The 144,179-nt window shown below is 45.7% G+C and overlaps 1 protein-coding gene and 1 pseudogene across 1 annotated transcript; one reads left to right on the forward strand and one right to left on the reverse strand.

Moving 5' to 3' along the window:
* Positions 1-557: 557 nt before the first annotated feature.
* Positions 558-63,930, reverse strand: LOC141082435 (uncharacterized; annotated as a pseudogene).
* A 1,235-nt stretch (positions 63,931-65,165) lies between these two features.
* LOC141082277 (uncharacterized) lies at positions 65,166-119,457 on the forward strand. The gene is made up of 4 exons (XM_073566219.1): positions 65,166-65,265; positions 65,349-65,446; positions 65,645-65,735; positions 117,962-119,457. The coding sequence occupies exons 1-4, from the start codon at positions 65,181-65,183 to the stop codon at positions 119,224-119,226; spliced, it is 1,539 nt and encodes a 512-aa protein (XP_073422320.1). The 5' UTR covers positions 65,166-65,180; the 3' UTR covers positions 119,227-119,457.
* Positions 119,458-144,179: the final 24,722 nt, after the last annotated feature.

The following is a 144,179-nucleotide window of genomic DNA, read 5'->3' on the forward strand; positions in this document are numbered from 1 at the left end:
ATGGCATCCATTAAAAATGTCAGCTCGGCACACAAAAAATAAGCTTTCACCCAAAGTTATTTTTACTGATACAGAGGGTATGGGAAGATTTCAGACTCCTTTAAATTTTTCACTCTTTATTTCATTGCAGCCATTTGGTAAATTCAAATTCATACTATCTATTCCTGACACTGGAGTGGCTTATAAACTTACACAGTATATAGTTTGAGGTCTGGGATCTGCCAATATGGGGCTAGTTTTCTGACTGTTTCGGATAACATGATACAGGATTTTAGTTTTTTTTGTCTAGTCTCACTTGAATATAGATCAATATTAAATAGTCTCCTGATGAGTCGTCTTTGGTGAGGACGATGAAACCTGTAGAAATGAGAGGCTTGGAGAGTGAGCGTGTATACGTCACCTCACCCTATATACTGAACTGTGGGGTACATGTTTTTTCTATTAGTCACCTATTATCTAACCTTCAGGGGGTGAATTATGGGTATAGTTTTACACTTGGAATTAATAAGGTTTAGTTTTATCCTTTTGTCAGCAAACATGAGGAATGACAAGAGACAACCCATTTAAGAAGATTTAATTTTAGTGAAAACTATTCCAACATTAAGAACATAAAAAGGCTTCTCTCCTATGTGACATCTCTGATGTTTATTAACACTTGATTTCCAAGTATAATATTTCCCACATTAAGAAAATGAAAAAGGTTTCTCCTCTGTGTGACTGCTCTGATGACGATCAAGAAGCGCTTTCTGGTTAAAACATTTCCCACATTAACATGTAAAAGGCTTCTTCCCTGAGTGAGTTCTCTGGTGCCTAACACAATTTGATTTCTTGCTAAAACATTTCCCACATTCTGAACATGAAAAAGGCTTCTCCCCTGTGTGAGTTCTCTGGTGCTTAACGCAATCTGATTTATTGTTAAAACATTTCCCACATTAACATGTAAAAGGCTTCTCCCCTGTGTGAGTTCTCTGGTGCCTAACACAATTTGATTTCTTGCTAAAACATTTCCCACATTCTGAACATGAAAAAGGCTTCTCCCCTGTGTGAGTTCTCTGGTGCCTAACACAATTTGATTTCTTGCTAAAACATTTCCCACATTCTGAACATGAAAAAGGCTTCTCCCCTGTGTGAGTTCTCTGGTGCTTAACGCAATCTGATTTATTGTTAAAACATTTCCCACATTCTAAACATGAAAAAGGCTTCTCCCCTGTGTGGATTCTCTGGTGCTTAACACAATCTGATTTATTGTTAAAACATATCCCACATTCTGAACAGGAAAAAGGCTTCTCCCCTGTGTGAGTTCTTTGGTGGATAACAAAATGTGATTTCTGTGCAAAACATTTCCCACATTCTGAACATGAAAAAGGCTTCTCCCCTGTGTGAGTTCTCTGGTGAGTAACAAAACGCGATTTCCATGTAAAATACTTCCCACATTCTGAACAGGAAAAAGGCTTCTCCTCTGTGTGAGTTCTCTGGTGGTTAACAAAATTTGATTTATGTGCAAAATTTTTCCCACATTCTGAACAGTAAAAAGGTTTCGCTCCTGTGTGAATTCTCTGGTGAGTAATAAAATTTGATTTCCATGTAAAACATTTCCCACATTCTGAACATGAAAATGACTTCTTTGCTTTAGGAGCAGTTTGTTTTTTATTGCTTCTTTTGTGACTTTGATTTTCCTTAGTAGTCGGTAATGAATCAGAAGATGGGACCTGTTTCATAGGATCAGATGACAGATCTTTGCTGTGAATGGATGATGATATATCTGGAGTAATGGCATTCACTTCAGTTGTATCTTGTAGGATCTTAAGATCATCAGATTTAAAAGTTGAAGATGTCAGCTGTCCCTCTGATCTCCTGGTACAGACATCTGCTAAGACCAAAAAAAAATTATTTTAATAAAATATCGTTGAGTTTTATATTTTTGAACATTTCTACTTAAACTGTCCATAAAAATGGCAAGCTATGTAAAAACTTTAATTATTTACCAAGACAATGATAGTTCACAGTCTAATAGAAAACCTTGTTGGATGAGCCAGTAGTGTGCGGTGTTCAACTGTCTGTTCATTCTGCCTCCCAAATATCGAATAAAAAGAAACCAATCAATGTTATGTAGGTGAAAATAATACCAATTCTCATCTCACAAAAACAAGTCCCCACTCAGGTCCATCACCTGTCAATGGAAAAACAGAGGTTCCCACACTATTAGTGGCTCAAAGGCTGTTGAAAACCAACAAGGTTTCTATAAACCAATCCAGCAAAATCCGCTCTCACTTCGGAGTCTTGCAGTGTGCGCAAACAACATTTAAGATCACTGTATTTAGCAATATTATAGTGAGAAGAATCCACTTAATTTGCGGTGTCTCCTGGAGCACAATCTGGGCACTATGTGCTGGGTAATAAAATGGCAAATGTCTAATTATCACTCTCCAACATCCACTGAGTGTTAATTTCCGATAAGTGGCTGTGGAGCCAAAATGTTCACTCCTGCTAAGGATTATAACCCTCAGTGAATTAATTTATAAAATGGAATCACTTTATGGGATTTCGACTGTTCTGGTTTCCTGTCATTTAGTTATATTAGGGCTTCTGCATATGGTGTGTCCGGTTCCATGACAATTGTGTACAAGATAATTGTGTACGGACAATTGTGTACAGAAAATTGTGTACAGGCCAATTGTGTCCAAGGACAATTGTGTACAAGGACAATTGTGTACAAGGACAATTGTGTACAGGGCAATTGTGTCCAAGGACAATTGTGTACAGGGCAATTGTGTCCAAGGACAATTGTGTACAGACAACCGAAAGTAAGCGTCAGTGTGAAAGTGGCCTGTACAAGTGGCCTGTACACAAATAATTGCCTTGTACACAATTGTCCGTACACAATTGCCTCTTGTACACGGTTCCATGACCTTGTACACAATTGCCCGTACACAATTGCCTTGTACACAATTGCCTTGTACACAATTGTCCGTACACAATTGCCTTGTACACAATTGCCCGTACACAATTGCCTTGTACACAATTGTCCGTACACAATTGCCCGTACACAATTGCCTTGTACACAATTGCCCGTACACAATTGCCTTGTACACAATTGCCTTGTACACAATCGCCTTGTACACAATTGCCTTGTACACAATTGTCATTGTACACAATTGGCCTGTACACAATTGTCTGTACACAATAGTCCGTACACAATTATCTTGTACACAATTGTCCTGTCACCCACTGTTTGGGCGCATGGCAGAGCTTGGAAGGGAAGGAGCACCATTTGACTTTTTCAACTCAGAATTGGCTGGAATTGAGATCAGATGCCATGATGCATTTGGAGAGCCCCTGATGTGCCCAAACAGTGGAGACCCCCAATTCTAACTCCAACCCGAACCCCAACACACCCCTAACCCTAATCTCAGCCCTAACCCTACCTAAACCCTAACCCTAGCCCTAACCCTAATGGAAAAATGGAAATAAATACATTTTTTTTATTTTATTATTTTTCCCTAACTAAGGGGGTGATAACGGGGGGTTTGATTTACTATTTATGGCGGTTTTTATATTTGGCAGCTGTCGCACGCTAAAAGACGCTTTTTATTGTAAAAATAGTTTTTGCATCACCACATATTGAGAGCTATAATTTTTCCGTATTTTGACACACCGAGTCATGTGAGGTCTTATTTTTTGCGGGACGAGTTGATGTTTTTATTGGCACCATTTTCGGGCATGTGACATTTTTTGATCGCTTTTTATTCTGATTTTTGGGACGCAGAATGAACAAAAACCAGCGTTTCATGAATTTCTTTTGGGGGGGTGCGTTTACACCGTTCCACGTGCGGTAAAATTGATCAAGCAGTTTTATTCTTCGGGTCAGTACGGTTACAGCGATACCTCATTTAGGTCGTTTTTTATGTTTTGTCGGTTTTATGCAATGAAAACTATTTTATATAAAAAATAATTATTTTTGCATCGCTTTATTCTGCGAGCTATAACTTTTTTATTTTTTCGCTGATGATGCTGTGTGGTGGCTCGTTTTTTGCGGGACAAGATGACGTTTTCAGCGGTACCATGGATATTTATATGCGTCTTTTTGATCATGCGTTATTACACTTTTTGTTTGGCAGTATGATAATAAATCATTATTTTTTGCTTCGTTTTTTATTTTTATTTTTTAAGGGGTTCACTAAAGGGGTTAACTAATGGGACAGTTTTATAGGGCGGGTTGTTACGGATGCGGCGATACCTAATATGTGTACTTTTATTGTTTTTTTTTTATGTATTTCCAAAAAATGGATTCATTGGGGGAATATTTTTTTTTTTTTTCTAATTTATTTGGCGATTTTTTTAAAATTATTTTAACACTTTTTTTATTTTTTTTTTAGCTTTATTAAATAGTCCCAGGTGAGACATCACTGTCCTGTGACAGATCGCTGATCTGTCACATCACAGATCACTGTGACAGATCAGCGATCTGTCACAGGCAGTGCAGAAAGCTTCCTCATGCCTGCGCTTTGCAGGCACTGAGGAAGCCAGCTTCCTGCAGGCCCCCGAAGGCCCCCGTCGCCATCTTGGATTCGGGGGCCTGGAGCAAAGGAGCCCCACGCAGCAGCGCTGCACATTGCGCTGCCGTGGGGGGCTCAGGGAAGCATGGAGGGAGCCCCCTCCCTGCCGATGCTTCCCTTTAACCCCCGGTACACCGCGATCATGTTTGATCGCGGTGTGCAAGGGGTTAACATGTCGGGGGCGGTCCGTGACCGCCCCTGACACATTGTGCCGGGTGTCAGCTGTGATAATCAGCTGACACCCGGCCGCGATCAGCGCCGCTCACCACGTGGGCGCCGCTGATCGCGGTAGACGTACTATCCCGTCCATGGGCATAGGGGCCCGGGTCCCATGGACGGGATAGTACATCGGATGTCAGAAAGGGGTTAAAGCACAACATTTCAATAAACAAACAATGAGCTTGGAGAGAGAATCCTTAATTAGGTAAGATCAGATAGGTAGTATGAAAAGTTCTGAAGATCAAAGCGCTACTTGGAGGAGATAGCTCAGATATGGTAATGGGTCATAAAACCTTCTGACAAATTGAGTCCTGTGTGAATAGAATCAAAGATAGTAATGAATTTATGCTCCCACACTCTCCGATACGTCTGTGATTTAAAATTGCCTTTTAAAATGACAACTTTCATATTGCCTATGTTGTGTCCTGGACCACAGAAATGTTTAGCCACAGGTAAATGGGTTTTTTTGTCTGTAATTGTATGACGATGAGACCTCATCCTTGCTCTCAGTCTCTGTCCTGTTTCTCCAACATAGAGGCCACCCACAGGACATATATTGCATAGAATTAAATACACCACATTGGAAGAGGAACATGTGACTGTCCCTGGGATCTTATAGTCCTGCTGTGTTGGGAATTTGGATTTTGTCTTTGGTCTCTATATGAATGCAGGATTTGTATCTTCGCCCATTGCAAGGATATGTTCCTCTTGGTGAATCTGAGGGCACTGAACTTCGGATAATGATGTTTCTTAGATTGGGAGGTTGTCTGTAACATAGCAAGGGGGGGTCTTTGAATAGTGTTTTTAACCGGTCATCCTTGTGTAGGATATGGTGAAGTTTCTTAGCCATTTTTCTGAGTATTTCAAGCTGTGGGTTGTAGGTCACTACCAGAGGTACACAATTTTCCTCTTTTTTTCTGTATTGAAGTACTTGACTTCTAGGGATCCTTGTGGCCCTAACGATCTGACCATCAATGGAGGTGGGATGGTAACCTTGATTTAAAAATGACATTTTAAGCTGGGTTAGGTGTTCATCCCTGTCCTTGGGACTGGCACAGATATGGTTATATCTGAGGGCCTGGCTGTAGACAATGGATTTCTTAATGTGTTTAGGATGGAAGCTGTCCCATTTGAGGTATGTGGGACGGTCAATTGGTTTCCGATATACTGATGTTTGGAATGAACCATTTTGGATTTTTATGGTGGTGTCTAGGAAGTTGATTTTTGTTTTTGAATGGTCTAAAGTCAAGTTTATGGTTGGATGAAATTTGTTGAATTTGTCATGGAAATTTAGAAGTTCTTGTTCAGGCTCAGTTCAGATTATTAATATGTCATCAATGTAATGGAAATAGGCAAAGGGTTTGATGGAGCAGGATGCTAAAAAGTCATTTTCCAGTTTAGCCATGAAGAGATTAGCGTACTGGGGTGCCATTTTACTTCCCATAGTGGTGCCGGTGCGTTGTAGGTATAGCTCCTCACCGAAAGAGAAAACGTTGTGTGTGAGGATGAATCTGGTAAGTGCTATTACAGACTTGGAGGGGATCCCATTGGCCTCAAGAAACATTCGGCAGGCCGCTAGTCCATCTTCGTGTGGGATGTTGGAATATAAGGATTCGACGTCCATGGTGGCTAAGATGGTGCTGTTGGGGAGGGGACCTATCATGGATAGCTTATTAAGCAGGTCTGTAGTGTCCTGTATATAGCTGGCTGTCTTCCTTACCAGCGGCTTGAGGATGTTTTCAATCCACCCTGAGAATTTTTCAGTTAGTGTTCCCACCCCTGAGATGATTGGCCTCCCTGGGTTGCCTGGCTTATGAATCTTGGGAAGCATATAGAAAGTTCACATCCTTGGATTCTCGGGTATTAAGTCCAGAAGGTTTATGGGGTCTGTACATAGACCTTTGATGACTCTTTTCAACTCCCTCAGATATTTTGGAGTTGGGTCATCATCCAGTTTGGTGTAGTACTGTATATCCATCAGTTGTCTGTGAGCCTCTTTGATGTAGTCGGTTGTATTAAGGAGAACTATGGCACCATCTTTATCCGCAGGCTTAATAGTGATCTCCCTGTTGTTCTTAAGGCCGTGAATCGCCTTTTTCTCCTGCAAACTTATATTAGATGTTTCCTTTGCTTTTTTATCCAATATCGTGGACTGCATCGAATTTCTAAATGAGTCAATATATTGGTCCAAAATGGTGTTGCGGCCAGAGGGAGGTGTCCAGTCAGAGTTTTTCTTATTCTCTAGTCTGACTTGAGTTTGGCTGCCCAGAAGCCCCAAGTCCTCTTTGACAGAGAAGAACTCCTTCAGTCTAAGTCTCCTGAAGTATTGTTCCATGTCACTACAAAGTTCTGTTTTGTCTAGAGGTTTTGTAGGACAGAATGTGAGACCTCTGGAAAGTACATTAAGTTCTAGATTAGTGGGTTTGTAAGATGACAGATTAATAACACAGCTGACTGTACCTGTGTCCTTCTGGTGGTTTTGCCCCATGCTGTAGTGTTTAGGAGGGTCTTGACTGGTGCTGGAATGTAATCCTGCTTTCAGTCGAAGTCTGTGGAGTTTCTTTTTCTTGCTGTATATTAGGTACGACTGCAGTGTTGTATAGAAAAGCTGCATTTTCTGCTGTATGTCACCAGCAATTGTACTCCTTAAAGTTTGTATTTCCATTTGGACCGTTTTCTTGGTGCTGTAGAAAACATGAATAAGGTGGTTCCGTAGTCTCTCCGAAGTCCTATAGCAGAGGTGTTGTGAGTAATGAGTATTGTAGGTATTCCGAATGGGATTCTTTAAGCTTAGTCCTTTGGGTATTAAGTGCTCCTTCTTGCATCTTGTTAAAAAGAAGATGTCGCTATCCAGTTGTGCCAGTTTCTTCAGACGATCTTTCAGTTCCATAGATTTACGGTACATTCTGGTATCCTCCATTTAGTAAAACGAAAAAAGTGGTTTGGTACCGTGTTAGCCAGTAGAAAAAAATATATAAAGTGCTCTCAGTGAGAGAAACAAAATAGGAATCTTGTTATAGGAATTTTGAAATAGGAATTTTGTTTCTCTCACTGAGAGCACTTTATATATTTTTTTCTACTGGCTTTTTTCTGCTTCCACGAGATCAGGTAGGGAGTCCTCATCCTCTTGACCGTCTTCTGAAGCTAGCCGACAGCTTGCTATCATTGGAAAGTTCCGGTCATGTACTCCTTAATCATATTCACATGGACAGTCTTTTGTCTTAGCCCCTGATCATCTAAGCAAGAAGATAATTGGTATCATTTAGTTTTCTGTGAACCCGGAAGGGACCCTCCCATGTTGTCTGCAGTTTATTCTGCCGATGGGGAACAATCATTAAGACCTGTTGTCCGTCTACAAACTCCCGATAGCGTGCTTTACGGTCATACCATGTCTTCTGTCTGGTTTGAGCCATACGCACATGACTCTGGGCTAAACTAGTGAGTTGAGCCAGGGTTTCTCGCAGCTTTAGGACATAAGGGACAACAGGGGTTCCTGTATCTTCAACTTGTCCCTCCCAATATTCTTTTAGCAGGGTTAAGGGTCCTCGGAACTTTCTTCCATAGAGTAGTTCAAAGGGGGAAAACCCGGTGGACTCCTGGGGAACTTCCCGATAGGTAAACAAGAGATGGGGTAGGTACTTCTCCCAGTCTGAATCTCTGTCATTGAAGGCCCTCAGCATATTCTTCAGAGTGCCATTGAATCGTTCACAAAGTCCATTTGTTTGGGGATGATACGGGGTCGTTCGGATCGCTCGTACTCCACAGGTGCGCCACAGACACTGGACCAGCTCTGACATGAACTGGGATCCTTGGTCTGACAAGATCTCACTGGGGAATCCTACTCTGGTGAAAATGGTAACCAGGGCCTCGGCCACCTTGGCTGCAGAAATACTTGACAAGGCCACAGCTTCTGGATATCGGGTGGCATAGTCCACAACAGTGAGAATGTACTGCTTTCCAGATTTACTTGGTTTAGCCAGAGGTCCAATGATATCGACAGCTACTCTTTGAAAGGGTTCTTCTATTATAGGGAGCGGTTGCAGGGGTGCCTTTGGGTGATCTCCGGGTCGCCCTCTACTCTGACAAATGTCGCAAGTTCGGCAGAAATGCGCTACGGCTTGGGAAATCCCAGGCCAATAGAAAGATTGAGTCAATCGTCTCTCAGTGCGTGTTTTGCCTTGATGGCCAGCAGTAGGAATGTCATGAACAAGGTGTAATAGGGGAATTCTGTATTTCTGAGGAACAATCAGCTGTTTGCTATAAGTCCAGGGCTTATCTAGGGAATCAGCATTGGTAACCCGATACAGAAGTTCATTTTCTCTGATAAGAATCATAGAATCGTAGAGTTGGAAGGGACCTCCTGGGCCATCTGGTCCAACCCCCTGCTCAAAGCAGGATTTGCTAAATCATCCCAGTCAGATGTCTGTCCAGCCTCTGTTTGAAGACTTCCATTGAAGGAGAACTCACCACTTCTCGTGGCAGCCTGTTCCACTCATTGATCACTCTGTCAAAAAGTTTTTTCTAATATCTAATCTGTGTCTCCTCCCATTCAGTTTCATCCCATTGCTTCTAGTCTTGCCTTGTGCAAATGAGAATAAAGTTGATCCTTGTACAATGTGACAGCCCTTTAGATATTTGTAGACAGCTATTAAGTCTCCTCTCAGTCTTCTCTTTTGCAAACTAAACATTCCCAAATCCTGCAACCTTTCCTCATAAGACAGGGTTTGCAGACCGGTCACCATTCCAGTCGCTCTTTTCTGAACTTGCTCCAGTTTGTTGATGTCTTTTTTAAAATGTGGTGCCCAAAACTGGACACAATATTCCAGATGAGGTCTGACCAAAGAGGAGTAGAGGGCAATAATGACTTCACGTGATCTAGACTGTATGCTTCTGTTAATACATCCTAGAATTGCATTTGCCTTTTTTGCTGCTGCATCACACTGTTGACTCATATTCAGTCTGTGATCTATTAGTATACCCAAGTCTTTTTCACATGTGCTGTCACTTAGCCCTATTCCTCCCATTCTGTATATGCTTTTTTCATTTTTATTGCCCAGATGAAGTACTTTGCATTTCTCCCTGTTAAAAACCATTCTGTTAATTGCTGCCCACTTCTCCAGTTTATTTATATCTTTTTGAATCCTCTCTCTCTCTTCTCTAGTATTAGCTATCCCTCCTAGCTTTGTGTCATCAGCAAATTTAATCAGTTTACCCTCAATTCCTTCATCTAAATCGTTGATAAAGATGTTGAACAATACAGGGCCCAGGACAGAGCCCTGTGGTACCCCACTTGAGACATTCTTCCAACCGGATGTGGAGCCATTTATGACCACTCTTTGGGTCCGATCACTAAGCCAGTTATGAATCCACCTAACAGTTGCCTTGTCCATTCCATACTTAGTCATTTTTTCAATAAGGATTGTATGAGAGACTTTGTCAAATGCTTTGCTGAAGTCAAGATATACTATATCTACAGCATTTCCTTGATCCACCCAATCAGTGATTCCGTCATAGAAGGAAATTAAGTTAGTCTGACATGACTTATTAGTTACAAACCCATGCTGACTCTGTTTAATCACTTCATTCTTATCCAGGTATTGACATACATGTTGTTTAATAATTTGTTCAAAGATCTTTCCTGGTATAGAAGGAAAAGCTGCAAACTCTCTTCCCTGTACAGCGCTTGCCATCCCTAAACCTTGATGATCAATTCTATTATGTAAACAATTCATTGATTTGAAACTTACCTTTGCAGTCTTCTCTTCTGTTCAGCAGGGGGGCTTCAAGCTCATGCGTGCTTGTCGCTCACTGACACTGAGCCACTCACACTGCCCTTTCCAGACACAGCGGCTGGATTGATCTTTAGGGACAAAAATGCAGATTAGATAGATATTAGCATGGAATAACTTAGTAACATAGTTAGTAACGCCAAAAAAAAAACATTAGTCCATCCAGTTCAGCCTATAAAATTCTGTCAGAATAAATCCCCAGATCTACGTCCTTCTAAAGAACCTAACAATAACAAGCAGATTCTACCCTGAAATATTCCCCTTCATTGTCCCCTTCTTGTAGTAATATGCCCCATCATTGTCCCCTTCTTTGAGTAATATGCCCCATTCTTTTAATAATGTGCCCCATCCTGATCCCCTTCATGTAGAAATTGCCCCATCATGATCTCCTTCATGTAGAAATTGCCCATTCCACCTCCATCATTTCCTCCTCACCACCCAATCATTGCCCTCTCCATCACTCACATCATTGCCCTCTCCCCATCATTGCCTTCTCCCCCATCACCCGCATCATTGCCTTCTCCATAACTCCCATCCTTGCCCTCTTCACTACCACCCCATCTTTGCCCTCTCCCCCCATCATTGCCTTCTCCATCACTCACATTATTGCTTTCTCCATCACTTCCATCATTGCTATCACCCCCATCACTCCCATCATTGCCTTCTCCATCACTCCCATCATTGCCTTCTCCCCATCATTTCCTTTTCCATCACTCACATCATTACACACACACACCTCTCACCTCTCCGCGAACTCGCCGGAAGCTTCCTCTCACTGGCACAGCGGCTGCGGAGCTGAATGATGATGTTATCCAGCAGCGCTGCTGACTGCCATGTGAGGCAGGAAGCTACAGATCTGGAGCGAGGACACTTGTAGATGAGGTGATACCACGTGCCAGCAGAGAGGGCTCTGCATGCCATAGGTACGCCATCACTGGTCTAGGACAATTTGTTTGCACCACTAATTAACAGCAGTTACAATACCAAACTAGGTCGGTCCCTATAGGATAAAAACACAAGAATTATACTGTATTTTCACATACTATCTATTCCTGACACTGGAGTGGCTTATAAACTTACAAAGTATATAGCTTGAGGTCTGGGGTCTGCCAATATGTGGCTAGTTTTCTGACTGTTTCGGATAACATGATTTTAGTTTTTTTTGTCTAGTCTCACTTGAATATAGGTCAATATTAAATTGTCTCCTGATGAGTCGTCTTTGGTGAGGATGATGAAACCCGTAGAAATGAGAGGCTTGGAGAGTGAGTGTGTATATGTCACCTCATCCTATATACCCTCAACCTATTAGTCACCTACTGACTAACCTTCAGGGAGTGAATTATGGGTATAGTTTTACATTTGGAATTAATAAAGTTTATTTTTTCCTTTCATCAGTAAACATGAGGAATGACAAGAGACAACCCCTTTAAGAAGATCCAACATTATGAACATAAAAAAGGCTTCTCCCCTATGTGATGTCTCTGATGTTTATTAACAGTTGATTTTCAAGTAAAATATTTCCCACATTAAGAAAATGAAAAAAGCTTTTCCTCTGTGTGACTGCTGTGATGTCTAACAAGATGCTCTTTCCGGTCAAATCATTTCCCACATTCTGAACAGGAAAAAGGCTTCTCCCTTGTGTGAGTTCTCTGGTGCCTAACCAAATTTGAGTTAAGATTAAAACATTTCCCACATTCTGAACATGAAAAAGGCTTCTCCCCTGTGTGACTTCTATGGTGAGTAACAAGCAGTGATTTATCTGCAAAAGATTTCCCACATTCTGAACATGAATATTGCTTCTCTCCAGTGTGAGTTCTTTGGTGCTTAACAAGATTTCTTTTCAGGTTAAAACATATCCCACATTCTGAACATGAAAAAGGCTTCTCTCCTGTGTGTATTCTTTGGTGTGCAACACAATGTGATTTGTTGTTAAAACGTTTCCCACATTCTGAACATGAAAAAGGCTTCTCCCCTGTGTGAGTTCTATGGTGAGTAACAAGCAGTGATTTATGTGCAAAACATTTCCCACATTCTGAACATGAAAAAGGCTTCTCCCCTGTGTGAGTTCTATGGTGAGTAACAAGCAGTGATTTATGTGCAAAACATTTCCCACATTCTGAACATGAAAAAGGCTTCTCCCCTGTGTGAGTTCTATGGTGAGTAACAAGCAGTGATTTACGTGTAAAACATTTCCCACATTCTGAACATGAAAAAGGCTTCTCCCCTGTGTGAGTTCTATGGTGTTTATCAAGATTCCCTTTCTGGTTAAAACATTTCCCACATTCTGAACATGAAAAAGGCTTCTCCCCTGTGTGAGTTCTCCGGTGTGTAACAAAATGTGATTTGTTGTTAAAACATTTCCCACATTCTGAACATGAAAAAGGCTTCTCCCCTGTGTGAGTTCTCCGGTGTGTAACAAAATGTGATTTGTTGTTAAAACATTTCCCACATTCTGAACATGAAAATGACTTCTTTGCTTTAGGAGCAGTTTGCTTTTTAATGTCTCTTTTGTGACTTTGATTTTCCTTAGTAGTCGGTAATGAATCAGAAGATGGGACCTGTTTCATAGGATCAGATGACAGATCTTTGCTGTGAATGGATGATGATATATCTGGAGTAATGGTAATCACTTCAGTTGTATCTTGTAGGATCTCAAGATCATCAGATTTAATAGTTGAAGATGTCAGCTGTCCCTCTGATCTCCTGGTACAGTCATCTGCTAAGATAAAAAAACAATTTTTTTAATAAAATATCCTTGAGTTTTATATTCTTGAACATTTCTACTTAAACTGTCCATAAAAATGGCAAGCTATGTAAAAAACTTTAATTATTTACCAAGACAATGACAATTCACAGTCTAATAGAAAACCTTGTTGGATGAACCAGTAGTGTGCGGTGTTCAACTGTCCGTTCATTCTGCCTCCCAAATATCAAATAGAAAGAAACCAATCAATGTTATGTAAGCAAAAATAATACCAATTCTCATCTCACAAAAACAAGTCCCCACTCAGGTCCATCATCTGTCATTGGAAAAACAGAGGTTCCCACACTATTAGTGGCTCAAAGGCTGTTGAAAAGCAAGAGTTTCTATAAACCAATCCAGCAAAATCCGCTCTCACTCCGGAGTCTTGCAGTGTGCGCAAACAACATTTAGGATCCCTGTATTTAGCAATATTATAGTGAGAAGAATCCACTTAATTTTTGGTGTGTGTCTCCTGGAGCACAATCTGGGCATTATGTGCTGGGTATCAAAATGGCAAATGTGTAATTTTCACTCTCCAACATCCACTGCGTGTTAATTTCCGGAAAGTGGCTGTGGAATCAAAATATTCACTCCTCCTGTGGTCTAAATTGCTGGTACCCCTCGTTTGATGATAGAAAAACCCACAATGGTGACAGAAATATCTTGAATCTGACAAAAGTAGTAATAAATAAAAAATGACCCCCGCGGTCACAGGGGTCGCAGCTGCGACAGGGGCCGGAGCGCTTAGGGGTCTGGGCCCCCAGTCAGGGCATTAATGCCCTGACTGGCGTATGGAGCCCAATGAGCAGAGGAGGCCCGCATTGGGCCCCAGCGGCGGGGCAGGCTGGGCGGGAGGGGGGTCAGAGAGGCACCATGTCAGCACCGACCCCCCCGCCGCATTGAACTGTACCGGCGTCTATGATGCCGGTACAGTTCAAAGCAATGATGGAGGAGAGCGTCAGCCGACGCTCCCTCTCCCATCATTCCCCTGTCTGCCTCTGACACATGCGCACTAACTGTTTATCAGGCAGAGCAGGAGACAGGAGCTGGGAGCAGCGGAAGCACGATTAGAAGGTGAGGAGAGTTTTTCTTTTAGTTTATGCAACAGTACAGCCAGGACTGTGGGGCCATTCTCGGGGGGGCTGTATACCATGGTGCTGTATACCATGGGGGGTGCTGTGCTGTATACCATGCAGGGCTGTATACCATGCAGTGCTGTATACCATGGGGGGTGCCGTGCTGTATACCATGGGGGGTGCCGTGCTGTATACCATGCCGTGCTGTATACCATGGGGGGTGCTGTACTGTACACCATGGGGGTGCTGTATACCATGGGGGTGCTGTATACCAAGGCGGGGTGCTGTGCTGTATACCATGGGGGGTGCTGTGCTGTATACCATGGGGGGTGCCGTGCTGTATACCATGGCGGGGTGCTATGCTGTATACCATAGGGGACTGTATACCATGGGGGGTGCTGTGCTATACACTTCATGTCCTCAGAACTTCCAACCCTCATCCTGGGAAATTTCAACATCCCCATTAACAGCCCTACCTCCACATCTGCATCCCAGCTTCTATCACTAACCACCTCTCTAGGCCTCTCGCAGCTTTCAACCTCTGAGACACACAAGGACGGTAACACCCTGGATCTGGTCTTCGGTCAGCTCTGTTCAATCTCCCACCTAAATAACTCACCGCTTCCACTCTCTGACCACAACATTCTCTCCTTCACGCTCACAAATCCTCGCCCACCCCAGCTTACTCCTACCTACCACACAGTCAGAAATCTACAAGCCATTAACCCTCAGACACTTTCAGATTCCCTACACTCATCACTGTCCCCAATCTCCTCTTTATCCTGTCCTAATCTGGCTGTTCATCACTACAATGACACTCTTAGAAGCACCCTTGACCAAGTAGCTGCCCTCACCCTCAGAACCTCCCAGCACAGAGTAAAACAGCCCTGGCTCACATCGCAAACTCAACTTCTCCAGCAATGCTCTAGGAGTGCTGAATGCCTATGGAGAAAAACCCGCACACCTGAAGACTTCATCCACTTCAAATTTATGTAAGAACCTATAATGCTGCCCTTCACCTCGCCAAACAGACCTACTTCACCACCCTGATCTCCTCACTAGCCAACAACCCCAAGAAACTTTTTGACACTTTTCACTCCCTCCTCAGGCCAAAAGCACAAGCCCCTATCACAGACATTTGTGCTGATGCCCTGGCCTCCCACTTGACAGAAAAAATAGATAATATCCGTAAGGAAATCTCTCAACCACCAAGTGCTGTGACTCCCATCCCTTCCTGCATCTCCCCTGGCTCACTTTCCACATTTGATCCCATCACAGAAGAAGAAGTCTCCAGACTCCTCTCTTCTTCTCGTCCGACTACATGCACTACTGACTCCATTCCCTCACATCTCCTCCAGTCTCTCTCTCCAGTCGTCACAACCCACCTAACTACAATCTTTAATCTCTCCCTCTCCTCGGGCATTTTCCCATCCTCCTTCAAACACGCCATTGTTACTCCATTACTAAAGAAACCCGCTCTCAACCCATCCTGCACCAACAACTACAGACCAGTCTCCAATCTCCCCTTCATCTCTAAACTTTTGGAACTCTTAGTTTACTCCCGCCTTACCCGTTACCTCTCCACTCACTCCCCTTCACAGACAGGCTTCCGCCGCCTACATTCGACTGAAACTGCACTCATCAAAGTGACCAATGACCTTCTGACAGCAAAACGTAACGGTGACCACTCTCTACTCATTCTTCTTGACCTATCTGCAGCTTTCGATACTGTTGACCACCATCTCCTACTCTCTAGGCTCCAGTCACTAGGCATTAAGGACACTGCTCTCTCCTGGTTCTCTTCCTATCTCTCTGACCGCTCCTTCAGTGTTTTGTTCTCTGGCTCCACGTCATCTCCTCTTCCTCTTGCTGTCGGGGTACCTCAGGGCTCAGTCCTTGGCCCCCTTCTTTTCTCTCTCTACACAGCCCCAATTGGACAGACCATCAGCAGATTTGGCTTTCAGTAACATCTTTATGCTGATGACACACAACTATATACGTCTTCTCCCGACCTTACCCCCGCTGTACTACAGAACGCCAGTGACTGTCTGTCCACAGTCTCCAATATCATGTCCACTCTCTATCTGAAACTCAACTTCTCCAAAACTGAACTTCTTCTGCTCCCGCCGTCTACTAACCTCCCTAAATCTGACATTTCCCTCTCTGTGGGTGGTACCACAATAACACCCCGGCATCAGGCACGCTGTCTGGGTGTTATGTTTGACACCAATCTCTCCTTCACATCCCATATACAATCTCTTGCCCGCTCTTGCCGCTTACACCTAAAGAACATCTCTAGAATCCGCCCTTTTCTCAACATGGAAGCAACAAAAACCCTCACTGTAGCAATGATCCACTCCCGCCTGGATTACTGCAATGCTCTATTAATTGGCCTCCCTGTTATGGATGAGTCACCGAAGGAGGAAAAACAGGCCCTGAAGCCGCTAGGCTTCAAAAAGACTATATCAGCACTCAGGTAAATTCTGAAGACAGAGCCAGAGATCAACAGATCAGAGACAAAAATGGAATTCAGCTCACCCCCGGCCGGGGATCTCTGAACTCCATAAAACAAGGCAAACAAAACCAGAACTAAGGAGTACAAAAGGCAGAGACAAAACTTAGCTTTGAGAAGCAGAAATCAGACTGGTCTCCAAGATTCCAGCAGGAAAATCACCAGCAAGGCAGCAGGGCGTCGGCTGCCTTATATCCAGTCATCAGTTCCTGTGACCCAGTCATCATCTACCTGCTCAGCTGTTTGGTAATCAGCCTCACTACCTTCCTTCGCCAGAAGAGGGAGTTCATCAGACCTCACTGGTGAAGGGAAAAATGAACTCACAACAGTACCTCCCCCTTGAGGAGGGGTCACCGAACCCTCATCCATGCCACCAGGGCGATCAGGGTGAGCCCGATGAAAGGCACGCACCAATCTTTCGGCATGAATATCAGAGGCAGAGACCCAGGAATTATCCTCCTGACCATAACCCTTCCACTTAACCAAATACTGGAGTCTCCGTCTAGCCAGACGGGAATCCAGTATCTTCTCTACCTCATACTCCATGTTACCTTCAACCAATACAGGGTCAGGAGGTGCCACCCCAGGAACTACTGGTTCAACAAACCTCTTCAACAAGGACTTATGGAACACATTATGAATCTTAAACGTGACAGGAAGAGCCAACCGAAAAGAGACGGATTAATAATCTCCAAAATCTTGTAAGGTCCAATAAATCTAGGCTTTAAACTTAGGAGAAGCCACCTTCATAGCGATATTTTTTTATGACAACCAAACCATATCAGCCACCTTAAACTGGGGACCAATGGTACTATGCCGGTTGGAAAACCGCTGGGCCTTTTCCTGGGAGAGAGACAACTTATCCACCACTTGGTCCCAGATCCGATGCATTCTCTCCACCACAGTGTCAACACCTGGGCAGGCAGAAGGCTCCACCTGCCGAGGTGTTGACCATCTTAGAGAATCTATCACAAATCACCCAAATAACGGTCATTCTCTGAGAGACAGGCATATCAGAGATAAAATCCATTGAAATATGGGTCCATGGCCTCTTGGGCACCGGCAAAGGCATCAACAACCCACTAGAGCGAGAACAAGGTTTAGACCGGGAGCAAGTCCCACAGGACTGCACAAAATTCCAGACATCACGAGACAAGGCGGGCCACCAAAAAGACTGACTCACCAGATCTCTAGTACCAAAAATACCTGGATGACCAGCCAATGCAGAGCAATGAACTTCAGACATCACCTTCTTCCTCCACTGGTCAGGAACATACAACTTTCCACTGGGACAACGCTCAGGTTTGTCCTCCTGGAACTCTTCCAGAGCACGTCTCAAATCGGGCGAGATGGCAGAAAGAACTACCCCCTCGCCTAAGATGGTAGCAGGCTTGGTCACAACAGGAGAATCAGCAAAGAAACTCCTAGAGAGGGTGTCTGCCTTGACATTCTTAGTGCCAGGAAGAAAAGAGACCACAAAATCAAAACGTGTGAAAAACAAGGCCCACCTAGCCTGTCTAGGATTCAAGCGTTTGGCCGACTCCAGGTAAATCAAATTCTTGTTGTCAGTAAGGACCACAACCTGGTGTCAAGCTCCCTCCAACCAATGTCTCCACTCCTCAAATGCCCATTTCATGGCCAACAGTTCCCGATTCCCCACATCATAGTTACGTTCGGATGGGGAGAACTTTCGGGAAAAGAAAGCACAGGGATTAATTTTAGATGTCACAGGATCTTTTTGGGACAAAACAGCTACTGCATCAATCTCAGAGGCGTCCACCTCTACCTGAAACGGGAGTGAGACATCAGGTTGCCGCAGAACGGGAGCAGAAGTGAATCTTCGCTTCAGCTCCTGAAAGGAAAAAACAGCCTCCGGAGACCAATTCAGCACATCAGCACCCTTCTTAGTCAAATCAGTCAATGGCTTGGCAATACTAGAAAATTAGCTATAAATTTCCGATAAAAATTAGCAAAACCCAAAAACTTCTGGAGGGCCTTCAAAGAAGTGGGCTGAACCCAATCATAAATGGCCTGTACCTTGGCCGGGTTCATTTCAATAGTTGACGGAGACAAAATGAATCCCAAAAATGAAATCCTCTGTACCCCAAAAAGGCATTTCGATCCCTTGACATACAGGGAATTCTCCCTCAAAATCCGGAACACAGTCCGAACATGGTCCACATGAGAGTCCCAATCCTTGGAAAAGATCAAAATATCATCCAGATAGATAATCAAAAATTTATCCACAAAGTCTCGGAAAATATCGTTCATGAAGGACTGGAAGACAGAAGGGGCATTAGTGAGCCCAAAAGGCATCACCAAGTACTCAAAATGTCCCTTCGGAGTATTAAACGCCGTCTTCCATTCATCCCCATGCTTAATGTGAATAAGATTATACGCCCCCCTGAGGTCAAGCTTGGTAAACCAGCAAGCACCTTTAACTCTGGAGAATAGATCAGAAATCAGGGGTAACGGATACTGATATTTAACAGTAATTTTGTTGAGGGCACGATAGTCAATACAAGGCCTTAATGAACCATCTTTTTTAGCCACGAAAAAAAAACCGGCACCTAAGGGTGACGAGGATGGTCTAATATGACCCTTCTCCAACGCCTCCTTAATATAGGATCGCATAGCCTCGTGTTCGGGTACAGATAAATTGAAGAGCCAACCCTTGGGAAATTTGCACCCCGGGCTCAGCTCAATTGCACAGTCATAACTCCTATGAGGAGGCAAAGACGCAGACTCATTCTCACTAAATACATCATAAAAGTCAGCCAAATAGTCAGGAACATCATGCGACTGGGGAGAGGTGGAGAAAACAGGAGCATCACTAAGGGCACACCGACAACCCCAACTCACCACAGACACAGATTTCCAATCCAAAACTGGATTATGGATTTGCAACCAGGGAAACCCCAGAACAATGGTATCATGCAAATTATGCAACACCAAAAATCTGCAATTTTCTTGATGGTCTGGGGCGACCCGCATTACCACCTGGGTCCAAAACTGAGGTTTATTTTTCGCCAAAGGAGTCGCATCATTACCCCTCAAAGGGATAGGCATCCGCAAAGGTGTCATAGGAAATCCACAACGTTTAGCAAAATCCAAGTCCATCAGGTTCAGAGCTGCTCCCGAATCCACAAAAGCCTTAGTGGAAAATGTGGACAGGGAGCAGATCAGAGTAATTGCCAGAAGAAACTTAGGTTGAACACCAACCACAGAAAACGTGTGAGCACAACGTTTCTCTCGTTTAGGGCAGACAGAAATAATATGCGAGGCATCTCCACAAAAAAAAACACAGCTTATTACGCCTTCTGAACTCCTGATGTTGCTCCCTGGACAAAACTCTATCACATTGCATAGGTTCAGACATTTGTTCAACAGGTGGCAACACCTCTCGTGCGGTCTTACGTTCACGCAAACGCCGATCAACCTGAATGGCTAATGACATAGAATCGTCAAGACCTGAGGGAACAGGAAATCCCATCATAGTATCTTTTACGGTTTCTGACAAACCTTTCCGAAAGAGAGCTGCCAAGGCATCATCATTCCAGGTAGTAAGGACCACCCACTTTCGGAATTTTTGACAGTACAACTCTGCAGAATCCCGACCTTGGCTCAATGCCAACAGGGCCTTTTCAGCCTGATCAATAGCATTAGGTTCATCATACAACAACCCCAAGGCTTGAAAAAATGCATCCACATTATTTAGAATAGGATCATCAGGTTTCAAAGAAAACGCCCAATCCTGGGGATCGCCGCGCAGCAAAGACATGACAATTTTAATCCGCTGCGCGGAGCTCCCCGACGAGTTAGGCTTCAAGGCAAAAAATAATTTACAATTATTCTTGAAATTCAAAAATTTAGACCGATCCCCAAAAAACACATCAGGAGTAGGGATCTTTGGTCCAGCAGCATGTGAATGAGTAAGATAGGCGGAAATTCCCCGCACTTCCGCAGCGAGCTGCTCCACACGATCAGACAATTGCTTCACCTCCATTGAGAGAAAAAAAAAAATTCCCCCTACGGCCTCAGAGATAGAGGAAAAAATATACACAAAGAAATTCTGACACCTTTTTTTTTTCTTACAATTCTTTCCTGCTATTGAGTACCCTAGGATCTGCGGTATGGCTGGTGATTCTGTAATGGATGAGTCACCGAAGGAGGAAAAACAGGCCCTGAAGCCGCTAGGCTTCAAAAAGACTATATCAGTACTCAGGTAAATTCTGAAGACAGAGCCAGAGATCAACAGATCAGAGACAAAAATGGAATTCAGCTCACCCCCGGCCGGGGATGGCTGAACTCCATAAAACAAGGCAAACAAAACCAGAACTAAAGAGTACAAAAGGCAGAGCAAAACTTAGCTTTGAGAAGCAGAAATCAGACTGGTCTCCAAGAATCCAGCAGGAAAATCACCAGCAATGCAGCAGGGCGTCGGCTGCCTTATATCCAGTCATCAGTTCCTGTGACCCAGTCATCAGCTGTTTGGTAATCAGCCTCACTACCTTCCTTCGCCAGAAGAGGGAGTTCATCAGACCTCACTGGTGAAGGGAAAAATGAACTCACAACACCTCCCTGTCACTTGACTATCCCCTCTCCAGTCCATTCTTAATGCAGCTGCCAGGGTCGTCCATCTGGCTAATCGGTACTTGGACGTGTCCGCTCTTCGTCAGTCATTACACTGGCTGCCCATTCATTATAGGATCCAATTCAAAGTACTTGTTCTCACCCACAAAGCTCTCCACAGTGCGGCACCCCCCCACATCTCCTCCCTCATTTCTGTCTATCGGCATAGCCGATCGCTGCGCTCTGCAAACTTTCGACTTACCTCTGCACTAATCTGTACCTCCCACTCCCGACTCCAAGACTTCTCCATGCTGCTCCTATCTTCTGGAATGCTCTACCCCAAGAAATTAGGACTAACCACAATTTGCATAGCTTTAGGCGCTCCCTCAAAACACATTTGTTCACAGTGGCCTATCACATTCACTAATCAAAGTCATTCTATGTGTAAGTGTGCGTGTGTAGCCCATTCACTATCTCTATCCATCCTTCACTCCCTCAAAATGGCTGGACCTTCATTGTAAAAATACAAATGTAAATACACACCTGTACTTTGTATCTCCCTCACCTCATTGTAGATTGTAAGCTCTCACGAGCAGGGTCATCAGGTTGCCGCAAAACCGGGGCGGAAGTGAATCTTCGCTTCAGCTCCTGAAAGGAAGAAACAGCCTCCGGAGACCAATTTAACACATCAGCACCCTTCTTAGTCAAATCAGTCAATGGCTTGGCAATACTAGAAAATTTTGCTATAAATTTCCGATAAAAATTAGCAAAACCCAAAAACTTCTGGAGGGCCTTCAAAGAAGTGGGCTGAACCCAATCGTAAATGGCCTGTACCTTGGCCGGGTCCATTTCAATAGTTGACGGAGACAAAATAAATCCCAAAAAAGAAATCCTCTGTACTCCAAAAAGGCATTTAGATCCTTTGACATACAGGGAATTCTCCCTCAAGATCCGGAACACAGTCCGAATATGTTCCACATGAGAATCCCAATCCTTGGAGAAGATCAAAATATCATCCAGATAGATAATCAAAAATTTATCGACAAAATCTCGGAAAATATCGTTCATGAAGCACTGTAAGACAGAAGGGGCATTAGTGAGCCCAAAAGGCATCACCAGGTACTCAAAATGTCCCTCCGGAGTATTAAACGCCGTCTTCCATTCATCCCCATGCTTAATGCGAATAGGACAGGAAAGGAAGGTTGCTGTCTGCAATCTGCCAAAACCCTATCAAAGACATAAGCCAACAGCTGATATGGAAAAAGACCCTGAAGCAGCTAGGCTTCAAAAACTATATCAGCACTCAGGTATTTTCAGAAGACAGAGCTAAAGGAATTCAGCTCACCCCAGCAGGGAATGGCAGAAATCCAGAAAAACAAAGCAAACAAAGTCAAAGCACAAATGCAAAAAGCAGAGCAGAAAAACTTAGCTTTAGAAGAGCAGGAATTCAGACTGGTCTCCAAGGATCCCACAGAGAAATCACCCGCAGGGCAGAAGGGCGTAGGCAGCCTTATATCCAGTCCGTAACTCCACTCAGCCAGTCATCATCATTAGGCTCAGGTGCCTGATAATCAGGCTCACTACCTTTCCTTACCAGAAGAGGGAGTTCATCGGGCCTCAGTAGTGAAGGGGAAAATGAACTCACAACAAGCTCCATTACCTCCAGTAACCACAAGAGGGAGCCCAGAAAGAGAACTCACAATCCCTCTGTCAATCTGACCAGCTCCACTACCTTCAGTAATAACCAGAGGGAGGCCAGAAAGCGAATTCACAACAGGGGGTGCTGTATACCATGGTGGGTTGCTGTGCTGTATACCATGTGGTGCTGTGCTGTATACCATGCGATGCTATATACCATGGGGGGCTGTATACCATGCTACGCTGTATACCATGGGGGTGCTGTGTTGTATAGAATGGGGGGGTGCTGTGCTGTATACCATGCGGTAATGTGCCGTATACCATGTGATGCTGTGCTATATACTATGTGATGGTTACATCACTCCGCCATACTCACCCGGCCTCCGCTCCCACGCCGCAGTTGGCCTCCGCTCCCATGCCGCAGCCTCTCTCCACCCGACGGCCGCAGCGGTCACCTGAGACGGGCTCGTGACCGATGCCGTCCCTGCATGCTATGCGCATGCACCATAGGCCGCGGCCGCGCCTCCTTCCTGCTTCTTATGCTCCGGCTGTGCCCTGACCCGGAAGCACCTTTGGACTAATGGTGGACCAGACGGGGCCATATCAGGCTGCTTCCCCCTGAGGGAGGCGCCTGATCATTGTGTTTCCAGCACTCTGGCCTCGCTACATCGTGTACGCTCTGCTCCTGCAGTTCCGTTCTCGGCTGCTCCCCGCAGCAGCTTCTCAGTCCTGCTTCCCGTGTTCCTTGTTCTCTTCCGCAGTTGTCTTCTGTGTTCCTGCTCCAGTCCTGTCTCCAGTGTTCCTGCCGTCCTACTCCAGTCCTGCCTTCAGTGTTCCTGCCGACCTACTCCAGTCCTGTCTCCAGTGTTCCTGCCGTCCTACTCCAGTCCTGCCTCCAGTGCTCCTGCCGTCCTACTCCAGTCCTGCCTCCAGTGTTCCTGTCGTCCTACTCCAGTCCTGCCTTCAGTGTTCCTGCCGTCCTACTCCAGTCTCAGTCTTACTCCGATCCATCCTGAGCCGCCCCTCTTGGTACCGGCTACCGTGGTACTCGAACCCCTGGGCCTGCTCCTAACGGTCCCTGTATAGGGGTCGGTTCCACCTGGCAGCTCGCCCGGGGTCCCTCGGTGCCACGGTCCAGAGGGTCCACTCCCGGGGTTTCCTGCTCCAGACCACTCACGCTAACAGTGATGCTGTGCTATGTACTATGCTGCTGTGTTATATACCATGGGGGGTACATTATATTCTATGGGGGAGGCTGTGTTATATAATATGAGGGGCGGCATTATATTCTATGGTATAGCAAGTCAGACATCTGCCCTCTGCTCCTTTCATTCTCTATGTGGGGGTGGAATTATGGGAGCGATGAGGCTGTGGACAGTTCGGGGGATGGAGGCTGGTCTCAAGGGGGCCCCGAAAATTTTGCCAGTATGGGGTCCCCGAAACTCCTAGTGGCAGCCCGGGGTGGGGGGACCCCATTTGAAAGTTCGCATAGGGGCCCATAACTTTGTAGTTACACCATAGCTTTTTAACCATGCTTCCACAGTATTTAAAAAAAAAGTAAAACTCATGAAATTTATTTTTTATTTTAGGATATTTGTGTTTTTTGCTTTTTGTTTTCTCTGGTTAATGGTCATGTGTTAATATGCACTTACATTGTGCATACACATTAACTTACCTTCTCAGTTCAGACTCCAGTTTTTTTTTTTTTTTAACTCATGAAATAGGCCTGGACAGGAATTATGGTACCCTTAACTTAACCGCTTTGTGACCACCAAGAGTAGATAAACGTCGGCGCTAGCAGGACTTTGTGCACCGCCGACGCTTGTCAGCGGTTTTGTGCTCATCGGGCCCCCCATGTACCTTATAACTGGGGGATTCTGGCACACAGCGCTTCCTGTGACCCCCGACCTCATTGAGACCTGATTGGTTCAGGTCCTTATGACGTCAGTGTCACACCAGCCAATGAGACAAATCACTAGATAAGTTTGTTGTAGCAGCAAACTTTTCTGGGCAATCTGCCTCAGATCTCCTGTCAGTGAGAGATTAGAGAAGAAACAGTGTTACAAGTGCTGCTGCAAACAGCTGTGTCAGTCAGCGATTGTGCTATAAAGTAAAAAGAAACAGATAAGGCATGTTAGAGTTAGTGCTAGAGTTAGGTTTAGTGTTGAGGCTAGAGTTAGGGTTACTGTTAGGGTTACTGTTAGGCTAAAGTTAGAGTTACTGTTAGGGTTTATTCTAAAGTGCGGTGGTGCTTTGTGCTGCGTGGAGAGCTCCGCCGGCATTTTGTCAAAGCCTGGAGACCCCCGCAGTTCCATTGCTGGGATGCGGTGGTCTCCGGAAAAATGGCCGCCGTGGGCGGCGCATGCTCGGATTCAGATCTCTGCCACCGCATCGCAGCAATGGAGCTGCAGGGGCCTCCGGCTTTGACAAAATGGCGGCATAGCCCCCCACGCAGCACAGAGCACCGCCGCCCCAGCATAGAGCGCTGCAGCCACACCAGCACAATGCGCTGCCGCCCCAGCACAAAACACTGCCGCCTCCCTAGCACAGAGCGCTGCCGCCGCCCCAGCACAGAGCGCTGCCGCCGCCCCAGCACAGAGCGCTGCCACCCCAGCACAGAGCACCGCTGCCACACCAGCCTGGGATGGGATTTTCCGGAGGCCTGGGCCACCAAACAACCTCTGTGACCACTCTTGCACCTGTGCTGATCCCCCCGATAAGCTGAATTCGGACTGTAAGATGGACCCCCATTTGGCACATTTTTTCCCCTATTTTCCTTTTGAAAATTTTGGGTGCATCTTATAGTCCGAAAAATACAGTTATTATTTTTTCTTCACTGCCCAATGGTATAATCTTCTATGGAACAGCTGTGGTGTCAGTATGCTCACTGTACCACTAGAAGAATTCATTCAGGGAAGTATTTGGAAAAATGTAGTCACTTTTGGGGGCTTATGCTGTCCTGGCAACTCAGGGGCTCTGACAATGTGACATGTCACCCACAAACAATTCCAGCAAAATCTGATCTCCAATATGGCGCTACTTCCCTTCCAAGCTCTGTCATGCGGCCAAACAGTAGTATTCTTCCACATATGGGGTATGGGCGTACTCAGGAGAAATTGCTCAACAACTTTTGGCATCCAATTTCTCCTGTTACCCTTTGGAAAAAAAATGAGGGTGAATAGCTTAGTTACTCACCGATAACGGTGTTTCTCGGAACCCATGATAGCACCATGGAGAGAGGGGATCCGCCCATCAGGTACAGGAACCTACAGATAAAAAGGGCGGCACCTCTCCTCCGCCCCCAGTTGGTTACAGAGCATCAGAGGGTCTCCAGGTTAGTTAACAACAAAAGAATATACATAACATTGTAATGTTGCATATTATCAAGAAGCACCGTGTCTAAATGAAAACCAATCTACGAACAGTAAAACGTGCTCACCGCACACATGAAGGGGGGGAATAAGCGGGTGTTGTCATGGGTTCCGAGAAACACCGTTATCGGTGAGTAACTAAGCTATTCCCTCTCACCCATGACAGCACCACGGAGAGAATTTCAGAGATTTGTAGCTTAGGGAGGGACCACAGCCTGAAGGACCCTTCTCCCAAAGGTCAGGTCAGACGTAGAGGCTAGATCTAAACAATAGTGTCTGAAAAAGGTAGAAGGTGATGACCAGGTGGCCGCCTTACAGATCTGTTCTATAGATACCTCCGATCTTCCAGCCCATGAGGTCACCATCGCTCTTGTGGAATGAGCTCTCAACCCTTCCGGGATGGTATTTCCACTTGATGAATATGCCCTGGCAATCGCATCCCTTATTCACCTTGCCAGGGTACTCTTAGATGCTTTGAGTCCCTTCCGAGGTCCCTGGAAACACACAAAGAGAGAGCCTTCCTTCCTACATTCTTTGGTGGCCTCTAAGTACTGAACTAGGCACCTCTTTACATCTAGGGTATGAAATCTTTCCTCTCCCCTATTCCTAGGGTTTGGGCAGAAGGAAGGAAGGACTGCCTCCTGGGACCTATGAAAATGTGATGCTACTTTAGATAGATATGCCGGGTCAGGCTTTAAGATGACTCTGTCGTCTAGTATTTTAGTAAACGGTGGCGCCGCTGATAAAGCTTGAATATCGCTCACCCTGCGAGTCGACGATAGCGCCACCTGAAGCACAGTTTTTAATGATAAGATATTTAGGGGTACTGACTGGATAGGTTCAAACGGGGGACCTGTTAGTGCGGATAGTGCGAGATTCAGGTCCCACAATGGTAATTTCAGGCTGACTATTGGCCTGGACCTGGTTGCGGCCCTAATAAACCATGTTACCCCGGGGCTGCCTGCCATATCCTGGTTATAAAGGGCACCTATGGCTGCTATCTGTATTTTCAGTGTGTTAACCGCCAGTCTCTGCTCTAAGCCCCTCTGCAGAAATTCAACAATTCTGTCAATCTGGACCCCATCCTGAACCCTTGTCCCGGAGGTGGACAGAAATTTCCTCAAAGTTCTCCCATAGGCTCGTCGTGGTCGGTTGCCTACTCTTTTGTAGTGTAGAAACTAGGCTTTCGGAGAACCCCCTTTTCCTCAGCAGTGCCCTTTCAAATTCCATGCTATAAAATGGAGGTTCACTGCCCGAGGGTGTAACCTTGGTCTCTGAGACAGTAGGTCCGGGAGATCTGGTAAGATCCAGGGGTCAGTTATCGAGAGCATTCTCAGCCAGGAAAACCAAGTTCTTTTTGGCCAGAAGGGGGGTATCAGTATCATTCTCGACCCATCCTCTCTGACTTTCCTTATGACAGCCAGAATGAGAATGATCAGGGGAAAGGCATACGTTAGGTTCTGTGTCCACGGGAGCATCAAGGCGTCCAGGGCCCGAGGATTCCCCCTTTTCTTCCACTTTTTTATTTTTGTAGTCGGCAAACAGATCTATGTCTGGGATTCCCCACATTTCCACAATCTGCCGAAAATGGACCGTTTAAAGGCTCATTCTCCCTGGCGCAATTGAGTGCAACTCAGAAAGTTTGCTGTCTGGTTCTCTGTTCCCTGTATGTGCAGTGCAGGAAGAGATAGTAGGTTTATCTCGGCTAGGGTGAGGATTTTGGAGGACGTGTTCATTAGGGCTCGGGACCTGGATCCCCCCCCTGGTGATTTATATAGGCCACTGTCACTTGATTGTCCGAAAATATGCGGACATGATGACCTTGCAGCATGGATAGGAAGTGTGTTAAGGCATAGCCTACTGCCCAGAGTTCCTTTTGGTTTGAGGAGGCTTCTAATTCCTGGCCTCCCAATTCCCCCTGAGCCACCCTGCTGTTCATGTGTGCTCCCCATCCCATGGGACTGGCATCCGCGGTAATTATATGTGATTTTTATTACCCACGGAATCCATTTGGATAGGTTGTCTGTGTTTCCCCAACAGGCTAGGGAATGAAGTTTTGGAATCTAGGGTAATGCGACCCTCTAAGTGACCTCCTAATGCTAACTGGTTGGCTAATACATCCCATTGGAGATCTCTCCTATGTAGCTGTGCCCACTGGACCGCCGGCAGGCAGGCGGAGAGAGAGGAGAGAGCCTAGTAGTGACATTGCTTTTGTTAGTGTCATGGAAGGGTTCTGAATCGCCTTTGCTATCATTTGAGCAATTCTCTCTTTTTGTGGTCCGGGAGGTAACACTCTTGGGTGTTTGATTCCAGTGTTAGTCCTAGGAACTCCTGAATTTTGCTGGGCTGCAACCTTGATTTTTTCCAGGATTAGAAGCCAGCCGAGGTTCTGTAGAGTGTTCATCACTCTGTCCCTCCATTCCTTGCATTTTGAGCCGAGTCGCTTGCTATTAAAAAGTCGTCCAAACATGGAATTATTAATATGTCCTGCTGCCTTAGGTGGGCCATCATTTCTGCCACTAGTTTCGTGAAAACTCGTGGGCTATAGATATTCCGAACGGAAGGGCCCTGTATTGAAACTCATCTCGCCATTTATAGAGACCGGCAGTCTGAGGTATTTTCGGTAGTCTTTGTGGATGGGGACGTCATAGTATGCGTCGCTGAGATCTAATACTGTCATAAGGCAGTGTGGGAACAGGATTTTGGTGGTTGACTCCATTTCCTCCTTTCTTTAGTAAACTTAGGACCTCATTTCCGAGAGTTTTTTGTTCTCATATAGATCTTATGGAGTATGGAGTTACCACGTATTTTTGAGGTGTGTGATGAACAGCCCACAGCTGCCACCAAATATGACGAACAGGGGTCCCGCTGCCACCAAAACGTGACGGACAGCAGACCCTGTGTCACCAATATGTCACAATCTCACCACTGACACGGGTGTATCAGTGGACGGAGGGACGCGACACACTGCCGGCACATGGCTATCACAGGCAAAGTGGGGGCTTATCTTAGTTATCTACCACTGGCACCATGTGAACAAAATGCAGCAAACTAACCTTGCTCTAACAATTTACCACAGGGGGGGTTATTTTGGATGCCCCCACCTCTGCTAACAACCTTCCAAGAACTGCGAATATTTATGTATATCCCACTTTCTCAGTTCCACTTTGGAACTTGCAGCTCTCCGGCGCCCCCCTTACCCTCAGGTCAGTCAGGGAACTGCACCTAGGATAATTAGCCGCCGGATGGGCTGCTTGTTGTGCACTGACCTCTAGACTACTGCAGTAAGGAATTATCAATGCTGTGGCCGCAGCCCCTCATTCAGCAATATAAGACCCTTCTGTACTGCCAGCTAGTCTCGGCAGCCGCGCACATTACGCTGCCACCAGCCACGCTTTACTTAATCACAGAGTTAATTAAGAGGGTCCGTGACAAACCCCAAATTAGTAGCGATTATCTAAATAAGGCGTATAGTTCATTTCTAAGAGCATGAAGACAGACTGAATTATTATATCATTTATTCCCCAAAATGAGGGCAGTGATTATATAGATGAAAGTTGCTATAAAGTTGAGACATTACATATGTACAGATACAAGTATAAAACAAAAGTGGATGAAAACAGAAAGTACACTCACGGTTGCTTATGAATCTTTAGGCATCCTATGTGGCTGGAGGGGGAGGGGCACGTAACCAAACGTCGCCACTCATCGGCACGTCTCTCTGGCATGAGGACTTCAGCTGCTCTGAACTGGTTTTGCCAAGGGAATGCCTTATAGCCTCTGCTGTGTGACATCACGGAAGGGGCAGTCTGGAGAGGGTCTGCCCCCTACTCTTGGATTTAGAATCAAACTACAAAACTTAATATAACTGTATCTCGCAGGAGGAAGTTCGCACAAACACGCACATGGTATCATTCTTTGTAGTTTGTTGATTACAATAATTCAAGACCAAATATGCAGTATTTCAGACACACCGTTTAGAAGGAATCCATATCTCATTTTCTAGAAGTCCGAGAATCGTGAAACTTAGGGGTTTAGACAGCTGGCTTTGTGCCCTTCGCAGAAATGTGGGTTTTATATCTCTGCTGCGTATGGTTTTTACGGTACAGTCTCTTTAATATCACCCATAGTTTCATTCAGCCACAGATCAGAGAACAAAGGAACATCTTTTCCACTAGCTTAATTAACATTCCTTGCTCACAGGAAATGGACAGCTTCAGGTTTCACAGAGCTGTGCCCATGAAGACACTGGTGTGTGTGTGTGTGGGGGAAGAGAAAGGGGGGATTTGCAGCAACATGGCAGGCTGCAATGTCCTGATAAGAAAATGGGAGACTTCTAGAAGGTTCCAACAGAAAACATCATATTTTGCAGACATTACATTACAGTGGGAGAGAGAGAGTCTATCCTTAGGTCCGAGCCAATCAGACTTACCAACCAAGGGCTGTTCGAGATTTCCCTCCAAGCTGGGAGAAAAAGGTTTAGACTCCCCCCCCCACCTTGGGCAACTGTCACCAAGAGGGTTTCTTGTCTCAGGACGAGTTACCGAAGAGAAACCCCATATCTCTCCTTCTGTCATCCTATTTCTGCTCTGAAAGAACTTTCTGTTACGAAAGGACCTCAAACACTGTAGGACCCAGATTTGGGAATCCCTTCTTTTATCCCCTGCCTTTTGGAGGATGTCATCTATCGTCTCCCCGAATAGGAACTTCCCTTTGCAGGGGATCGACCTAGGTTCATTTTAGTTTGTAAATCCCCTGGCCAACATTTGAGCAACAACGTTCTTTGGGCTGCGTTTGACATGGCTGCTGCTTTAGATGATAATCTCACCAAGTCAGCTGATGAGTCCGCCAAGAATGCCACCGCTCCCCTTATTTACTGGAATAGATTCCAGAATCTTCTCTCTGGGTGTACCTTCCCTTAACTGTCTCTTTAGTTGATCCACCCATACCATAAGGGCTCTGGAGGTACATATTGCCACAATAACTGGCTTCAGATTTCCCCCAGCTGATTCACAAGCGCCCTTGAGGAAGGTATCGGCCATTTTCTCTAAGGGGTCCTTCAGAGTACCCTAAAAGTGTCCTCAAAGGGGAGTGTAAAACTTTTTTGAGGCCTTGGCGACAGCTACGTCTAGTGTCGGGGCTTTGTCCCAAGATGTGGACGCCTCTTCATCAAAGGGATATTTCCTCTTAAGGGAAGGGACAGTGGAGTTTTTCCACTCTGGTTTTTCCCTTTTCTTTTTTTAAGGCCCTGTACGTTCTCGTTTATCGGGAACACTCTGTTTCTTTTGGCCCAGTCGCCCGGACATTATGTCCTGGACTGACCTATCAGGGCGAGGGACTGCCACCCCCATGGTAGATCTTATTGCCTTAACTAGCGTGTTTACCTCCTCTGGGGGAAAACAATGATGGCCTCCCGTTTCCTCGTCTGAGGATGATGAGCCGGTGACTGAGGTATGTGAGGTAACCTCCCCTGACGTCGAGACTTCTGACTGGGAACCCACTCCAGAGTCCTTCCTTTTAACTTTTTCCCCTTGTTTCAGGGATAAAAGGGCACTCTGAACCTCTGATCTGATTACAGCTCTTAGGTCCGAGGCGAAATCCGGGGTTTCCTCACAAAGAACTTCCTGTATGCAGGATTCGCAGGGCTCTGCTATAAGTGGGGCATTCCCTGTTCTTTGTTTCCCCTTCTTTTTTCCCTGATAAGGGAAAAGAAGTCTATTACAATGGTGAACATTCTCGAAGGTCACTCACCAGATATGCGCGGCTGCAGGTACCGGTTCGGGAGGTGGATTCAGGTCCCGTACGGGCTGATCCAAGGATGGTGACTTGCTCCTTGCAGCCGACCTGCTGCGTTGCGTGGAGTGGCGACTGGATCGGCCATCACTCCTGTCCTGCTCTTTTTGCCGGTGATGCTGGTGTTGCTGTTGCCTGGGCTGCTGCTTAGGCTGCTGCTTGAGCTGTTGCTCCCTTTGCTGGTTGCTGTCTTCCATACTTACAGGACGCCTCCAGCCAGGAGCAATTCCAGCACTTTCATTTTCGAATTTCGCGGCGCGTGACGTCACCTCCTCTACCAGACTGCACCGCTGTCTGCCCCGGGGAGTGCGCAGTGCGCTGACTCAGAAGACATTTATCCATTTCCGGGGCAGCACCATATTGGTACACCTCTGTACCATGGCGCTGCCCGTGTGTGTCCCGGGTCCCCACCAGCCCCAGAATCCTTTCCAGAGCGGCGGCTCAGTCCTCTCCCCCCCGCTCACCCTGTCGAGCCCGTCGGCTGCAGCGGTGGCGGCTTCAGGAACCGACCCGCCATGACAGGGGCTTCCCCGCTGTGAGCCCCCGGACGGGACAGCCCTGGATCTCCTATTAGTTAAGCTGCTGCGGTTCTGTAGGTCACCCGTCAGGGACAGGAACCCAACCAGGGGCGGAGGAGAGGTACCGCCCTTTTTATCTGTAGGTTTCTGTCCCTGATGGGCGGATCCCCTCTCTCCATGGTGCTGTCATGGGTGAGAGAGAAGCGATCATTTTTTGTGAAAAAAATATGATTTTTTATTTTCACGGCTCTACATAATTAACTTCTGTGAAGCACTTGAGGGTTCAAGGTGATCAATACACATCTGGATAAGTTGAAATTTTGCTGGATGAAATTTTTTTCTAAGCCTCACAATGGCCACAATATTATAGGCATTATCACCAATAATATCAATGCTATTATATGCATTATGTAATAATGGGGGGCAGGTCAGTGAGGGATCAGCGACCGGTCATAAGCCAATACAGAGGAATATGTAATCAGTGCACCACATAAAGCCCCGCCCACAGTCCCATCCACAGCCCCGCCCACAGCCCCGCCCCAGAGCACGAGAATCTCATTAACTGAAAACTACAAATACAGATTAAACAGTAAACCAGAGTTGCCCTCATTTATGGTGGACCATAGGAGCTACTATGGATCCTGAGCAGAAGATTAGAGAAAATAATATTGCTCCCCATTTCAGGAGAGATTGTGCAGTAATCTGAATTCCTTATTGCTCCCCATTTCAGGAGAGATTGTGCAGTAATCTGAATTCCTTAGGATCAGAAACAATGTAATTGGTTGTAAGTTCTATAGAAAAGGGCTTTCACTGCCCAAAGTCATTAGAACAGTTTTGGGTGGAGGAGAATGTTGTGGTCTAGAGGGAAAATGGTGATCATGGTAATACGGCCGGACTACACCACCGATAAAGCAGCCACAGCCGGTGACTGAGAGGAATCTGTGACTTCTCTGCATTCAGTGGTTACTACTAACCTGGGTAGTCATATGTGGGAATCTCCTCTTTACACCGCTCATCATCTCTCACATATGTCTCTGTAGTATTAATATGGGTCAGATCTTCACCCTGAAACAAATATTGTAAAAGTCACAGACAGATGGAGAAGTCCCATCTATGATCAGCTCTAATCCTGCCATCTCCACCGTTCTCATTACACAAGTATAAAACATATAATACTGGTGGATAAAACAAGACTGAGCACAAGACCTTCACAGCCGTCTACACATCATAGGGGAGATCTCCTGACACCTTCTCTCCATCTACCTGATGATCCTGAGGAGCACTGGGATCTTCTTGGTTACAGTCCTGTGGAAGAAGAGGACGGGGACATCTCTCTGGTGTTGTCCTCTTACTGGATAGATCTGGAGGAAACACATACAGGGACTGAATTCATTCTCTACATACAGATAATTATAGGCCGTGTGTATTTAGTCCTATCTATTACCTGGAGATGTGAGGGGCTGGGGAACCTCCATTATGACGTTCTTGTACAGATCTCTGTGTCCTTCTAAATACTCCCACTCCTCCATGGAGAAATAGACAGCGACATCCTGACACCATATAGGAACCTGACACATACAATGATACCGTCATCCCCCGATCCCTTCATAGTGTTACTGTATAATGTCCCAGCATTCCCAGCAGTGTCACCTCTCCAGTCAGCAGCTCAGTCATCTTGTAGATGAGTTCTAGGATCTTCTGGTCATTGATGTCCTCATGGATCAGGGGGTGAGGTGGAGGCCCCGTGATTGGGCTCAGGGGTCTTCCCCATCCCTCAGACACAGGGTCCTGACAGCGATCACTAGAGGTCTTCTTCACCACTGTGTAATCCTGGTTATGGAGAGACACATTAATAAATCTCACTACAGACATTTCCAGAGTCCTCACCTCTCCAGTTCTGTCCATCTGTTATTCCCATAGATAAGAATGATGTAATGTGACGTCATCAGAATCTCTCACCTCTCCAGTGAGACGGAAGAGGATCTCTAGGGTGAGGTGTAACATCCTCTCCGCCATCTTGTCTCTGTCCATATCCATCCTTGATGGGTAAATCAGGAAAATTCTCTTCTGTAGAAGATCTTCCCTGAGAGGATCCGATATTGTAGAGACCTGAATGAGAAGAAGATGATCCGATGTAACATAAGAATCCTGTGTAATAATACAATTACTGGAGATAATAAGGGAAACATAGGAGGAGATTTATTATCTTACAGGGTTTAGTTTTCTTCCCTGACATCTACTAATAAAACCTATATATTTAGGCCACAGACAACAAGCAGTTTCCTCCTCGGAGTCGGCAGCTGAACACGTTCCTCATAGACTCATCAACGTCACCATCAATTACCATCAGAGTGAAGGAACATCGCTCCTCTATTCAGCTCTATGGATCCAGGATGAAATCCACTGCGGCCCCTGCAAGAAAAGAGCGAAGTCTGGTGAGACCCCCGAGGCCGGAGATTTCTACAGCTGCTCTGTGCACAGGACCTGTGATGAGGTCACAGGAGGGGAGGAGTCAGGGGTCACATGATCAGGGGCCTCAGTGTGTGCAGGACTCTGCTGTGCTGGTTGTCATGGTGCTGGATGAGGGGAAGTTTCTGTGTGGGGTCAGGAGGGGTTTACAGGGTGGATGTAACAGAACCGTGTGTGTACGAGGTGTACGGACCGGAGCCGTGTGTGTACGAGGTGTACGGAGCGGAGCCGTGTGTGTACGAGGTGTACGGAGCGGAGCCGTGTGTGTACGAGGTGTACGGAGCGGAGCCGTGTGTGTACGAGGTGTACGGAGCCGTGTGTGTACGAGGTGTACGGAGCGGAGCCGTTTGTGTACGAGGTGTACGGAGCGGAGCCGTGTGTGTATGAGGTGTACGGAGCGGAGCCGTGTGTGTGCGAGGTGTGCGGAGCTGTGTGTTCAAGGTGTACGGAGCGGAGCCGTGTGTACGAGGTGTACGGAGTGGAGCCACGTGTGAAGGAGGTGTACGGAGCGGAGCCATGTGTACAAGGTGTATGGAAAGGAGCCGTGTGTGTAGGAGGTGTACGGAGTGGAGCCGCGTGTGTAGGAGGTGTACTGAGCGGAGTCGTGTATGTACGAGGTGTACGGAGCGGAGCCGTGTGTGTACGAGGTATACTGAGCAAACCCGTGTGTGTCCGAGGTGTACGGAGCGGAGCCATATGTGTACGAGGTGTACGGAGTGGAGCTGTGTGTGTACGAGGTGTACGGAGCGAAGCCGTGTTTGTGTGAACCCCTCTGTGTACTCTGTATACCCCCATGATAGGAACTGAAGGAGTTAAATTGAGTTCTGTCTATGTTGCATTCTCTTGTTTAAAACCTTATCTGTTCTTCGAGGAGATGTCTCAGACATCTCCCTTGTGAACCAAGGTCAAATACCTCTGCTTTTTCGCCTAAATGACTTTCTTTGTCTAAAACAAGTTGTAAAATCATTTGTACTGCGCATGTCTGTAAAATGTTTAAATTCTTTACTATAAAAGACGGAAGCCTAACTGATAAGCCAGAGGCGTCTTGGAGGCATCCCGAGTGGTATTATACAGCTGGTGTCTGTGTAGTTCTTCTCCACGGAGCTGATTTAATTAGAGACATATGATGCTTCACACCCAAGAACATCGGTCCTTCAGATGAAAGAGTAATCTGAGGGATCCCGACAGTTTCCTGGCGCCCGAAACAGGGACCTGATATAGGCACCTCTCCAAGACTACCCGATCTACAGACCACACCAGTTACTGATGAAATTGTGAACAGCAGACCTAAACACCTGGCCAGGTAAGAGATCAATTTTTCTCTTCTCTGCTCTTCATAATCTATCATTATAACTAAGGTCCGTATAAAGGGGAATCTAGTAGAGGAGGGGGCCGTAAAATCAGGTCCATATAAGAACTCTGAGGAAATCGGGTGTGACACGCATATGTAATTTCTGCTCGAATGAGAGGTTACTGTAGGTTCTGTGTGTGCACAGCTATTTTTAGAAAAAGAGCTGATGCAAATCAAAATGGGAGAGGTCTGACATTATGGAATATAAGGCTGGGTGAACAGTTCATACTGCGCAGCCCGGACGGACAAGTTTTTCACAATAGACGGTTCCGCACTAGGAATAGAGGAGGTTGTTGAATGGCTACTTTGATTTGAAAGGTTGTGGAAAGTAGAAAAATAAGCTGCACAGTAGGTATTCGTTCAAAGAGTGGTGATATTGCCTAACTGGGTCATGTGACAGCGTCCTTTCGGGGAGGTCACCGCCTAAGCTTAAATCAACACCCTTTACGAATAAACCTTGTGACAGATAAGAGTGTGACCGAATGAGCACAGGACCGTGAAATGAGCCTGTGACAGGATATGACTGAAGAACCCCAGTAGATGGACACTTTATTTACAATCCTGTGTGTTGTGGGAGTATTTCTGTTCGGATGCTACATAGCATATAAGTACACGAAACACGTAGTACACCGAGGAACAGACACTCCATTTAGCCTGTTAGCACCTTAGGAAGAAGGTAACGAGGTATAGTAGAGCCTAGTCTTGAGCTTACCCAATACACCACCTAAGGCAGGGGACTAACAGGAAGACAACAAGAGAGACAGGATAAGAATAAAAGATAAGATGGGGAACAGTCAGGGAAAGATACCTGAAGAAGGAAATCGGTTATGTGATATAATTGAGGATAGATATGGAAGTAGTGCAGCAAAGAACCTGGAAAAAGTATTAATCAAATCCAAAGTGCAAGATAGGCAGGCTGTGTGAATCCTTGTATGTATGTCTTTGAGAACCTCTGAATAAGATGAGAGATGAGTAATTGAGTATAAAAAAAAAAAAAATCAGTGAATGAGCACGTATGAATGAATCATCACACATCATTTTTGTGTCAAGAGATTTGTGACCTTTCTAGTTGTGGTGGAATGCCGGACAGATGCGTTATAGATATTTCAAATCTACATCTGAGACTGAATGAATTGAGTAATGATATAGTTCGTGTTATATGTGGCATTACATTGTAAAGTTTCCTGAATGCATTTGGCCAGAAAAAGGGCAAGGCATGGTTAATCTCATTATACAGTTATCTGCCCTTACAGTGAAATCCCGTGATTTTGAGTTTCTTTGTGGAAATTGATTTTGATAAGTCTAAAGAACTACAGAATTCTGTGAAGGACGACGCTGCATTCTGACGGGAGGGGTGAAGGATGGAGCTGCGTAGTTTTTCTTCTCCCTTCGCTCTTATCTCTGCTGAGTGTGAGCTGTGCTCAAAATTCTCTGTAATTCTATCCGTAAGGTACACGCTGAAAGATTTGTGCATTTTAAAGCAACAGTACTTAATTGAAGATTGGAAGTTAAAAGTAAGATATGGTGCCTAATTTAGAAGGGAATTGTAAGTGATTGCTTGGTCATTAATGTGTTTGAACCTGCTTCTAGTTGTGTGATTGATTTGTATAGCAAATTGTGTCAAATTACAAGAGACAGAGAAGGAAGGAAGCAGTAAAACAAGTGGGACAAATATTGAAAAAGGCAAAAATACCAGAGTGTGAATGTTTGGATGTACAAAAAGGCACAGACAAGGGAAGAAAATAGCAAGTGAATAAATGATGCTTGAGAATGTGCAGCAGTGTGGAAGGTGTATTATGAATGTTTGATTGACAAAGTGTAACCAGAGACCCAGACAAAACAGATGGACTTGTAAACACTGTGGTCAGACTCAGACAAACCCAGACTGAATAGCTACTTGTGTGACCTGTGCTACTGACCTAAGAGAATTGCACTAAATCCTATCCAGACAAGATCATAAGAAGCTGACATAATAGTGTGGATAGTGGGTAGTAGGGACATTGGCCCTTGAGGAGTAAGCTGACAGTAGACATCAGACGGCCAACCCCATCAGGACCTAGAAGTGTGACTAGAATAAGAAAGATACAGGTGTATTATCCCTGGAGCCCCTCTGACCAGCTAGCTTTGCTGAAGCAGCTGCCTGCCCCTGAGGACCAACCATTCCCGTTTTACAGACACACAGATGTGACAAAGAATCAGGCTTGGGGCATGGATGATAAATCTGCACGATCTGGGGAGACGTACTGTGAGTCACTAAGACAATGGGCTGCAGTGGAACAATCAGAGCAGTCTGTACTCCTGACTAATGTGACACAGCAAAGAGGAGAGAGAGTAGAGATATACCTTGGACGGTTACAGCTGAAATGGGCAGACATGGGGTACATTTGCATAAACCCACTTGATGTTAGAATACTGGTGGATGCGTTCATTGACGGTATGAACAAAGACTTACGAGACGCAGTACAGACAGCCAGACCTGAATGGAGACATGTAGATCCGAAAGACCTCCTTAAGGTAGCTAAAGAAATTAAGCAAACAAGGACAATAAAACGACCTGTCATGTATGCTGGAGCACAAGGAAAAAAGTGGAGACGTAATAGGAAAGGCATGTGAGATGACACTGACGATCCATGCCATACTCCTACAAGTTCAACCAAAACATCTGTCTATGGCCAGACAGCTCCGACTTGAGTGTGCCCTACTAATTCCTGAGTATGTCACTCCTCAAAAGATGTAACGTTCTGAATCCAGCCACCCTCCTGCCTGTGGATTCAGAAAAGGGGGAATTGGTGACCGTATTGGCAAGTGAGGAAGGATACTTTGACATGACGCATGAACATGTCTGCATAGAACTGATGAGTCAGGAGACAGTTGGGTTTGCACACGTTCATGAAAAACCTGTTCCTAATGCAGACTTTGAGTTTCTTTTTTGTAGATGGCCCCAGATACCACCAGGATGGACGATTCTACACTGGATATGCAGTAGTATCCTCACATGAGGTAATCCGAGCGGACCACTCTCTCCTCACATGTCGGCGCAGGAGGCAGAGTTGAAGGCACTCACTGAGGCGTGTAGAGCCGCTGCAGGTAAAGTCGCTAATATTTTCACAGATTCGAAGCCCATTAAAAATGCAGAGCTGGTGAAACAATTGATGGAGGCATTGATGTTACCAGTCCAGGTTGGCATTGTCAAGGTAAAAGCACACACAAAGGTGACTCCGTGGAGGTAGAGGGCAATAGAAGGGCGAACGAGGCTGCTAAAATGGCACAAGGCGGCCTAGAGAGAGCAGTGGACGGTGGCGGGGAGTCAGCGTATTCCAGCCACATTGGGTCTAGATGTCCTGAAATCCCTCCAGCAAAAGGCTGCCCAAACAGAGAAGGTACACCGAGGGAGACTGGGAGCTGAGCTGAACTCAAATGGAGTATGGGAGAATAAGGATAAAATGTGCCCACCAAAGTCCCTGTTCCCAATCATGGCGCAAGCAGCACATGGCCCCAATCACACCTCAAAAAGTCACATGTGTGCCATGGTAGATGCCTTCTGGATCGCTCCTGGCTTCAGTTGCGCAGCCGCGAAACTTGTACAATCATGCCTCATCTGTGCACAGCACAACCCAGGTAAAACAGTAAAAGTCCCTAAGAAAGCGACACCTAGGCCTCTCTACCCGTTTCAGAGACGGCAGATTGACGACATACAGCTACCAAGGTAGGAGTGTATGCAAATATCCTAGTATGTGTAGATCTCTTCTCTGGATGGCCAGAGGCCTACCCGGTGAAAATGGCTACAGCTCGAGCCACTGCAAAGAAACTGGTGATGGAACTAGTACCACGATTCGGTGTCCCTGAAACAATTGAATCAGACAGAGGTACACACTTTACTGCTGAGGTAATGCAAAATGTAATGCAAATGATAGGTGTAGAACAGGCATTTCATACACCCTACCACCCACAGAGTTCAGGGAAGGTAGAAAGAATGAACGGGACACTGAAATTGAAAATACAGAAAACCATGGAGCAGACCCATAGACCATGGCCAGAGTGTCTCCCATTAGCATTATTCTCAGTAAGGTACACACCCACGGGGAAAGCTAAACTGTCACCCTTCGAGATACTGTTTGGAAGACCACCGAACACAGCGTTGTACTACCCACAGGTCTTAACACTTAATGTGGATAATTTGACAAGTTATGTAATCCAGTTGCAAAAGCATTTAACTCAAATGCATTCTCTAGTTTTCTCTTCCATTCCAGATCCAGATAGTGTGGAAGGAACTCATTGTCTACAACCTGGTGATTACGTATATGTCAAGAAACACTCCAGAAAGACCCTTGAACCCCGATATCAAGGACCTTACCAAGTACTCCTAACAACGCCTACTTCTGTTAAGTTGGAAGGACGACCAACCTGGATCCACGCATCGCATTGCAAACTAGCCACAGGAATTAACAAAGCATAAGAGTGCATAATGTTTTGGTTTGGTTTTGTTGCATTATCTGTAATAATGGTAGCTGCGTGGGACAATCTAAATTCTCCAATGTCCTTGAATAATAAGTTTATACAACATCATGAAAAAATACTAAATGATTGGTCAAATCATTTGCTGGATCTGCACACATTCAGCAGTATCAGCCACTAGTATTCCGTTCCTTGTTATTCCTATGCCACCCGAGGAATTATTTGCCTGGACCAGTTGTTCTGATACACTTGCTAATAATGCCACAAATAATGTGAAGTTATGGAACACAACTGTCGGTATACCTATTGTGGGATGGGTAGGATACCCTTGGTGGCAGGGTAATCTTTCAGGAAGTAATACATACCTTCAATATCTGGCATATAAAGGGGGGGCTTGGGTACCCAGGAATAGAACTCGATTAACCTACCTGGGGCAAATTCCAATGTATGGCCTACAAGTTAGTTTTAATGTAACTTCCCACTCTACTGATGCCTTCAAACCAATACTGCTAGAAAGAAGGTTGCATAACACGTCCTGGGAGTATTCCAATTTATTTCCCCAGGGCAATAATGAAACTTGTTTTAATATTTCAGGTAATATACCTTGCAACGAGTCATCTGGATATGAGAAAGGAACTCCCACCTGTAGAAATCCCGATGTAGGGTATTGTAGCCCTTTAGGACAACTTCCAAATTGGTGTATGCTTCAGAATGTATCTCCGTTCATAGATTTAGTTCATAGACTGGTATTACAACATTCAGCCCTATGGGACCTACCTAGTGACATGTTCTGGGTATGTGGAGACAATGCATATAAATGGTTGCCAGTAGGGGTAAAAGGTGCTTGTACTCTGGGACGTTTGACTCCAGCTACCTTTGTTATTCCGAATGACCAGTTGAATACTCAGAGCATACCTAAACACACGTTGTACAAAAGAGCTGCTGACAATACACCTCGCCTCTCTGGGAGACCACATATAGTGCAGATGAGTGTGGCTAATAAAATTGTCAGCTCTATTTTTATTTATCCTATGATTACTCAAATGTGGGATAAATTAGTCAGGGCTACAGATTACTTAGATGACCAAATATGGGATATATTGGATATATTGAACACCACCGTTGCTGTCCAAAATCATTGTTGTTTGTATCTTCGTAATATATGTGCTATTGAAACTTGTTTTTGGGTGTATCTCTGTATGCAAGAAAAGATGTAGAAATAGATAAGGAAGTTTGACTGTAAACAACAAGAATTTAACTATTATTCCTTTGAGTCCTAGATTGACATCTCATTTCTGGCATGAAGGAGCGTACTCTTGCAATGATGGACGTGGCTTCAGTATCTGGGGGATGGAGAAGGTAGAGGACCTGTCTCCCTTGGGCAACCCGTCGGCCTGGGATAGTACCTGGTGAACGAGCCACTATCCGCTGTTGTTGCAGGATCCAGTGTTCCAGATTGTGGAAAATGAAGATGTCAAAGGGGGGAATGATAGGAACTGAAGGAGTTAAATTGAGTTCTGTCTATGTTGCATTCTCTTGTTTAAAACCTTATCTGTTCTTCGAGGAGATGTCTCAGACATCTCCCTTGTGAACCAAGGTCAAATACCTCTGCTTTTTCGCCTAAATGACTTTCTTTGTCTAAAACAAGTTGTAAAATCATTTGTACTGCGCATGTCTGTAAAATGTTTAAATTCTTTACTATAAAAGACGGAAGCCTAACTGATAAGCCAGAGGCGTCTTGGAGGCATCCTGAGTTGTACCATACAGCTGGTGTCTGTGTAGTTCTTCTCCACGGAGCTGATTTAATTAGAGACATATGATGCTTCACACCCAAGAACATCGGTCCTTCAGATGAAAGAGTAATCTGAGGGATCCCGACACCCATCTTCAGTCACAGACCCCTCTGTGTACGCTGTATACCCCCAGCTTCGGTCTCAGACCCCACAGTGTACGCTGTATACACCCATTTACCCCCATCTTCGGGCGCAGACCCCTTTGTATGCTGTATACATCCATATACCCCCGGCTTCGGTTGCAGACGCCTCTTTGCACGCTGTATACACCCGTATACCCCCAGCTTCAGTCGCAGACCCCTCAGTGTACGCTGTATACACCTGTATTCCCTCAGCTTCGTCCGCAGACCCCTCAGTGTGCTCTTTATACACCCATATACCCTCAGCTTCAGTTGCAGACCCCTGTGTATACTGTATACACCTAGCTTCAGTCACAGACCCCGCGTCTCTCACACTATTTACACCTGTATACCCCCAGCTTCAGTCTCAGAACCCTGTGTGTATGCTGTATACACCCGTATACCCCCCAGCTTCGGTCACTGACCCCTCTCTTTACGCTGTATACACCCGTATACCCCCAGCTTCGGTCGCAAACCCCTCTGTGTACGCTGTGTACACCCGTATACCCCCAGCTTCGGTCACAGACCCGTGTTCACTGTATACACCTGTTTATCCCCAGTTTTGGTCGCAGACCCCTGTGTACACTGTATACACCCGTATACCCGCAGGTTCAGTCGTAGACCCCTGTGTATACTGTATTCACCTGTATACCCCCATCTTCAGTCACAGACCCCGCGTCTCTCACACTGTATACACCTGTATACCCCCATCTTCAGTCTCAGAACCCTGTGTGTATGCTCTATACACCCGTATACCCCCAGCTTCGGTCACAGACCCTTCTGTGTATGCTGTATACACCCATATACCCCCAGCTTTGGTCACAGACCCCTCTGTGTACGCTGTATACACTGTATACCCCAGATTCGGTCACAGCCCCCTGTGTTCACTGTATACACCCGTATATCCCCAGTTTTGGTTGCAGACCCCTGTGTACACTGTATACACCCGTATACCCCCAGGTTTGGTTGCAGTCCCCTGTGTATGCTGTATACATCCGTATACCCCCAGCTTTGGTCGCAGATCCCTGTGTACTCTGTATACACCCGTATACCCCCAGCTTTGATCGCAGACCCCTGTGTACGCTGTATACACCCGTATACCCCCAGCTTCGGTCACAGACCCCTCTGTGTATGCTGTTTACACCCATATACCCCAAGCTTCGGTCACAGACACTGCATCTCTCACACTGTAGAACTGACGCCGGACACACACGGTAAAACTGCGGTCGTCGGTCTCTCATCTCTCGCACTTATACTGATAACATAAGATGGAGTCAGACGAACCCTCCTACAAAACGTGAGAGCAAAGTCATTACTACAGGACTGTGTGAGAAAGGGATTTATTCTACAAGAAATGCTGGGGCCACAAATGAGAGTAACATAATGTCGTTCATCTTCTCTTTCACCATAGATATTGGCAGTGAGGGCGACTTCCACTTTGCCGCAATGTGGATTTTAGTGGCCATACATAAGTAGTTTACTAGCTTCTGAAAGCTTTCTGGAAGCCGGGAAGGCCTGGTTCCCAGTAAAAGGGTAGAAGGTTCCAGAACAACCGGTCCACCATACATCTGTGCTATCAGACACTTCACCTTCTCCCAAAGCCCAGAAACCACCATACAAGACCACCAAATATGTCTCATGTCACCAGATATTCCACAGCCCCTAAAACAGTCTCCCGAGATTTTAGGAAAAATGCTGTGAACTTTTTCCGGTACATAATAGATTCTGTACAATAGTTTTAAGGAGGTCTCCACAAGGGAAGTCTGGTGACTACCTTCTGATAGGGTGTCACAGCTACGATACCATTCATCAATTGACTGTTCAAACCCCAGATCCTCCTCCCACTGTAACATATACTTCAATTTTTTATCATTTTGTGGAGAATTTATAGCATAGTAGATCAATGAGATCATTCCCCTGCCCAAAGGGTCATTTAGACATTTATTTTCAAAACTCGTTGCCCTGAGAGTAGTACCGCTCGGGAGGATCTGCTTTGCAAAGTGGAAGATCTGGTTCAAATTTTTGAACAAATTCCTCTCTGTCAAGTAAGATATTAAATGGGGAACACAAATGTTTAAGTATATGAAAACCTTTCAGCTTCCACCAAGAAAAAATTTGAGGCTCAAGGCCTGGCGGGAGCATGGGGTTTTGTAATATAGCTGTCAGGGGAGAAGGGCTTGATTGTAAGTTATATTTAAACCGGACTTTCCTCCAAAGAAGCAACGAGTGGACTGTAAAAGGAGCCACATTCATTAACCCCCGTGGAAGTCGGTCTGTGGTCCACATTAGGCCTGATAAAGAGAATGGTTTGGAGAGAAATGATTCCAGAATAACCCATCTCAGACTATTGGGATATGAACACGCACTTATTAATGGAGCAATCTGTGCCGACTTGTAATAAAGTGTAAAATTAGGGAGGGATAAACCCCCTTCTTTTCTGTGACGGAACATACGTTTTTGCACAATTCTGGGTTGTTTTCCGAGCCAATGAAACTTAGACCTCATAGAGTGTAAATGAGTGATCGTTCTGGCTGGTACCATAATTGGGAGGGACCTAAATAGATATAAGAAGCGAGGCAGTGACACCATTTTTAATGCATGTGTTCTGCCGAGCCAGGATAACTTTGAGGAAGCCCATCTATCCAGGTCCCTCTGGAAGTTTTGGATCAGTGGAGTGTAATTCCACCGAAACAGAGGTGACCTGTTGGCTGTTAAGTTGATACCCAGATATGTTAGATAATGTCCTTTGTGTATAAACCCAAAATGGGAGGCTATATTACCGTATATACTCGAATATAAGTCGAGATTTTCAGCCCAAAAAATTGGGCTGAAAGTCCCCCTCTCGTCTTATATTCGAGTCATATACAAAGGTGGTCGGAGGGGGATGGGGGGCGGGGGTGTCAGGTCATACTTACCCGTCCTGACGCTGTGTCTTGAGCCCCCAGCTTCTCCCCGTGCTCTCTCTTCCTGCCTTCAGCGGTCACGTGGTGCCGCTCATTAAAACTCATGAATATGCGCATATTCATGAGTTTTAATGAGCAGTACCACGTGACCGCTGAAGGTAGGAAGAGAGAGCCCGGAGAAGCTGGGGGCTCAAGACACAGCGTCAGGACGGGTAAGTATAGCGATACTCACCTGTCCTGCGTCCATGGCTGCTTGCTGCTGTCTGTGTCTGTCATCGGTCAGTGACTTCAGACAGCAGAGGGCGCGGTGACGTGGTTAGTGCGCGCCCCCTGCAGTCTGAACGTCACTGACCAATGACGTGGCAGATAGCGGTGAGCAGCCATGGACGCAGGACAGGTGAGAATCTGACACCCAGCGACGGAGAGGTGAGTACAGTCATGGCCAAAAGTATTGACACCCCTGCAATTCTGTCAGATAATACTCAGTTTCTTCCTGAAAATGATTGCAAACACAAATTCTTTGGTATTATTATCTTCATTTAATTTTTCTTAAATGAAAAAACACAAAAAGAATTGTCCTAAAGCCAAATTGGATATAATTCCACACCAAACATAACAAAGAGGGTGGACAAAAGTATTGGCACTGTTCGAAAAATCATGTGATGCTTCTCTAATTTGTGTAATTAACAGCACCTGTAACTTACCTGTGGCACCTAACAGGTGTTGGCAATAACTAAATCACACTTGCAGCCAGTTGACATGGATTAAAGTTGACTCAACCTCTGTCCTGTGTCCTTGTGTGTACCACATTGAGCATGGAGAAAAGAAAGAAGACCAAAGAACTGTCTGAGGACTTGAGAAACCAAATTGTGAGGAAGCATGAGCAATCTCAAGGCTACAAGTCCATCTCCAAAGACCTGAATGTTCCTGTGTCTACCGTGCGCAGTGTCATCAAGAAGTTTAAAGCCCATGGCACTGTGGCTAACCTCCCTAGATGTGGACAGAAAAGAAAAATTGACAAGAGATTTCAACGCAAGATTGTGCGGATGTTGGATAAAGAACCTCCACTAACATCCAAACAAGTTCAAGCTTCCCTGCAGTCCGAGGGTACAACAGTGTCAGCCCGTACTATCCGTCGAAGTCAATGCAAGAAAGCGGACGGCACCGCTGTTACCGTGCTAAGGTCCGTGGCTGGCAGCAGGCGGAGAGCTCACATCCAGGACTCCCAGGTGCTTGACCTCGTAGCAAGACGAATGTAGTTTCCAAGAGAAAAAGGTCGCACTCTGCGGGATAATGATGAATGTTTATTGACACTGAATTACATGTCACGTCGGAGATGTGAAGGAGAGTGTGTCAAATGGCTGACTACGGCCGTTTCACGCTACTCGAGCGCTTCCAGGACCCGTGGAAGCGCTCGAGTAGTGTGAAACGGCCGTAGTCAGCCATTTGACACACTCTCCTTCACATCTCCGACGTGACATGTAATTCAGTGTCAATAAACATTCATCATTATCCCGCAGAGTGCGACCCGTACTATCCGTCGGCATCTGAATGAAAAGGGACTGTATGGTAGGAGACCCAGGAAGACTCCACTTCTTACCCCGAGACATAAAAAAGCCAGGCTGGAGTTTGCCAAAACTTACCTGAAAAAGCCTAAAACATTTTGGAAGAATGTTCTCTGGTCAGATGAGACAAAAGTAGAGCTTTAGGGCAAAAGCATCAACATAGAGTTTACAGGAGAAAAAAGAGGCATTCAAAGAAAAGTACATGGTCCCTACAGTCAAACATGGCGGAGGTTCCCTGATGTTTTGGGGTTGCTTTGCTGCCTCTGGCACTGGACTGCTTGACAGTGTGCATGGCATTATGAAGTCTGAAGATTACCAACAAATTTTGCAGCATAATTTAGGGCCCAGTGTGAGAAAGCTGGGTCTCCCTCAGAGGTCATGGGTCTTCCAGCAGGACAATGACCCAAAACACACTTCAAAAAGCACTAGAAAATGGTTTGAGAGAAAGCACTGGAGACTTCTAAGGTGGCCAGCAATGAGTCCAGACCTGAATCCCATAGAACACCTGTGGAGAGATCTAAAAATGGCAGTTTGGAGAAGGCACCCTTCTAATATCAGGGACCTGGAGCAGTTTGCCAAAGAAGAATGGTCTAAAATTCCAGCAGAGCATTGTAAGAAACTCATTGATGGTTACCGGAAGCGGTTGGTCGCAGTTATTTTGGCTAAAGGTTGTGCAACCAAGTATTAGGCTGAGGGTGCCAATACTTTTGTCCGGCCCATTTTTGGAGTTTTGTGTGAAATGATCAATGTTTTGCTTTTTGCTTCATTCTCTTTTGCGTTTTTTCATTTAAGACAAATTAAATGAAGATAATAATACCAAAGAATTTGTGTTTGCAATCATTTTCAGGAAGAAACTGAATATTATCTGACAGAATTGCAGGGGTGTCAATACTTTTGGCCATGACTGTATGTCATTTTTTTATTTTTACATGCAGCAGCAGCGGCAGCACATGGGGGAATAATTTTAAGGAGCTTCTAATGGGGGCAGCACATGGGGGAACAATATGGAGCTTCTAATGGGGGCAGCATATGGGGAAACAATCTATGGAGCTTCTAATGGGGGCAGTATATGGGGGAACAATCTATGGAGCTGCTTATGGGGGCAGTATATGGGGGAACAATATGGAGCTTCTAATGGGGGCAGCATATGGGGGAATAATCTATGGAGCATTTCCCACCCTAGACTTATACTCGAGTCAATAAGTTCTCCCAGTTTTTTGTGGCAAAATTAGGGGGGTCGACTTATACTCAGATCGACTTATACTCGAGTATATACGGTAGTTTGCTCTGTCTTAGGAAAATTTACAAATAATGCTTCGGATTTATCAATGTTAATCTTTAACCCTGAGATCTTCTCAAATTCGTGAAGGAGGGAAAACAAGTGAGGGAGTGTAGTGTGGGGACTTATTAATGTTAGCAGGAGATCATCCGCAAAGAGACTGACTTTATATTGGTCTCCCATATTCTCAGGGCCCAGGATATTCTGATCTCTCCTTATTGCTTCCACAATGGGTTCCATTGTAAGTGCAAAAAGATCCGGAGATAGAGGACCGCCCTGCCTGGTACCCTCTGAATATTAATTGGAGGGGGATGTGGTGATGGGAGTTTTACATAAGCGATAGGGCTATCATATAACAATTGGAGGCACTTTATAAGTTTAGGGGAGAATCCGACTTCCGATAGAACAGTAAAGAGATACGTCCAGGACACCGAATCGAAAGCCGTCTCAGTATCTAATGCAAGCAGGAGAAGTCGCTTTCGCTGTAGGTTAGTTGTATGAATAATATTTAACCCTCTCCTAATATTATCTGGGGCCTGTCACACTGGTATAAAACCAACCTGACCCCGATGGATGAGGTGAGGGAGGATTTTATTGGTCCTGTTAGTCACAATGGATGTAAAGATTTTGAAGTCAATGTATAAGAGGGATATAGGTCTATAATTTGTGGTGAGATGATCTTTCTTAGGATTAGGGATTACGGTTACATGCGCCACGTAGAGCTCAGGGGGCAGCTGTGAGCCATTTAGTAGTGAATTACAGAGGTTTTTATATGTGGTGTCAGCACATCGCTGCATTTTTTATAATATATTGCTGTAAGACCATCCGGCCCCGGGGCCTTTCCTCTTTTAGTTTTTTGATTGTTGAAACTATTTCCTCCTCAGAGATGTGTAAATGGAGTTGTTGTGCCGCGGACTCAGTCAGGTTAGGTAGATGTAGTGTGTGAAGGAATGACTCCAGTAGTGAGGGGGGTGATTGTGGGGGGAATACAAACTCTGGGGGTATTCATTATAAGTGCTATACATGACATCGGGGTGGGCTGAGGTCTGACCCTTAGGGTCTTTTATAGAGGAGATTATATGCAGTGACTCTCTCATTCTGAGCTTACGAGCGGCATCTTATTAGGCTTATTGGCATGGTGATAAAACGCGGCTTTACTCCAAGTTAGCGCCTCTCCGTTCTGGTGGTGAGAATGGCGTCTAATTGTCATTTCATATCTTGTATTTGTGTAGATAAGTATAGGGGTGAAGAGCGCTGATTGGCCAATTCTAACTTCTGCAGTTTCTCCTCCAGTCTGGGATGTAATTCAGACCTTTCTTCTTCCTGTTGGCCGATAACTTAATCACAGAACCGGGAATAGATTTTCTGTGCGCGAGTCACATTGCTCCAAGTGAGGCCTCCTCCGCTGTGTGAGTTTAGGGGAAATTTGTTATATCTTCTCTTATAGCGGTTACATTAGAGATTTGGGCATTTTAGCTCCTGGTGTGGAGTCGATAGCACAATCATATGCCGCCATATAGTAGACGGCCGGTAACTGGTGAGAATTCCCTCCTGTGTGGGGTCTATTTCCCTCCAGAGAAATCACACGTTACATTCCACACATAACACTGTGTAGAGAAGGCAGCGCGGGGTAATTGTGCCAGTAGTGAGGGGCGAATAATGGCGGGAATGTCACTGACTGAGGAGAAGGCTCCATGGAGGTCTGCACTCCGGAGATCATGTGACCCCTGACTCCTCCCCTCCTGTGACCTCATCACAGGTCCTGTGCACAGAGCAGCCATATATGTGGAGTGCGGCTCTGCAGGTTAGTGATGGGCAGTCCGGCTCTTCTGGCTCCTTTCCCCACTTTTCTCCCTCCTGTCCCTTCACTACAAAGCCTGAGCCTCATTATACAGCTGTACAGGGGTCTAGTGAAGGCTTTTTTGCCCTTTCCTCAGACTGTAGCTCCTGGGCACAGGCCCTCACTCCTGTCCCTTCACTATAAAGCCTGGGCCTCATTATACAGCTGTACAGGGGTCTAGTGAAGGCTTTTTAGCTCTTTCCTCAGTCTGTAGCTCCTGGGAACAGGCCCTCACTCCTGTCCCTTCACTATAAAGCCTGGGCCTCATTATACAGCTGTACAGGGGTCTAGTGAAGGCTTTTTAGCCCTTTCCTCAGACTGTAGCTCCTGGGAACAGGCCCTCACTCCTGTCCCTTCACTATAAAGCCTGGGCCTCATTATACAGCTGTACAGGGGTCTAGTGAAGGCTTTTTAGCCCTTTCCTCAGACTGTAGCTCCTGGGAACAGGCCCTCACTCCTGTCCCTTCACTATAAAGCCTGGGCCTCATTATACAGCTGTACAGGGGTCTAGTGAAGGCTTTTTAGCTCTTTCCTCAGTCTGTAGCTCCTGGGAACAGGCCCTCACTCCTGTCCCTTCACTATAAAGCCTGGGCCTCATTATACAGCTGTACAGGGGTCTAGTGAAGGCTTTTTAGCCCTTTCCTCAGACTGTAGCTCCTGGGCAGAAGACCCTCACTCCTGTCCCTTCACTATAAAGCCTGGGTCTCATTATACAGCTGTACAGGGGTCTAGTGAAGGCTTTTTAGCTCTTTCCTCAGTCTGTAGCTCCTGGGCACAGGCCCTCACTCCTGTCCCTTCACTATAAAGCCTGGGCCTCATTATACAGCTGTACAGGGGTCTAGTGAAGGCTTTTTAGCCCTTTCCTCAGACTGTAGCTCCTGGGCACAGGCCCTCACTCCTGTCACTTCACTATAAAGCCTGGGCCTCATTATACAGCTGTACAGGGGTCTAGTGAAGGCTTTTTAGCCCTTTCCTCAGTCTGTAGCTCCTTGGCACAGGCCCTCACTCCTGTCACTTCACTATAAAGCCTGAGCCTCATTATACAGCTGTACAGGGGTCTAGTGAAGGCTTTTTAGCCCTTTCCTCAGACTGTAGCTCCTGGGAACAGGCCTTCACTCCTGTCCCTTCACTATAAAGCCTGGGCCTCATTATACAGCTGTACAGGGGTCTAGTGAAGGCTTTTTAGCCCTTTCCTCAGACTGTAGCTCCTGGGAACAGTCCCTCACTCCTGTCCCTTCACTATAAAGCCTGGGCCTCATTATACAGCTGTACAGGGGTCTAGTGAAGGCTTTTTAGCCCTTTCCTCAGACTGTAGCTCCTGGGCACAGGCCCTCACTCCTGTCCCTTCACTATAAAGCCTGGGCCTCATTATACAGCTGTACAGGGGTCTAGTGAAGGCTTTTTAGCCCTTTCCTCAGACTGTAGCTCCTGGTCACCATGTGATCTCACCATAACCCTAACAAGCTAATTAAGGTGTGAAATCTTGGTCAAAATTATCTCAGTACACAAATCTCCATTTTGACCCGGGGCGCCCACACTTTTACATGCCGCTGTCAATGCTTCATCCCGCTGGTGCTCAATATTTAATAGGGTCTTACTATTAAACTTAATGAAAAGTTCGGTGAATTTCTTTGAGCTGTTATTACTAGAGATGAGCGAATATCGTCGGAGAAGTTGTTATTGGCTAATATCACTTACCGAATAGCTGCATCGGGACCCCGGATCCCTGGAGCGCTCCCGATAATCAGCTGCATGTGTCGCCCTCCATGCAGGTGCTGTGACTATCACACAGAGCGACACACGCAGCTGATTATCGGGAGCGCTCCAGCACACTGAGTCCTGCACACACTGAGGCCCCTGATCATGTGACCCCTGACTCCTCCCCTCCTGTGACCTCATCACAGGTCCTGTGTGCACAGAGCAGTCATATATGTGGCGGACACTCCTGGACCTTCTGCTTTCTGGGCCGGTTCCTCCTGTGAGTCCTATTAACCCTTTCACTCTCTGTATTCTCCTTTCTGACAGGACAATATCTGAATTCGGATAGTGTGACGGGAATTTCAGCAATGTGGAAGGAAAAAATGACAATTTTACTTTTTTTCCTCACAAAAATGTGACTTTAGCCCCAAAATCGGCAGCGTAACAAATCCTTATTTCCCCCACTGTAGTTTGTAGACTCCATATACAGATCCCTTAAGTGTGAAAAGAGCTGAATTCCTCACTTAGGGTATGTGCACATGGTGCGGATTCTGCTGCGTTCTACAGTACCTTTATTTCCTATGGAAATTAAAAAATGCTGTGCACATGCTGCGGATTTTTCCGCGCGGTTTTGCTGCGGTTTACAATCCGCAGCATGTCAATTGTTTGGTGCAGAAACGCTGCAGTTTTACACCTCATCCATTATGAGGTGTAAAACCGAAGGACTTTTGTCCTGCGGATTTACCTGCGCTTTTCTCTACAAAATCTGCACACCCAAAAAACTACGTGTGCACATAGCCTTAAGTTATTGCATTTTGGAAATTGCCCCCACTGGGAATTTATCTCCAGGTAAAGGCACAATTGTGTCTCCATGGGGGTTGTGCTCACAGCCCAACATCGTGTGGCCTCCAAAGAAATGCCACCCCGCACCATTACTGACCACTGCCAAACCGGTCATGCTGAAGGATGTTGCAGGCAGCAGATCGCTCTCCACGGCGTCTCCAGACTCTGTCACGTCTGTCACATGTGCTCAGTGTGAACCTGCTTTTATCTGTGAAGAGCACAGGGCGCCATTGGTGAATTTCCCAATCTTGGTGTTCTGTGCCAAATGCCAAGCGTCCTGTACGGTGTTGGGCTGCGAGCACAACCCGCATCTGTGGACGTCGGGCTCTCAGACCATCCTCATGGAGTCAGTTTCTAACTGTTTGTGCAGACACATGCACATTTGTGGCCTGCTGAAGATCATTTTACAGGGCTCTGGCAGTGCTCCTCCTGTTCCTCCTTGCACAAAGGTGGAGGTAGCGGTCCTGCTGCTGGGTTGATGCCTTCATACGGCTCCCTCCACATCTCCTGGTGTACTGGCCTGTCTCCTGGTAGCGCCTCCAGCCTCTGGACACTACGCTGACAGACACAGTAAACCTTCTTGCCACAGCTCGCATTGATGTGCCATCCTGGATGAGCTGCACTACCTGAGCCACTTGTGTGGGTTGTAGAGTCCGTCTCATGTTACCATGAGTATGAAATCACAACCAACATTCAAAAGTGACCAAAACATCAGCCAGAAAGCATTGGTACTGAGATGTGGTCTGTGGTCCCCACCTGCAGAACCACTCCTTTATTGAGGGTGTCTTGATAATTGCCCATAATTTCCATCTGTCGTCTATTCCATTTGCACAACAGCATTTGAAATTGATTGTCAATCAGTGTTGCTTCGTAAGTGGACAGTTTGATTTCACAGAAGTTTGATCTGCTTGGAGTTATATTCTGTTTTTTAAGCGTTTCCTTTATTTTTTTGAACAGTGTACATAGGTAGAGATAGATTGTTCTTTTTTCTTTGCGTTGGAGGGGCCAATTCCAGCTATTGCTGTGGGATCTGTGATTTCTATCTACTCCACCGTGTACAGGATAATAGAGTATAATAAAGTAGTTATGGACGTGACGTAACTAACATTGTGCAGTGACTCTGCTTTCCATATAGTGATGGATATTTATTGTTGCTGAAACTGTAATTTTTTTCCACTTTAAACCTTTTTTAAACCCCTCTGATCAGTGCGATCATACAACATACAAGCATCTGATGGCTCCGGTGATGCCCTGTACTACTGTAGTGCCGTGTATCATCACTGCCTGTCAGTGTAATACTAACGGCCCCATACACATGAGATCAGAGTTGGCTGAACGGTCATTTGGCAGACGGCGATCTCTCCCGACTCCCCCATACACACAAATATTCCAGCTTTCCTGTGGTCTGTATGAGAGAGTCGCCTCCAGACTCCTCTAACGGATTATCCTCTGAAATTCAGGATGTCAGATCCTTCTCTGCCCTGACATCATCTGTCGGGAGGCCCCCAAATACATTATATGGTCGGCCAAACCCCCCCCGAAATCAGTGCTTTAATGGAACTTTAATGTGTATGGGGCGTTATAAGGTAACTTATTGGATGCTGCCTCTGGCCCGGCCTAATAGACCTTCATATATTGCAGCCCAGACACCATTATTAGGCATGTAAGTATCGCAGTAACTAAGCCGCCCCATACTATCGAGTACTTGGGGGCGGGGGGCATTCAGCCAAACTCTGTCACACCTTCTTAGATATCATGTTTGCTTTTCACAGCAGCAAGTGGTTAAACTGTCAGGGATTTTGTTGCAGCCTCATCTGTGCCGTCCCTGCTGTGTATATCTATGTTCTGGGGATCAAAAAGATTCATTTCTTTTTAATAAATGTTCAACATGTTAAAAATTATAAAATGTGTCTTCTGCTTTTTTCTTATTTTTTTCTTCTTACAAGAATTGTTGGAGCCAATTTTCTTTAGAAACATTTTAATATCGGCTTTTTCTGGAGTTTTTCTTGTAATATAGGAAAGCCTAAGGCCAGAAATAATCCCCATAAATCACTGTACATGGAGACTTTGGGATCAGATCATTTCTGTCCGTTGTGTTTGTGGAAACAAAAAATCTTTCTAAAAGCCTCAAACTTCTGTGTGTGACTCAGAGCTGAGATCTAACGTGATAGAAGATTACAGTGCGGGGAAGACGGGAAACCTTCATATAGACGGCCGGTGGGGATGGAGGCAGTGACCGACTCTGGCCACATCTGTCTCTAGAGCCGCAGTAGATGATGAAGATGTCGTCCTCATCATGAAGGAGTTATTTCTCATGTCGCGTGTAATGAATCTCTCCAGTATTGTTAATGCCGATTCCAGTGTCGGTAATGAGACGAGAATTAGCGTTATGGAAGATGAGTCTATGAAGAACGTGTTCAGCTGCCGACTCCGAGGAGGAAACTGCTTGTTGTCTGTGGCCTAAATATATAGGTTTTATTAGTAGATGTCAGGGAAGAAAACTAAACCCTGTAAGATAATAAATCTCCTCATATGTTTCCCTTATTATCTCCAGTAATTGTATTATTACACAGGATTCTTATGATGTTACATCGGATCATCTTCTTCTCATTCAGGTCTCTACAGTATCGGATCCTCTCAGTGAAGATCTTCCACAGAAGAGAATTTTCCTGATTTACCCATCAAGGATGGATATAGACAGAGACAAGATGGCGGAGAGGATGTTACACCTCGCCCTAGAGATCCTCTTCCGTCTCACTGGAGAGGTGAGAGATTCTGATGATGTCACATTACATCATTCTTATCTATGGGAATAACGGACAGAACTGGAGAGGTGAGGACTCTGGAAATGTCTGTAGTTAGATTTATTAATGTGTCTCTCCATAACCAGGATTACACAGTGGTGAAGAAGACCTCTAGTGATCGCTGTCAGGACCCTGTGTCTGAGGGATGGGGAAGACCCCTGAGCCCAATCACGGGGCCTCCACCTCACCCCCTGATCCATGAGGACATCAATGACCAGAAGATCCTAGAACTCATCTACAAGATGATTGAGCTGCTAACTGGAGAGGTGACACTGCTGGGACTGCTGGGACATTATTACTATTTATTTATAAAGCACCATTGGTTCCATGGTGCTGTACATGAGAAGGGGTTACATAGAGTTACAGATATCATTGACAGTAAACAAACTAACAATGACAGACTGATACAGAGGGTAGAAAGGACCCTGCCCTTTCGGGCTTACATGCTACAGGATGGTGGGGAAGGAGACAGTAGGTTGGGGGGGTTGCAGCAGTTCCGGTGTTGGTTGAGGTGATATCTCCGGTAGTGGTGAGGAGGTAATGGAGTCATTGCAGGCTGTAGGCTTTTTTGAAGAGGTGGGTTTTCAGGTTCCGTCTGAAGGATCCGAGTGTGGTTGATAGCCGGACGTGTTGGGGCAAAGAATTCCAGAGAATAGGGGCACTTCGGGAGAAGTCTTGGAGGCGGTTGGGTGAGGAGCGAATAAGTGTGGAGGAGAGAAGGAGGTCTTGGGAGGACCAGAAATTACATGAGGGAAGGTATGGGGAGATTAGTTCAGAGACACATGGGGGAGACAGGTTATAGATGGCCTTGTAGGTCAGTATTAGTAATTTAAATTGGATACACTGAGGGAATGGGAGCCAGTGAAGAGATTTGCAGAGGGGAGAAGCGGAGGAGTAGCAAGGAGAGAGATGAATTAATCAGGCGGCAGAGTTGAGGATGGACTGGAGAGGTGCAAGGATGTTAGCAGGGAGGCCACAGAAAAGGATGTTGCAATAGTCGAGGTGGGAGAAGATGAGGGCATGTACAAGCATTTTAGTAGAATGAGGGTTGAGGAAGGGACGGATTCTGGAAATATTGTTGAGCTGGAGGCGGCAGGAGGTGGAGAGAGCTTGAATGTGCGGTTTAAAGGACACGGCAGAGTCAAGGGTTACTCCCAGGCAGCGGACCTTCGGTAGGGGGGAAAGCATGATGTCAATTGTTATAGAAAGGTCGGGTAAGGAAGATCTGTGAGATGGGGGAAAGATGATGAGTTCAGATTTGTCTACATTGAGTTTGAGTAAGCGAGAGGTGAAGAAGGAGGATATGGCTGATAGACACTCTGGGATACTGGAGAGCAGAGAAGTGACGTCTGGGCCAGAGAGGTAGATCTGAGTATCATCGGCATAAAGGTGGTACTGGAATCCGTGGGACTTTATGAGTTGCCCCTGGCCAAGTGTATAGATTGAGAAGAGTAGGGGTCCTAGAACAGAGCCTTGGGGGACTCCAACAGAGAGAGGGTGGGATGAGGAGGTAGTGTGGGAGTGGGAGACGCTGAATGTGCGGTTGGAAAGGTATGAGGAAATCCAGGATAGGGCGAGATCTTTGATGCCGAAGGAGGAGAGAGGATGTTTAATAGGAGGCAGTGGTCAATTGTGTTAGGAGGAGTATAGAGTGTTGTCCCGTAGATTTGGCTGTAAGCAGGTCATTGGTAATTTTGGTCAGGGCTGTCTCAGTGGAATGATGGGGGCGGAAACCAGATTGTAGATTGTCAAAGAGCAAGTTAGATGAGAGGTGGAAGGAAAGTTCAGCGTGGGTGTGCTGCTCCAGGAGTTTAGAAGCGAATGGGAGCAGCGATATTGGGCGATAGCTGGACGTGGCTGTTAGGTCGAGGGTTGGCTTTTTAAGGATAGGCGTGATTGTGGCATGTTTGAAAGCAGAAGGGAAGGTACCAGAAGTAAATGATAGGTTGAAGAGGTGGTTTAGGGATGGAATAAGAGTGGTGGCGAGGTTGTGGAGGAGGTGGGATGGCATAGGATCAAGTGCACAAGTGGTGAGGTGTAATTTGGAGAGATGAGCAAGCTCCCCTTCAGTGATGTTACATAGGGAGGTTATGGGGTTTGGGCTTTGGTCTGGTGTGTAAAGGGGTTGTGGTGGTTGAGCAATAAAGACATGCCGTGTTTGGGCCATCTTGTTTTTGAAGTGTGCGCAAAGTCCTCGGCAGAGATGAGAGAGGTTGGAGGGGGAAGTGGTGGGTGGAGGAGAGAGTTAAAAGTACTGAACAACTGTTTGGGGTTGTGGGATAAGGAAGATACAAGGGATGTAAAGTAGGCCTGTTTAGCAGAGGTGAGGGCAGATTTGAATGCAAGTGTTGCTTGTTTGAGTGCAGTGAAGTCGTCTTGCGAATGCGTTTTCTTCCAGCGCCGTTCTGCAATTCTGAATGCTTACCGAAGCTTTTTAGTGGTGTTATTGTGCCAGGGTTGTCTATTGATTCGTCAAATCACCCATGATCATGGTGGGAATGTCAGCAGAGAGAAAGTGAAGGAACCAGGTGGAGAATTGGTCAATGAAGGCAGTGGTCGGACCTGGAGGTCGGTATAGGACGGCCACTTGGAGGTTGGAGGGAGAGTAGATGCGGACAGAGTGGACTTCAAAAGAGGGGAGGATAAGGGAGGGTAGAGGTTGGATTGGGTTGAAGGTGCAATTGGAAGAAAGGAGAAGGCCCACTCCTCCGCCATGTCTGTTGCCAGGGCGAGGAGTGTAGGTGAAGTGGAGGCCGCCGTAACCTAGCACAGCAGGGGAGGCAGTGTCGGAGGGTGTCAGCCATGTTTCGATGAGGCCAAGGAAGGAAAAATTACGAGAGGTAAAGAGGTCATGAATCACATGGAGTTTATTGCAGACGGAGCTGGCACGCCAGAGTGAGCCAAAGAGTGGGAGCAGGGTGGTGGGTGTCAAGGGCATGGATTTGAGGTGGGAAAGATTTCTGGTGTTTGTGTTGGTTTGGGAATGATAGAAGGGGGCAACAATGGGAGGTATGGGCTGTGTGGGTCCAGGGTTGAGAGATATGTCGCCAGCAGTGAGGAGAAGCAGAGAGAGGGAGAGCGTGTGGGAGAAGGAGGGTGGGTGGCTTGTTTTGTATTTTATTAGGAGAGCTCTGAGGTGGAGGAGCAGGTCAGCAGTGGAGGTCAGGTGGGGAGGCAAAAGGGAAGGAGAGATTATTATTTGGTTAGCGGGCACTGGGGTTTGCGGATAGCGAAGGCGAGGGAGGAGTAGTGGAGCCAAAACTGTTAGAGCGTATGTCAGCATGGTGAGAGTAATTTAGAAGGCAAAAGAAATTTAGTACATGTAAATGCAGCGGTTAGTCGTACCTTCTGGTCACTTCAGGCTCATTTCAGATGTTATCCTTAGAAGACATCCTTGCAATGACGGACCGTGGTCAGACAGATCTCTTAGTCTGAATTTATACTAACTTAACAGCACATGAAAGGGCCCAGGTGTGATCAGAAAGGGAGGAGCAGCAGGGAGACTGGATGCAGACACAGGAGACGATTAATTAAAGTCACAAGAGGAAATGCAAAGGGAGATAGTATTGCAGCCATAATATATACCAGTGATAGCAGACAGATACAGGGGTGATTGGGGTTCAGGAAAGCTGGGTGATGATGGTATTGCAGCCTGAACACATACCAGTGATAGCAGACAGATACAGGGGTGATTGGGGTTCAGGAAAGATGGGTGATGATGGTATTGCAGCCGGGATACATACCATTGATAGCAGACAGATACAGGGGTGATTGGGGGTCAGGAAAGATGGGTGATGATGGTATTGCAGCCAGAACACATACCTGTGGATGAAGCAGATCGATTGTCAGAGTGATAGTAATAGTGAAGCATAGCAATAATAATAATGAAGCATCTATAGCAGGGAGTCATTTTCAGGCATATTTCAGATGATATCCTTAGAATGACATCCTTGGAATGACAGACCGACATCATACAGTAACACTATGAAGGGATCGGGGGATGACGGTATCATTGTATGTGTCAGGTTCCTATAAGGTGTCAGGATGTCGCTGTCTATTTCTCCATGGAGGAGTGGGAGTATTTAGAAGGACACAGAGATCTGTACAAGAACGTCATAATGGAGGTTCCCCAGCCCCTCACATCACCAGGTAATAGACAGGACTAAATACACACGGCCTATAATTATCTGTATGTAGAGAATGAATTCAGTCCCTGTGTGTGTTTCCTCCAGATCTATCCAGTAAGAGGACAACACCAGAGAGATGTCCCCGTCCTCTTCTTCCACAGGACTGTAAACAAGAAGATCCCAGTGCTCCTCAGGATCATCAGGTAGATGGAGAGAAGGTGTCAGGAGATCTCCCCTATGATGTGTAGATGGCTGTGAAGGTCTTGTGCTCAGTCTTGTTTTATCCACCAGTATTATATGTTTTATACTTGTGTAATGAGAGCGGTGGAGATGGCAGTATTAGAGCTGACACCAGTGACCGGAGATAAACTTTTTACCTCCAATCACAGCTGGGTGGTCATGCTGTGTTCTGACAGTGTGGGAACCACGGCTCTGTGACCGGCGGGGATGATTTTACCGCCAATCAGAAGCACTACACCAGTGTTTACCACACTGCCATACAGCTTGGGAAACTCCGGCTTTTGTGCTGTGCATGTTCGGCTATATTCTGCTATTAAATCAGCAAAAGTGTTGTGCCTGCCATCTGATGTATATACTTCTCATCAAGTTCTTATTAAGTGAAGGAAAGTCTATTTTTTAACTTTGGTCTCCCTCATTCATCTCCATACCATCTGGTCTGGGCCTACAACAACAGCATGCCATCTGCGGAGTCGAGAGATATGACTCTGCTATAATGTGTGTGTATATATAATTATCCTATACTAGATGGTGAAACACAAACAGAAAGCACAGAATGACAAATGTGCAGAAATACCTTGCAGTAAGACATATAACAGTAGTCAGCAAGTGCTGATAAAAAGATGACAACAAATACAGGGTATTTAGTCAATACTTTTTTTGCAAAAAAATGTATCCCAAGCTGCTCCACCTCGTCAAGGTAACCCTTATTGAAGCAGTCCCTATCTAATGTATTTAAAACCTGAACATATGAACAGAGTCTAAATGACACTAGATGGTGGCCCGATTCTAACGCATCGGGTATTCTAGAATATGTATGTAGTTTATTTATGAAGATTTAAGAATAATGCAATGAATGTTCGGGCGGTGTAGAAAATTGCTTTGGAAAGGCTTCTGGAATCGACTTTGGGATTGCCCCTTGCAGACCTGGGGAGCTGGACCCTCATCTGACCTTGTTTTCCCTGGGCACACCGCTGGTAAAGGTTCCCTCTCTGCCTGCTGCACGCGCCATCTTCCTCCTTTGTGGTGACATCACCGCTACCCGGTGTTCGGGCGGTGTGGAGATTTCCTTCTGAACAGCATCTGCGTCCTGCCTTAGGCTTGCCCCTTGCTGACCGGGGTTTTTTCGCCCTCCTCTGCTCAAGTTAAGGCAGGGCACATCGTTGGTGAAGTTCCTGTGGAGGACTGCTGCGGGCGCCATTTTCCTCCACCTTCAGTGTTGTCCCCGGGCGCGACCAATCAGCGACGCGGGATTTCCGTTACAGAATTAGACGATTATATACAGTGGGGAAAAAAAGTATTTAGTCAGTCAGCAATAGTGCAAGTTCCACCACCTAAAAAGATGAGAGGCGTCTGTAATTTACATCATAGGTAGACCTCAACTATGGGAGACAAACTGAGAAAAAAAAATCCAGAAAATCACATTGTCTGTTTATTTTCATTTTATTTGCATATTATGGTGGAAAATAAGTATTTGGTCAGAAACAAGCAATCAAGATTTCTGGCTCTCACAGACCTGTAACTTCTTCTTTAAGAGTCTCCTCTTTCCTCCACTCATTACCTGTAGTAGTGGCACCTGTTTAAACTTGTTATCAGTATAAAAAGACACCTGTGCATACCCTCAAAGAGTCTGACTCCAAACTCCACTATGGTGAAGACCAAAGAGCTGTCAAAGGACACCAGAAACAAAATTGTAGCCCTGCACCAGGCTGGGAAGACTGAATCTGCAATAGCCAACCAGCTTGGAGTGAAGAAATCAACTGTGGGAGCAATAACTAGAAAATGGAAGACATACAAGACCACTGATAATCTCCCTCGATCTGGTGCTCCACGCAAAATCCCACCCCGTGGGGTCAGAATGATCACAAGAACGGTGAGCAAAAATCCCAGAACCACGCGGGGGGACCTAGTGAATGAACTGCAGAGAGCTGGGACCAATGTAACAAGGCCTACCATAAGTAACACACTACGCCACCATGGACTCAGATCCTGCAGTGCCAGATGTGTCCCACTGCTTAAGCCTGTACATGTCTGGGTCCGTCTGAAGTTTGCTAGAGAGCATTTGGATGATCCAGAGGAGTTTTGGGAGAATGTCCTATGGTCTGATGAAACCAAACTGGAACTGTTTGGTAGAAACACAACTTGTCGTGTTTGGAGGAAAAAGAATACTGAGTTGCATCCATCAAGCACCATACCTACTGTAAAGCATGGTGGTGGAAACATCATGCTTTGGGGCTGTTTCTCTGCAAAGGGGCCAGGACGACTGATCTGGGTACATGAAAGAATGAATGGGGCCATGTATCGTGAGATTTTGAGTGCAAACCTCCTTCCATCAGCAAGGGCATTGAAGATGAAACATGGCTGGGTCTTTCAACATGACAATGATCCAAAGCACACCGCCAGGGCAACGAAGGAGTGGCTTCGTAAGAAGCATTTCAAGGTCCTGGAGTGGCCTAGCCAGTCTCCAGATCTCAACCCTATAGAAAACCTTTGGAGGGAGTTGAAAGTCCGTGTTGCCAAGCGAAAAGCCAAAAACCTCACTGCTCTAGAGGAGATCTGCATGGAGGAATGGGCCAACATACCAACAACAGTGTGTGGCAACCTTGTGAAGACTTACAGAAAACGTTTGACCTCTGTCATTGCCAACAAAGGATATATCACAAAGTATTGAGATGAAATTTTGTTTCTGACCAAATACTTATTTTCCACCATAATATGCAAATAAAATGAAAAAAAAAACAGACAATGTGATTTTCTGGATTTTTTTTTCTCAGTTTGTCTCCCATAGTTGAGGTCTACCTATGATGTAAATTACAGACGCCTCTCATCTTTTTAAGTGGTGGAACTTGCACTATTGCTGACTGACTAAATACTTTTTTTCCCCACTGTATATGTACACTAGATGGTGGCCCAATTATAACGCATCGGGTATTCTTGAATATGGCCAAATTCGTATGCGTTTTGCCGCAGAAAACATTTTTCACTCGTTATTCACGCGCGGAATTCAAGCGCATACCAAACGATTTGAAGCATCGCTTGGAATGTGATTGACAGGTTGGTCACACTTGTGAAGCATAGTGTTTTTGACAATTGTGATCAACTTTTTACTATTGATTGAAACCACAATTTTTTGCAAGTATTTAAATAGGCACTTCAACACATGAATCCACACTTGCGGGCAAAAAAGAATATTACTCCTTCTTATCCAAAATGAAGCGAACCACAATTATATTACAAACATGTAACTTTATTAAACAAAATAAAGACATTTAAAATTGGCTACATATTCATTGTTTCCTGATAACCTACCCCAAAAGGGGAAAAAAACAGCAGACAATTATCTCTGTTTTGTTTAATAAAGTTACATGTTTTTAATATAATTGTGGTTCGCTTCATTTTGGATAAGGAGTAATATTCTTTTTTGTCCGCAAGTGTGGATTTTTACTATTGATGATGCCTATGCAGCATCAATAGTAAAAGATAGCATGTAAAAAAGACTAAAAAAATTAAAAAAAGGTTATTCTCACCTTCAGACGGTCCCCGGACTCTTTCTTTCCTCTCCACGCTCCCGGCATCTTCCGTTCCCAGTTATGCTTAGCGCGAATTACCGGAGATGACGTCACTCTCGAGAGCGCGATGCTTGCGAGATTGCGACGTCATCAGCGGTCTTTCACGCAAATCATTACTGGGAACGGAAGATGCCGGCTGCGTGGTTAGAGGCGGGAGAGCTCCGGGGGCCGTCGGAGGGTGAGTATATCACTATTTTTTATTTTAATTCTATTTTTACAGGTTTATGGTACCCAAGGTCCGGAGGAGTCTCCCGACTCCTAGCGCCGCTGATCTCCCGACGGTAGCGGTGGCGTGTGTCCTTCAAATTCCGGACTGCGCCTGCGCACTGCGCCTGTCGCTGATTGGTCGCGGCCTGCCGGCCACGACCAATCAGCGACGCGGGATTTCCGTTACAGACAGACAGAGTTAGACGATTATATAAATAGATATATATATGTTATATATAGCTGACCCGTGGAAGCGCTGTTAGGCCGTCGTTAGAGTTTACTCACTCCTTTCTTCCGCCTCCCGGCCATGAAGTTTTAAACTTTTGCTACAAATAAACTACGGACTTTCAATATGGATCAGTGAGTGCTGCAGTCCTTACTTTCTTTGATGGTGAAATTATATAAATATAGATATATTCTGTATATATGTGTGTGTATGTATATATATCTGTTTGGCAGAGTCATATCTCCCGACTCTGCAAATTGCATGCTGTCATTGTATTATTACACAGGATTCTTATGATGTTACATCGGATCTTCTTCTTTTCATTCAGGTCTCTACAATATCGGATCCTCTCAGTGAAGATCTTCTACAGAAGAGAATTTTCCTGATTTACCCATCAAGGATGGATATGGACAGAGACAAGATGGCGGAGAGGATGTTACACCTCACCCTAGAGATCCTCTTCCGTCTCACTGGAGAGGTGAGAGATTCTGATGACGTCACATTACATCATTCTTATCTATGGGAATAACAGATGGACAGAACTGGAGAGGTGAGGACTCTGGAAATGTCTGGAGTGAGATTTATTAATGTGTCTCTCCATAACCAGGATTACACAGTGGTGAAGAAGACCTCTAGTGATCGCTGTCAGGACCCTGTGTCTGAGGGATGGGGAAGACCCCTGAGCCCAATCACGGGGCCTCCACCTCACCCCCTGATCCATGAGGACATCAATGACCAGAAGATCCTAGAACTCATCTACAAGATGATTGAGCTGCTGACTGGAGAGGTGACACTGCTGGGAATGCTGGGACATTATACAGTAACACTATGAAGGGATCGGGGGATGACGGTATCATTGTATGTGTCAGGTTCCTATAAGGTGTCAGGATGTCGCTGTCTATTTCTCCATGGAGGAGTGGGAGTATTTAGAAGGACACAGAGATCTGTACAAGAACGTCATAATGGAGGTTCCCCAGCCCCTCACATCTCCAGGTAATAGACAGGACTAAATACACACGGCCTATAATTATCTGTATGTAGAGAATGAATTCAGTCCCTGTATGTGTTTCCTCCAGATCTATCCAGTAAGAGGACAACACCAGAGAGATATCCCCGTCCTCTTCTTCCACAGGACTGTAAACAAGAAGATCCCAGTGCTCCTCAGGATCATCAGGTAGATGGAGAGAAGGTGTCAGGAGCTCTCCCCTATGATGTGTAGACGGCTGTGAAGGTCTTGTGCTCAGTCTTGTTTTATCCACCAGTATTATCTGTTTTATACTTGTGTAATGAGAGCGGTGGAGATGGTAGGATTAGAGCTGATCATAGATGGGACTTCTCCATCTGTCGGTGACTTTTACAATATTTGTTTCAGGGTGAAGATCTGACCCATATTAATACTACAGAGACATATGTGAGGGGTATTGAGTGGTGTAAAGAGGAGATTCCCACATATGACCACCCAGGTGAGTAGTAACCACTGAATGCAGAGAAGTCACAGATTCCTCTCAGTCACCGGCTGTGGCTGCTTTATCGGTGGTGTAGTCCGGCCGTATTACCATAATCACCATTTTGCCTCTAGACCACAACATTCTCCTCCACCCAAAACTGTTCAAATGACTTTGGGCAGTGAAAGCCCTTTTCTATAGAACTTACGACCTGGAGGATCCACCTACCTCCTGGGATTAGTGTGAGGGTGATCCCTTAAAGCGAGATCTATATGATTGCTTGCACCTGACCCAATATAGGCCAAGTGAGCGCTTAGAGTCACACTGAGCACAGAGTTAGATGTCTACTCCTTTCTCAGCAAAGGCTTGCACACAACTGAAGTTTATTCTCAAGACAAAGAGACAGGAAATGGGTGTCACACAATCTCCTGAGTAGCCAGTGTCAGTCTATGATAGGTCCATTTCAGCTTCACTTCCATATATGGTATCCAGTATCTCAGCTTCTGCATTCCAAGGATTCCTTCCAAGGTGTTGTCTGAAGACACAGACGCCATCTTGGTACACCATATCTGAACTGACTTATATAAGGTTTAACCCCTTCATGTCCCAGCCTATTTTGACCTTAATGACCTGGCCATTTTTAGCCGTTCTGGCCAGTGTCCCTTTATGAGGTTATAACTCAGGAACGCTTCAACGGATCCTAGCAATTCTGAGATTGTTTTTTCATCACATATTGGGCTTCATGTTAGTGGTAAATTTAGGTCAATAGTTTTTGCGTTTATTTGTGAAAAAATTGGAAATTTCACAATTTTCAAATTTTGAATTTTTATTCTATTAAACCAGAGAGTTATGTGACACAAAACAGTTTAATAAATAAACATTTCCCACATGTCTACTTTACATCAGCACAATTTTGGGAAAAAAAAAATTTTTTGTTAGGAAGTTATAAGGGTTAAAAGTTGACCAGCGGTTTCTCATTTTTACAAAAAAATTTACAAAACCATTTTTTTAGCGACCACCTCACATTTGAAGTCATTTTGAGGGTTCAATATGACAGAAAACACCCAAAAGTTACACCATTCCAAAAACTGCACCCCTCAAGGTGCTCAAAACTACATTTAAGAAGATTATTAACCCTTCAGTTGCTTCACAGGACCTAAAGCAATGTGGAAGGAAAAAAATAGACATTTTAATTTTTCCAACAAAAATGTTATTTTAACCTCAATTTATTCATTTTTACATGGGTAACAGGATAAAATGGATCCTAAAATTTGTTGGGCAATTTCTCCTGAGTACACCGATACCTCATATGTGGTCATAAACCACTGTTTGGGCGCACGGAAGGGAAGGAGCGCCATTTGACTTTTTGAAGGGAAAATTAGCTCCAATCGTTAGCGGACACCATGTTGCGTATGGAAAGTATGTAGTGTATGTCAGATTGGTGTGTGTAGTGTAGTATACGTCATGTTGGTGTGTGGTATTTACTACACCACACACATCAACCTGACGTACACTACACCACACCACACACCAGCCTAACATACACTACGTCAGGTTGGTGTGTGGTGTAGTGTATGTCAGGTTGGTGTGTGGTGTGGTGTAGTGTACGTCAGATTGGTGTATGGTGTGTTGTAGTGTATGTCAGGTTGGTGTGTGGTGTGCTGTAGTGTACGTCAGGTTGGTGTGTGTGTGTGGTGCAGTATACACCACACACACACACACACACACACACACAACAACCTGACGTACACTACAACACACACACGAACCTGACGTATACTATACCACACCATACACCAATCTGACGTACACTACGCCACAGACACTATCCTGACATACACTACACCACACACACCAACCTGACGTAGTGTATGTTAGGTTGGTGTGTGGTGTGGTGTAGTGTACGTCAGGTTGGTGTGTGTGGTGTTTTGTATGTCAGGTCTGTGTGTGGTGTAGTGTATGTCAGGTTGGGGTGTGTGGTGTTGTGTATGTCAGCCTGGTGTGGGTGAGTTCTGTAGGGGAGTGTCAGGATGTGTTTAGTACACGGACATGTGATGAATTCTGAAGCATTCATTCATACACAGTCCAGGTTTGTCAGGACATGTTTCCCCCTTTTATAGCATGTTGTCCTGGTACCATATGGGAAACTTGAGTTCCAGAGGGGTTGGGGCATGCTCTGTCCTCCTCTCCAAAAATCAGGGCCTTTATCACCGCCTCCTGGAACTGAAGGAAAGTGTTGTTGGTCTGGCCTGCACATCGTGATAGCACGCATGCGTTATACTGTGCCATTTGTATGATGTGCACAGCCAGTTTTCACAGTCAGTTTTTTATACCACACTTTCGCCTTCCGCATAGCACTATAGGGTTGGAGGACTTGATCACAAAGATCAACTCCCCCATGTGTTTGTTGTACCCCAGGGCACAGTCCGGTTTGTGGGCCTGTGGACCTGGTCTGGGGTACCTCGAACGTTGGTGGCCGTGGTGCCAGTGTGGGGAAGGTGACCTGATGGACGGACTAGGCTGGAGGTAGAAGGGATGGTAGTAATGACAGAAGGGAGACAGCTGGGAAAGATACAAAAGGGAGTGCAATACCTATTTTTGACCACAAGATGGCAGGGGGAGTGTAGTTCAGGACTTGACATCAGCTTAGGGCTTAGGAAACCGCTTAGTCATGGGGGGCGGGGAGATAGGAACCCAGGAGGGAAATTCCCAGTGAGAGAGGGGATAAATAGGACAGGACAGGGTTCCAGGCTAGACTAGTCCCGGGAGGAGCTCAGGAGGAGAAGACTCAGGACAGAAGACTGACAACGGTGGAGAGCTCGGCCAGGGGACTAACAGGAAGAGACAGTCAGGGGGGTGGCCCTGACACAACGGACCGCAGGACAGACGAGGCCCCGGGGCACCAATTGGACGACGACCTCAGGCAGGTGAAGCGCTGGTGGTAGATTGGTCTAGGACAGCCCCAGCAAAAGATCAGCGAGGAACGTCACTACGACTGAAGGAAAGGTGAAGGTACCCGGGCCTGGATATGGAGAGCTGCTGGGTCGCCCTCCCAGGGCCGTGGGGTACTCGGTAGCAGGCCGGTGTCAGGGGGATGTGCTGCGGTGGCGGCGACCCGGTCCGTGGCCCTGGGCGCCCAAATAAAATGGTGGTAGTGGTTAATGAAATAGTTTGTGACGCCACCTGTGGTGTTTGGCAAGTGTGATGTTAAGCCAACGCTGCGTGCAGATCCGCTGGGACTGATGGCATGGTGCAGCAAAGATGGTGTAGCTCCCCACAGGTGGAGCTGTAGTCCCAGGGCAGTGTAGATGCGATGTTAGAGGAGAGGCACGAGCAGTGTGGATGTCGGTACTCAGATGTAGCGGTACTGATGCAAGAATGAATGGAGGACACCAGGGCTTGCAGTTTCAAAGCTTTACTCACAGTTCGTAGTGCACACAGGTGCCTTCCTCAGTACTGTGTCCTCCGGGGTAGAGGCCCAGCCAACCTCCAGGCAAGATAGGACTCTCCCTGCCAACACTCCGCCAACATGTGCCTCTCTGAACGACTCCTCCAATGCGCTTGTAATGGTAAAGCACTCCAGTACTTAGTTACCCTGGAATGCCTCCTACAGATGTTCCTAGAACCTCACTTGTATGACAGACAGCTGTAGCCTGCTCGGGGACCTCCTGGATCCCGGCTCTCTAGCAGTTTGCTGTTGTGTCCCAAGTCTTAGATGGGAGTAGTGCATTTACAGCCAACTACTCCACCGGTGTCTGCTGCAGAACCATAAGTGTCCACACAGCCTCGGGGACCGGGCCCCAGCCTTGCGCTGAGAACTTATAGGCAGGGTTCCTCTTCCAACCCACAACTCCTCTCTGTTCTCTTCTCCTTCGTTCCGTACTTGTCTTTCTCTTACTTATGGAAGTGCAGGTTACAGTTCTATGTCTCTCTCTCTTTCTCTCTCCTTCTTTCCCGTGCCAGCTGGCTCAGATCACTGAGGCAGCTGCAGCACTCCTTCTCCTCAGACCAGTCCTCAGACTCTCCTGACTGACTGTCTTCCTTGTCTCCCCTCCTGAAACTCTCTGAACTCTAAATCCTATCTTTCCCCTTCTTTTATATCTAACTCCACCCACCTCCAAGCACATCTCGTGTTTCGAAGCAAGGAACCACCAGAGGTGCTCTGCTACTCTCTAAGCACTGAGCCGCAATGTGGCCCTGCTGAACTATCCTGTGTGTGGGGTGCAGGTGGTGGAGTTTGGCAAGGAGTTCCCACCTTACCTGGATGGTGGGGCACCGCACCTCAGGAGAAGGGGCAGTACCTCTGTGGCGACTGAGCCTCAGGGGCGCCACACTGTAAAGGTGCTGTGGTGTATGGCTACGGTCGTCAGGAGGATGGCCAATAAACTCGGACCTGTTACAATTGAAATCTGCCTCCGTCTCGTCTTTGCATTGTCTGGCCGCGGTAAGCAGTGGACCACCCCCCAATCTGGGCCCCTACTACACCGGGACCATGGAATGTCAAGAGAAAGATGTCTCTTTTGTCTTTGAGCTTGACCACAACCATGTTGCCGCTACATTGAGCTTGGCTCTCACCCTTTGGGAGAGGCTGCTCAATTAGTGGCAAAGGGAGACCCCTCTGTTTTCTGCGCATGATACCGCAAGTGACAGTAGCTCTAGCAGAAAGGGAGCGAAAGAGTGGGATGCTTATATAAAAGTTATCAACGTACAGGTGGTAACCTTTATCAAGCAGAGGGTGGACGAAATCCCACACTATTTTCCCACTCACCCCCAGAGCAGGTGGACATTCTGGGGGCTGGTGTCCTTCCCATGGTAAACTCTAAAGCTGAGCGTGTACCGTGAGGTACTCTCACACAGCTTATAGAGTATTATCCCGTACCTCGCCCTTTTGCTGGGCAGATACTGACAGAACTGAAGTCTCCCTTTGAAGTGGATGAGGGATTCATCCACACAAATTTCCCTTTGAGGAATGTACACTTCAGAAAACTTGTTGCTGAAGTGTTCGATGACTGGCCGAATTTTGAACAGTCTATCAAAATTGGGGTCATTGCGGGGAAGGCTGTCAGTGTTGTCCCTAAAATGGAGAAACTTATGAATCGCCTCAAAACGTCTGCGACTCATAACCATGCCAAATACTGGAGTTTGATATAAAATTACAGTACTCCAGTATTGACGAATTTCTGGTTTCTTCACAATCCCCATGTAAAGGACTAGTCCCCAATATTTCATAATTTCTGCAGAGTCAATGGGACTCCAAGTAGAGCATTTAGGGTTTTCAGCCAAAAATTGCTGGGCGTACAAGTTTGTTTGCTCCACCATAAGACTGACAATGGACTCCGAGAAATAGACTTTGAAAATGTCTATTTCCCTGAAGTTGGCAGTCTCAAACTGGATTCCTGATTGGGGAACGAAATCAGGAATCCGTGGAGCAAAATTCTCAGGGACAGGGGTCCAGGAGGGGGCACTAGTGCTAGGTTGGGCGTGACTAGCGCTAGGTTAGGGGTTACTCACATTTGGCTGTGGGTCTTCTCCCCCGGCCTCCGTCTCTTCCTCCCTGGGCTCCAGACGATTTCTCATCCTGCGACATCTTGTGGTGGTAAGTCTGTGTCGCTGGAGGAGGAAGAGTGGGAGGAATAGAGAAAAGTGGGGTCCTCCCCCTCACTATCCGCTTCGGAGGCAGTGAAGGCATATGCCTCCTCAGCTGAGTACACCCTTTGAGACTGGGATGACTGTGACGAGTGGGACATTGTGTGTGTGGTGTGTATGTGTAAAAAAAGATAAACTTTTAGTGTACTTGTGTATGTGCGAGTGCTTGAAACTTTCTACTACAGGAGGGGGCTGTCAGGCGCGGGGGGGCAGGAGGGGGCTGTCAGGCGCGGTGGGTCAGGAGGTAGTAGCAGCAGGGTGGTGATCACCGGGGGCGATGACCGGGGCAGGGGGGCGATCACAGGGCCAGGGGGGGTGGAATCAGGCAGCAGAAGAGAGATCTGCGGCGGCAGCAGCAGGGCGTGATCACTGGGGCAGGGGGGCAATCACAGGGCCGGGGGGTAGAATCAGGCAGCAGAGGGGAGCGGAGGACAGCACAGAGGAGAGATCAGCGGCGGCAGCAGCAGGGGCTGATTACTGGGGCAGGGGGTGATTACAGGGCTGAGGGGTGATCACAGGGGCAGGGGGACGAATTCTGTTGCAGGGGGGTGAACACAGGGCCGGATGGAGTGGAATTGGGCAGCAGAGGGGAGTGGAGGACAGCACAGAGGGGAGATCGTGGCGGCAGCAGCAGGGGGGTAATTACTGGGCAGGGGGGTGCGATCACCTGGGCGGGGGGGCGATCACCTCGGCAGGGGGGGGTGATCACAGGGGCGGGGGTGTAACCAGGCAACAGAGGGGAGCGGAGCACAGTACCAGAGGGAAGATCGGCGGCAGTGGCAGCAGGCACGGTGACCGGCGACAGCAGCAGCATGCAGAGACCTGTCAGGTGTCAGGGCAGCAGGCAGCACCTTGCTCTTCACCTTCCACGGACAGGATGAGGCTGAAGAGCGAGGGCAGCCATACCTGACACCCGCCCCACATCTGATTGGAGGGATAGCGTCACGTGGATCTTGGGGGTGACACAGAGGTCACCTAGCTCTAGCCAATGGCTGATGCTATTGCAGCATCAGCCATTGTTGGATTGTAATATTTCACCAAGTTTCATTGGTGAAATATTACAATCGCTCTGATTGGCTGTTTCACTTTCAACAGCCAATCAGAGCGATCGTAACCACGAGGGGGGACAAAGCCACCCCCCTAGGGTTAACTACAGGTCCACCAATACCTGTGGGTTGGGTGTCATTTCGGTGACCTCGGTTACCTGACCCGCAGGAACTCGATTTATACCATGACGCCTACGTAGGCGTCATGGGTCAGGAAGGGGTTAATAATTGATTTCATTAGCCATTCTCTCCTTCACATTAGGAGACGCTGACCGTTACCTGCCCAGATCTGTAACTATAAAGCCAAATGACAGCGTACGTAGAATGTGCTGACAAGATAGAAAATCCCTTGAAGAACAATCTTATGCTGGGCCTGTAAGAGAAAGCGGAGGGTAATGATGCTGTTGGCTTCCTAGATCCCTGAGATCCTATTGGATGAATCTTCTCTCCCTTCTGTGCTGCTGAATGTCTCATGGTCCCTACAAGACCAGGTCCAGTCTTTCTGGCCAAACTTCCCTTTTATGAGCGACAACAGTAAATGTGCAGTGAGGCCAAGTGTGGATTTCTGCACAATAACAGCAGAGTTTCCCTTTATCCTGACTTTTCCATTTGTATTAAAACCAACTAACTTCAAGGAGGATTGTGATAATCTCCAGGACAAACATTCCACCTGTGCCATGATAGATCTCTAAGCTGTGCGTGGCTGAGGGCTGTAATATACATTTATTCCCGCCTGCAGGAGATGTGTTGGCTCCAGCCCTGGTGTCATGGATTCACTCCACGTCATACATTACATTGTTTCTGATCCTAAGGAATTCAGATTACTGCACAATCTCTCCTGAAATGGGGAGCAATATTATTATCTCTAATCTTCTGCTCAGGATTCATAGTAGCTCCAATGGTCCACCATAAATGAGGGCTACTCTGGTTTACTGTTTAACCCCTTAACGTCCAAGGATGGACACAGTCCGTCATGGCAGGATGTCAGTTCCGGCACCATGGCAGACTGTGTCCGTCCTGCGTTTAAACTGTCACTGCGTGTAAAAAAAAAATAAATTAAAAAAATAATAAAAATAATTAAAAAAAAATCCCCTAATACACATTTTTATGTAAAAAATAAACAAAAAAGTACACACGTTTGGTATCGCCACGTCCGTAAAAATCCCATGTATAAAAGTGTCAAAAAACCCACAAAAAACTTGCAAATTATACTTTTTCCAAGCGATTTCATCACATTGCTTGGAAAAATTGGAATAAAACGCGATCAAAAAAGCGAATGGTAATAAAAATATCACTGAATGCGCCATCTTGTCCCGCAAAAAATGAGCTGCCATACAGCTCTGCCAGCGGAAAAATATAAAAGTTACAGCTGTCAGAATAAAATGATGCAAAAATAATTATTTTTTCTATGAAAGTTTTTATTGTGTAAAAAAACGCCAAAACATAAAAAATGATATAAGTGAGGTATCGCTGTAATCGTAGCATAAAGCTGCCATACTAATTTTACCACACACGGAACTGAGAAAAAAAAACAATTCCTGAATTGCTAGTTTTTGTTGATTGTGCCCCCACAAAAAGCAGAATAGAAAGCGATCAAAAAATGTTATGTGCCCGAAAATGGTACCAATAAAAACGTCAGCTCGCCCCGCAAAAATCAAAAAACCTCACTTAACTCTGTCGGCCGAAATATGGAAAAATCATAGCTCTCAAAATACGGCGATGCAAAAAATTCTTACAAAAAATTCTTTAAAAAAAGCATCTTTTAGTGTGTGACAGAAGCTAAACACGAAAAAAGGATATAAATCTGGTATCGCTGTAATTGCACCGGCCTGAGGAATAAAGTCGCCGAATCACTATTACCGCACAAGGAACGGCGTAAAAAATAACAACAATTCTACACCGTTTGTGGATGTGTGCATTCTACCTCCCAAAAATCGCAGTAAGGTGATCACAGTGATTTACCCCCACATATGGGGTATTAGTGTACTCAGGACAAATTGCACAACAACTTTTGAGGTCCTATTTCTCCTGTTACCCTTGTGAAAATAAAAATTTGGGGGCAAAAAGTTCATTTTTGTGGAAAAAAAATATGATTTTTGATTTTACAGCTCTACGTTATAAACTTCTGTGAAGCCCTTAGGGGTTCAAAGTGCTCACCACACAACTAGATAAGTTCCTTGGAGGGTCTAGTTTCCAAAATGGGGTCACTTGTGGGGGGTTTCCACTGTTTAGGCACATCAGGGGCTCTCCAAACGTGACAGGGTCTAGTTTCCAAAATGGGGTCACTTGTGGGGGGTTTCCACTGTTTAGGCACATCAGGGGCTCTCCAAACGTGACATGGTGTCCGATCTCAATTCCACTCAATTTTGCGTTGAAAAAGTCAAATGGTGCTACTTCCCTTCCAAGCTCTGCCATGCACCGAAACAGTGATTTATCCCCACATATGGGGTGTCAGCGTACTCAGGACAAATTGCACAATAACTTTTATTTGTCCGGTTACCCTTGGGAAAATAAAAATTGGGGGCAAAAAGATCATTTTTGTGGAAAAAATATATTTTTTTAATTTTACGGCTCTACGTTATAACCTTCTGTGAAGTCCTTGGGGGTTCAAAGTGCTCAACACACATTTAAATAAGTTTCTTGGGGCTTCTAGTTTCCAAAATGGGGTCACTTATGGGGGGTTTCCACTGTTTAGGTACATCAGGGGCTCTCTAAATGCGACATGGCGTCCAATCTTGATTCCAGTCAATTTGACATTCAAAATCTCAAATTATTATTATTATTAATATTTATTTATAAAGCACCATTGGTTCCATGGTGCTGTACATGACAAGGGGTTACATACAAATTACAGATATCACTTACAGTAAACAAACTAACAATCACAGACTGATAAAGAGGGGAGAGAGGACCCTGCCCTTTCGGGCTTACATAATACAGGATGGTGGGGAAGGAGACAGGAGGTTGGGGGGTTGCAGCAGCTCCAGTGATGGTGAGGCGGTAGCTCCAGTAGTGGTGAGGAGGCAGCGGGGATCATTGTAGGCTGTAGGCTTTCCTGAAGAGGTGGGTTTTCGGGTTCCATCTGAAGGATCCGAGTGTGGTTGATAGCCGGACGTGTTGGGGCAGGGAATTCCAGAGGATGGGGGCTATTCGGGAGAAGTCTTGGAGGCGGTTGGGTGAGGAGCCAATAAGTGTGGAGGAGAGAAAGAGGTCTTGGGAGGACCGGAGTTTACGTGAGGGAAGGTATCGGGAGATTAGTTCAGAGATGTATGGAGGAGACAGGTTGTAGATGGCCTTGTAGGTCAGTATTAGTAATTTAAATTGGATACACTGAGGGAATGGGAGCCAGTGAAGAGATTTGCAGAGGGGAGAAGCGGAGGAGTAGCAAGGAGAGAGATGAATTAATCAGGCGGCAGAGTTGAGGATGGACTGGAGAGGTGCAAGGATGTTAGCAGGGAGGCCACAGAAAAGGATGTTGCAATAGTCGAGGTGGGAGAAGATGAGGGCATGTACAAGCATTTTAGTAGAATGAGGGTTGAGGAAGGGACAGATTCTGGAAATATTTTTGAGCTGGAGGCGACAGGAGGTGGAGAGAGCTTGGATGTGTGGTTTGAAGGACAGGGCAGAGTCAAGGGTTACTTCCAGGCAGTGGACCTCCGATACGGGGGAAAGCGTGATGTTGTCAATTGTTATAGAAAGGTCGGGTAAGGAAGATCTGTGAGATGGGGGAAAGATGATCAGTTCAGATTTGTCCACATTGAGTTTGAGGAAGCGAGAGGAGAAGGAGGATATGGCTGATAGACACTCTGGGATTCTGGAGAGCAGAGAGGTGATGTCTGGGCCAGAGAGGTAGACCTGAGTATCATCGGCATAAAGGTGGTACTGGAATCCATGGGACTTTAGGAGTTGCCCCAGGCCAAGTGTGTAGATTGAGAAGAGTAGGGGTCCTAGAACAGAGCCTTGGGGGACTCCAACAGAGAGAGGGTGGGAGATGCTGAATGTGCGGTTGGAAAGGTATGAGGAGATCCAGGATAGGGCGAGGTCTTTGATGCCAAAGGAGGAGAGGATCTGTAGTAGGAGGCAGTGGTCAACTGTGTCGAAAGCAGAGGATAGGTCTAGAAGCAGGAGTATAGAGTATTGTCCGTTAGCTTTGGCTGTAAGTAGGTCGTTGGTAATTTTGGTCAGGGCTGTCTCAGTGGAATGATGGGGGCAGAAGCCAGATTGTAGATTTTCAAAGAGCAAGTTAGATGAGAGGTGGGAGGAAAGTTCAGGGGGACATGTTGCTCCAGTAGTTTAGAAGCGAATGGGAACAGCGATATTGGGCGAAAGCTGGACGTGGCTGTTGGATCGAGGGTTGGCTTTTTAAGGATAGGTGTGATTGTGGCATGTTTGAAAGCAGAAGGGAAGGTACCAGAAGTTAGTGATAGGTTAAAGAGGTGGGTTAGGGATGGTATAAGGGTGGTGGTGATGTTGGGGAGGAAGTGGGATGGGATAGGGTCAAGTGCACAAGTGGTGAGGTGTGATTTGGAGAGAAGATGAGCAAGCTCCCCTTCAGTGATGTTAGATAAGGAGGTTATGGGGTTTGGGCATTGGTCTGGTATACAAATGGGTTGTGGTGGTTGAGCAATAAAGACTTGCCGTGTTTGGTCTATCTTGTTTTTGAAGTGTGCGGCAAAGTCCTCGGCAGAGATAACGGAAGTCAGAGGGGGCAGTGGTGGGTGGAGGAGGGAGTTAAAGGTATTGAACAACTGTTTGGGGTTGTGGGGTAAGGAAGATACAAGGGATGTAAAGTAGGCCTGTTTAGCAGAGGTGAAGGCAGATTTGAATGGGAGTGTTGCTTGTTTGAGTGCAGTGAAGTCGTCTTGCGAATGTGTTTTCTTCCAGCGCCGTTCTGCAATTCTGGATGCTTGCCGAAGCTTTTTAGTGGTGTTATTGTGCCAGGGTTGTCTATTGATTTGTCGCACTTTGCTATGCATGACAGGGGCGACTGAGTTGATGGCTGATGCAGAGTGGCATTGTAGAAACTAGTGGCTGTGTCTGTGTCATGGAGTGAAGTTATGGAGGACAGTGGTAGAATAGAGTCAGAGAGTGTGCAAGTGTCTAGATGTGCGAGATTTCTGCGGGGGTGCGCATGCTGCTGGACATGGGTGACAGGTGAGGATGACAGGGATGAGAAATGCGTAGATGGTGGTCAGATAGAGGGGAGGTGGAGAAGTTAGAAACAGAGCAGAGGCGGGTGAAGATCTGGTCTAGTGTATGTCCTTCTGCGTGGGTGGCTGAGGAGGACCACTGAGTAATTCCAAAGGACGAAGTAAGGGACAGGAGTTTGGAGGCTGCCAACTGGTGGGTGTCAATGGGGATGTTGAAGTCACCCATGATGATGGTGGGAATGTCAGCAGAGAGAAAGTGAAGGAGCCAGGTAGAGAATTGGTAAATGAAGGCAGTGGTCGGGCTCGGAGGTCGGTATATGACGGCCACTTGGAGGTTGGAGGGAGAATAGATGCGGACGGAATGGACTTCAAAAGAGGGGAGGATAAGGGGGGGTAAAAGGTGGGATTGGGTTGAAGGTGCAGTTGGAAGAAAGGAGAAGGCCCACTTCTCCGCCATGTCTGTTGCCAGGGCGAGTAGTGTGGGTGAAGTGGAGGCCGCCGTAACATAGCGCAGCAGTGGAGGCAGTGTCGGAGGATGTCAGCCATGTTTTGGTGAGGCCAAGGAAGGAAAAGTTACAAGAGGTAAAGAGTTCGTGGATCACATGGAGTTTATTGCAGACGGAGTGAGCATTCCAGAGTGATCCAGAGAGTTGGAGCCAGGTGGTGGTTGTCAGTGGCACAGATTTGAGGTGGGAAAGATTTCTGGTGTTTGTGTTGGTTTGGGAACGATAGAAGGGTGTAGTAATGGGAGGTATGAGCTGTGGGGGTCCAGGGTTGGGAGATGTGTCACCAGCAGTGAGGAAATGCAGAGAGAGGGAGAGCATGTGGGAGGAGAGTGGGTGGCTTGTTTTGCATTTTATTAGGAGTACTGTTATGAATGAGTCACCAAGGAGGAAAAACAAAAAGCAAGCTAAGCCCAGAAAACCAGAGAGGTTGGTAACTAGCGGATTTCAGAACCCTGATCTTATCCACAACAACTAGCAGTAGCCGTGGAGCGTGCCTACGGTCGTCCTAGATGCCTCGACACGGCTGGAGAAATAAATAAGCCTAAAAAAAAGAAAAGGGAAAATCTAAACAGCCCCAAAGCAGACCCAAAAGCAATAGACAACCCCCAACATGTATTGTCGGTGAAACAAGATGAAAACACAAACACAGATAGAAAGATAGGCTGAGCAAACGGTGGGGCCCACACTAACTAGAAAGAATAGGAAAGGAAAGCTGCTGTCTGCAATCCGAAAAAACCCTGCCAAAAAGATGTCCAACACGTCTGATAAGAAAAAAGCCCTGAAGCCGCTAGACTTCAAATCCCTATATCAGCACTCAGGTATATTCTGAAGACAGAGCAAAAGAGATCAACTGATCAGGGACAAAAACAAACTGAAATAATCAGAGACAAAAATGGGAATTCAGCACAGCCCCAGCCCCAGTAACGAGACCAAAACTCATATGAACAATAGCAGAGCAAACTTAGCTTTGAGAAGTCAGGAACAGAACTGGAAACCAGAAGCCACAGGCAGGAGAAATCACCAGCAAGAAAATAGTAAGTCGGCTGCCTTAAATCCAATCGAAGACTCCCGATGTCCAATCGCAGTCCTCCTCCTCAAGTGGCAGGTCTCTGCCATTTAGATCAACTTCATTACCTCCTTTCACCAACAGAGGGAGTCCAGATAGAGAATTCACTACTCTTCTGTCAGCATAGCCAGCTCCATCACCCTCACCAGAAGCCAGAGGTGAACCAGAAAATGCATTCACAACAGTACCCCCCCTTGAGGAGGGGTCACCGAACCCTCATCCACGCCACCAGGCCAATCAGGATGGGCCCGATGAAAAGCACGAACCAATCTTTCGGCATGAATATCAGAGGCAGAGACCCAAGAATTGTCCTCCTGGCCATAACCCTTCCACTTGACCAAATACTGGAGTCTCCGTCTAGCCAGATGAGAATCCAGTATTTTCTCTGCCTCATATTCCACATTACCTTTAACCAATACATGGTCAGGAGGTGCCGCAATAGGAACTACTGGCTCAACAAACCTCTTCAACAGCGACTTATGAAACACGTTATGGATCTTAAACGTAACAGGAAGAGCCAATCGAAAAGAAACCGAATTAAGAATCTCCAAAATCTTGTAAGGTCCAATAAATCTTGGCTTGAACTTTGGAGAAGCCACCATCATAGAGATATTCTTTGATGATAACCAAACCATATCACCCACTTTAAACCGGGGACCAATGGTCCTATGCCGGTTGGAAAACCGCTGGGCCTTTTCCTGGGAGAGAGACAACTTATCCACCACTTGGTCCCAAATCTGCTGCATTCTCTCTACAACAGTGTCAACACCTGGGCAGGCTGAAGATTCCACTTGCCCTGAAGAAAATCGAGGATGAAACCCAAAGTTACAGAAAAAGGGCGACATCAAGGTGGCAGAACTAGCTCTATTATTTAAAGCGAATTCGGCCAAGGGCAAAAATGAGACCCAATCATCCTGATCAGCAGATATAAAACATCTCAAATAGGACTCCAAAGTCTGGTTTGTACTCTCTGTCTGCCCATTAGTCTGAGGGTGAAACGCAGAGGAGAAGGACAACTGAATTTCCAGGTTGGAGCAAAAAGCTTTCCAGAATCTGGAAACAAACTGAACTCCTCTGTCCGATACAATGTTCTCAGGAATCCCATGCAACCGAACCACCTGTTGTAAAAACAAGGGTACCAACTCTGAGGAAGATGGCAACTTTGGGAGTGGTACAAGATGGACCATCTTAAAGAATCTATCACAAATCACCCAGATAGCAGTCATTCTCTGAGAGACAGGAAGATCAGAAATAAAATCCATTGAAATATGGGTCCATGGCCTCTTGGGCACCGGCAAGGGCATCAACAACCCACTAGAGCGAGAACAGGGTTTAGACCGGGAACAAGTCCCACAGGACTGCACAAAATTCCTTACATCACGAGATAAAGCGGGCCACCAAAAAGACCGACTCACCAAATCTCTGGTACCAAAAATACCTGGATGACCAGCCAATGCGGAGCAATGAACTTCAGACATCACTCTCTTCCTCCACTGGTCAGGAACATACAACTTTCCCATAGGACAACGCTCAGGTTTGTCCTCCTGAAATTCTTCCAGAGCACGTCTCAAATCGGGCGAGATGGCAGAAAGAACTACCCCCTCACCTAGGATGGTAGTAGGCTTGGTCACAATAGGAGAATCAGCAAAGAAACTCCTAGAAAGGGCATCTGCCTTAGCATTCTTAGTGTCTGGAAGAAAGGAGACCACAAAATCAAAACGCGTAAAAAACAAGGCCCACCTAGCCTGTCTAGGATTCAAGCGCTTGGCCGACTCAAGGTAAATCAAATTCTTGTGGTCATTGAGGACCAAAACTTGATGTATAGCTCCCTCCAACCAATGTCTCCACTTCTCAAATGCTGATTTAATGGCTAACAATTCCTGATTCCCCACATCATAGTTGCGTTCAGATGGGGAGAACTTTCGGGAAAAGAAGGCACAGGGATTCATTTTAGACGTCACCGGATCTTTTGGGGACAAAACAGCTCCTGCACCAATCTCTGAAGCATCTACCTCCACCTGAAAAGGAAGTGAGACATCAGGTTGCCATAAAACCGGAGCAGAAGTGAACCTCCAGATTCTAATAACTTTATTTCACTTGACAGTTGCCATTTACCTAGCTGGCTACTAAATGTCCCAAAAAGTCAATTAATTAGAGCTTATCGCAACTGTTCGAAAAGGGAGGATTTTGATAGAGAGGCAGAGGTAATGATGAAGAAGTTCTCCAATAAGGGTTATGATCCAACATCTTTAGTAAAAACAAAAAAACTAGTGGAAAAAATTCCAAGGGATCAACTATTGGAACAACGAATGAGAAAAAATGGCAATGTTTTTATGGAAGATACCCCTATAATTTCACAATACAACTCTAATAGTATTATTTTTAAAAAAATTGTCAGGAGACATTGGAATATCCTGAGAAATGATAAGGTTATAGGGGAATCTTTACCAACATATCCTAGGTTTATTTTCAGGAAGGCGCAAAATTTGGGCAATCTTATAGCCCCCTCCATTTCCAAACCCTTAAGTAGTATTACATCAAATCCGGAGAAATTACCAGGGGGCTTTTTTCCGTGTAGAAAGTGTGGCCCCTGTAAAAAACTGACCTCTGAAAAACAAGGAGTAATTACTAATAAATTTGCGGAGGTAAAAATTAAGGATTTTATAACCTGTGACACCACAGGGGTTATATATGGTATTACGTGCCCCTGTGGGAAACTGTATATAGGACGCACAAAACGTCCATTGCATGTCCGATTAGCAGAACATCTGCGCAATATTGGTAACAAATTTATGGGTCACCCACTCTCACACCATTTTGCTAATCAGCATGGAGGCTCTATTAAAAATGTTAAAGTTACGGGCATTAGAGTGGTTAAAAAAAGCTGGCGAAAGGGGAACTTTATTCAACAAATGTCAAGAGAAGAAAGTAGACTGATTTTTGAAATGAATACACTTGTTCCTAATGGCCTAAACAGCGAGATTGAATTGTTTGCCTTTAATCAATGAACATGGAGTTTGGAGATCGCGGGTATATAAGCACTTAATTGATCACCATAGACCATCTCTGAAGAAGGAATCCGGTGATTCCGAAACGCGTAAGACAGCTTTTTGGTCTTTTTTGTGCTCACTAGCCAGTCACGTGGTGTTCCACGTGACCGTGACGTCACGCAAGGTCCTGCACGTTCTGCTACCTTGCCGGCTTTTGGACCCTATTCGCGCCGTTATACTCGCCGGGTGTCGGCGGCGGTCACGCGATTAGAAGGACGCTTGCTACCGGCCGGAGTAGCGTCCAATACCTGCATTCACCAACTGAACTTTAACGTTCTCAAGCTCACCACCGTCAGCATCACTACTGTTTGCAGCGTCATCTCTGCACCGGGATCCTGCTTGAGGAAGGAGTTTTCTATTAGTTTCTATTTCATCCGAACGAAGGTAATGTTATATATGTTCTGTGAATCAGCTCCACTGTAGACATTTCCTTGCAACGTTCGAACGGTATCCTGCTAGCGCAAATTACCCATTTTTATTAATTGGATACTGATATTTAACTGTAATTTTGTTGAGGGAACGATAATCAATACAAGGCCTTAATGAACCATCTTTCTTGGCCACAAAAAAAAACAGCACCTAAGGGTGAAGAGGATGGTCTAATATGACCCTTCTCCAACGACTCCTTAATATAAGATCGCATAGCCTCGTGTTCGGGTACAGATAAATTGAAAAGTCGACCCTTGGGAAATTTACACCCAGGCCTCAATTGCACAGTCATAACTCCTATGAGGAGGCAAAGACGCAGACTTACTCTCACTAAATACATCATAAAAATCAGCCAAATAGTTAGGAACATCATGTGACTGGGGAGAGGTGAAGAAAACAGGAGTGTCGCCAAGAGCACACCGACAACCCCAACTCACCACAGACACAGATTTCCAATCCAAAACTGGATTATGAATTTGCAACCAGGGAAAACCCAGAACAATGGTATCATGCAAATTATGCAACACCAAAAATCTGCAATTTTCTTGGTAGTCTGGGGCGACCCACATTATCACCTGGGTCCAAAACTGAGGTTTATTCTTCGCCAAAGGAGTAGCATCAATACCCCTCAAAGGAATAGGCGTCCACAGAGGTGTCATAGGAAAACCACAATGTTTAGCAAAATCCAAGTCCATCAGGTTCAGAGACGCTCCTGAATCCACAAAAGCCTTAGCGGAAAATGTGGATAAGGAGCAGATCAGAGTAATTGCCAAAAGAAACTTAGGTTGTACACCGCCCACAGCAAATGTGTGTGCAAAACGTTTCTCTTGTTTAGGGCAGACAGAAATACTATGAGAGGCATCTCCACAGAAAAAACACAGCTTATTACGCCTTCTAAACTCCTGACGTTGCGCCCTAGACAAAACTCTATCACATTGCATAGGTTCAGACATTTGTCCAAAAGGTGGCAACACCTCTCGTGTAGTTTTGCGTTCACATAAACGCCGATCAACTTGAATGGCTAATGACATAGAATCGTCAAGAGCAGAGGGAACAGGAAATCCCACCATAGTATCTTTTATGGTTTCTGACAAACCCTTCCGAAAGAGAGCTGCCAAGGCACCATCATTCCATGTGGTAAGGACTGCCCACTTTCGGAATTTTTGACAATATAACTGCAGGATCCTGACCCTGGTTCAATGCCAATAGGGCTTTCTCAGCTTGATCAATAGCATTAAGTTCATCATATAACAACCCCAAGGCTTGAAAAAATGCATCCACATTAGTCAGAATAGGATTTTCAGGTGTCAGAGAAAAGGCCCAATCCTGGGGATCGCCGTGCAGCAAGGATATGACAATTTTAACCTGCTGCGCAGAGCTCCCCAAAGAATTACGCTTCAAAGCAAGAAATAATTTACAATTATTCTTAAAATTCAAACAAAAATTTAGACCGATCCCCAAAAAACACATCAGGAGTAGGGATCTTTGGTTCAACAGCATGTGAATGAGCGAGATGAGCGGAAATTCCCCACACTTCAGCAGTGAGCTGCTCCACACGATCAGACAATTGCTTAATCTCCATTAAGAAAAAAAGAATCCTCCTACGGCCTCAGAGAAAAAGAGGAAAAAATATACATATAAAAAAAAATTCTGACACTTTTTTTTTACAATTATTTCCTGCTTTTGAGTACCCTAGAATATGCGGTATGGCTGGTTATTCTGTTATGAATGAGTCACCGAGGAGGAAAAAAAAAAAGCAAGCTAAGCCCAGAAAACCGGAGAGGTTGGTGACTAGCGGATTGCAGACCCCTGATCTTATCCACAACAACTAGTAGTAGCCGTGGAGCGTGCCTACGGTGGTCCTAGACGCCTCGTCACGGCCAGAGAACTAAATAAGCCTAAAGAAAGAAAAGGGAAAATCTAAACTGTCCCAGAGCAGACCCCAAAGCAATAGACAGCCCCCAACATGTATTGTCGGTGAAACAAGATGAAAACACAAACACAGATAGAAAGATAGGCTGAGCAAACGGTGGGGCCCACACTAACTAGAAAGCATAGGAAAGGAAAGCTGCTGTCTGCAATCCGAAAAAACCCTGCCAAAAAGATGTCCAACACGTCTGATAAGAAAAAAGCCCTGTATCAGCACTCAGGTATATTCTGAAGACAGAGCAAAAGAGATCAACTGATCAGGGACAAAAACAAACTGAAATAATCAGAGACAAAAATGGGAATTCAGCACAGCCCCAGCCGGGGCTGGCTGAACACAAAAAACTAAGTAACCAGACCAAAACTCATATGAACAATAGCAGAGCAAACTTAGCTTTGAGAAGGCTTGAACAGAACTGGAAACCAGAAGCCACAGGCAGGAGAAATCACCAGCAAGAAAATAGGGAGTCGGCTGCCTTAAATCCAATCGAAGACTCCCGATGTCCAATCGCAGTCCTCCTCCTCAAGTGGCAGGTCTCTGCCATTAGATCAACTTCATTACCTCATTTCACCAACAGAGGGAGTCCAGATAGAGAACTCACTACTCCTCTGTCAGCACAGCCAGCTCCATCACCCTCACCAGAAGCCAGAGGTGAACCAGAAAATGCATTCACAACAGAGTACTCTGAGGTTGAGGAGCAGGTCAGCAGAGGAGGTCAGGTGGGGAGGCAAGAGGGAAGAAGAGATTAACTGTTAGAGCATATGTCAGCATGGTGAGAGTAATTTAGAAGGTAAAAGAAATTTAGTGAATTTAAACGCAGTGGTTAGTCGTACCTTCTGGTTGCTTCAGGCTCATTTCAGATGTTATCCTTAGAAGACATCCTTGGAATGACAGCCAGACCGAGGTCAGACAGACCTCCGAGTCTGAATTTATAATAAGTCTATTGCACATCAAACAAGCCAGGTGTGATCAAAAGGAGGGAGGAGGAGAAGGGAGACTGGACAGACACAGGAGACGATTAATTAGAACTCAGAAAAAAAAACACAAATGCAAATGGTCAGATCTAAAAGGACAAATAAAGCATTGATAGCAGACAGATACAGGGGTGATTGGGGGTTTAGGAAAGATGGGTGATGATGGTATTGCAGCCGGGACACATACCAGTGATAGCAGACAGATACAGGGGTGATTGGGGGTTCAGGAAAGATGGGTGATGATGGTATTGCAGCCAGAACACATACCTGTGATAGCAGACAGATACAGGGGTGATTGGGGGTTCAGGAAAGATGGGTGATGATGGTATTGCAGCCGGGACACATACCAGTGATAGCAGACAGATACAGGGTGATTGGTGGTTCAGGAAAGATGGGTGATGATGGTATTGCAGCCAGAACACATACCAGTGATAGCAGACAGATACAGGGGTGATTGGGGTTCAGGAACTCAAATGATGCTCCTTCCCTTCTGAGCACCTAAATATTGGTCTTCCTCCACACATGGGGTATCAGTGTACTCAGGAGAAATTACACAACAAATATTGTGGTTCATATTCTCCTGACGCCCTTGACAAAATAAAAAAAAATTGTGTCCGAAGTAAAATCTTTGGGAAAAAAAGTTAAATGTTCATTTTCTCCTCCTCATTGCCTCAATTCTTGTGAAGCACCTGAAGGGTTAATAACCTTCTTGAATGTGGTTTTGAGCCCCTTGAGGGGTGCAGTTTTTACAATGGTGTCCCTTTTGGGTATTTTCTGTCATATTGACCCCCCAAACTCACTTCATATGTGAGGTGGTCCCTAAAAAAATGGTTTTGTATATTTTGTTGTAAAAATGAGAAATCGCTGGTCAACTTTTAACCCTTATAACTTCCTAACCAAAAAAATGTTTCCAAAATTGTGGTAATGTAAAGTAGACATGTGGGAAATGTTAATTATTAACTATTTTGTGTGAAATATCTCTGTGATTTAAGGGCATGAAAATTAAGAGCTTGGAAATTGCAAAATTTTCAAAACTTTTGACAAATCTGTTATTTTCATAAATAAACGCAAGTCATATCGAACAAATTTTACCACTAACATGAAGTACAATATGTCACGAAAAAGCAATGTCCGAATCAGCAGGATCCGTTGAAGCGTTCCAGAGTTATAAACAGTTGTCCGATTTTCAAGATTAAGGCCTGGTGATTAACCTACAAAATGGCTTGGTCCCTAAGGGGTCAATCTTGTAGTTTTCAGTTAATGAGATTCTCGTGCTCTGGGGCGGAGCTGTGAGTGGGCTGTGGGCGGGGCTTTATGTGGTGCTCTGATTACATATTCCTCTGTATTGGCTTATGACAGGTCGCTGATCCCTCACTGACCTGCCCCCATTATTACATAATGCATATAATAGCATTGATGTTATTGGTGATAATGCCTATAATATTGTGGCTATTGTGAGGCTCAGAAAAAAATTACATCCAGTAAAATGACACCAGCGGCCCCTGTCCAGTAGCCTCTGTCTCTTACTTATAGATGCTACTGCGCAGGCGCCGCCATCACCGGTGACATTTTGCTGGATGTAATTTTTTTCTAAGCCTCACAATAGCCACAATATTATAGGCATTATCACCAATAATATCAACACTATTACAGTATATACTCGTGTACAAGCCAAGATTTTCAGCACATTTTTTTTGTGCTGAAAATGCCCCCTCAGTTTACGCATTAGTCATTGCACAGAAACCAGCGGGGGAGGGGAAGCGGCGGCAGGAGCCAGTGGCTGGGAAATTATACTTGCCCTCCAGTGCAATCGCTGAACGTCCCCTGCATCCTCCGTTGTGCCAGGGCTGACAGCTTCTTCCTGTGTTGAGTGGTCACATGGTACCGCTCATTAAGGTCATGATTATGGATGCAACTCCACTCCCACAGGCATGGCGTCCATATTCATGACCTTTATTAGCGGTGCCACGTGACCTCTCAACACAGGAAGAAGCTGCCAGCCCTGAGACAATGTAGGATGCAGGGGACGTTCAGCGATTGCACAGGAGGGTGAGTATGACTGAGGAGGACGAGGGAGCATGGGGGAGGACAGGGAGCTGAGCCATTCATAGAAGAATGGGAAAGGGGAGCTTAGCCATACATACTGGGAGGGGGGAGAACCACACAGAGCAGGACAGGGATGAGGGGACAATGTATACCCGGCTTATACTCGAGTCAATAAGCATACCCAGTTTTCCATGGCAAAATTAGGGGCCTCGGCTTGTACTCGGGTCAGCTTATACTCGAGTATATATGGTATATGCATTATGTAAAAATGGGGGGCAGGTCAGTGAGGGATCAGCGACCTGTCATAAGCCAATACAGATGAATATGAAATCAGTGCACCACATAAAGCCCCACCCACAGCCCCGCCAACAGCCCCGCCCCAGAGCACGAGAATCTCATTAACTGAAAACTACAAATACAGATTAACCCCTTTACCCCCAAGGGTGGTTTGCACGTTAATGACCGGGCCAATTTTTACAATTCTGACCACTGTCCATTTATGAGATCATGACTCTGGAGCGCTTCCATGGATCCTGGTGATTCTGACATTATTTTTCTCGTGACATATTGTACTTCATAATAGTGGTAAAATTTCATTCATATAACGCGTTTATTTGTGAAAAAAATGGAAATTTGGCAAAAATGTTGAAAATTTTGCAATTTTCCCAATTTGAATTTTTATGTCCTTAAATCACAGAGATATGGCACACAAAAAACTTAATAAGTAACATTTCCCACATGTTTACTTTACATCAGCACAATTTTGGAACCAACATTTTTTTTGTTAGGAAGTTATAAGGGATAAAAGTTGACCAGCGATTTCTCATTTTTACAACACCATTTTATTTTTATGGATCACATCACATTTGAAGTCACTTTGATGGGTCATATGTAGTGTTGAGCATTCCGATACCGCAAGTATCGGGTATCGGGTATCGGCCGATACTTGCTGTATCGGAATTCCGATACCGACTTCCGATATTTTTTCAATATCGGAAGTCGGCATCGGAATCGGAAGTTCAAAGTTGATTGACAGCCGAAATGACGTCATCATGATGCGCCGTCATTTCGGGCCTTCCGGGGGTCTCTGCCGGCCTGCCGGGGGGCTGTGTAGGACTGCCCGGGGTATGTACCGGCCTGCCGGGGGGGCTGTGCCGGCCTGCCGGTGGTCTGTGCACCCTGTGGGGGTCTGTACCGGCCTGCCGGGGGGCTGTGCTGATGTCCGGGGGTCTGTGCAAGCATCGTCCGATGGGACTACAAGTCCCATCTGGCGATGCCTGCTACCATGACAGTGATTGACACATTAGCCAATGATGGGACAGTAGTAGTCCCATCATCCGGCTAATGTGTTGAATGTAAAAAAAAAAAAAAAAATTACATGCTACATACATGCTACATACATGCAACATGCATACTACATATATACTACATGTAACATACATACTACATATATACTACATGCAACATGCATACTACATGCATGCTACATACATGCTACATACTACATACATGCTACATTCATACTACATATATACTACATGCATGCTACATACATACTACATATATACTACATGCATGCAACATACATACTACATATATACTACATGCATGCTACATACATACTACATGCTACATATATACTACATACATACTACATGCATGCTACATACATACTACATGCATGCTACATACATACTACATGCTACATATTTACTACATGCATGCTACATACATACTACATGCTACATACATACTACATACATACTACATGCATGCTACATACATACTACATGCTACATATATACTACATACATACTACATGCATGCTACATACATACTACATGCATGCTACATACATACTACATGCTACATATATACTACATGCATGCTACATACATACTACATGCTACATACATACTACATACATACTACATGCATGCTACATACATACTACATGCTACATATATACTACATACATACTACATGCATGCTACATACATACTACATGCATGCTACATACATACTACATGCTACATACATACTACATACATACTACATACATACTACATGCATGCTACATACAATACATTCATACAATACATACATAGACATACAGTACATATAACATAGAGTAACATACTTACCAATACTTGTCACATTGTTCCCCGAAGCCATTGTCTTTTACGGAATAAATATTAACATAACAAACCACAAAAATACTCACCCATGATCCGAAGCAGTCCACGACTGTGTACAACGACGATCTTGGGTAGAGAACTGCAGCATCAGCTGATGCTGCCGCTCTCTACGGGCTGCAGGAATCCAAGTGCGGAAGGATACCTACCTTCCGTCATTGGATTCCTGCAGCCCGTAGAGAGCGGCAGCATCAGCTGATGCTGCAGTTCTCTACCCAAGATCGTCGTGGGACACACTCGTGGACTGCTTCGGATCATGGGTGAGTATTTTTGTGGTTTGTTATGTTAATATTTATTCCGTAAAAGACAATGGCTTCGGGGAACAATGTGACAAGTATTGGTAAGTATGTTACTCTATGTTATATGTACTGTATGTCTATGTATGTATTGTATGAATGTATTGTATGTAGCATGCATGTAGTATGTATGTAGTATGTAGCATGTAGTATGTATGTAGCATGCATGTAGTATGTATGTAGAATGCATGCAGTATGTATGTAGTATATATGTAGCATGTAGTATGTATGTAGCATGCATGTAGTATGTATGTAGTATGTATGTAGCATGTAGTATGTATGTAGCATGCATGTAGTATATATGTAGTATGTATGTAGTATGTATGTAGCATGTAGTATATATGTAGCATGCATGTAGTATGTATGTAGCATGCATGTAGCATGCATGTAGTATGTATGTAGCATGCATGTAGTATGTATGTATCATGCATGTAGTATGTAGCATGTATGTAGTATGCATGTAGTATATATGTAGTATGTATGTTACATGTAGTATATATGTAGTATGCATGTTGCATGCATGTAGTATATATGTTGTATGTATGTTGCATGCATGTAGTATATATGTAGTATGTATGTTGCATGCATGTAGTATATATGTAGTATGTATGTTGCATGCATGTAGTATGAATGTAGCATGTATGTAGTATGTAGCATGTATGTAGCATGCATGTAGTATGCATGTTGCATGTAGTATATATGTAGTATGTATGTTACATGTAGTATATATGTAGTATGCATGTTGTATGTATGTAGCATGTATGTAGCATGTAATTTTTTTTTTTTTTTTTTTTTTTTTACATTCAACACATTAGCCGGATGATGGGACTACTACTGTCCCATCATTGGCTAATGTGTCAATCACTGTCATGGTAGCAGGCATCGCCCGATGGGACTTGTAGTCCCATCGGACGATGCCTGCACAGACCCCCGAAGCCTGCACAGACCACCGGCAGGCCGGCACAGCCCCCCGGCAGGCCGGCACAGCCCCCCGGAGCCTGCACAGACCACCGGCAGGCCGGCACAGCCCCCCGGCAGGCCGGCACAGCCCACCGGAGCCTGCACAGACCACCAGCAGGCCGTCACAGCCCCCCGGCAGGCCGGCACAGACCACCGGAGCCTGCACAGACCCCCTGGCAGGCCGGCACAGCCCCCCGAAAGGCCCGTACAGACCCCAGAGAGGCTGTACAAGGCAATAATAGGGTTTTTCTTATTCCTATACCGGAAGTCCCATAGACTTGAATGGGACTTCCGGTATCGGAATCGGCGATACCGATACTTTTTTTTAAGATCGTCCGATCCATTCCGATCCGATACTTTGAAGTATCGGACGGTATCGCTCAACTCTAGTCATATGATAGAAAATACCCAAAAGTGACACCATTCTAAAAACTGCAACCCCCAAGGTGCTCAAAACCACATTCAAGAAGTTTACTAACCCTTCAGGTGCTTCACAGGAATTTTTTAAATGTTTAAAAAAAAAAATAGCGCCATTTTACTTTTTCAATGCAAAATTGTCTGGAATTGAGATCAGACGCCATGTCACAATTGGAGAACCCCTGATGTGCCTAAACAGTGCAAACCCCCCACAAGTGACCCCATTTTGGAAATTAGACAGCCCCCAAGGAACTTATCTAGATGTTTGGTGAGAACCTTGAACCCCCAAGGGCTTCACAGAAGTTTATAACGTACAGTCTTACAATTAAAAATCATATTTTTTCCACAAAATTGATCTTTTCACCCCCATTTTTTATTTTCTCAAGGGTAACAGGACCCTAAAAGTTACTGTGCAATTTGTCCTGAGTACACCGATACCCCATATGTGGGGGTATTGGGCACATGTCAGAGCTCGGAAGGGAGAATTAGCTGGAATTGACATTGGGCACCATATCACATTTGGAGAGCCCCTGATATGCCTGAACAGTAGAAACCCCCCTCAAGTGACCCCATTTTGGAACTATACCTCACAAGGAACTTATCTAGATGTGTGGAGAGCACTTTGAACCCCCAAGGGCTTCACAGAAGTTTATAACACCCGGGCGTGAAAATAAAGAAATCATATTTTTTCCACAAACCTGATATATTAGTCCCCAATTTTTTTATTTTCCTAAGGGTAACAGGACAAATTGTACAACAACTTTTGGGGTCCAATTTGTCCTGAGTATGATGATACCCGATATGTGGGAGAAAACTACTGTATGGGCACACATCGGGGCTCGGAAGGAAAGTAGTGACGTTTTGGAATGCAGACTTTGATGGAATGGTCTGCGTTTTGAGAGCCCCTGATGTGCCTAAACTGTGCAAACCCCCCACAAGTGACCCCATTTTGGAAACTAGACCCCCCAAGGAACTTACCTAGATGTGTGGTGGGCACTTTGAACCCCAAAGTGCTTCACAGAAGTTTATAACATAGAACCATAAAAATAAAAAAATCAAATTTTTTTTCACAAAAATGATATTTTTGCCCCCAATTTTTTATTTTCCCAAGGGTAACAGGAGAAATTGGAACCCAAAAATTGTTGTGCAATTTGTACTGAGTAGGTTGATACCCCATATGTGGGGGTAAACTACTGTTTGGGCACATGGCAGAGCTTGAATTGGCTGAATTGAGATCAGATGCCATGTTGCATTTGGAGAGCACCTGATGTGCCCAAACAGTGGAAACCCCCAATTCTAACTCTAACCCTAACCCCAACACACCCCTAACCCTAATCTCAGCCCTAACCCTAATGGGAATATAGAAATAAAAATACATTTTTTTTTAATTTTATTATTTTTCCCTAACTAAGGGGGTGATAACGGGGGGTTTGATTTACTATTTATGGCGGTTTTTATGTTTGGCAGCAGTCACACGCTAAAAGACGCTTTTTATTGTGAAAATAGTTTTTGCATCACCACATATTGAGAGCTATAATTTTTACATTATTTGACCCACTGAGTCATGTGAGGACTTATGTTTTTTGCGGGACGAGTTGACGTTTTTCTTGGTACCATTTTCAGGCACGTGACATTTTTTGATCTCCTTTTATTCCGATTTTTGGGACGCAGAATGAACAAAAACCAGCGTTTCATGAATTTACCGTTCTGCGTGCGGTAAAATTGATAGAGGTTTTATTCTTCGGGTCAGTACGGTTACATCGATACCTCATTTATGTCTTTTTTTATGTTTTGCAGCTTTCATGCAATGAAAACAATTTTATATAAAAAATAATTATTTTTTCATTGCTTTATTCTGCGAGCTATAACTTTTTTATTTTTTTGCTGATGACGCTGTGTGGCGGCTCGTTTTTTGTGGGACAAGATGATGTTTTCAGCGGTACCATGGTTATTTCTGTCTTTTTGATCGCGTGTTTTTGCACTTTTTGATTGGTGGTATGTTGATAAAGCATAGTTTTTGCTTTGTTCACTTTGCAGAGCACTATGTCAGATCAGCGATCTGACAGGCACTGCACAGGCTTTCTAAGCGCCTGCTGTCAGCAGGCACTGAGAAAGCCGCCTCCCTGCAGGACCCTGAAGGCCCCCGCGGCCATATTGGATCCTGGGGCCTGCATGGAGGCGACTCTCGGAGCAGCGCGAGCACATTGCGCTACTCCGAGGGTCTCAGGGAACCACATAGGGAGCCCCCTACCTGTGCAATCTTTCCATATGCCCCTGGTACACTGCGATCATGTTTGATCGCAGTGTGCCAGGGGTTAATGTGCCGGGTGTCAGCTGTGATGATCAGCGGCGCTCCCCCCGAGAGCGCCTCTGATCGCGATGATGTACTATACTGTTGATGGGTATACGGACCAAGGTTACATGGACGGTATAGTACGTCAAATGTCAGAAAGGGGTTAAACAACAGCCACAAGCCGGATTTCTTCTACCAAGGTATCATTATAAAAAGTATTACTGCACCGACCTGACAGTGTCTGTAGGTTACTGAGCACAATCCTGCTGACAGGTTCCCTTTAAGACATCTCAGCTCTGCACTATTATACACAGTTCTCTATAAATGTGTAATATTTCTTCATGAAACTCATCTGACAGAAAATATTGGAGCTTACGATAGTTTAGATTGTGACGTCACCGAGCCCCATACTCTAATTACCCCAGAGAGGTTTCACCACTAGCTGCTCATTTATTACTGATGGAGACTGTGGAGTTTGATCATTTCAGTAGATGTTATTGTCTATAGTCACAGTGTTTGATTACAGTAGTGTCCAAAATCCTCTGATTTAACCTCTTCCTGCAGCCAGTTTTGTGTTCCTAATCAGGCCCCATTATTAATATCTGACGTGTGTCACTTTATGTGGTGGTAAGTTTGGAATTCTTCACAAAGGATAATAGGAAACAAATGGATCTTACAAATTATTCTCCAGCTTCGCACTATACCCTACATACGGTTGTACACTACTGTCTGGGCACATGGCAGTGTTCAGAAGGGAAGGAGCGCCATTTAGCTATTTGAATGCAGATCTAGCTGGAATAGTTTGCAGACACAATGTATTGGGAGCACTGTTCATGGTCACCTGGCAGCTCAAAAGATGTCCACCATGAACATGCTTGGCTCTATCTTCTCTGCTTTCCATATCCCAAGGATTGCCTTGCTCATCGCCCTTTAACATCCTCACATGGAATCTGGACTTACACAGGGACCCCTAGGCTTGGACCATGGTGTTACCTGCTATTCTGTGGAGTTAGATGGCAAGAAGAATAGTCAGGTAGCTGGGTCAGAACCAGAAGGACAGAATACAGAATCAGAAGACATAAGAGTAGTCAGTAAACGGGCCACGATCACAGCAGGAAACAAATACACAAGCCGCAAGCTGAGCACAGAGATTAAAAACACATGTGACATGCACAAATGTGAACAAGTCGGTCGGACAATGTTCACACCACTCACTGACTGAAACACAAACAGAAAGCACAGAACGACAAATGTGCAGAAATACCTTGCAGTAAGACATATGACAGTAGTCAGGTTTTAAATACATTAGATAGGGACTGATTCAATAAGGGTTACCTTGACGAGGTAGAGCAGCTTGGTATACATTTTTTTGCAAAAAAACGTATCGACTAAATACCCTGTATTTGTTGTCATCTTTTTATCAGCACTTGCTGACTACTGTCATATGTCTTACTGCAAGGTATTTCTGCACATTTGTCATTCTGTGCTTTCTGTTTGTGTTTAAGCTGAGCACAGAGGACTGAACCAGAGGAGAACAGCGCTGTATCTGGCAGATTCCGGCCATGTGCTTTGAGCTTTAGTAGGGTGTGGTACTTTCCAATTGGCTGAAGTAGGGAGCAGATTACTCCAGCTGGACAGCAGGAACAGATCCCAGATGAGATTGGACACACCATATGCAGAAGCCCTAATATAACTAAGTGACAGAAAACCAGAATAGTCGAATTCCCCATAAAGTGATTCCATTTTCTAAATTAATTCACTGAGGGCTATAATCTATACATATGTGGTCAAAATTGTTGGTACCCCTCGTTTAATCACAGAAATAACTTGAATCTGACAAAAGTAATAAATAAAACATTTATGAAAATGAACAAATGAAAGTCAGACATTGCTTTTCAGCCATGCTTCCACAGAATTTAATAAAAATGAAACTCATAAAATAGGCCTGGACAGAAATGGTGGCGCCCCTGAAAATAATGTTACAAAAGTGACATGATAAATCGAGGTGTGTCCACTAATTGTCATCACAGGTGTCTACAATCCTGGAATCAGTGAGTGGGCCTGTATAGAGGCTACAGATACTCATTGTGCTGTGTGGTGACATGGTGTGTTTCACACTCAACATGGACCAGAGGAAGCGAAGGAAAGAGTTGTCTCAGGAGATTAGAAAGAAAATTATAGACAAACATGTTACAGGTATAAGTTATAAGACCATCTCCACGCAGCTTGATGTTCCTGTGACTACAGTTGCACATATTCAGAAAATTAAGATCCATGGGACTGTAGCCAATCTCCCTGGATGCGGCCCCAGGAGGAAAATTCATGGGAAATCAAAGAGACGGATAATACGAATGGTAAGAAAAGAGCCCAGAAAAACTTCTAAACAGATTAAAGGTGAACTTCAAGCTCAAGGAACATCAGTGTCAGATCCCACCATCTGTTGTATGAGCCAAAGTGGACTTCATGGGAGGCGACCGAGGAGGACACCATTGTTGAAAAAAAATAAAAAAGCCAGACTGGAATTTGTCAAACTACATGTTGACAAGCCACAAAGCTTCTGGGAGAATGTCCTATGGACAGATGAGACAAAAATGGAACTTTTTGGCATGGCACATCAGCTCTATTTTCACAGATGGAAAAATGAAGCATATCACGAAAAGAACACTGTTCCTACTGTGAAACATGGAGGAGGCTCTGTTATGTTCTCGGGCTGCTTTGCTGCATCTGGCACATGGTGTCTAGAATCTGTGCAGGGTACAATGAAATCTCAAGACTATCAAGGGATTCTAGAGAGAAATGTGCTGCCAGAGTCAGAAAGCTTGGTCTCAGTCGCAGGTCATAGGTCTTGCAACAGGATAATGATCCAAAATACACAGCTAAAAATACCCAAGAATGGCTAAGAGGAAAACATTGGACTACTCTGAAGTGGCCTTCTCTGAGCCCTGACCTAAATCCTACTGAGGAGCATCTTTGAAAAGAGCTGAAACATGCCATCTTGAACCTTCAAACATGAGACAACTGGAGCAGTTTGCTCTTGAGGAGTAGCCAAAATACCTGGTGAGAGGTGCAGAAGTCTAATTGACAGCTACAGGAATCATTTGATTGCAGTGATTGCCTCAAAAGGTTGTGCAACAAAATATTAACCCTTTTGCGCCAGATCCTGTTTTTGCCTTTGTGACGGGCCAATTTTTTCAATTCTGACCAGTGTCACTTTATAAGGTTATAACTCTAAAATGCTTCAACGAATCCTAGAGATTCTGAGTAGAGTTGAACGAAACGGGTTGAAAAAATTCAGAAGTCGCTGACTTTTGGCCAAGTCGGGTTTCATGAAACGAAACCCGACCTTGGGGTCAGGTCGGCCATGTGGTCGGCGACCCTAGAGCCAAAGTCGAGTTTCGCTGAACTGAAGAAGGAGAAGAAGGAGGAGAAGAAGAAGATGAAGTAGAAGTAGTAGAAGATGATGGAGACGATGAAAAAGAAGAAGAAGATGAAGGAGAAGAAGGTGGAGAAGAAGATGATGAAGAAGATGGAGAAGATGATGAAGAAGATGAAGAAGAAGATGGAGAAGAAGATGATGAAGAAGATGGAGAAGATGATGGAGAAGAAGATGAAGAAGATGGAGAAGAAGATGAAGATGATGAAGAAGATGAAGAAGATGGAGAAGAAGATGAAGAAGATGGAGAAGAAGATGAAGAAGATGATGAAGGAGATGGAGAAGATGGAGAAGAAGATGAAGATGGAGAAGAAGAAGATGATGAAGAAGATGGAGAAGAAGATGAAGATGATGAAGATGATGAAGATGATGAAGACGATGGAGAAGTAGATGATGAAGGAGATGGAGAAGATGGAGAAGAAGATGAAGAAGATGGAGAAGAAGATGATGAAGAAGATGGAGAAGATGGAGAAGAAGATGATGAAGAAGATGGAGAAGATGGAGAAGAAGATGATGAAGAAGATGGAGAAGATGAAGAAGAAGATGAGGAAGAAGATGGAGAAGATGATGAAGAAGATGGCGAAGATGATGAAGAAGATGGAAAAGAAGGAGAAGAAGAAGGAGAAGAAGAAGAAGAAGATGAAGAAGATGATGAAGAAGATGGAGAAGATGATGAAGAAGAAGATGAAGAAGGAGAAGAAGATGATGGAGAATATGAAGAAGATGAAGAAGGAGAAGATGATGGAGAAGATGAAGAAGAAGGAGAAGGCTTTTTCATCTTCTTATTCATCTTCTCCATTATCATCTTCTTCATCTTCTCCATCTTCTTCATCATCTTCTTCATCTTCTCCATCTTCATCATCTTCTTCATCTTCTTCTTCTTCATCATCTTCTTCTTCTTATGCCAGGTGTGTTTACAGTCCTGCCGACTTTTCTTCTCCATTGACTTGCATTGGGTTTCGTGTTTCACAACTTGTTTCACCGACTTTTCATGAAAGTCGGCCGATTTTGGTCGAACCGACTATTGAGAAAGTCAGGTTTCATGAAACCCGACTCGACCCTAAAAAGGGAAAAGTCGCTCATCTCTAATTCTGAGAATATTTTTACAACAAAATTTACAAATCCATTTTTTTAGGGACCACCTCACATTTGAAGTGAGTTTGGGGGGTCAATAGGACCGAAAATACCCAAAAGTGACACCATTCTAAAAACTGCACCCCTAAAGGGACTCAAAACCACATTCAAGAAGTTTATTAACCCTTCAGGTGCTTCACAAGAATGAGTGGAATGTGGAAAGAAAAAATAAACATTTACTTTTCTTTCACAAAAATTTTCCTTTAGACCTAATTTTTTTTCACTTTCGCAAGGGTAACATGAGAAAATGGACTATAAATTTTGTTTTGCAATTTCTCCTGAGCATTCCAATACCCCATATGTGGGGGAAATCTACTGTTTGGGCGCACGGAAGGGCTCGGAAGGAAAGGCGCGCCATTTGATTTTTTTAATGTAAAATATGCTGAAATAATTAGCTGTTGCCATGTCATGTTTCAAGAGCCCCTGATGTGCCTATACAGTGGAAACCCCCCAACAAGGGACCCCATTTTAGAAACTAGACCCCTTAGGGAACTTATCCAGATTTGTATTGAGCACCTTGAACCCACAGGTGCTTCACAGAAGTTTATAACGTAGAGCCGTGGAAATAAAAAAATAAAATTTTTCACAAATCTTTTTAGCTCCATATTTTGCATTTTCATAAGGGTAAAAGGAGAAATTTCTCCATACAATTTATTGTGCAATTTCTCCTGAGCACGCCGATACCCCATATGTGGGAGAATACCACTGTTTGGGCGCATGGCAGAGCTTGGAAGGGAAGGAGTGCCATATTGGAGAGTGGATTTTGCTGGAATTGTTTGTAGGTGACATGTCACATTGTCATAGCCCCTGAGGTGCCAGAACAGCATAAGCCCCCAAAAGTGACTGCATTTTACCAAATACTTCCCTGAATGAATTCTTCTGGTGGTGCAGTGAGCATACTGACCCCACAGCTGTTCCATAGACAATTATACCATTGGCCAGTGAAGACAAAATAATTACATTTTTACCACTAAGATGTTGTTTTAACACTAGATTTTACATTGGAAAATAGGTAGATAGGTAAATGGTCACTACACCCATAGGTCAATTCGCAGAGGGGGTCATTTCCAATTCCCAGAGGGGTGTCATTTCCAAAATTAGGTTACTTCAGGGGGGATTCTGCTGTTATGGCACTTTGGAGAGCCGCTAAGTGCCAGAGCAACAGAATCCCCCTGAAGTGACCCCATTTTCATAATGACACCCCTCTAGGAATTCATCAATGAATATAGTGACCATTTTCACTACATGGATGATATCCGTAAACACGTAGTGAAAGTTTTAGAGCAAAATATCATTGTAGTGCCCAATATGTTATGCCCAGCTTGTGTCTCTGGAGACCTCCCCCCACCTTCCCCCGGAAATTAAGTCAGCTCTACTCAAATGTGTCAAATGCTTGAATGTCAAAACAGTTCAAAAACGTGGTTCTGTGTGGAAGATTGTAAAGCAGTCATGGAGGCATGAGGCTGGCAATGATGGGCATTGTGGGTAATAATAGCGGATATCATGCCTCATTCCTCTCTCATACACGACATCTTCTCTGGGGGTTCTTTCTTGATTCAGTTATTAGGATGAGTGCAATAAAATGTCGCTCAGTGAGTCTTCTGACATCTTCAGATTCTAAAGGATTGGCGGGGACAAAATTTTCAAAATAAGATTTTCAGTGACCTTTTCCTGATATTTAAGGCAAGTATCTGCATTTCCGGCTCTTTTGTATGACACAAAAGAATTATATGTGTCAGCCTGAAACAAATAAACGACTAACTTTTTATACCAAAACGACAAAAATCTTGGCACTCAATGTGTGAAATATTCAGATTAGTGTTGAGCATTCCGATACCGCAAGTATCGGGTATCGGCCGATATCAGCGGTATCGGAATTCCGATACTTAATTCCGATACTTTTTTCATATCGGATTCCGGGATCGGAATCGGAATAGGAAGTTCCCATCATGCTATGAGCCTGCTTGCTTTGATTAAGCCAATGGGAATCCTCCGAAGTGTGGGCACATCCTGTTAGGCATGTAGGCATGTTAACTATTGGCATGGCTGTGATTGGCTGCCGAAATGATGTCATGATGCACTATAAAAGCCACCGCAGCCGCCATTTCTGGTCACTCTGCTGTGAATTCAGTTAGGGACAGGCTGCTGTAGAAGACTGTGAGGGACAGTTAGAAATAGCGATTCTAAAAACAATATTGTGCTTTATCCAGGCTACATAAACCACCACTGTAGCTTGCTTTTCCCTAGCAGCGCTGTTTTCACAGCTGTCTGCAAGGGCTGTGTGAGTGCAGCTCACGCTGTGGAGTGGGTCCTGCAGCCACGTCAGGCTGTAGGCCACCCAGTGTGATCACTGCTGCCTCATACATCTTTTATTTTTTGAGCTGCATTTTTTAAATAATTTCAATCTAGTGTGCTTCCATCCGTATCCATATACGTTGGTTGCAAACACTAGTAGTAGACAGCGGAGCCTTTCTGCAGCCTTTCAGTGCTAGTGTCCACTTTGCTGCACTGTTCACGGCTGTCTGAGAGGTCTCTGACTGTGTGTGAGTGCAGCTCACGCTGAGTAGTGTGTCCTGCAGCTACGTCTGGCTGTAGGACGCTCAGCGTGCGTCACTGCCTCACACATATTTTTATTTGAGTGCAGCTCATTTTTTCTTCTATTAGTGTGCATCCATCCGTCTCCATCTACGGTGGTTGCAAACACTATATAGGAGTACACAGCGGAGCCTTTCTGCAGCCTGTCAGTGCCAGTGCCCACTTAGCTGCACTGTTGACGGCTGTCTGAGAGGTCTCTGACTGTGTGTGAGTGCAGCTCACGCTGAGTAGAGTGTCCTGCAGCTACGTCTGGTTGTAGGACGCTCAACGTGCGTCACTGCCTCACACATATTTGTCTCTGAGTGCAGCTCATTTTTTCTTCTCCTATTAGTGTGCATCCATCCGTATCCATCAACATTGGTTGGTTGCAAACACTATATAGGAGTAGATAGAGGAGCCTTTTTTTCTGGCTTGTGCCCTGCCGGCGCAGCCAGATTAGTATTACCCAATTTTTTTGGAGCCTCATCTTTTGCATTGTAGGTTACCTGCCTGCATTGTAATAGCTCCAAAAAGTTGGTGATACTATCAGTTTCAATTCTTTGTTCTCATACTTTGAGTTTGTTTCAAACAAAGAAACCACATAAAAAGTTCACCAAACACTACATTTTGAACTTGTGTAGGCCACATCAGCTCCTATTAAAGTCTAGTCCACACACACACACTTCATAAAATTAGTGTTTCTTGTACCTGTAACCAGCTGTTCAGGAATAAGCACACTAAGGCCCCCCTTTGTCCTTTTTTGCCTATCTTAAGCAGTCTTGCAAGATGAAGAAGGCAGGGAGTAAGGCGCGGGGGCGTGGGCGTGGGCGTGGAGTTTCAGCAGGGAGAGGACGTGGGGATTCTGCAGGGAGAGGACGTGGGGATTCTACAGGTAGAGGACGTGGGGATTCTGGGCCTGCTGCGGGCACCAGTGGATCAGCATCCCCCAGTTTTAGCAGGCAACAGTCCTTTATGCGCAGCTTTGTAGGACCTCAACGTACCCCACTGCTGCGGGAGGAACAAATTGAAGCCGTTGTCAGATGGATGGCAGCTAACGCATCGACTTCAATTACTTCCGCATCCTCTCAGGGTCAGAGCACCGAAGAGCAACCATCTGTCTCTTCACCACCTGCCAAAGTGCCCAGGCAGTCAGAGAGACATGGACAGGAGCCATCACAATCTCTACTTCTGTTCTCGGAATCTGTTGGCTTGGAAAGAGGGGGCCAGCCAAGCAGCATTCCTGAATGTGAAGAAGAGGGAGTATGCAGTGATGCGCAACTTCTTTGTCCCTCTGAATCTGAAGAGGCGAGTGGGCCAGTGCCTATGGTCAGCACACCTCAGTACGCATCAGATGATGACGAGACTCAGTTGCCACTTTCTGGTGCGTACGGTGCTGGCGAGACAACCCCGGAGAAGCAGCTGTTTGAAGAGGGGAGGGAAGATGATGAGGTCCTTGACCCATCATGGCGTGAGCAACAGGAAGGTGGTGGGAGCAGCTCGGAGGAAGAGATTCCCCTACCGGCCAAAACAGGAGGCAGAGGGAGGGGGAAGACTTGGTTGCCTGTACCCTCCACTTCGGCACCCGTTAGGAGCATTCCTCCTTCCAAAGGCAAACCGGGCGCTCACAAGAGTTGCAGTGCGTGGTCCTTTTTTGACACAGTTGCAGATGACATTTGCTTTGTCAAATGCAAGCTGTGTCATCAGAGAGTCAAAAGAGGGAGAAATGTCAGCAACCTCAATACCACAAATATGTGGAAACATGTGCGCACCAAGCACGAGTTGGAGTTGCAGAGACACCCTCAAGACGTAGGCCAACGTACAGCACCACCTACCACCTCTTCAGTTCGTGTTGGGCCCTCTTCCTCCAGCTCACACACTGCTGGTTCGGCTTCCTCACAGGATCGCCAAGGAAGAACCTCTGCCACTGTTGTCCGGAGACCCTGTCAGATTCCACCCATAACAGCACGTTCCCATCCATCACAGCCATCGGTAGCACAGGCATGGGATAAAAGGCGCCCTTACTCGGCAAACCATCCCAGAGCACAGTCTCTGAATGCTGGCATTGCCAAACTTCTGGCAGTTGAAATGCTGTCATTCAGGCTGGTGGACACTGACACCTTCCGGGACTTAATGGCATTGGCAGTCCCCCAATACAACGTGCCCAGCCGCTTTTATTTCAGCAGGCGAGCCGTCCCTGCCCTGCAGAAACATGTTGAGGGCAAAATAAAACATGCGCTACTAAACGCCGTTAGTAGCAAGGTCCACCTGACCACCGATGCGTGGACCAGTAACCATGGACAGGGACGATACCTTTCCCTCACTGCCCACTGGGTCAATGTTGTGGAGCCGGGTACGGATCTGGAGAGTGGCGCTGTACGTGTTCTTCCAACGCCACGGATTGCAGGACTCCAGTCTGTACACATAGACTCCTCCTCCTACTCAAGTTCCTCAGAAACAGCAGAGCAGGAGCCTGTTACGACCGATATGAGCACAGCCGTGGCCAAACGTCAACAGGCTGTACTCAAATTAATTTCTTTGGGGAATCGAAGCCACACAGCGCAGGAGCTCTGGAATGCTATCAAGCTGGAGAGCGATGTGTGGTTTGGGCCAGCGAATCTCCAGCCGGGCTTGGTAGTGTGTGACAATGGCCGAAATCTGGTGGCAGCTCTTGGCCTAGGCAACCTCACACACATCCCATGTCTGGCACATGTTCTTAACTTGGTCGTGCAGAGCTTTCTGAGGGACTATCCGGATCTTGATGCACTGTTGCACAAGGTCCGCATAGAGTGCGCTCACTTGCGACGTTCCAGCACGGCAAGATCGCGCCTCGCTGCTCTGCAGCGACGATTTGGCCTTCCAGAACATCGCATCATATGTGACCTACCCACCCGGTGGAATTCAACGTTACATATGTTGGAGCGGTTGTGTGAGCAGCAGGCAGCAGTCATGGAGTACCAGCTGCATCAGGCGCAAACAAGTCGCACTGTGCGCCGTTCACACTTCAGCACCATTGAGTGGGCCTCTATGAAGGACATCTGCCTCGTTTTGCGTGCCTTCGATGAATCCACGCGGATGGCGAGTGCAGATGATGCACTAGTCAGCATGACTGTCCCCCTTATCTGCCTGCTTCAACAAACACTGCAAGCACTAAGGGATGAGGTTTCAGAAGAGGTGGAGGATGAGGAGTCCCAAATGCCATCTGCTTCTGGACAGTCTGCGCTACGTGTTTCCTCACAAAGGCCTAGGCAGGGGACACTTTGTGAGGAGGATGAGGAGGAGTCGATGGAGGAGGAAGACATCTCTCCAGAGGAGGGAGGTACACAAACCTCTACTCAGTATGTACAGCGAGGGTGGGGTGATGCAGAGCAGGTCGAGGTCACGCCTCAAACAGGGGACAGCGGTTCTTTGGCAGTTGGGAGTCTGCAGCACATGGTTGATTTCATGCTGCAGTGCCTGAGAAACGACCGCCGCATCGCCCACATTCTCGTCTCGGCTGATTATTGGGTGTACACCCTCCTAGATCCTCGCTACCGGGACAGCGTACAAAGGCTCATACCAACGTTGAACCGGGAGCGTAAAATGCGGGAGTACGAAGAGTCACTGGTGCAGTCCATAATGTTTTCCATTCCACCCGACAGCATTGTTGCAAGTGCTTTACAAAGCAGCTCTGTGCGTCGAGGCAGTGGAGGAAACTCTGCACAAAGAGGGAGCAGAGGCAGCGCCGCAGCACAAGGCAAGACCACTATGGCCCAAATGTGGCAAAGTTTTGTGTGTCCACCACAATTGTCTACACCATCAGCGACGCCTCGAGTCAGCAGGAGGCAACGCTTCCGTCAGATGGTGTCAGACTACATGTCTTGCCCTGTCGCTGTACTCCCAGATGGCTCTTCCCCCTTCAAGTTTTGGGTCTCTAAGCTGGATACATGGCCAGAGCTTAGCCAGTATGCATTGGAGGTGCTGGCTTGCCCTGCTGCCAGTGTATTATCGGAACGTGTCTTTAGTGCCGCAGGTGGTGTACTAACAGACCGTCGCACGCGACTATCTTCCGATAATGTTGACCGGCTGACTTTTCTGAAAATGAACAAGGCCTGGATCTCCAAAGACTTTGCCATTCCTCTTACAGACTAAATTAGTGGTTGGCAACTGTATCCAGGTCTGCTGGTGTGTTCATTTTTCTACCACCTGAACTATAATCCCTGTGCTTCAACACAGCCAGTTGTCGCTCAGATGTGTCGTCTGCACAGAGAAACACACTAGCTCCTGTGTTACTGGGGTTCAGTAATGCCAGCTGATCCCCTGCTGTGTGGACGGCAGAGTCACCAGCTCCATCAACATTCAAACCACTACTGATTTTTAACCGTGCCCAACTTAGGTCTCTGGCTCCACTGTCTCTACTATTTCCCCTGACCTCCAACCCCGCCATCTACATCTCTGAAGTGGCGTCAGCACAATCTACACTTGTTCCTGTGTTCCTGTGGCTCAGTCCCATCAGTTTATCCCCTGATGTGTGTCCGGCAAGGTCTCCTGCTCTGTCCACATTCCCATAACCAGTAGTGGGAATGAGGACAGAGCTGGCGAACTTGCCGGACAAACATCAGGGGATCAACTGATGGGACTGAGCACCAGTAACACAGGAACAAGTGTAGATTGTGCTGACGCCACTTCAGAGATGTAGCTGGCGGGGTTGGAGGCCAGGGTAAATAGTAGAGACAGTGGAGCCAGAGGCCTAAGTGGAGCATGGTTAGAATCAGTAGTAGTCCACAACCTCCATAAAAACCGCTGCCCATTGGCCTCTGCATGCGGCATGCGTAATCCTGGGCACCAACAGCGTCAGTTGGTGTTCAGAAGTGTCGTCTCCACAGAGCCAAACACATTCGTTCAAGTGTTAGTGGGGTTCAGCACTGCCAGCTGTTCCCCTGCTGTGGAGATGGCAAGTCTCCTGCTGCATTCACCTGCCAAAATCCAGTAGGCCCCAGCCTGCTCCTCGCCTAATCCTGGGCTCCAACAGCGTCAGTTGGTGTTCAGAAGTGTCGTCTCCACAGAGCCAAACACATTCGTTCAAGTGTTAGTGGGGTTCAGCACTGCCAGCTGTTCCCCTGCTGTGGAGATGGCAAGTCTCCTGCTGCCTTCACCTGCCAAAATCCAGTAGGCCCCAGCCTGCTCCTCGCCTAATCCTGGGCTCCAACAGCGTCAGTTGGTGTTCAGAAGTGTCGTCTCCACAGAGCCAAACACGTTCGTTCAAGTGTTAGTGGGGTTCAGCACTGCCAGCTGTTCCCCTGCTGTGGAGATGGCAAGTCTCCTGCTGCATTCACCTGCCAAAATCCAGTAGGCCCCAGCCTGCTCCTCGCCTAATCCTGGGCTCCAACAGCGTCAGTTGGTGTTCAGAAGTGTCGTCTCCACAGAACCAAACACGTTCGTTCAAGTGTTAGTGGGGTTCAGCACTGCCAGCTGTTCCCCTGCTGTGGAGATGGCAAGTCTCCTGCTGCCTTCACCTGCCAAAATCCAGTAGGCCCCAGCCTGCTCCTCGCCTAATCCTGGGCTCCAACAGCGTCAGTTGGTGTTCAGAAGTGTCGTCTCCACAGAGCCAAACACGTTCGTTCAAGTGTTAGTGGGGTTCAGCACTGCCAGCTGTTCCCCTGCTGTGGAGATGGCAAGTCTCCTGCTGCATTCACCTGCCAAAATCCAGTAGGCCCCAGCCTGCTCCTCGCCTAATCCTGGGCTCCAACAGCGTCAGTTGGTGTTCAGAAGTGTCGTCTCCACAGAACCAAACACATTCGTTCAAGTGTTAGTGGGGTTCAGCACTGCCAGCTGTTCCCCTGCTGTGGAGATGGCAAGTCTCCTGCTGCCTTCACCTGCCAAAATCCAGTAGGCCCCAGCCTGCTCCTCGCCTAATCCTGGGCTCCAACAGCGTCAGTTGGTGTTCAGAAGTGTCGTCTCCACAGAACCAAACACATTCGTTCAAGTGTTAGTGGGGTTCAGCACTGCCAGCTGTTCCCCTGCTGTGGAGATGGCAAGTCTCCTGCTGCATTCACCTGCCAAAATCCAGTAGGCCCCAGCCTGCTCCTCGCCTAATCCTGGGCTCCAACAGCGTCAGTTGGTGTTCAGAAGTGTCGTCTCCACAGAACCAAACACGTTCGTTCAAGTGTTAGTGGGGTTCAGCACTGCCAGCTGTTCCCCTGCTGTGGAGATGGCAAGTCTCCTGCTGCCTTCACCTGCCAAAATCCAGTAGGCCCCAGCCTGCTCCTCGCCTAATCCTGGGCTCCAACAGCGTCAGTTGGTGTTCAGAAGTGTCGTCTCCACAGAGCCAAACACGTTCGTTCAAGTGTTAGTGGGGTTCAGCACTGCCAGCTGTTCCCCTGCTGTGGAGATGGCAAGTCTCCTGCTGCATTCACCTGCCAAAATCCAGTAGGCCCCAGCCTGCTCCTCGCCTAATCCTGGGCTCCAACAGCGTCAGTTGGTGTTCAGAAGTGTCGTCTCCACAGAACCAAACACGTTCGTTCAAGTGTTAGTGGGGTTCAGCACTGCCAGCTGTTCCCCTGCTGTGGAGATGGCAAGTCTCCTGCTGCCTTCACCTGCCAAAATCCAGTAGGCCCCAGCCTGCTCCTCGCCTAATCCTGGGCTCCAACAGCGTCAGTTGGTGTTCAGAAGTGTCGTCTCCACAGAGCCAAACACGTTCGTTCAAGTGTTAGTGGGGTTCAGCACTGCCAGCTGTTCCCCTGCTGTGGAGATGGCAAGTCTCCTGCTGCATTCACCTGCCAAAATCCAGTAGGCCCCAGCCTGCTCCTCGCCTAATCCTGGGCTCCAACAGCGTCAGTTGGTGTTCAGAAGTGTCGTCTCCACAGAACCAAACACATTCGTTCAAGTGTTAGTGGGGTTCAGCACTGCCAGCTGTTCCCCTGCTGTGGAGATGGCAAGTCTCCTGCTGCCTTCACCTGCCAAAATCCAGTAGGCCCCAGCCTGCTCCTCGCCTAATCCTGGGCTCCAACAGCGTCAGTTGGTGTTCAGAAGTGTCGTCTCCACAGAACCAAACACATTCGTTCAAGTGTTAGTGGGGTTCAGCACTGCCAGCTGTTCCCCTGCTGTGGAGATGGCAAGTCTCCTGCTGCATTCACCTGCCAAAATCCAGTAGGCCCCAGCCTGCTCCTCGCCTAATCCTGGGCTCCAACAGCGTCAGTTGGTGTTCAGAAGTGTCGTCTCCACAGAACCAAACACGTTCGTTCAAGTGTTAGTGGGGTTCAGCACTGCCAGCTGTTCCCCTGCTGTGGAGATGGCAAGTCTCCTGCTGCCTTCACCTGCCAAAATCCAGTAGGCCCCAGCCTGCTCCTCGCCTAATCCTGGGCTCCAACAGCGTCAGTTGGTGTTCAGAAGTGTCGTCTCCACAGAACCAAACACATTCGTTCAAGTGTTAGTGGGGTTCAGCACTGCCAGCTGTTCCCCTGCTGTGGAGATGGCAAGTCTCCTGCTGCATTCACCTGCCAAAATCCAGTAGGCCCCAGCCTGCTCCTCGCCTAATCCTGGGCTCCAACAGCGTCAGTTGGTGTTCAGAAGTGTCGTCTCCACAGAACCAAACACGTTCGTTCAAGTGTTAGTGGGGTTCAGCACTGCCAGCTGTTCCCCTGCTGTGGAGATGGCAAGTCTCCTGCTGCCTTCACCTGCCAAAATCCAGTAGGCCCCAGCCTGCTCCTCGCCTAATCCTGGGCTCCAACAGCGTCAGTTGGTGTTCAGAAGTGTCGTCTCCACAGAACCAAACACGTTCGTTCAAGTGTTAGTGGGGTTCAGCACTGCCAGCTGTTCCCCTGCTGTGGAGATGGCAAGTCTCCTGCTGCCTTCACCTGCCAAAATCCAGTAGGCCCCAGCCTGCTCCTCGCCTAATCCTGGGCTCCAACAGCGTCAGTTGGTGTTCAGAAGTGTCGTCTCCACAGAACCAAACACGTTCGTTCAAGTGTTAGTGGGGTTCAGCACTGCCAGCTGTTCCCCTGCTGTGGAGATGGCAGTCTCTCCTGCTGTCTCCGCATTACAAAGACAGTAGGCCTCTGCCTACACCCTCCTATTTCCTGGGCTTCAACACAGCCAGTTGTAGTTCGGAAGTGCCGTCCACACGGAAAGAGACACTTGCTCCCGTGTCTCAGTGGGGTTCAGTAACGTCAGCTGATCCCCTGCTGTGTGGATGGCAGTCTCTCCTGCTGTAAACTCATTCAAAATACAGTAGGCCTCTGCCTACACCCTCCTATTTCCTGGGCTTCAACACAGCCAGTTGTAGTTCGGAAGTGCCGTCCACACGGAAAGAGATACTTGCTCCCGTGTCTCAGTGGGGTTCAGTAACGTCAGCTGATCCCCTGCTGTGTGGATGGCAGTCTCTCCTGCTGTCACCTCATTCAAAATTCAGTAGGCCTCTGCCTACACCCTCCTATTTCCTGGGCTTCAACACAGCCAGTTGTAGTTCGGAAGTGCCGTCCACACGGAAAGAGATACTTGCTCCCGTGTCTCAGTGGGGTTCAGTAACGTCAGCTGATCCCCTGCTGTGTGGATGGCAGTCTCTCCTGCTGTAAACTCATTCAAAATACAGTAGGCCTCTGCCTACACCCTCCTATTTCCTGGGCTTCAACACAGCCAGTTGTAGTTCGGAAGTGCCGTCCACACGGAAAGAGATACTTGCTCCCGTGTCTCAGTGGGGTTCAGTAACGTCAGCTGATCCCCTGCTGTGTGGATGGCAGTCTCTCCTGCTGTCACCTCATTCAAAATTCAGTAGGCCTCTGCCTACACCCTCCTATTTCCTGGGCTTCAACACAGCCAGTTGTAGTTCGGAAGTGCCGTCCACACGGAAAGAGATACTTGCTCCCGTGTCTCAGTGGGGTTCAGTAACGTCAGCTGATCCCCTGCTGTGTGGATGGCAGTCTCTCCTGCTGTAAACTCATTCAAAATACAGTAGGCCTCTGCCTACACCCTCCTATTTCCTGGGCTTCAACACAGCCAGTTGTAGTTCGGAAGTGCCGTCCACACGGAAAGAGACACTTGCTCCCGTGTCTCAGTGGGGTTCAGTAACGTCAGCTGATCCCCTGCTGTGTGGATGGCAGTCTCTCCTGCTGTCACCTCATTCAAAATTCAGTAGGCCTCTGCCTACACCCTCCTATTTCCTGGGCTTCAACACAGCCAGTTGTAGTTCGGAAGTGCCGTCCACACGGAAAGAGATACTTGCTCCCGTGTCTCAGTGGGGTTCAGTAACGTCAGCTGATCCCCTGCTGTGTGGATGGCAGTCTCTCCTGCTGTCACCTCATTCAAAATTCAGTAGGCCTCTGCCTACACCCTCCTATTTCCTGGGCTTCAACACAGCCAGTTGTAGTTCGGAAGTGCCGTCCACACGGAAAGAGATACTTGCTCCCGTGTCTCAGTGGGGTTCAGTAACGTCAGCTGATCCCCTGCTGTGTGGATGGCAGTCTCTCCTGCTGTAAACTCATTCAAAATACAGTAGGCCTCTGCCTACACCCTCCTATTTCCTGGGCTTCAACACAGCCAGTTGTAGTTCGGAAGTGCCGTCCACACGGAAAGAGATACTTGCTCCCGTGTCTCAGTGGGGTTCAGTAACGTCAGCTGATCCCCTGCTGTGTGGATGGCAGTCTCTCCTGCTGTAAACTCATTCAAAATACAGTAGGCCTCTGCCTACACCCTCCTATTTCCTGGGCTTCAACACAGCCAGTTGTAGTTCGGAAGTGCCGTCCACACGGAAAGAGATACTTGCTCCGTGTCTCAGTGGGGTTCAGTAATGTCAGCTGATCCCCTGCTGTGTGGATGGCAAAGTCTCCTGCTGCCTACACAGTCGTACCACTACTGATTTTTAACCGTGCTCCAATTAGGCCTGTGGCTCCACTGTCTCTCGTATTTCCCCTGTCCTCCAACCCTGCCAGTTACAGCTCCGAAGTGGCGTCTGCACAATCCACACTTGTTCCTGTGTTACAGGTGTTCAGTCCGATCAGTTAATCCCCTGATGTGTGTCCGGCAATGTCGCCTGCTCTGTCCACATTCCCATTATCGGAATGTGGACAGAGCAGGCGACATTGCCGGACACACATCAGGGGATTAACTGACCGGACTGAACACCTGTAACACAGGAACAAGTGTGGATTGTGCAGACGCCACTTCGGAGCTGTAACTGGCGGGGTTGGAGGACAGGGGAAATACGAAAATCAGTGAATCCACAGGCCTAAGTGGAGCTTGGTTCAAATTAGTAGTCTACAACCGATCTTAAAATTTCTTCAATGCAGCCTAAGCCTGCTCCGTGCTTGTCCCTGGGCTTCAACACAGCCAGTTGTTGCTCGGAAGTGCCGTCTTCACAGAGTAAAACACTAGCTCCTGTGTTTGTGGGGTTCAGTAACGTCAGCTGTTCCCCTGCTGTTTTGATGGCAATCTGTCCTGCTGCCTCCCAATTGACAGCACATCAGGCCTCAGCCTGCTAAGTGCTTGTCCTGGGCTCCAACATCGCCAGTTGCTGCTCATAACTGACTTTGGCACGGGTACTCCCTCCTGCCCAGCTTGGTTCCAGCCCTGCCTGCTGTTTCCGGGAAGTGTCAATGTCAGTTTGCCACCCCAAGTTGCCATGTCGTGTTGCGGTTGGGTTAGCCGAGGCTAGGGTGCCAGCAGTTTAGGTGCTTCCTATGTGGACTGCGGGTTCTGGTAAGAAAGGTTTGTTCCATAGTGCCAGTAGGACAAGCACCCCCTGTAGGACTGTGTGATTCGGTAACTGCGGCCAGCTTGCGGCATGCCAACTTTGCTTTTCAGGGGTAACTTCTGATACCCCTCCGGGTTCCAGCACCGTCAGCTGGTTCTCATCAGAGCCTTTGGCCTAGGTGCCTCCATCTCGGTATCCGAGTTCCAGCAACGTCTGCTGGTCCTTGGTAGTGCTTTGTAGCACAGGTACCTCCTGCTTAGTAACCGGGTTCCAGCACCGTCAGCTGGTCCTCGGTTGTGCCATTGGCTCTTATTCCTTCTGCTGCCCCTCCGGGTGCCAGCACTGTCAGCTGGTCCTCGCTATTTCCATTTGCTCTTGCAGCTTATGCTACCCCTCCGGGTTCCAGCACCGTCAGCTGGTTCTCGTCAGAGCCTTTGGCCTAGGTGCCTCCATCTCGGTATCCGAGTTCCGGCAACGTCTGCTGGTCCTTGGTAGTGCTTTGTAGCACAGGTACCTCCTGCTTAGTAACCGGGTTCCAGCACCGTCAGCTGGTCCTCGGTTGTGCCATTGGCTCTTATTCCTTCTGCTGCCCCTCCGGGTGCCAGCACTGTCAGCTGGTCCTCGCTATTTCCATTTGCTCTTGCAGCTTATGCTACCCCTCCGGGTTCCAGCACCGTCAGCTGGTTCTCGTCAGAGCGTTTGGCCTAGGTGCCTCCATCTCGGTATCCGAGTTCCGGCAACGTCTGCTGGTCCTTGGTAGTGCTTTGTAGCACAGGTACCTCCTGCTTAGTAACCGGGTTCCAGCACCGTCAGCTGGTCCTCGGTAGTGCCATTGGCTCTTGTTCCTTCTGCTGCCCCTCCGGGTGCCAGTACCGTCAGCTGGTTCAAGAGGACAAAGAACAGGAAGACAACCACCAAGATGCAGAACAACAAGAGAGAGAAGACAAAGAAGCATAAAAAAAACAAAGCAGAAGAACATTAAGCATAAGACTAATACTCTGAGCAAATGATATTATCTTATTTATAAGCAGAAGAAGACTAAGCAGTGTATGGGGGTGAGTCCGTTCCTCCTCGTGGTGCCCCTGGAAAAGGCCTGCTTCTGCAGGCCAAACTGAACGCGGACAAATCCTGTTGTAAATCTTTTGTGACAGGCAGAACGGAAGGTGTAAACTTCTAACTTTTCTAGATAACAACTACAGGAATGCCTGACACAAACAAGAATATGATGAAGAAGAATAGGAAGAAGATGAAGAAGCTGAATATGTAGAATAATAATTGTTGAATAAGAAGAATATGAAGAATGTAAGAAAAGGAAGAAGAAGAAGAAGAAGAAGAAGAAGAAGAAGAATGTAAAAAAAGGAAGTAGAAGAAGAAGAATGTAAAAAAAGGAATAAGAAGAAGAATGTAAAAAAAGGAAGTAGAAGAAGAAGAAGAAGAATGTAAAAAAAGGAAGTAGAAGAAGAAGAAGAAGAATGTAAAAAAAGGAAGTAGAAGAAGAAGACATACATGTCTGGCAAAATATAAATGAGGCTAACATAGTCAATATCTTTGTAACTCCTAACATCTTTAAAAAAAAAAGTTTAATTCCTGCTATTCCATTTGATTGGGCTAAACCTCTATGGCTTTAATGTCTCCTCCACCTCCCACAATACATTCTACATTATTCTTAGTTGTTTTTCTTCATGTAGAATTAACCTACAAGGAAAGAAAGGGTTTTTTTTAATTCCGATATTTTGGCCCCATTGACTTGCATTGGTTCCCGGTATCGGAATCGGCGATACCGATACTTTTTTTAAGATCGGCCGATCCATTCCGATCCGATATTTTCAAGTATCGGCTGGTATCGCTCAACTCTAATTCAGATACTTTTTATTTCGTGCATCCAAACAGAAAAGGTTAAACGTTTTCGGTCCACTATAGGACCTTCATCAGAACAATCTTGTTTACTGAAACAGATTTAAATGCTAGCCAAAGAGGACAAAGTAGAGAGTCTGGATAGCCTGTGACTGTGTTAAGAAGCTGGCGTCTGGGAAGAGTATATGGACAGAATTGATAATTATCAATTATCCTCCTGATATTCCTCCAGGGCACATCTCAAATCGTGAGAGATGGTGGAAAAAACTACACACTCATTTAGAATGGTAGTAGGCTCGGTCACATCAAGAGAATCCGCAAAGAAACTCCTAGAAAGGGCGTCCGCCTTAACATTCTTAGTGCCCGGAAGAAAGGAGACCACAAAATCAAAACGTGTGAAAAACAAGGCCCACCTAGCCTGTCTAGGATTCAAGCGCTTGGCTGTTTCAAGATAAATCAAATTCTTGTGATCGGTGAGGACCACAACTTGATGTCTAGCTCCCTCCAACCAATGTATCCACTCTTCAAATGCCCACTTCATGGCCAACAATTCCCGATTCCCCACGTCATAGTTACGTTCAGATGGAGAAAATTTTCGAGAAAAGAAGGCACAGGGATTCATCTTAGAGGTTACCAGATCTCTTTGAGACAAAACGGCTCCTGCAACAATCTCAGAAGCATCTATCTGCACCTGAAATGGGAGTGAAACATCAGGTTGCTGTAGAACCGGAGCAGAAGTGAATCTCTGCTTAAGCTCCTGAAATGCCGAGACAGCCTCAGGAGACCAATTCAGCACATCAGCGCCCTTTTTGGTCAAATCCGTCAGAGATTTAACAATACCAGAAAAATTTCTTATAAATTTAAGGTTGAAATTAGCAAAACCCAAAAACTTCTGATGAGCCTTCAGAGAAGTGGGCTGAACCCAATCATAAATGGCCTGGACCTTGGCCGGGTCTATTTCAATAGTAGACGGGGACAAAATGAAACCCAAAAACGAAATCCCCTGTACACCAAAAAGACATTTCGATCCCTTAACATACAGAGTATTTCCATTCAAAATCCGGAACACAGTCCGGACATGTTCCACATGAGAATCCCAATCACTGGAAAAATTCAAAATATCATCCAGATAAATGATCAAAAACTTATCCACAAGATCCCGGAAAATATCGTTCATAAAAGATTGGAAGACGGAAGGGGCATTAGTGAGCCCAAAAGGCATCGCCAGGTACTCAAAATGTCCCTCCGGAGTATTAAATGCCGTCTTCCATTCATCCATGTGCTTGATGCGAATAAGATTATACGCCACTCTGAGGTCAAGTTTGGTAAACCAACAGGCACTTTTAACTCTGGAAAATAAATCAGAAATCAGGGGTAACGGGTACTGATATTTAACAGTGATTTTGTTAACGGAACGATAGTCAATACATGGCCTTAATGAGCCATCTTTTTTGGCCACAAAAAAAACCCAGCACCTAAAGGTGAAGAGGATGGTCTAATATGACAATTCTCCAATGATTCCTTGATATAAGATCGCATAGCATCATGTTCAGGTACCAATAAGTTGAAAAGCCGACCCTTGGGAAATTTACAATCGGGCAGTAACTCAATTGTGCAGTCATAACTCCTATGAGGAGGCAAGGATCCAGACTTACTCTCACTAAATACATCAGAAATATCAGCCAAATAGTCAGAAACATCTTGAGACTGGGGAGAGGTGGAGAAAACAGAAGTGTCACTAAGAACACATTGACAACCCCAACTCGCCACAGACACAGATTTCCAATCCAAAACAGGATTATGGGTTTGCAACCAAGGAAAACCCAGCACAATAATATCATGTAAATTGTGCAACACCAAAAATTTACAATTCTCTTGATGGTCCGGGGTGACCCGCATTATCACCTGGGTCCAAAACTGGGGTTTATTCTCCGCCAAAGGGGTAGCATCAATACCCCTCAAGGGAATAGGGGTCCGTAGGGGCACCATGGGGAAACCACAATGTTTGGCAAAGTCAAGATCCATCAGATTCAAAGCTGCTCCTGAATCCATAAAAGCCTTAGCAGAAAATGTAGGCAAGGAGCAGATCACGATAACCACCAACAGGAACTTAGGCTGTACACTGCCCACGGCAAATGAGTGGGCAAAATGTATTTCTCATTTAGGGCAGACAGAAAAAACATGAGAGGTGTCTCCACAAAAGAAGTATAACTTATTATGCCTTCTAAACTCTTGACTTTGCGCCATAGACAAAACCCTATCACATTGCATGGGTTCAGAAGTTTGTTCAAAAGGCAGCACTGCCTCTCGCGCACTTTTACGTTCACGTAAACGTTGATCAATTTGAAAGGCTAATGACATGGAGTTGTTAAGACCAGAGGGGACAGGAAATCCCACCATAACATCCTTTACGGTTTCTGCCAGACCTTTCCGAAAGAGAGCTGCTAGGGCATCATCGTTCCATTTAGTAAGGACCGCCCACTTTCGGAATTTCTGGCAATATTACTCCGCAGCATCCTGACCCTGGATCAATGCCAATAAGGTTTTCTCAGCCTGATCAATAGCATTAGGTTCATCATACAACAACCCCAGGGCTTGAAAAAATGCATCCACATTAGCCAGAATAGGATCTCTAGGTGTCAGAGAAGAAGCCCAATCCTGGGGATTGCCACGCAGCAGGGAGATGACAATTTTAACCTGCTGCACCGAGCTCCCCAATGAGTTAGGTTTCAAAGCAAGAAGTAGTTTACAGTTATTCTTAAAATTCAAAAATTTTGATCGATCCCCAGAGTAAAAGAGGAAAAAATATATTACAAAATTCTGACACTTTTTTTTTTTTTTTTTTTTTTTTACAATTCTTTCCTTCTTTTGAGTTCCCCTTAGAGTCTACAGTTTTGGCTGGTGATTCTGTTCTGAATGGGTCACCGAGGAGGATGGCAGGAATAGGCTAAGCCACCAGGAAACCAGAGAGGTTGGTAACTTAGCGGATTGCAGACCCCTGATCCTAACAAAACAACTAGCAGTAGCCATGGAGTGTTCCTACAATGCCCTAGAAGCCTCGGTACAGCCGAAGAGCTAATTAAACCTAAAGCCAGAAAGGTGAAATCTAAACTGCCCCGAAGTAGATCCCCAAAGGAATAGATACAAACGCAGGCAGAAAATAGACTGAGCAAATGATGAAGCCCAAACTGTGTAGATAGGACAGGACAGAAAAGATACTGTCTGCAATCACACAAAAACCCTAAAAAATCCAATACATCTGATATACAAAAACACTAAGGCCACACGACCTCTCCCCCGCTAGATCAGCACTCTGGTGTGAACTGGAAGCAAAGCAAAAGATACTAATATAACAGGGGACTGAACTAACTGACACAAGCTGTAACATATGGCGCTGGGCCCAGCGCTGCCCCCAGAAGGGAGCACACTGAACCCTCGCAACAAAGCAAAAAGTAGAAAGCAACCAAATCAGATGCAAAGGAATATCAAAAGAATCGCTTAACTGAACCATGCAGATCAGGCAGGAGACAGAAGAACTCAAAATGCACAAGGAAAAATGATCACCAGCAACCACTAAGGAAAGCCTGCTCACTTATATGCTCCCAGCCAGTAATCCAAAGTTCCCAATCATCGTCGTCAGGTGGCAAACTTCCATCAAACTGGCCAGCTCCACTACCCCAGTAACCACCAGAGGGAGCCCCGACTCAGAAGTCCGATCAAGACAATTCACAACAGGTTAAGTTAAGGGTACCATAATTTCTGTCCAGGCCTATTTCATGAGTTTTATTTTTTTAAAATTCTGTGGAAGCATGGTTGAAAAGCAATGTTTGACTTTCATTTGCTCATTTTCATAGATTTTTGATTTATTTTTACTTTTGTCAGATTCAAGTTATTTCTGTGACCATTGTGGGTTTTTCTGTCATTAAATGAAGGGTAACAACACTTTTGACCCACGTGTGTAGGAGGAGTGAATATTTTGACTCCACAGCTTCTTTCCAGAAATTAACACACAGTGGATTTTGGAGAGTAAAAATTACACATTTGCCATTTTATTACCCAGCACATAGTGCCCAGATTGTGCTCCAGGAGACACACCGCAAATTAAGTGGATTCTTCTCACTATAATGTTGCTAAATACAGGGATCCTAAATGTTGTTTGCGCACACTGCAAGACTCCGAAGTGAGAGCGGATTTTGCTGGATTGGTTTATGGAAACCTTGTTGCTTTTCAACAGCCTTTGAGCCACTAATAGTGTGGGAACCTATGTTTTTCCATTGACAGATGATGGACCTGAGTGGGGACTTGTTTTTTGTAAGATGAGAATTGGTTTTATTTTCGCCTACATAACATTGATTGGTTTCTTTTTATTCGATATTTGGGAGGCAGAATGAACAAACTGTTGAACACCACACACTACTGGCTCATCCAACAAGGTTTTCTATTAGACTGTGAACTGTCATTGTCTTGGTAAATAATTAAAGTTTTTTACATAGCTTGCCATTTTTATGGACAGTTTAACTAGAAACATTCAAAAATATAAAACTCAAGGATATTTTATTAAAAAAACTGTTTTTTATCTTCACAGATGACTGTACCAGGAGATCAGAGGGACAGTTGACATCTTCAGCTTTTAAATCTGATAATCTTGAGATCCTACAAGATACAACTGAAGTGAATGCCATTACTCCAGATACATCATCATCCATTCACAGCAAAGATCTGTCATCTGATCCTATGAAACAGGTCCCATCTTCTGATGCATTACTGACTACTAAGGAAAATCAAAGTCACAAAAGAGGCATTAAAAAACAGACTGCTCCTAAAGCAAAGAAGTCATTTTCATGTTCAGAATGTGGGAAATGTTTTAACCTGAAACAGAATCTTGTTAAGCACCATAGAACACACACAGGGGAGAAGCCTTTCTCCTGTTCAGAATGTGGGAAATGTTTTAATCAGAAAGGGAATCTTGTTACACACCAAATAACTCACACAGGAGAGAAGTCTTTTTCATGTTCAGAATGTGGGAAATGTTTTAACCAAAAATCATATTTGGTTGATCACCAGAGAAGTCACACAGGAGAGAAGCCTTTTTCCTGTTTAGAATGTTGGAAATGTTTTGCACGTAAATCACTGCTTGTTATTCACCATAGAACTCACACAGGGGAGAAGCTTTTTTCATGTTCAGAATGTGGAAAATGTTTTGCACTTAAATCACAATTTGTTATCCACCAGAGAGCTCACACAGGGGAGAAGCCTTTTTCATGTTCAGAATGTGGGAAATGTTTTAACCTGAAAGGGAATCTTGTTGCACACCAAATAACTCACACAGGAGAGAAGCCATTTTCCTGTTCAGAATGTGGGAAATGTTTTGCACGTAAATCACTGCTTGTTACTCACCATAGAACTCACTCAGGGGAGAAGCCTTTTTCATGTTCAGAATGTGGAAAATGTTTTGCACTTAAACCACACTTTGTTAACCACCAGAGAACTCACACAGGGGAGAAGCCTTTTTCCTGTTCAGAATGTGGGAAATGTTTTAACAATAAATCCAATTGTGTTAAGCACCAGATAATCCACACAGGAGAGAAGCCTTTTTCATGTTCAGAATGTGGGAAATGTTTTGCACGTAAATCACACTTTGTTAACCACCAGAGAGCTCACACAGGAGAGAAGCCTTTTTCATGTTCAGAATGTGGGAAATGTTTTACAAATAAATCAGTGCTTGTTACTCACCAGAGAACTCACACAGGAGAGAAGCCATATTCATGTTCAGAATGTGAGAAATGTTTTACCAAGAAATGGACTCTTGCGAAACACCAAAGAACTCACTCAGGAGAGAAGCCTTTTTGATGTTCAGAATGTGGGAAATGTTTTAAATGGGAAAATAAATCTTGATCGCCATCCAAAAACTCGCACAGGGGAGAAGCCTTTTTCCTGTTCAGAATGTGGGAAATATTTTAATCGGAAAACACTTCTTGATAGACATCAGAGACCTCACACAGAGGAGAAGATGTTTTCATTTTCTTAATGTGGGAAATATTTTACTTGGAAATCAACTGGTAATAAACATCAGAGACGTCACATAGAGGAGAAGCCTTTTTTATGTTCATAGTGTTGGAATAGTTTTAACCAAAATTGAATCTTCTTAAATGGGTTGTCTCTTGTCATTCCTCATGTTTGCTGACAAAAGGATAAAACTAAACTTTATTAATTCCAAATGTAAAACTATACCCATAATTCAACCACTGAAGGTTAGTCGGAAAGTGACTAATAGAAAAAACATATACCCCACAGGTCAGTATATAGGGTGAGGTGACATATACACACTCACTCTCCAAGCCCTTCATTTCTACGGGCTTCATTGTCCTCACCGAAGGCGTCATCAGGAGACTAATACTAGATGTGTGCCCGATGCTATCACATCAGGAGGGCAGTAACATCACGATAGGGGCAGCTTTGTGGCGCTGGGGGTGGCGGCCCACCCACTTCGGTGCAGTCACAACTGGCAGGAAAGACGGCGTTTTGCTGCCTGTGCTGGAGATGGTGTGTGGCGCCACCAGAGGGTGGCCGCACCCAATCTCCACCACACGCCTCAAGCCGCGGTCTTTCCTGCCGGCTGTAACTGCATGGAGGTTGGTGGGCAGGCAGCGGCGGGATCCAGCACGTGTAGTCAGGTGGTGGGTGCTGGAGGGGTCCAGCGGTGGCATCCCTCATTACTCCCCACTCATTACACCCTCTTGTTATTCCCCTCTCACAGCAGGCTGGAAAGACTTTTTTGGCCTGTGCTGGAGATGGTGTGCGGCGCCACCAGAGAGTGATCTAAGAAGGCAAGAAAAAGATCATGCCCATATGAAAAGGAGCACCTCAATTATATGCAAAGAATAATGACACTGTATTAGACAATAATAGTACAAACACCAAAAAAGAAAAAACACAATTCCTATTAAAAACATTTAAAATACAAAAAGGACTGTGATATACAATGTCTGTAAAGTATGATGTTTTTTTCTGTAAGATATGTTTCTAGAAATCTCCCAGTGCTACTCTTCGGATGACAATGTAGACTGCCAGCGTTTGCAGCAGCCCCCGCAACCCCCCTTCAGTCTTATCAGACCTGTGCTGCTGGAAACCTGAAACCGTCTATTTCTTGTGAGCTAGGAATGTTAATTAAGCTGAGTGGAAATAGTGTCTTTGTTCTGAAAACATGTGCTCAGCTACCCTCATAGGAAATAATGGAGATCTAATCATTTGGTCATAGAACGCGGCGCTTCTATGGTAGAAACACGAAACCCACATTTCTGCTAAGGGCACGAAGCCAGCTTTCTGATCCCCTAATTTTCATGAGCCTAATCCTTCCAGAAATTGAGATATGGAGTGTGCCCAAATGGAGTGTCCTATTTCGTGCATTCTTGATGTTTTCTCGATGGGCTCATTACGCTGGGAAACATGATACCACCGGTGAGTTCATACGAGCTTCCCCCATTAAGATATGATTATCATAAGTTTTGTAGCCAAATCATAACTTGGAGAGAGGGAGGTTGGACCTCAGCGAACCACCCATTTCGTGAGGTCACAGACCCTAATCTATAAGATACTCCCTACCATTTTCCAGTCAGCTCAGCTCAAATCCTGGTGCCTGAGAGACGTGCCGATGAGTGGCGACGTTTGGTTAAGCGGCCCATCCCCCAACCTCAGCCACATGGTTTTGCCTAAAGAGTCATGAACAACTGTGAGTGTATTTTCTATGTTCATCCATTTTTTGCTTTATATTTGTAACTACATTTAGTGTCTCAATTTTATAACATCTTTTATCTGTATAACCACTGCCCTCATTTTGGGAATAAATGATTAAAAATCTATTAGTTCTGTCTACATGCTCTAAGAAAACAAACTTTATGCCTTGTTTAGATAATTACGCTACTGTGTGGGTTAGCTTCGAACCCCTCCCTTGAGTCTATAACTTAAGCGAGGAAACCAGGAGCTGGTGGCAGCACATTGTGCACGGTTGTTGCAGCTAGCTGGCAGTACAGAAGGGTCTTATATTGCTGAATGAGGGGCTGCGGCCACAGCATTGATAATTCCCTCACTGCAGTAGCCTAACTGCCGTTCACAACAAGCAGCCCGTCTGGCGACTAATTATCCTAGGTGCAGTTCCCTGACTAACATGAGGGTAAGGGGGCGCCGGAGAGCTGCGAGTTCCAAAGTGGAACTGAGAAAGTGGGATATACATAAATCCCCGCAGTTCGCAGAAGATTGTTAGCAGTGGTGAGGCATCCAAAATACCCCCCCTGCGGTAAATTGTTAGAGCGAGAATAGCTTGCTGGATATTTTTGTCACATGGCACCAGAGCGGTGGGATAACTAGAATCATAGAATCGTAGAGTTGGAAGGGACCTCCTGGGCCATATGGTCCAACCCCCTACTCAAAGCAGAATTCGCTAAATCATCCCAGTCAGATGTCTGTCCAGCCTCTGTTTGAAGACTTCCATTGAAGGAGAACTCACCACTTCTCGTGGCAGCTTGTTCCACTCATTGATCACTCTGTCAAAAAGTTTTTTCTAATATCTAATCTGTGTCTCCTCCCATTCAGTTTCATCCCATTGCTTCTAGTCTTTCCTTGTGCAAATGAGAATAAAGTTGATCCTTCTACAATGTGACAGCCCTTGAAATATTTGTAGACAGCTATTAAGTCTCCTCTCAGTCTTCTCTTTTGCAAACTAAACAATCCCAAATCCTGCAACCTTTCCTCATAAGACAGGGTTTGCAGACCGGTCACCATTCTGGTTGCTCTTTTCTGAACTTGCTCCAGTAAGTTGATGTCTTTTTTAAAATGTGATGCCCAAAACTGGACACAATATTCCAGATGAGGTCTGACCAAAGAGGAGTAGAGGGAAATAATGACTTCACGTGATCTAGACTGTATGCTTCTGTTAATACATCCTAGAATTGCATTTGCCTTTTTTGCTGCTGCATCACACTGTTGACTCATATTCAGTCTGTGATCTATTAGTATACCCAAGTCTTTTTCACATGTGCTGTTGCTTAGGCCTATTCCTCCCATTCTGTATATGCTTTTTTATTTTTATTGCCCAGATGTAGTACTTTGCATTTTTCCCTGTTAAAAACCATTCTGTTAGTTGCTGCCCACTTCTCCAGTTTATTTATATCTTTTTGAATCCTCTCTCTCTCTTCTCTAGTATTAGCTATCCCTCCTAGCTTTGTGTCATCAGCAAATTTAATCAGTTTACCCTCAATTCCTTCATCTAAATAGTTGATAAAGATGTTGAACAATACAGGGCCCAGGACAGAGCCCTGTGGTACCCCACTTGAGACATTCTTCCAACTGGATGTGCAGCCATTTACGACCACTCTTTGGGTCCGATCACTAAGCCAGTTATGAATCCATCTAACAGTTGCCTTGTCCATTCCATACTTAGTCATTTTTTCAATAAGGATTGTATGAGATACTTTGTCAAATGCTTTGCTGAAGTCAAGATATACTATAGCTACAGCATTTCCTTGATCCACCCAATCAGTGATTCCGTCATAGAAGGAAATTAAGTTAGTCTGACATGACTTATTAGTTACAAACCCATGCTGACTCTGTTTAATCACTTCATTCTTATCCAGGTACTGACATACATGTTGTTTAATAATTTGTTCAAAGATCTTTCCTGGTATAGAAGTCAGACTCACCTGCCTATAGTTGCCTGGGTCCACCTTCTTCCCCTTTTTGAAGATAGGAACAACATTTGCTCTTCTCCAGTCTTCTGGGATTTCTCCTGTTCTCCAAGAATTTTCAAAGATTATGGAGAGGGGTTCAAAAATTTCTTCTGCTATCTCCTTCAGTACTCTGGGGTGTAATTCATCTGGACCTGGAGACTTAAATTCATTTAGGTTAGCTAAGTGTTTCCTCACTATCTTTCTGTTTATAGATATCCTGGATTCTTCTATTCCCTTAATAGGACAGTGAAGAATAGTTGATGTTACATTTCCTTTCTGAGAGAAAACAGATGCAAAATAGGAATTTAAAAGTTCGGCCTTCTCAACATCCTGTCTTACCATTTCATCATTTTCATCCTGTAAAAATCCTATAGCATCTTTGACTTTTCTTTTACTCTTGACATATCCCCAAAATCCTTTTATTATTGCTTTTGACATCTCTTGCAAGCCTCAATTCATTGTCAGCTTTAGATAATCTGATTTGTGCCCTGCAAGTTCTGCAGACAGCATTATATTCTTCTTTAGATATGCCTCCCTCTTTCCATTTTATAAACATCTTTTTTTTCCTTTTTAGCATGTGCTTAAGTTCTGTGTTCATCCATCCTGGCTTCCTTAAATGCTTCCTATTCTTCCCTCTTTTCGGAATTGTTAACAATTGTGCTTTGAGAATTTCATTTTTCAAGATTTCCCATCCTTCCTGGACATTTTTGTCTTTAAGGATATCCAGCCATGGGATCCTTCCAATTCTCTTTCTGAATCCCTTAAAATCTGCCTTTCTGAAATCTAACCTTGACGTCTGAGTCTTCACAGGTCTTCCTCCTCTAGTTATCCAAAATTCTAAAATAGCATGGTCGCTACCTCCTAGGGTCCCAGACACTTTTACCTCCTCAACCATTTCCTCCCTGTTTATAAGGATTAGATCCAAGGTAGCAGTTCCCCTTGTTTTCTCCCCTACCTTTTGGAAGATAAAGTTGTCAGCAAGAGAGGATAAGAATTTCCTTGACCTGTTAGTTTTGCCTGAGAGAGATTCCCAACAAATGTCTGGATAGTTGAAATCTCCCTGTTATGCGAGGCTTAGGTCGAAGGAGGCTGACAAAACCCGGGCCCCTGCGGAGTCCCTCAAACTAGGGAAAACCCTGTCTGACCCTCAACCCAGGGTTTTTGCTAAAGGTGCAAATGCCTGAGCCTCCAGCCTCTCCTTATCTCCTGCTCAGCCCTAAGCTGAACCCTCCACCCTCCACCCAGTGAGTTGTCAAACCACCAAAACCCACACAGTAATGACAGACAGGGAGAACTCAAACCACACCGCGCCGCAACCACACAGGACAATACTATAATGTGAACAGGGCAAAACAAAGCACAAATATAGGAAGATGAAAAGGTAACAACGGATCATACGACACCAGCTATGAATTTCTCTCTCCAACACCTCCACTCCAGACCGGAACCACTTGGCACAAAACACAAGCTATAATCGGCGACGCCCACAGGCCAGCACGACTATTTAAAGACCGTGGGCGTGACCAAACATCCCACCTGATTTCCAGCTAGATTAACCCCAGATAACCTGAGTAAAATCAAGCCGGCGCCACTGAGGCTATAGTGGACGGAGATGGAACTACCGCTGCCTGCTGGACGCTGTGGTGTGAACAGCGTCCGACATGACAGTACCCCGTCTTCTACGAGGGACCCCAGGGCCCTCAAGACTCATAGGACCCGGCTTGTCCGGATGACGGCGATGAAAGGAACTGACCAGCCGCTCCGCATGTATGTTTGAGGCTGGAACCCAAGACCTCTCCTCCGGACCATACCCCCGCCAGTGCACCAAATACTGAAGAGTACGGCGCAGTACTCGAGAGTCCACCACTTTGGAGACTTCAAACTCTAAATTGCCATCCACCATGACGAGGTGGCATCGGCGTCGTGTCCACAGAGCCTACCACCTTTTTCAATAAAGACCTGTGAAACACGTTGTGTATCTTGTATACCGCAGGAAGCTCCAACCGAAAAGCAACCGGGTTTATGATGGCAGCAACCTTAAAAAGGCCAATAAACCTTGGACCCAATTTCAATGATGGAATTTTGAGTTTTATGTTTTTAGTAGCTAACCACACCCAATCACCCACACACAGGTCCGGACCTGGCACGCGTCTAGAGTCAGCCACACGTTTGTATCTTGCACTCATGCTCAGCAATCGCTGTTTCACACTCCTCCAGACCGATGATAGTTGAACTCCTAACCGGTCCTCCTCTGGGACGCCCCCAGAGCCCCCCTGATGCAAGGTACAAAATTGAGGATGGTGCCCATAAACCCAAAAGAACGGAGACTCTCCCGATGATTCTTGGCGGTGATTATTTAATGCGAACTCGGCCAAGGGAAGGAACGTCGACCACTCCTCTTGGTTGTCAGACACAAAACATCGCAAATACTGCTCCAGATTTTGGTTCATGCGCTCAGTTTGACCATTTGACTGCGGATGAAACGCCGACGAATGAGACAACTTGATCCCCAATCGTGAGCAAAAAGCTTTCCAAAACTTCGCCACAAACTGGGTACCCCTATCAGACACTATGTCCGACGGAACTCCGTGCAGTCTGACCACCTCCTGCACAAAGACCTGAGCCAACGTCTTCGCGTTGGGCAAGGAAGGCAACGACACAAAATGCGCCATCTTCGAAAATCGATCAACCACCACCAGGATGACCGTGTTCCCCGCCGAGGCAGGCAAGTCTGTGATAAAGTCCATGGAGATTTCTGTCCATGGCCTACTAGGTATCCCCAGAGGCTGTAGAGTGCCAGCAGGACGGGTTCTGGGCGACTTGGCCCTGGCGCACGTGATGCAAGCTGTCACGTAGGAAACCACATCCTGCCGGATTTTTGACCACCAGAAGCGGCGCGATACCAGTTCCAAGGTGCCCCTAACCCCTGGATGACCGGCCAGGACCGAGTCGTGGTGTTCCCCCAACACTTTAAGACGAAGATGAAGGGGTACGAACGACTTATTAGCGGGAAGTCCTGGTGGTACCTCCTCCTGGGCCTCGGCAATCTCCGCCTCTACCTCAGTCGTGAGAGCCGAAACCACTACACCTTCCTGGAGGATGGGTACCGGCTCTTCCCGAGGTTCTCCCCCCGGAAAACACCTGGACAAGGCATCCGCCTTGGTGTTTTTCGCCCCAGGATGGTAAGTCACCAGAAAGTTAAAACGTGTAAAAAACAATGCCCAGCGAGCCTGCCTGGGAGACAGACGCTTGGCCGACTCCAGATAGAGCAGGTTTTTATGGTCGGTGATGACTGTGACCTGGTGGGCCGCCCCCTCCAAGAAGTGTCGCCATTCCTCAAAAGCCAATTTGATGGCCAACAACTCCCTGTTGCCGATGTCGTAATTCCTTTCGGCCGGCGACAGCTTCTTGGAGAAGTAGGCGCATGGACGCAAATTGCTCAAGGACGAGCCCTGTGACAGTACTGCCCCCACTCCCACCTCAGACGCATCGACCTCCACCGTAAAAGGTTTAGATACGTCCGGTTGCACCAGAATGGGGGCTGAAGCAAAACGGTTCTTCAGAAGCTCAAATGCACGCACCGCATCCTCAGACCAGATAGCGAGATTGGTACCTTTTTTCGTCATGTCCGTGAGCGGTTTGGCTATAGTAGAGAAATTCTTAATAAACTTCCTATAATAGTTGGCAAACCCAAGGAACCGCTGGAGCGCCTTTAGATTACCAGGCCGTTCCCATCGCAGCACCGCTTGCACCTTCGCGGCATCCATTTTAAACCCTGCAGCGGACACAATATATCCCAAAAAAGGCAACTCTTGAACAAAAAACACGCATTTTTCAAGCTTAGCATAGAGCTTATTCTCACGGAGCAGCTGTAATACCTGCCTGACATGCTCTAAATGAGTGTCCTGGTCGCTCGAATAAATAAGGATATCATCCAGGTACACAATCACAAATTTCCCCAGCAAATGAGCAAATACATCATTTATGAAATGTTGGAACACAGCAGGCGCGGTTGTCAACCCAAGTGGCATAACTAGGCTTTCAAAATGACCCTCAGGGGTATTAAATGCCGTCTTCCACTCATCCCCCTGACGGACCCTTATGAGGTTATATGCCCCCCTGAGGTCAAGTTTGGAAAACCACTTCGCACCAGCCACCTGGTTGAACAAATCAGGGATCAGAGGCATCGGGTAGGGATCACGGACCGTAATCTGGTTTAACTCCCGGAAATCCAGACACGGGCGTAACCCCCCATCTTTCTTCTTAATAAAGAAAAACCCCGCTGCTACAGGTGAGGATGAAGGCCGGATGTGCCCTTTACTTAAACTCTCCGCAATGTAGTCCTTAAGAGCTTGTCTCTCCGGACCAGAAATACTAAACATCCTCGCCTTAGGCAATTTAGCCCCGGGTTTTAACCTAATTTGACAGTCATAGGCTCGATGTGGAGGTAGTTCTGAGCAACCCCTCTCAGAGAATACGTCCGCAAAATCCAGCAATGCCTCCGGAAGGCTGGACTTCACGGCGGACACACATGTGGCCAAGCAATTTTCCTGGCAGAAACTGCTCCACTGGACTATGTCCTGGGTTCTCCAGTCAATCACCGGGTTGTGCTTAGACAACCATGGGAAACCCAGGACTATTTGTGCTGGGAGATTATTGAGTACCTTACATGTAACCCACTCAGAATGTAGGACCCCAATGTGGAGTTTAACCTCAGCTACAAACTCAGTAATCTCCCCCTGTGGGAGGGGAGCTGCATTAATGGTAACCACGCGAATAGGATGAGGGAGTTTTTCGATCTTGAAACCTGCCATGCGTGCAAACTCCTCATCCATGAGATTGGTGGCTGAACCGCTATCCACAAACACTGATATTGGTAGCTCTCTGCCCGCAATAATAACCCTGGCAGGGAGCATACATTGAGATACCATCATGGAGGATATGCATACGCTCAGTTGCGCCTCCTCCATACCCTCTGAGCTTACCAGTTTTCCGCCGGTGCGACTTTCTTTGGTAGCACAGGACAAGCATTTACATAATGATCTCTTTTACCACAGTAAAAACATGCTCCATGCTTCCTGAACCCAGGAACGCGACGCTGCACATGTGATACCCCAGCGATTTGCATAGGTTCCGTGGGCTCACCTGCAGCAACCACACTTGCACCCCTGCTTTCCCCCAGAGGCAGCGTCTCCTGCTCCCCTTGACGCAAACGGCGATCAATACGGATAACCAAACTCATGGCAGATTCTAACGAAGCAGGAGTCTCATACATCAGGAGGGCCTGTTTAACTCTTTGTGAGACCCCATGAATAAACTGACTCCGCAGCGCTGGGTCGTTCCACTGTGTGTCTACTGCCCAATGGCGAAATTCTGAACAATAGTCTTCCGCCATACGTTCCCCCTGACGGAGGGCGCGGATCTTAGATTCTGCTAAAGCCAATCTGTCGGGGTCATCATAAATGAGCCCGAGTGCTGAAAAAACATTCTCAACTGAATGAAATGTAGCAGAGTCGGCTGGTAAGGAAAACGCCCATGCTTGGGGGTCCCCACTCAGTAATGATAACACCAGACCCACCCGCTGAGCCTCATTACCTGAGGAGACCGGGCGCATGCGAAAGTATAACTTGCAGGCCTCCCGAAATATGACAAATTTGCTGCGTTCCCCAGAAAATCGTTCAGGCAGCGGAATCTTAGGCTCTGCACCTGCACCAGCAGAAGCCGCCTGCACATTAGCTACAACCAGGCCCTGCTGCTGAACTGCCCCCTTCAACTCGGTGACCTGTACGGACAGCGCCGCCAACTGGCGGTTTATGGAAGTCATGGAATCCATGGAAAAATGCTGGGCCGATTATAATGTTATGCGAGGCTTAGGTCGAAGGAGGCTGACAAAACCCGGGCCCCTGCGGAGTCCCTCAAACTAGGGAAAACCCTGTCTGACCCTCAACCCAGGGTTTTTGCTAAAGGTGCAAATGCCTGAGCCTCCAGCCTCTCCTTATCTCCTGCTCAGCCCTAAGCTGAACCCTCCACCCTCCACCCAGTGAGTTGTCAAACCACCAAAACCCACACAGTAATGACAGACAGGGAGAACTCAAACCACACCACGCCGCAACCACACAGGACAATACTATAATGTGAACAGGGCAAAACAAAGCACAAATATAGGAAGACGAAAAGGTAACAACGGATCATACGACACCAGCTATGAATTTCTCTCTCCAACACCTCCACTCCAGACCGGAACCACTTGGCACAAAACACAAGCTATAATCGGCGACGCCCACAGGCCAGCACGACTATTTAAAGACCGTGGGCGTGACCAAACATCCCACCTGATTTCCAGCTAGATTAACCCCAGATAACCTGAGTAAAATCAAGCCGGCGCCACTGAGGCTATAGTGGACGGAGATGGAACTACCGCTGCCTGCCGGACGCTGTGGTGTGAACAGCGTCCGACATGACACTCCCATGACAACTATGTCATATTTTTTGGAGAACTTGGCCATTTGATGCATAAAGAGTTCATCCATATCTTCAGCTTGCACAGGCGGCCTGTAGTAAATGCCTACAATGGTGTCCTTTCCATTGTTCTGTCCTTGTATTCTTACCCAAACAGTTTCCACAGAACTCCCGGTCTCTGAAGCTTCAATCTCTGTGCAGATATACGCGTTTCTAACATACAATGCAACACCCCCTCCTCGTTTATCAAGTCTGTTTCTTGCAAATAAGTTGTATCCTTCTAGTCTTGTATTCCAATCATGTGTATCGTCCCACCAAGTTTCAGTGATTCCAATTACGTCATATTTCTTTTCCTGTGTTAATAGTTCCAATTCTCCTTGTTTGTTGCCCATGCTTTGTGCATTAGTATAGAAACATTTTAGTTTGTGATTGGTTTCTCTTTCTCCAATATTTTTATTAATTAGATTCTTTCGTCTTTGTTCTTCCTTTCTAAGATAAGCCCTCACTGTGCCTGTGATAGCCGTGTGCCAGCAGTGTGTCGCATCCCTCCGTCCGCTGATACACCCGTGTCAGTGGTGGGATCGTGATGTACTGGTGACACAGGGTCCGCTGTCAGCCACGTTTTGGTGGCAGCGGCTCGTCGGTTCGTCACAAGGACCTATAATGAATCATGCCTTTTAATAAAAGCAATGATTTTCCAGACATAATAATCTCCCAATGGCACAAAATGAGTGCACACAAGCCAACATCAATGGTATTGCACATATAGACTGAATGTTATAAATAACCAAGAATAATTCCTGTGTTGAGAGAGAGCATATATATATCATACATATAGCAACATCAAATAGTTGCTCAATAGCTATGAAGTGCATACACAGTAAATACTTTCAAATGGGCCCAGAGGAACACAAAAAAAAGCATGAAGAGGAGAGTAATTAGCCTGTAAAATACAGGTCCCCCACAATGGCTAACATTGAAGGCTTGGATTGCCCAGATTTTTTAAAATTAGAATGGCAGGTTGCTCAGTAGTTATAAAGAGCATATAGGTAGTACCATATGGGCCCAGAAAGACACACAAAAGGGAGATATATATACAAAAGGGAAATAATAAGCCTGTTAAAATACAGGGCCCTCGCAATGGCCAAAGATAATCAACTGGTAGCACACAGAATTTAACAAGAATAAGAAACCCATCCCTAGGAGAGTGGCCGCACCCAATCTCCAGCACAGGCCTCAAGCTGCAGTCTTTCCTGCTAGCTGTGACTGTACAGAGGTGGGTGGGCAGGCAGCGGCAGGATCCCGCGCATGTAGTCAGGCGGTGGGTACTGGCGGGGGTCCAGTGGCGGCATCCCTCTCATTACTCCCCCCTCATTACACCCTCTCGTTACATCCCTCGCACAGCTGGCAGGAAAGATGGTGTTTTGCAGCCTGTGCTGGAGATAGTGTGCGGCGCCACCAGAGGGTGGCCACACCCAATCTCCAGCATAGGCCTCAAACCGTGGTCTTTCCTGCCAGCTGTGACTGCACGGAGGTTGGTGGACAGGCAGCGGTGGAATCCGGTGCGTGTAGTCAGGTGGTGGGTCCTAGTGGGGTCCGGCGGTGGCATTCCTCTCATTACTCCCCCCTCATTACACCCCCTCATTATTCCCCCTTCATTACACCCCTCTCATTATACCTCCTCGTTACACCCCTTTCACAGCCTCGTGTTTGCAGCGGCAGCTGGGATCCAAGCAGCGGCCGGGATCCCAGCGGTGGTTGGGATAGCAGCGGGGTTCGGGATTGCAGCGGCAGCTGGGATCCCAGCGGTGGTTGGGATCGCAGCGGTGGCCTGGATCCGAGTGGCAGCTGGGGTCCCAGCGGCGGTTGGGATTGCAGCGGTGGCCTGGATCCGAGTGGCAGCTGGGATCCCAGTGGCGGTCGGGATCGCAACAGCGTCCGGGATCGCAGCGGTGTCCTGGATCTGAGTGGCAGCTGGGATCCTAGCTGCAGCCGGGATCGCAGCGGCGTTCGGGATCCGAGCGGCAGCTGGGATCTCAGCGGTAGCCTGGATCCGAGCGGCGGTCGGGATCGTGGCGGCCTGGATCCCAGCGGCGGTTGAGATTGCAGCGTCATTCGGGATCGCAGCTGCATCCTGGATCCAAGTGGCATCTCTTGGGTGTTCCAAAATGGAGGTCGGTGTTCTTCCGGTGCAGCGCGGTGGATTGTGGGATTCGGGGATACCCAGACAGAAGTGGATGATGGACAATTTAAGGCAACTATATACTGTATATAGATGGCCATGCTGCGGTCTGTCAGGGAATGAGTGCAATATCGTTATAAAGATAAGGGATATGTGCAATCATAATGTCTGGGAGATCTGTGCCATTATTTAGTATGAATATGGAAATTATCTCTGAAAGGTAAGTGTTCCCTGAGCCGTATATACGGTATTTTCACATACTATCTATTCCTGACACTGGAGGGGCTTATAAACTTACAAACTATATAGTTTAAAGTCTGGGGTCGGCCAATATGTGGCTAGTTTTCTGACTGTTTCGGTTAACATGATACATGATTTTAGGGTTTTCTTCGTCTAGTCCCACTTGAATATACTTCAATATTAAATAGTCTCCTGATGAATGAATGAATCCAATGAATATTCATTTCTCTTAAGTAGCGGCACACGTGACTGCCAGCAGCAGCAGGAAGCCGGTGGCTGACACTGTGCGCTACTGAAGAGGAATGAATTTTTACCATGCTATCCGATGAACAGTCCCTGTGAGTACTCCGGCAGCTGTGCTCTGCTTGTGAGCAACGCATGACATCCCTGCCATGTGCTACTTACAATCATAAAGCAGATTAAAAACATATGTAACATGCACAAGTGTGAACAAGTCGGTAAGACAATGCTCACACCACCCAATGGCTGAGACACAACAAGAAAACACAAAATAACAAATTTGCAAAAATACTCTGCAGTAAAAAACATGACAGTAATCAGCAAGTGCTGTACTGTATAACAAATACAGGGTATTTAGGCGATACGTTTTTTGCAAAAAATATCTACCAAGCTGCTTCACCACGTCACAGTAACCCTTCACGAAGCAGTCCCTATCTAATGTATTTAAAACCTGAACTTGTGAACAGTGTCTAAATGAGCTGTCCTGCACCACAAGCCCATATACTAGGAAGCGCCTGTCTGTATCCTGTTCATTTAGACACTGTTCACATGTTCAGGTTTTAAATACATTAAATAGGGACTGCTTTGTGAAGGGTTACCGTGACGTGGTGAAGCAGCTTGGTATATATTTTTTGCAAAAAATGTATCGACTAAATACCCTGTATTTGTTATACAGCACTTGCTGATTACTGTCATGTTTTTTACTGCAGAGTATTTTTGCAAATTTGTTATTTTGTGTTTTCTTGTTGTGTCTCTTACAATCATAAAGCAGTTGCTGACACCGGAGCAGGACGCAGTGTAGGAGCGCCAGATAGATAAGTGTAATTTTTTTTATGTTTCCTGATGGGGCCATGCATACCTGGATGGGGGCCAATTATAAGGATTGGGCCATGCATACCAGGACCGGGATGGGGGCCAATAATACCAGAATAGAGATGGTGCCCTGCATATTGGGATGAGATGGGGACCCTGCATACTATGACAAGATGGGGGCCCTGCATACTAGTATAGGGATGAGTGCGATCATTCCTGCCAGTATTAGGATGAGGGATCCATGCATACCAGGATAGGGATGAGAAGGCCTTGTTTATCAGGATGGGGATGAGGGAGCCATGCTGTTATGAGTGGCGGAAGACACTAAATAAAAAATATAAATAAAAGTGCCTTCGCCACTCGGGGTCCACCGTGCGGCAGATAGAAAAACCGCAGCTAGAAGACACAGAGCACTGTGGCGGTAATGTGCACGGGGTTCTATATCACCCAGGTGCAATCAAGCAGTCCCTTTTAAGTGCACAGAGCTGCTACAGAAAATACTAGAGAAGGAACGCTGAGCCTGTTAGTAACACAGGGACTCAGCGGCACACAGGCGGTAGGTAAAAACCGGAGTAGTTAGAAACGTCACTACGTCCGAAACCTACCGTGGTAGCCAGTGTGCTGGAGTCGCAACCGCGGACGCAGAAATAAGCTGCAACTGCAGCGCGGCAAGAACTGAGCCACTGGCGAGGCACTGCAAAAAACGCTGGCGCGATGCAGGACGCTAAGCTGCTGTAACAGATGGAGCATATGCGCGCTGGCGCAAGTGCTGCTACTGGCTGATTCCCAATCACACAGATGTATTATCAGAGGGAAGGGGTTTCTTAATGAGTCAGTCACCAGTCCAAGCATCCATCACCATACACACAGCAGCAAGTATGAAATACTAGCGCATGGCGGAACAGCCATGCGCACTTTTGTATAGCGTACGGGACCTTCCGGAAACCTCCATAACCCTGAGCTGGACCAATGGAATCAGGAGCAGGACCTGAGCACCTGACTCCTGAGCTCCAATGGGAGGTTGTCCCAGGAGCATGCTCAGAGTATGGCATGAAGGACTTAGCCTCTGGAGAAAGTTGCTAAAAAGCAATCTCCTCTGCAATCTCTCCTGCAGTGGACGGATAGCAGGAGACTGCAGGATGTAAGGGTCTAGATCTTTGCATAGCCAGAGCAGAAATCTGACTCCTAACACATGCATACCAGGATAGGGGATATTAAGTGAAGAATTAACCGTATTTTTTGCTTCAATTTTTTTTTCTAATTTCCTCTTCTAAACCTAGGTGCGTCTTATAGTCCAAAAAATACAGTATATATATCTATCTTTTTTCTTTCTCAGTGAACTCATTCCTCACATTTGGTCTCATTAAAATAAAAACACTCACACTCTGCTGGCGTGCTGGCTCCACTTCAGCGGTGTCGAGACTCACTGTCCCGGGGCCTATGTGAGGTTCTCACATCACACGAGCCCTGCACCCAGTCACCGGCAACTTCACTGTGCTCAGTCCTAGGCCCCCTCCTCTTCTCTCTATACACTGCCCCTATTGGACAAACAATCAGCAGATTTGGGTTCCAGTATCATCTCTATGCTGATGACACCCAATTATACACTTCTTCCCCTGACATCACCCTTACCCTAATTCAAAATACCCAGGATTGTCTGCTGTCTCTAACATCATGTCCTCCCTCTATCTGAAACTAAGTCTCTCCAAAACTGAACTTCTTGTGTTTCTCCCCTCTACTAACCTCACTCTACCTAACATTGAAATAACCCTGGAGGGTTCAACCATAACTCCCAAGCAGCATGCCCGCTGTCTTGGGGTCATATTTGACACTGAACTTTCCTTTACTCCCTATATCCAATCACTCAGTCGCTCTTGTCACCTGCATCTTAAAAACATCTCCAGAATCCGACCTTTTCTCACCTTTGAAACTGCTAAGACTCTTACTGTCGCTCTTATTCATTCTCGTCTGGACTACTGCAACTCTCTTCTGATCGGACTCCCTCTTACCAAACTTTCTCCTCTCCAATCCATCTTGAATGCAGCAGCCAGGGTCATATTTCTGTCCAGCCGCTCCACCGATGCCTCCATCTTGTGTCAGTCATTACACTGGCTACCTATTCGCTACAGGGTCCAGTATAAACTCATCTCTCTCACCCACAAAGCTCTCCACTGTTCTGCACCACCTTATATCTCCTCTCTCATCTCTGTCTATTGCCCTACACGTGCCCTCCGTTCTACAAATGACCTAAGACTAACATCCCCCGTAATCCGAACCTCGCACCTCCGTCTCCAAGACTTCTCTCGTGCTGCTCCAGCTCTCTGGAATGCACTTCCCTAGATGATCAGACTGATACCTAGCCCCGACCTATTCAAGTGCGCTTTGAAAACCCATCTCTTCAAACAAGCCTGCCACATCAACTACTCAGTAAACTAACTTTGCCCTGTTCCCTCCTTCCAAATATTCTGAATCTGCACCCTACTATTCATCTGTCTCCACACCCTCCATGCACACGATAACTGCACTTGATACTTGTCTATTGCACTTAAACACACGGGCTGATGACCGGATCATGCAGCTTTATATGAAAATCCCTATTTATTATAATTGCCAGACCTGAATTAACAAGCACTTTTCACCTACTGTGTCCCCCCATTTCCTTGTAGATTGTAAGCTTGCGAGCAGGGACCTCACTCCTAATGTCACTGTTTGAATTGTCTTAACTTGTATTGAATTTATTGTCTGTACATGTCCCCGCTTAATTGTAAAGTGCTGCGGAATATGTTGGCGCTATATAAATAAAAATTATTATTATTATTATCAACAGGAAGCCAGGGCTGCGGCTGCTCTCTGACGGCCTCATGATGCTTGATTTGTCTGAAGGTGAGGACAGTGACGTCAGCGCTGATTGGGAACAGGGCTCACATGACGTAACAACCTCAAAAGAACCCCAAGAACACAAGTGCCCACACCACTGAAACGGTGCCAGCATGGGAGGTTTGTGTAAGTGTTTTTATTTTTAACAGGACCAAACATGAGGAATGAGAAGGGGTTGTCCAACTAGTTGTCAACCTTTTTATCAAAAATCCCACACAGAGAAAAGTCATTATTATACCGAGAGTGTGAGAAATGAATTACAGGAAAATCGTATTTTGTTGACCTTCAAAAATAACTCAGACGAGGAGAACCTATATATATTATTCACAAATTGTACAAAAACATGATGTGCGTGGCGTGCGTTCAAGGATGGAATATTATATGGGAGTTTTATAGGATAAATTCAAGGTGAGAATATTATATGGGAGTTTTATAGGATAAATTCAAGGTGAGAATATTATATGGGAGATTTATAGGATAAATTCAAGGTGAGAATATTATATGGGAGATTTATAGGATAAATTCAAGGTGAGAATATTATATGGGAGATTTATAGGATAAATTCAAGGTGAGAATATTATATGGGAGTTTTATAGGATAAATTCAAGGTGAGAATATTATATGGGAGATTTATAGGATAAATTCAAGGTGAGAATATTATATGGGAGTTTTATAGGATAAATTCAAGGTGAGAATATTATATGGGAGTTTTATAGGATAAATTCAAGGATGGAATATTATATGGGAGTTTTATAGGATAAATTCAAGGTGAGAATATTATATGGGAGTTTTATAGGATAAATTCAAGGTGAGAATATTATATGGGAGTTTTATAGGATAAATTCAAGGTGAGAATATTATATGGGAGTTTTATAGGATAAATTCAAGGTGAGAATATTATATGGGAGTTTTATAGGATAAATTCAAGGTGAGAATATTATATGGGAGTTTTATAGGATAAATTCAAGGTGAGAATATTATATGGGAGTTTTATAGAATAAATTCAAGGTGAGAATATTATATGGGAGTTTTATAGGATAAATTCTAGGTGAGAATATTATATGGGAGTTTTATAGGATAAGTTCAAGGTGAGAATATTATATGGGAGTTTTATAGGATAAATTAAAGGTGAGAATATTATATGGGAGTTTTATAGGATAAATTCAAGGTGAGAATATTATATGGGAGTTTTATAGGATAAACCAAATACCAACAGAAAATAAATGACCCAAAACAAACATTTATCAGTAAAAATAACTCCTCTTTATTAGGTAAAGTATAAAAGAATTGCGCCATTTTCCGATACCCGTCGCATCTCCATTTTTCATGATCTTGGGTTGGGTGAGGGATTATTTTTTGTGTGCCAAGCTGACGTTTTTAATGGATACCATTTTGGTGCAGATACGATCTTTTGATCGCCCGTTATTGCATTTTAATGCAATGTTGCGGCGATCATAAAGACGTAATTCTGGCGTTTTGGATTTTTCTCCTTATGCCGTTTAGCGATCGAGTTAATTCTTTTTTTATATTGACAGATCAAGCGTTTCTGAATGTGGCGATACCAAATATGTGTATGTTTTTTCTTGGTATTGTTTTGTTTTGAATGGGGTGAAAGGGGGGTGATTTGAACTTTTATATATTTTTTATATATTTTAAAAAACATTTATTTTTTTACTTTTGGCATTGTGAAGACTTACAGCATTGTATCTTAATTAACCAGATGACTATTTTTAGCAAATGAAGAATAAAATGTTATCTGTATATTGGCTTTAAATTTAAGTGTTGATTTCTAGTTGGTCAAGAAAACAGACTTTTGTTTGTGTAAGCCGGTGATATTGACTTTTATTATGCGCTTATCCTTGATCACTAGTGATGTTTGCTGATATGCTAATTATACATTGTGTTATGGAACCAGTTTGTTGACTTATAAAGCAAAGAGGGAAAAACATGTTGCATTTCGGCACGCACGGCGCACCGTCAAAAGTGCGCAGCACGCTACTTTCACACTGGCAGCGCATGATCTGCGCACCCTATGCTAAAGATAGGGTGCGCCGATCGCATGCATGCAAATGCGATAGTAGGCGGTGATCCCGGATGGGGCGGGCAGGGAGCCGGATCGGGGCGGGGCTTACTGACACAGTGCGCAGCGTTGTTTCAACGCTAATGTGAAACCAGCCTAAGACATACAGCATTGTATATTAATTAACCAGACGACTATTTTTTAGCAGACGAAGAATAATAGAATGTTACCTGTATGTTGGCTTTCAAATTTAAGTGCTGATTTCTGGTTGGTCAAGAAAACAGACTTTTGTTTCTGTAAGCCGGTAATAATGACTTTTATTGTGCGCTTATCCTTGATCACTAGTGATGTTTACTGATATGCTAATTATGCATTGTTTTATGGAGCCAGTTTGTTGGCTTCTAAAGCAGAGAGGGAAAAACTATGCAAATAGTTTAAATAATCAAATAATGCTATAATAATCTCATCTCCATTCTTACCCTTTATGTAAATACTGAATGAGGGACACTTGTTAAGTCTGAAAATAGGTTACAGGCCTCTGTATAAAGAGACTGAGAGAGAGACAGCCAGAGAGATTCTGCCAAGACATCCATACATCTCAATAGGACCAGAGACAGGACAGCAGCCATTTTACATCATGGCTACATTATGAGGGACACGGATCTATCATTCTATAGGAAATAACCTAGGGGTTTTCAGCCTCGGTTAGAAGAATACAGATCTGCTCCATTGACCATCATTGAACTATGGATACATTTGGAGAAGCCAGATTGTGATCCTCAGATCAATTGGCCTTGTACCTTGTATGGACTCATTGGACTGTCATCTTCCTACGCTTGTCGTTACCTCCTCTCTGTGTGTGACACAGCTGGGGTAGTGACCCTGGAAGATCTGTAGTCACAGCTGCTATTATCCAGGCAGGTCAGTGGAAGGGTGAGACTCTGTAATGTGCCCCATCTTGGGTCCTGTGCTGGGACTGTTCTATGTGTTATCTGCCTGTTTTGTGGTACAATAAAGCATTGCCACACTGTTTTACCCTCACCCTGTGTTGTCTGAGTAGCATTTTGACCACGTTAAAATGACAGCGGGAGTTTGGCAGGACGATCTTTGGTCCATGTGGTTTCGGCTAGCGGACCGGAGCACCCGCTACTCCCCCATGTCTCCACAGGTATGCTTCAATAGTGTCCATGGGAAACTAGAAGCTGCTCTATCCCTATTGGCTCAGCTAGATAGAGGCGATGACCAGATCTCCTGTGTGTAGCAGAGATGCTCACTTGCTATGAGCGCCGACCATATTGTCAGCACTCATAGGATCCAGCAATGGCAAAACCATAGAGGTCTTTTGGAGACCTCTAGCTGTCATGCCAACCCAATGGTGACCCGCGATCACGTGACAGGGTCACCAATGGGTGGAATTTCTGGCCCATCATGTGCCGGAAAAAAATGTGGGCTCAGCGCCGGAGCCCACATCAAAGGGAGGGAGTCCGACATCGGCGTATATTTACACCCAATGTCAGAAAGGGTTAAAGGGGATTGTTTTTACAGAGACAGAAGTGGTAGTCAATCATGTATACATACAAATAATTACAGAAATACACAGCTTATAATGGTAAATAGTATAGAGTTAAGACAAGAAAATATAATTTGTGTAAACCATGTGTAGATATAAAAATTCAGGCAAATGTCAAATGTAGCGCCATCTAGTGGCCATGTGCAAAAGTGCCATCATAGAGTAACATGTATCCTAAGAGAGCGTCACTATCAAGGTGGAGATGAGATAAGTGCACCGTATTTACTGAGTGTAAGATAAATCCATACATAGATATATGTAACCGGATTGTAGATCTATCACTGGATATCAGTGTATAAGGGGAATAGATCCTGTGCACTTATAGATGAATAGCTTATATAATGAGAGGACACAGAGCAAAGGGTATAAATAGTGAGAGAATAAAGAGCTGACAGCGCATTACATCCCTGGAGTACAAATAGGAGATATAAAGTGCAGCCAGTGCTATATGGGATATCCCAGGAATACAGCACAGCCCATATAGTGTAAAGGAGGAACCATCCTAACAAGAGATGGGGATTACAGATCCTACAGACGACATGCCGGGAGTGTACAGAGAAAGATGGCAGAGTCACCACTATTCCCTCTTACGGGCGTTTCGCCCCGTCAGCTTCCTCAGAGGGTACGGATAAGTGTTTCCAACACACCAAGGTCCTGCACGAATCCAGGCAAGGGGAGTAACTCTGGGGTAAAGTGGGGGTGTTCCTAAAGGAATTGGGGCTGTTCCCCGGTTACATCTTCCCCAGTGAAGCAGGAGGATCAGGATGAAAACCTGTTGGTAAGACCAAGATGGATAATGCTGCATAGAGCCATCTGGTAGCGATCAATCAGGTGAAGTGATAGTGAGGGGGTCCGGAAACAAAACAATGCAGGTGAAAAGAGCCAAATGTGACCCCACCAAGTGACCAGTGAGAGTGCAACTGTGCAACGGGTAAGAAAAGAGAATAAACAGTGATATGGTAAAGATATAAAGAGAAAAGCAGCTTAATAACAGTGATGGATAATAAAATCTATGGGAAGTGTTTGTGGTGAAGTGTATACACTCCTAGAAATGTTTCCTCTACAGTATAGAGATATAAATGATCAGTATTAGGACGTGTAACAAAGAGGAATCTGTTATTATATAGAGAGAATGTAATGAGCAATAAATGACGGGAATAATCGGGAATGAAATTGTTATTAATAATATAATGAGATCCCAGCACCTGACACTTCCCGGGATATATGGGCTTATATTAGAATCCCAATTACCAACTGGAAAGATAACAACAAAGGGAAAAGGGCGGAACAAAAAACAAGCCCCAAACACCTCATAACCCACAATGTAAGGGCAGAAAAATACCGGAAATATAAGTTTCTATTCACACTGCAATATTAGTCACCTGTGATCTGTGTCTCTCCCAGAAGAGAAGTCATCACAGCGTCATTCCCCGTAATAACCGTATAGAGGAGGAAATGATCGCGGAGAGAGCGTCCATTGTTAGAATAGTGGGGAGACACAGATGGGATCCAATGCTCCTGACTGTCCGGATGTCTAGAGGATCGTCACCATCGGAGAGTAAAGTGCAGATCGGCGATCTTGTGACCGTTGTATTATGGGGAAATAAGAAACAAATAAGACACATTGAGATCAGAGAAAACTGTTCTATGTAATAAAGAGTGTAGAGAACGAATTCCACCAAACCCCCTATAGGAAAGGGGAGAAGCGGAGAACTTCATCTACACCATTGGGATGTCAGGGATTTAATCGCCGGATCCATTTAGTCTCTAATTGTGACCAGATCTTTTCCAGTCGCCCCCTATTGGTAACCAGGACCCTATCGGTGCCAGAGACACCGAGTAAGCTGGAATCACAGGTATGTGTTTTATAGTCAACTCCTCTAAATCAGAAGCCATGAACATAACGCTGACCTGACACAACTAATTTCTAACTTTCCCTGTAAGCGGCAGAAAGACGCAATTAACCCCTTCATGCTGCGGCCCATTTTCCTTTTGTTGCTTCTATTTTTCCCTTCCCTTCTTCCCAGAGCCATAACTCTATCTCTCTGTCCACATAGACATATGAGGGCTTGATGTTTGCGGGGCGAGTTGTACTTTTCAATGACTCCCTTAAGTTTACCACATAGTGTACTCAAAAACGAGGGAAAAATTCCAAGTGCGGTGAGATTGTGAAAAAACAATTCTGACATTGTTTATTGTGAATTGTTTTTGTACATTTTGTGGTATAATTGACCATGTAATATGATTCTCCTCATCACTATGATTACGGCAACACCGAACATGTCCAGTTTTTATTATTCTTTTAGTGGAGAAAAAAAATCTGAGGTTTGGAAAGAAACATTTTTGGAGCAGTTCCTCCATTTCCCGAGACCCGTAACATTGTTATTTTCCTCCGGTGGAGCTGTATGATGGATTATTTTCTGCAGGACGAGATAACGTTTTTATTAGTACAATTGTGATCGCTCGTTACAGCATTTTTTGTGGAATTGTGCCATCCATAAATACGTAATTTTGTCATTCTCACATTTTTTCTATTTCCGGTGTTTACTGATCGGGTTAATTGTGTTTATGTTTTTTACAGAGGGGTAAAAGACACACAGGCAGTGCTGTACAAAAACAACAGATAATGTAACAAAAAAGAACAGCGAGCACTGAAGGAGATAAAAACTGCCAAGATCCTGTTATTAGAGAAGCCGATAAAGGCAATAATGTAGTGTTAGTAGCAATGGACAATATAGTAAGGAGCAGAAAGACAGCGATCAGAGAGCAGCACAGAGAAAAACAAGCGCTGATCCCACAAATAACGAGAAGGAACAACTAAGGCTAGTTTCACACTAGCGTTTTTGAGCGCAGCGACGGCCTGCGCACAGCCGCCGCTAAGCCCCGCCCCCTGCCGCACCTGCGCCGGTAGCTCCGCCTACCGGCGCATGACGCTGCATGCGCCCTGCGTCCCCTATCTTTATCACTGGGAGCGCAGGCGGTGCGCAGTATGCGTTTGGCAGCGCATGCATCCTTTTGATGGTGCGCCGACTTGCGCCAAACGCAACCTGCTGCAGTTTGGTTGCGCCGCCGCACCGTCAAAAAGGCGCATGCGCCGCCAAACGCATACTGCGCACGGCCTGCGCCCCCAGTGATAAAGATAGGGGACGCAGGGCGCATGCAGCGTCATGCGCCGGTAGGCGGAGCTACCGGTGGAGGCGCGGCAGGGGGCGGGGCTTAGCGGCGGCCGTGCGCAGGCCGTCGCTGCGCTCAAAAAACGCTAGTGTGAAACTAGCCTAAGATCTTCTCTGAGATTTCAAATAGAGAAGGGACAATTGTCTAAGAAATATCAGAGAAACTCTTGTCTGAATTTCCACACAAGCCGCATTGGTGTTATATTCCTAAAGTCCACAAAGACTCAGCGCCCCCACCAGGCCGCCCGATAGTGTGCGGGGTCGGATCAGTAACAGAATCTTTATCTACATTTATAGACCGGTGTCTGAGACCATTACTGAGAATAGCACCTGCTCACATCAAGGACACCGGAGATTTATAGAGAATTGTGTCCGGTATAGATTGGCAGGAGGGTTATAAATTGGCTTTGATCGACGTCGGGAGCTTGTACGCACGAATTCCACAAATCACAGGACTGGAAGCAATAAAAAATCTATGGAAAAAACTGCTGAAACAGATGACTATATTGGATTCATCCTGGAAAGCCTGAATGTTATATTGTCCCATAAGGCCTTCTCTTTTGGGGGCAACTGGTCCACCCAGATGACGGGGACAGCGATGGGGGCGCCAGATGCAGATATATTTATAGTGTAAAACCCCCACCTGACACCTCCGTGCGGACCACCGGTACGTGGATGATGTGTTTCTGGTGTGGGCTGGGAAAAGGGGTTAATGATTTCATTAAATATATGAAAGAGGAGAATAAGGTTAATAAGAGATTTATTCACAATTTGGACAGAATAACTTAGATTTCTCAGATGTGAATAATAAAATAGTGGATGGTAGAATAATAACCAGCACCTATAAAAACCTGCAGCCACCAATATGTCCCTCCATTCTAATAATGCGCACCTGGAACATACTAACAGAGGCCGACCATACAGCCGGTATCTGAGGCTGAGAACAATGAATAGTAGAGAAGAAGGTTTCCTACAACAAGCGAATGACCTGACAGACGACTTATTACACAGAGGTCATCCGCCAACATTATTACACTGTGCTAGAGCGATGGAGGAACCCATGTGGGTCTAGTTACAAGATCCAGGAGGAAGAGCAGAAAAAAGGACGAGATAATAAAAGGTTTATTGTTACTTTTACACCTAATCCCAATATGAATGTAATAAAATCAGCGATAAACAGGAATTGGCATTTGTGAGGAGATAAAGATTTAGCCGTAGCAGCAAAGAACAACCCTCGATTGCTTCTAGAAGAAGCGGTGACTTAGATGACTTATCGCTACAGGAAAGATTCCAGGAGAAGAACAATAAAGTCACCTGGTTACATGGAAGACGCCCAAGAGGCCATTTCCATTGTGGGGATTGCTCCTTCTGTCATCTCCATCTTACAGGAGAAATCTGAGGATCGGGGCGATGACGGTAGATAAACTAATCACGGGCCACACAGAGCAAGCGCTTTATGTCATATACTGCCCAGGACGATTATTATATTGCCCCGACTATTAGACCG

The sequence above is a fragment of the Dendrobates tinctorius genome, unplaced genomic scaffold, assembly GCF_039654945.1.
Source record: "Dendrobates tinctorius isolate UK_male_01 unplaced genomic scaffold, ASM3965494v1 ptg000017l, whole genome shotgun sequence".
In the NCBI taxonomy this organism is placed as follows: domain Eukaryota; kingdom Metazoa; phylum Chordata; class Amphibia; order Anura; family Dendrobatidae; genus Dendrobates; species Dendrobates tinctorius.

Coding starts and splice junctions, on each gene's coding strand:
- LOC141082277 (XM_073566219.1), top strand. CDS start 65,181: ATGGAGGAGTGGGAGTATTTAGAAGGACACAGAGATCTGTACAAGAAC. Junction 65,266..65,348: donor CCAGCCCCTCACATCTCCAG/GTAATAGACAGG, acceptor TGTTTCCTCCAG/ATCTATCCAGTAAGAGGACA. Junction 65,447..65,644: donor GTGCTCCTCAGGATCATCAG/GTAGATGGAGAG, acceptor TATTTGTTTCAG/GGTGAAGATCTGACCCATAT.